The sequence below is a fragment of the Chrysemys picta genome, chromosome 12, assembly GCF_011386835.1.
Source record: "Chrysemys picta bellii isolate R12L10 chromosome 12, ASM1138683v2, whole genome shotgun sequence".
In the NCBI taxonomy this organism is placed as follows: domain Eukaryota; kingdom Metazoa; phylum Chordata; order Testudines; family Emydidae; genus Chrysemys; species Chrysemys picta.
In genome coordinates this window covers 2,650,695-2,791,001 of record NC_088802.1, presented here as the reverse complement: position 1 = coordinate 2,791,001, position 140,307 = coordinate 2,650,695, and the positions used below count along the sequence as shown (strand labels likewise).

General features: G+C 51.8%; 5 protein-coding genes and 1 long non-coding RNA gene across 6 annotated transcripts; 1 reads left to right on the top strand and 5 right to left on the bottom strand.

Annotated features, from left to right (window-relative positions):
* Positions 1-1,592: 1,592 nt before the first annotated feature.
* Positions 1,593-1,946, bottom strand: LOC135974902 (histone H4-like). The gene has a single exon (XM_065564101.1). The coding sequence runs from the start codon at positions 1,944-1,946 to the stop codon at positions 1,608-1,610; it is 339 nt and encodes a 112-aa protein (XP_065420173.1). The 3' UTR covers positions 1,593-1,607.
* A 728-nt stretch (positions 1,947-2,674) lies between these two features.
* Positions 2,675-21,875, bottom strand: LOC101953889 (E3 ubiquitin-protein ligase TRIM7-like). Its single transcript, XM_065564094.1, has 9 exons — positions 21,174-21,875; positions 19,225-19,440; positions 15,449-15,873; positions 13,525-13,620; positions 11,396-11,626; positions 10,622-10,644; positions 7,272-7,387; positions 5,567-5,599; positions 2,675-3,201 (listed from the first exon to the last, which is right to left on the bottom strand). Exons 3-9 carry the CDS (start codon positions 15,863-15,865, stop codon positions 2,678-2,680), a joined length of 1,440 nt encoding a protein of 479 aa, XP_065420166.1. The 5' UTR covers positions 15,866-15,873; positions 19,225-19,440; positions 21,174-21,875; the 3' UTR covers positions 2,675-2,677.
* Positions 21,876-30,001: 8,126 nt separating this feature from the next.
* Positions 30,002-43,966, bottom strand: LOC135972174 (tripartite motif-containing protein 10-like). Its single transcript, XM_065564095.1, has 7 exons — positions 43,559-43,966; positions 42,553-42,648; positions 39,866-40,096; positions 36,409-36,431; positions 34,852-34,967; positions 33,125-33,157; positions 30,002-30,715 (listed from the first exon to the last, which is right to left on the bottom strand). Exons 1-7 carry the CDS (start codon positions 43,964-43,966, stop codon positions 30,189-30,191), a joined length of 1,434 nt encoding a protein of 477 aa, XP_065420167.1. The 3' UTR covers positions 30,002-30,188.
* LOC135974903 (uncharacterized) lies at positions 43,888-131,828 on the top strand. The gene is made up of 3 exons (XR_010591969.1): positions 43,888-43,988; positions 122,297-122,873; positions 131,024-131,828. It is a non-coding gene; the product is annotated as an uncharacterized LOC135974903 (long non-coding RNA).
* Positions 52,870-74,857, bottom strand: LOC101942607 (zinc finger protein RFP-like). Its single transcript, XM_005289332.4, has 13 exons — positions 74,434-74,857; positions 73,223-73,318; positions 70,460-70,678; positions 70,113-70,135; positions 69,311-69,432; positions 68,335-68,474; positions 67,414-67,436; positions 63,020-63,102; positions 62,656-62,760; positions 60,863-60,970; positions 56,841-57,019; positions 55,132-55,235; positions 52,870-53,820 (listed from the first exon to the last, which is right to left on the bottom strand). Exons 1-13 carry the CDS (start codon positions 74,815-74,817, stop codon positions 53,688-53,690), a joined length of 1,719 nt encoding a protein of 572 aa, XP_005289389.2. The 5' UTR covers positions 74,818-74,857; the 3' UTR covers positions 52,870-53,687.
* Positions 95,126-117,656, bottom strand: LOC101936606 (tripartite motif-containing protein 10-like). Its single transcript, XM_065564087.1, has 7 exons — positions 117,223-117,656; positions 112,306-112,401; positions 109,597-109,827; positions 106,137-106,159; positions 104,585-104,700; positions 102,861-102,893; positions 95,126-95,951 (listed from the first exon to the last, which is right to left on the bottom strand). Exons 1-7 carry the CDS (start codon positions 117,631-117,633, stop codon positions 95,389-95,391), a joined length of 1,473 nt encoding a protein of 490 aa, XP_065420159.1. The 5' UTR covers positions 117,634-117,656; the 3' UTR covers positions 95,126-95,388.
* Positions 131,829-140,307: the final 8,479 nt, after the last annotated feature.

Below are 140,307 nucleotides of genomic sequence, written 5' to 3'. Positions count from 1 at the left end.
GAAAGCGGCTCTGAAAAAATGAAGCAACTGACAAAACACTAGCATGCTACGGGCTCTTGCAGTTCACAAAACTATCCCTCTCGCATGTGTATTATCTGCGCACACAGCTCAGCTTTAAGATGCTAAACAGAGCTATGAGTCCACTAGAAATAGTCACGCTCTCCTCGCAAATATCCTGACTATTGTCTGATACTGGAAAGGAGAGTAAAAGGTATTCACACAGCCTTACACAATTTTTCTGGGTCGTCAGCTCTTAATCTGATGAATACTGCACACGGAGAACAGTAAAAATAAGGAATCAAGGAACACAGACAGCAAACCAGCCCACAAACAAACACGTGACAACACTGAAAATACAAAGGGAAGGAAAACATCAAGTGGTTGGTGATGGGTATTTTAAATGAGGGTCTGGGACCCATACTGTGGAAGGGCAACAGAGCCCTGTACAGGCTAGTTTCAGATTTTGTGTGTGTGTGTGTGTGTGTGTTTTTCACCAACTCAAAAACTCAGAGTAGAAGCCCTGGAGCACATTGACACATGGCTTCGGAGTTTGCAGATAGATCCCTGCTCCACAGAGCTTGCAAATAAGGTCTTCATCCTCCAAGTATCAGGGGGCAGCTGGGTTAGTCTGTATCCACAAAAACAACAAAACACGTAAGCACCACAACTAGTGCTTGCTACTTACGAGTCAATGGGAGCCCTCGGAAGAGCCGGAACTATACCAGATAGCAAAGATCTGGCCTTAATGGTTTCCAATACCGCTCCCCAAACTAATTCTAAAACTTCATGGCCATCACTTGTCTGGAATCCAGCTCTATTTGAAAGGCTGAACAAATAAACAGCATGCGTGGTAAAGTTCTTCCCATGTTAACAATTTACCATATATTAATTAGTAACATGGGATATTTTTAAAAAATCATTAGGATCACAGTTTTCAGCTGTGTATAACACTCCAAAAGAATTCTGTTGTTCAAAGAATCTGACCCGCTCCACCTTGGAGCCCCAGGTAAGCGCCGCAACCCCCATCCCCCTCCCAGAGCCTGCACCCCCTCCCCACATACCTCCTCCCACCCCGAAACCCCCTCCTAGAGCCTGCACTCTGCCCCATACACCCCCAGACCCCAAACTCCTTCCCAAAGCCTGCACCCCCACCCCTTCCCCAAGCCCCTCCCAGAGCCCGAACCCCCTCCTCACATACCCCCTCCCACTCCTTCCTAGAGGCTGCACCCCCACCCCTTCCCCACATACCCTCTCCCATAGCCTGCACCCCATCCCCACAGCCCCCAGTCCCCAAACTCCATCCTAGAGCCTGCACCCCCACCCCCTGGCCCACAGGTCAGTGTCCGATTCTCCCTTGCATCTGTGTCAGGAACCACAGATCTCAAAGAGTTTCGGAGGGGTTGCCGTGTTAGCGTGTATCAGAAAAAACAACGAGGAGTTCTTGAGGCACCTTAGAGACTAACACATTTATTTGGGCATAAGCTTTCGTGGGCTAGAACTCACTTCATCGGATGCATGGAGTGGAACATACAGTAGGGAGGTATAAACACACAGCACATGAACAGATGGGAGTTGCGTTACCGAGTGGGGGGGTCAGTGCTAACGAGCTAATTCAATGAAGGTGGAAGTGGGCGACTCTCAAGAGTCAACAAGAGAGTACGACCCTGGCGCTTCAACGCATAAACAACGTCCATGGCAGTCACAGTCTTCCGCTTCGCATGCTCGGTGTAAGTAACGGCATCTCTGATCACATTCTCCAAAAAGACCTTCAACACCCCCCGAGTCTCCTCGTAAATGAGACCCGAAATGCGCTTCACGCCCCCACGACGAGCTAAACGACGAATAGCGGGTTTTGTAATGCCCTGGATGTTGTCCCTCAACACCTTCCTATGGCGCTTAGCGCCCCCTTTTCCGAGACCCTTGCCGCCCTTACCACGACCTGACATACTGGCTAGAGTTATAGACAGAGCTGTGTCAACAAGTCTCAAACGCTGGCCCACAGGGCACTTAGGAGCTCGTCAGTCTGAACCACCACCCAGTGTCCTGCTCACGCTGCTAGAATAGCCGCTGAAGGGGAGCAGAGGACTCCAGTCCTGGGCTCTGATTGGTGGAACCCTGGGGGGCCCGACGGGTCCCCAGCCTCTGTGTCCCCCAAGCCCAGGGGCAGGACGTTGTCTGTGCAGCTGGGTTCTCCCTACTCAGCTCTGCTTCCCCTGCGATACCTGCCCCTGATCTCCTGGGAACCTCTCCCCGCCTGACGCCTGGTTTGCCCTCTGGTCTGTCTCCCCTCCCCGCCCCCCAGCCCCTTCAGCCAGGCCTCCCCCTGCTCTCCCCTCCCCCCAGCCCCTTCAGCCAGTCCTCTCCCCTGCTCTCCCCCAGTTGAGGGGTCTCTCCCTGGCCATTGGCTGCGTCCCTCTCCCATAAGGGGGCTCCCTCCTTCCTTGGTGGGACCCCCCACACTCCACACAGAGTTGTCTTCCTAGGAGCATAGAGACCCAGTCTACAGCACCTCCCAGAGACCTCCACAGCCAGATATACGGGCAGAGCTTCACCCCACCTCAGTACTGTCTGTGCCGTGGCGGGGGGGGGGGGGGAAGACTGGCTGAGTCCTCCAGGTCAAAGAGATCAGGGGGGTGGGGGCTAGAGGAGCCTGATTCATGGGAACAGACAGGGAACCTCAGGGACACAGGGTGAGCCGCATACTAACACCAACAACACAGAAAAACGGGCGGATTCTCTCCCCAGCAAAAGAGGCCAGCGGGAAAGTGAATATCGGGTCCCCGGTACCAGCATCGAAAAAGGCCACCTTCCCCCGTTCATAGTCCAGATGAACCTGGATCCTGGGGGGTGCCCGGCTCGGGGACAAGGGGATGCGCTGCTCAGGGGACGTGAGAGCCCAGTACTGATCCTCACTGCACGACACAGCCCAGATCCCCTGCTCAGGATTAAAGCTGATCTCTCCCTTCCTGCTCACAGACTCTCGGGCCACCCCCACAAAACAGAATCCCCACCCCTCCACCTCCACCTCCCAGGTATGTCTGCCTGAAGTGAATCCCTCACAGCCCATCACACAGAAATCAGCGTCAAATCTCTCAGGGTTCTCGGGCAGATCCTTCTCTGTCTCCCCCCATCTCACACTTCTCCGATCCGCAGACACGGTGAGTCGGTGATTGGCCGTGTCTGGATCCAGGGTCACGTTCGCTGCAGAGAGAGAATCAGAGCGTGAAGGGCAGAGCTCAGCCCTGGGGCAGGGTCTGAACATGTCAGTGACAGAACCTGCCCCAGCTGGGGAGTGAATCAGGCAACCTCCTGCCTCCAGGATTTACCCAGCTCTGCCTGGGGAGCAGCGCTGAGATCTCAGCCATGTGCCGGGGAGATTCACACCCTTGATAGAGCCAGTTCAGTGACAGAGTGAAAGGATCAGCTCCGCTGAGCCAGGCCCCCAGACCCAGCGTCTGAGTCTCAGTGATTCCATCCTTGTGCTTGGGGGAAAAGACAAGGGGGGTTAGAGGGAGGTGGGTTTAAGGCACCTTTGTCCTTCCTTTAGTCTCCCTGGACCCTAGTTCCAGGGGCCTCAGGGCTGCAAAGCAGAGAGCAGCCAAGTGTGATGCATCCTGTCTATGTCCCCAGCGGAGCTGTCCCTTGGGGAGGGCGATTTGGGGCAACTGCTCCAGGCCCTGCACTTTGGGGGGGCCCCATGGGCTAGTGCGATTGACTGGCGCGGTCAGTCCCAGAAGTGACGAATCCTTCACTTCCGCCCTAGACCCCGCACCCCCCTAGTTGCTGAGGAGTCCCTGTGTCAACTTCACATGGATGGGGGGGGGGCTCCCTTGCCCAGGAGCTATTTTCTGGGGTCTGTTTCCAGGCACATTAAGGCCCCTTTACTCTGACAGAGCAGCACAAAAGGGATGACAATCAGGCCCTGGAATCTTTCCCCACCTGCACCCACCTCTCCCCACAGATGTGATTAGAGACCCTGGCATCATAGGAGGCTCCCAGCAGATTACAGGGAATCCAACGTCCCCCTGTGCAATGATGCGACTCTGCACAGCCCGTCTCCTTGCAGAGCCCCCCCCCCCCCCCCCCCAACGATCAGCCAGCTGAGCACTAGAAAACCTGCTTTTATAGAGACTCCACTGGCCCCCCATGACTGTGTGTAGCTGCGGGGGGGTGAGGACACCGCACACTTACTGAACGGCTGCTCGGCTTGTGCTGGGCTATCGGGGACTTTCCAAACTCCACACTGCTGGCCCCAAGGCTATGCAATGGCTAATACAGTATTGCCGACTTCAAGGGATCAAATCTCATGAGATTGGCCCAACAATCACGACATGTTTAAAGGATTCTATTGTGGTTTCTAGGTCAGTCTCTGGATGTTTGAACTCCCCTGGCCCCTCCCCAGGGTGTGCGCATGTGACAATCGGTGTCGCCCACTCGCCCACATGTCCTGGAGAAGGTGATTTTGGCTCCTGCTGCAGGAGCTCTCACCTCCCATCTCCTGCCCAGCAATTAATCCTGTTCCCCAGCCCCCCCATCAGTTCTGTCCCCATCCAACACCTCCCCACAATTCAGTCCCCAGCCCCTGTCATCACCGCCCCATCAGTTCAGCATCCCTACCCCACCGCCCTCAGTTCACCCTGCCAGCACTCACCCTATCTGCTCAGAACCCACCAGCAATACAGCCCCCCCAGCCCATCAGCCCCCCGCTCACTTCAGGCCCCCTGCAGCCCCCAGGCCATAATAAAGCCCTCCCAGCCTCACCTCTGCTCCTCCTCGGGTTCTTCACCCTCCCTAGGCCTGGGGGCTACAGTGGGGGCCCCTCTCCCACTTCCCAGGCTGGCCGGGGAGCAGCTGCACTGGGGTGGTGACAGAGGGAGCCCCAGCCGCGCCCAGGGCAGCTGACAGGATTTCTAAGTAAAATGAAGCCTCATTTTTAGAACTCTCAAATGTCGGGATTTTTTTTTCAGCCAAAGCTCTATTGCGAGATCATGAGTGATCATAATTTTACTCAGAAATTGCATCTCTCACGATTAATTCACGAGAGTTGGCATGTCTGCTAATAGGTGATGTCTACCTAACCCCTTTGGACATTTTTAACATTTTTTCTTTTGACTTATAAAGTAGGGATAAAACAGAAATGTCCATTTTTCTACGTTGAATTTTCTCATTCTTCACTGTACCACTTGTGCATTTGCTAATAATAATAAAAATAATATTGCCAGGGATGTGATGTATGTGCATAAAGAGTTCAGAGAATGAGGTGACATGTTCCTCTCTGATTTGCCAAAAGGCTCATTTTTAAACTCTTAGATCTCTACAGAGATCCACTGCTCACCTGCTCTCCCCCACCCCAGCCCATCTGGTTACCCCAACCACGAGTTACAAATTCTAAATTCTAAGAGAGAAAAGAATAGACTTTTCTGTTTTTAAGAAAGATCTGGGCAGCCACCAGTAATACGGTGGTCAGCTCCTCTCAAATGCAAAATTGAAACAAAACCTGAACTGCCAATGAGCCACCATAATGCATAGGAAAGTTTTCGCTCCTCCTTTGATACGAGAAATTTACCTTTGTTCAAGCGCTGTCTAGACGACAGAGAGTCTAGAGGGAGAAATGGGTGAAAAAGATGAAATGTCAGGTTGTCATGTTTAGGGATATATTCACACTGTTAATGTTCTAACACAAAAGCAAAATGAAAAGAAAACAAACTTTATGAAGTTCTAGTTAAGGAGGTTAAGTGCAATTCAGACCAGCACAAACCATTACACACATCACTACAAAATAACCACAAACATTAAAAACGTAGGACATGACCTAAGGTTACACGACAGACCCAGATACGTTTTACATAGCAATTAAACACCTGTGGCTGGCCCAAGACAGCTGACTTGGGCTCGCAGGGCTCGGGCACTGGGGCTGTTTCATTGCGGTGTAGATGCTGGGGCTCGGGCAGAGGCCTGGGCTCTAGGACCCTGCAATGGGAGGGGGTTACAGAGCCCAGGCTCCAGCCCAAGCCCAAACCTTGTGAGCCGGAGTCAGGGGACACGGGCCAGCCACAGGTGTTTAATTGCTGTGTAGAGAAACCCTCTGAAACCAACACATCACTCACAGACAGACCCACACACAGACACTGTCTCACTGCTTAGCATTCAATCAACTTTACATCTGCCCCTGAACCACTAGTACTGGCTCATCTTTCCTGACAGCCGTGGGGGTCTCATTCTCTCCAGCTCAGGAGGATAAAAGGTGGAGATTCTCTAAACCAGGGGTGGGGAACCTATGGCCCGTGAGCCAGATCTGGCCTGTTGCTCAATTTCATGTGTCCCGCAGCACCACTCCCCTCCCCGCCACGGGGATGGAGCCACAAGCGCCAATTCACCCTGCCACGGGGGGGAAGCCCCTGGTCTGTGCACAGAGCCCTGGGAACTAGGAGAGTGGCGGTTGCTGCAACACCCCTCAGGTTCTGCATGGGGCCCAGCTGCCGGCCCTGTGCCCAGGGTCCCAGGATGGCTACTGGATCCCCGCCTGGGGCTCTTCCCCCGGTGGGTTCCCATCTGCTGGCCCCACACCCAGGGCTCTGCTCCAGCCCCCAGCTGTGGTCTCAGATTCAGCCCCCTTACCCCTGTCCGCATCCTGCCCCACCCTCCTGGATCCAAGGCCCAGTGTTGGCCTTAGCTCTGGGGAGAGGGGGCACAGACAGGGGTAAGGGAGGTGCCAGGTAAAAAGTTTGGGGAGCACTGGCTTTCAGGACCCCCACTGGAAAAATTGTTCCAGCACCACTGCCTCTAAACCCCCCATGGGGCTGCAGCCGAGAACGCCGGCTCGGCCTGCTGTGGGGGAAAGCCCCAAGTCCTCACGTCCCCTCTCTCTCCCCCTCGCAGGTGAGTGGCCCATGATTGATTTTTTTCTGTGGGTCAATGGCCCATGATGAAAAGACGGTTCCCCAGCCCTGCTGTAAAGCGAGAGAGGGACTATGGTGACACCGGAGGCCTTGCAGACAGAAAATCCAAACAAACGTATTGCAAGAACAGTGAAGCTCAAGCTCAGGTTAACGTTCACAGCTGCTAGGAAAGGAAAACCCCCAGGGAGTCCGTATGTAGGCCCCTAACCCAGTGTGTATGTGCTGTACTGAGAGCTGAGGAGGGAATTCGTAGGTTCCAAATGATTAGTTCACTATCTCCATCCACAATCATTGTCCCTAGGAGATTTCCCCAGCTCTGTCAATTATCAGTGTAATATAGGTGAGAAAATTCCCCAGGTGACTCTTTATTACCTTTGAATTTCTTCATTATGGTCTCCAGAGATGCATTTCTTTGAGAAGATTCCCAGATTCTCGATTTCAATTCAGAAGAAAAGGCCACTGGGTTCTGAAACTTCTCCCTCTCGCATCTGAAGAACAACCCAGTGTTACTCATTGCGGAGTTTGTTCATATTTGTGTTTTACTAAAATGTATTTTATTCTAGGAATGGTTGTAGCTCAGCAGATCCTGGAGGATTAAAGTCTCTATTGCCCCAGGAATAGGTCCAATCCCAGCTGTGACACTACAAGCTTCCCTTTCGTTTTGGTGAGACCGATATTGGAAAACTGCATCTAGTTCTGGTGTCCTCATATTAAAATGGACATTGAGAAAGTGGAGCCGGTGCAGAGAAGACCCACAAAACTGATGTGAGGGCCGGTAAAAATGCCTCGCACTGAGAGAACCATGGCACTTGAGTGTGGGGTATAAATACCATCATGGGGAGAACAGACTAGGTACTAAAGGGCTCCTGAATTTAGCAACTAAGGCACAACAACGACCGATTGCTAGAAGCTGAAGCCAGTGAAATTCAAATGGGAAATCAGACAGACCTTTTTAAGAGTTTGTGTGGATTAACCACTAGAAGAAACTGCCAAGGGAAGTGGTGGATTGTCCATCTCTTGACAAGGGTGCCAGAACAGGGGGGCCATGGCCCCCATCACTTTTAAAAGTGGGAGAGCTCTGCTCTCTCCCTTTGTACCTGCCTTAAAGGCAAGTGATGGGGGGAGGGAGCGGAGATGAGCGAGCAGGGGGTGGAGAGGTGGAGCAGGGGTGGGCCCATGGTTTGGACACTGCTGGCCCCCCCACTTCTAGGGATCTTCAAGCATTACTGTCTGTTGATGTCTTCAAATCTAGACTGACTAGGTTTCTGGAATGTGCGTTAGTCAATGCAAACTAGGATTTAGTCAAATACAAGTTATTGGGCTGAATACAGGAATAACTGGGTGAAATTTAAGGATCTGTGATATATAGGCACCGACTCTGTGTGTGCTCTGGGGCTGGAGCACCCACAGAAAAAGAAATGGTCAGTCCACTAGCACAGGGGTTCTCAGCTTACAAAGGCCAGCATGTGTCCACTCCACACTGAGGGACGGCAAACGACTTAATGAACTTGCACTGCCCAAGGGAGCCTTGAGCAGTGTGAGTCGGTGCAGTTCTGGGGGGCAGGGCTGGAGCTGGGGGGAACTGGTTGGCGCTTTCTATTGCTGGTTCATCAATGGCTGGGAGAGGATTCATGTAACACAGGTGGGCGGGTCCCTGCCCGTAGGTGTCTGTGTCAGCGCAGGGCCTGTCAGGCTTGTAGCTTGACATCAGCATCACAGTGCGAGAGGCAGCCCAGGTTGGGGATTTGGAGGGCTCCCCAGTCCCACAGTCCAGGCTGCGCCCCGGGAACCCGTCACACTGATGTAAATCTCCCTTGTGGCAAATTAAACCAATTACTTCTTGTTCTGCCCTCAGGGGACTTGAAGACCAACTGATCACTGCTCTCTGTAGAACAGCCTCAGACAGATTTGAAGACGGTTATCAGGCCCTCCCTCAGTCTTCTCTTCTCTACACTAAACACACCCATTTATTTTTACCGATCCTCCTAGCTCATCCATTCTAAACCTCTGATCATTTCTGTTGCTCTCTTTCTGAAAGTGCGGTGCCCGAAACTAGACACAGGATTCCAGTTGAGTCCTCACCCTGGCAAGAAGGGTGGAACAACGTCCTCCTGTGTCTTACATATGACGCTGCTGTTAATACATCTGTGCTGGGGTGTTCACCCCACATCAGCCCCCAAAAAGAGTGAAGGAAGCTGAGAAAGAGGAGATTAGGGAGACAGGCCACACATGAGTGGTTTAGGCCAGAGAAGCAACCCCTGATTGGACGATGAAGCTCAGTTTGGGAGGTGTGGACTGGGCTGGGCTAGTATAAAGCCAGGAAGCTGGCAACACAAATTGGCTGCAGTGAGGAAGTCCGCAGCCCCCTGTGTTCATTCGAAAGGGAAAGAGGGAACCCAGGGGAAGAATAGCCTGCTAGGAGCCTGGCCCTGAGGGAAGGGAGTACTTAGAATCACAGGGCTAGAAGGGACTGCCAGGGTCATCTAGTCTAACCCCTATAAGAGAGAAGGGTGGAGAAGAAAGCCCATGGGAGGTGAGTAGGAAGCAGCCCAGGGAGAGAGCAGACCTTGCCTGCGTGTGGTACGGTCCCTGGGCTGGACCCTGGAGCAGTGGGCGGGGTCGATTTCCCCACCAGCCACTGATGGAGCGGCATTGCCTGGGCAGTGGGACCAGTGAGACTCTGTACCCCAGAAGGGGAAACCATTTAGTGACCTGGCTGGAGGCTGAGTCATGAAGAAGAAGCTACAGCTCCTGGAGTGAGAGATGAGGCTGCAGAGTGAGAGAGACAACGGGGGAGAGACGGCAAGGGGAGGGGTTGGCCCTGGAAGAGAGCTAATCCCCCGAACAGCCAGGAGGCGGCACCACCTGCGGTGAATACAGCAACCTGGGACAACATCTCACAATGACATTTGCCTTTTTCACAAGAGCATCACACTGCCGACTCGTTCCATTTGTGATCCATTTTACATTCTCCCCCCCACAATGTTTTTCCGCAGTACGGCTGCCTAGTCCGTTATTCCCCATTTCGTGGTTGTACATTTGATTTTTCCTTCCAAAGTGCAGCACTTCGTCTTTATTGAATGGCTCCTTAAAGTGATTTTAATTCTTCCTCCCTTCGCCCTTTGTCTTGTGTCTATTTAGACTGTAAACGCCCTGGGGCAGGGACTGTCTCTGTCTGTGTGTCTGTGCAGTGCCCAGCAGGTTGGGCCCTGGTTTTGCCTTGAGCCTCTAGGCACTGCCATAGTACTACTGATAATAGCCCATTATAAACTCCTTAGAGCCGGGAATGTCTCTTCCATCATATCTCTTGCCACGCCCAGCACACGGATAGAGCTCACTGCATAATAAGAAACAATTAATAAACAGCTCATTGAATAGTCATCAGATGGCCCTGACTTTCCATCCCTACCAACCTAGGTGAGTTTGGAGTCTATGACCTAGAAATGAGAGACCCATTCTCCATCCCCAATCTCCTGAGGTCTCCATTCCAGCAGCTACACTACAAATCAATACCTTGTCTGTAGGTAAATCTCTCTTTTCTCAGGCTGCTCTATACTGGAGTCTAGTCAGAATGACAACAGCCCCAATATTAGATTTAACGGAGGGTGATTGGGAACTGGCCCCACACTCTGCACTGCTGGACCATGGGGAGCCAGGTCTCATGTCCAAAATCCCTTCCCTGCATTGGGGAGTGAAAAGGAGAGTGAGAAGGAGCCACATACCTGCTCAAGGTGCCTTTGATGTCCTAGAGGAGAAAGATAAAAGGAAATTCAGTCCCAAATCTCATACTAAGGATCCCTCCTGCTCTGGAGGGAACTCGCTTTGTCTTCACAGTTTGAGGTTCAAAGAGAAATGATTTGTTATTTATTAATGCAAACAAAACATTAAATGTGTTGCCTTTGCAGCTTTGGAGAAGTGCTCTGACTGCAGGATCTGGGCCCAGGAAGTTTGTACTGGGGGCTCACAGGCTCTTTGTGTAATGACATTTGGATAACCAGCGGGCACATGGAATCAGAGGGCTCAGCCTTGTGATGTGGTGGACAAGGATCAGCAGATACCGGTCGCAACAGAGAATGTGCTGCCCACCTGCTGTAAACTCTCTCCCCACTCGCCCACAAACATTCTGAAGGCCCGTCCTGTGGGGTTCTTGACATCCACAGGAAATTGGGGCTGGGAGAGAACAATAGGTGTGGGGTACAGAGTAACACAGGGCCAATCACTATCCTACACCCCAGGTTCAGTACAGGAAACCTGAGGAGTGAAGAATGCTGCCCACAGCAGATACTGGTCACAACTGAGAATTTGACCCTAGATAGCCACTAGAGACGTCCAGGCTGGTACATTTTATTTCTAGCCTTTTTTTCTTTTTTTTGCTAGTTAGAGGCATTTTTTGAAAAATAAAATCATTAGAAGGGTTTTGGAATTCTAACGACTACTTACACTTTCAGGCTACCATAAGTAATGAACAGCTCCTACGGTATCTAACACCATCTCACCTGCAAGAATTTACTCGCTGGCTCCTGGCACTTCTGCTCCATCTCCCTGATCAGGGAACTGAAAGAAGATATTTCCTCAGATAATTTGGCAACATACTCAGCCCCCCTCTTTTCAATTTCCTTATTCAACTCTTCCAACTGAGCCAGCAGGAGTCGCTCTTGTTTCTCCAGAAACGGACGCAGTTGCTGAAATTCAGACACAATCTTCTGCTTCTCAGTTTCTAGCTGTTTCTGAAATGACAAGATACGAACAAGAAATCACAGGTCAAGGACAAAACTACGGAGTGAGTCATGGGACATTTTATAAAGCAATGGGATATTTTATGCACGTGGCAGCATGTCATTGCAACCCCACAGAATTTAACTTCTGACATTTTATGGAGAACATACTCTGTGCTCATTAGACAGAAGATTGTCCAATAGGTTTTCAAGAGTCCTAACTGGTGTTTAGAATATAAATTTGTCTTATAGGATTTAGATAATCTGTGATCAGTGGCTTCCAGAAAACCAGATCCTTCCAATAACAGGAAGCACAGCGGTTGTGGGATTCAGAACGGCACTGACAAGGATTATTTTAGTAGAAGAAACAGCAGAACCCAAACTAAGAAGCACTAGACTTGAACTGGGGAACACAATCTGTCCACAAATTCATAGAGACATAAATGGCCTTTAAAAAAAAGTACTAAAATTTGAACTCCATCATTTCCTCTCATGAGTTTTGAGAACAGTTTTGGATACATAAAATTTGGCACACCATAAATCTGGATTTTAAGCCACACAGGGATCTTGAGCACAAATTGGGCTGCTGGGAAGACCCCTTTTTGTACATGCAAATCTGAGTTTGCAGGTTGCTTAGGAATGAGTGCATGTGAACTGGACAGAAGTCCACCAATTTATGCTGTTTCTGGAGCACTCTCTGGCCCCTGATACCCTAGGAGCAAGGAAATCAGACCAGATTTGGAACCCAGATCTTCTCCATGGCAATGTCTAGCAGCGATACCATTAATGGCCTGTTCCAAAGCTCACGGAACTGACCCAGAGTCTTTCCAATGACGTCCTTGTGCTTTGTCTTAGGCACTAAGTGACCAGCCTCCTCCTCTGGGGCAGCAGATTCCTAGAGCAGCTGCACGGATTGGCCAGCTGTGGTTATCTCTGTTGAAAATACAGCCAAGGCCGGCTCCAGGCACCAGCAAAGGAAGCAAGTGAAGGGGTGGCATTCCCGCCATTCCTGGGGTGGCACATTTCAAGGGCTTTTTTTTTGGCACCACTTGGGGTGGCAAAAAAGCTAGAGCCGGCTCTGAGTACAGCTGGCCAAAAAACTAGGGGGTGGGGAAATTTGCAAAAATAATTGAAATTTCAAAGTTGTTTCCATTTCTCTGTTTTCCAAATGGAAGTTCTTTTGATTTGTTAGAAAAATGTGACATTTTTCAAAAGTTACCTCAACATATTTTTCATTCTCCCTTTTCCTAAAATGGAACAAAATAATGTTCATTTCCCCCTATTTTTCTTTTTAGTACTTCCTCTCTGTACCTCTTCAAAAGAGCTCCCATTTCTGAAAAAATGGCAAAAAGAAAAAGAAAAAAACCCTGGAAATTATTCATTTTAGTGCATTCAGTAGAAAAGAGGACTAAAAAGAGAAAGAAGGAGATAAAGAACAAACACGAACATTTTAAAAATTTTCGGCTTTTTAAAAGCAAAATGAAAATTTCAGTTTAAAATGACAAAAATGTTTGTTTCATTTTGAAATTTCCTGTCAAAAACTTGAAAATTTTGTTGCAAGTGACTTTTCCCCCATGAAAAAAATTTGTTTTCTACTAAACCTTTTTATCTGCAGGAAGCTTTTCTTGGTTGAAGATGTTCAACCAGCTTTAGTTGAAAGACTAAAGGAGAAACTACTGTTAAGTAAACAAATTACACTCTAATTATCAGTGAAAATATTTGAATTATTAAAACTTTCTTCAATGCTGCATTTTCTAGCTTACTCTCACTTAAAGCAGAACAATTTTTGTTTACAATGAGAAGAAGTGATCATCTTTCATGGATGAGTACATGTTACTCGCTATTTGTCTTATGATATGTGTTGATAATGGCCCTGTGCACATTTGCTTCTGAGTAATAACGGCACCTACCAGCAGTTCCTGGCTTTTATTTTCCCCACTCAATTTAAATGACAAAATCGCGTCTCTCTCTTTCTTCAAAATCTTCAAACGGCTCCGAATTTGGTCCTAACAAAAGAAAAATTGGAATTTGCCAATGCAATATCACTGTCTTCCTTTTAAACAAATAAAACTAAAAAAAAAAAAAGCATTTCTTGCTCCATTTTATCCTACTTTTTCTACAGCAAGTTACAGTGGATCAGTAGATTTGATTTGGGAGAAATGAAGTAACAGCTGCCCAAACTGAGCTTGAGCACTCCTGAATGTTGAGGTGTTCAAATCTGGAAGGCAGGTGCTAGATTCCCTTTCTGAATATTAGCTAAATCTGGAAAGGAAAAGTCCATTTCTGCTTCCATGGCTCAGAAGTGGAAATCCTCCAACATGCCTGGTACTGTATCTAAAGCTGCCCAGGTCCTCTAGGAGAGCCTCCCCTCCCTTACTTTTCATTTTAAATTCTAGTGGGGTCCACGTACCTCCCTTGCTAGCCTTCAGATCCAGAGGTGCACTGTCCATTTAGTCCACCCAGTTCCTTCTTTGGGGGCTGCAAGGTGAGGTCACACCAGTATCCCTAATCCAGTCTGGGGATGTCTTCTGAAGGGGATATCTGGGCCAAAGCCTTCTACTCCTTGGGCACACTTGTCCCCCATTCACAGGGCATCCTTCTAGCAGCCAGCTCTCCATTCACAGCAAGCTGCAGCATGTCTCAGCTACTTCACTCCCTCCCTTTCCTGTTGATAGCGGCCAAGGAAATGCTGGGAAATGTAGTTCTTTCCTTGCTCCAGAGCTGGCTCTATAGGCAGGGAGCTAGCCAAGGAACTACAGCTCCCAGGGCCCCCTGTTGGTTCTCAGCTCCCAGGCTGGATCCCTGCCGCCCCTGCAAATGTGCCGCCCCAAGCACCTGCTTGCTTTGCTGGTGCCTAGAGCTGGCCCTGATCTTTTCCCAACGGGGGATCCTCTGGTAAGGAAGAGATATTTCCAAAGACTGATCGATACAGATGAGGTTTTGTGCCACTGATACGGATATGAAGTTCTTGGTGGAAATGTGTACAAAGTGATTGTTCATTATTTGGGACAAGATGAAACACCTGACCCATGTGTGCCCTATAGGAATAGGAGAAAATATCCCTTGAGAAAATATCCGTACATTGTCATATGAACTGTCAAAAGTTGTGGAGCAGAAACATTTAGGCCTATCTAAAAATTACCAGTGAAAAATAACAGACTCTAATGTCTCAGCTGCACATATGGGATCGACTCTTCCCAAAAATACACAACAAATAAAAAATACTGTATGAAAAACAGAAAAGCAGAATTAGTCCCAATGCTTAGTGATGTGTATGACCTTCACTGTCCCCTGGAAGGGTTTGTGTGTCAGTACTGCCGGGTCTCTGAAATCTCTGCAAGTTGGGATCTTCCAGACGTTACGGGTATTTTTTAAGAGGTGACAATATTGAAGCCCACTACACTTGTTCGTGTGCTACATTTCAGCCAGGAGACTTTTCCTCTCCCCCTTCTTGTGCCTTTTTTCAGGAAAATCTGGGAATTCCTGTGTCTGCACTGATTCATGACAAGTGCACAACACATGCACACAAGATGTTTTTTCATTTCTAGCAGAATCTGTCCCAGGTCAGCAGCAGTTCCACTGTAATAGTACTGGGCTATAGGTTATACATTTCAGCCCCTGGGCAATTCAGAACTGACTTTTCTGGGTCCTTATGGTATTAAAAATGGTTTGGGGCCAGAACAGGTTAATAACAGTGTGTTATAAGTCTGTTCTCATTGCTAAAGTATTGTTTATAAGGGGGTCTAACTGTATCCACCGTTTTTTGCCATAATTTTTTTATTAAAATGCCATTCCTGGACGTTCCAGCTTTTACACCGTCCCATGATTTCTTACCTTGTAATACTCAGCAGCCTCCTCTATGGGAACCGCAGGGTGTTCTCTGTGATTTCGGGACAGGTGGCAAACCAAACAAATGGGTGTTTGATCCTCTTGGCAGAAGACTATTAAATCCTCATTGTGTTTTTCACACACTGTCCCAATTTCTGGTTCTTTTGTTGGCTCCAGTGTAAGTTTTCTGGAAGCTTCTACAATATTCCTGAGCTGACTGTTTGGTTTGAAGTTTCTCTGGGAGAAGGTTTCTCTACACTCAGGACAGGGGAAGTTTGTACTCAGTTCCTCCCAGCACTGAGTGATGCAGGCCTGGCAGAAATGGTGCCCACAATCTAGAGACACTGGATCTTTAAAATAATCTAGACACACCGAACAAGTCACTTCACCTAGGAGCAGTTGTGCTGGATTTGTGACAGCCATGGCTGGTTCTGCAGAGAAGAGAGGAATTTAGTTTCATTTTCCTGTTCTCAGAAATGGGCTGATTCTGAACTCTGCACACCGACCAGACATTTCCTGTGTCTTCATTGTCTCATGTTACTCTTGGGAGGCTGGAACAGGGCCGGATGAACTTTTTGTGGGCCCAGCGCGAAACATATTTGTGGACCCCCATTGGGAAATAAGGCATGTGCTGGGGGTGGTCCGCAGCACGAGGGGCCAGTTGGGGGCAATGAGGCGCAGCGGGAGCAGCCCCCCTCAGCCCAGCACAAGGGCACTGTTTACAAACCCACAACTGCTATATGCACACTGGCCCACCCAGCCCTGCGCTCCCAGCGTGTCCCTTCCACACTGCCCCCCTGCCCAGTGCCCTGATCTCATGCCCAGCACCCCCTCACCCAGAGACCTCCGCCCCACAGAGCCCTACGCCCGGCGCCCCCTCACCCAGAGACCTCCCCCGCAGATCCCTACGCCCTGCGTCCCCTCACCCAGAGACCTCCCCCGCAGATCCCTATGCCCGGCCCCCCCTCGCCCAGAGACCTCTCCCGCAGATCCCTACGTGTCGTGCCCCTCGCCCAGAGACCTCCCCCGCAGATCCCTACGCGTCGTGCCCCTCGCCCAGAGACCTCCCCCGCAGATCCCTACGTGTCGTGCCCCTCGCCCAGAGACCTCCCCCGCAGATCCCTATGCCCGGCCCCCCCTCGCCCAGAGACCTCTCCCGCAGATCCCTACGCGTCGTGCCCCTCGCCCAGAGACCTCCCCCACAGATCCCTACGCGTCGTGCCCCTCGCCCAGAGACCTCCCCCGCAGATCCCTATGCCCGGCACCCCCCTCGCCCAGAGACCTCCCACGCAGATCTTTGTGCCCAGCCAGCACTCCCTGCCCAGAGACCTCCCCCCACAGATCCCTATGCCCAGCGCCCCCTCGCCCAGACACCTCCCCTGCAGATCCCTACGCCCGGCGCCCCCTCGCCCAGACACCTCCCCTGCAGATCCCTACGCCCTGCGTCCCCTCGCCCAGAGACCTCCCCCGCAGATCCTGTGCCCAGCACCCCTTGCCCAGAGACCCCTCCCGGTGACCTCCCATCACAACTGCACTGCACCCTGCACACCACACCCCCTGCCCAGCTCCCCACCCACAGATCCCCGACTGCCCAGCACCCCCTTCACAGTCCCACCATCACAGCTGTACAGCGCCTCACATTCCTGAGGGAATTTGGCAGCAAATTCTGGGCATATTTTAAAATTCTGCTCCACCATGGCAGGAGGGAGCACAGGCCACTGAGGGGGGAGATCCCTGCAGCCTCCCCCGCCCCCTGGGACAGGGACTTGGCCGTGAGGCTGAACCTCACCCAGCACAAGGGCCAGGCCCAGAAACACCCTGGGCCCTGCCCCTTTTGTGCCAGGCACCCCAGATGTGGGCAGGGAGGCTCAGCCTGGCAGCAGGATCCACTAGCAGAGGGACTTAGTGTGGGGGGGATCCAGATGGGGATCAGAGGGTTCTGTGGGGGGGAAGTCTGGGTGCAGGTAGCTCCGTGGGGGATCTAGATGCACAGGAAGGTGCCAGCTGCAGGGGCAATGGGAGTCTGCAGGGGGGAGCTCAGCAGGGCGGGGGGGTATCTGGGCTGAGGGGGGGTGGGGTTCATTTGGGTGGGGGTCCAGGTGTAGGTGGTTGTGACTCAGTGTGGAGGGTGTCTGCGGGGGGCTCATTGGGGTGGTACAGATGCAGGGGAGGTGGGGCTTGTCAGAGTGAGGGTTTGATGGGCCTGCTTAACAGGGGAGCCCCAGCTGCTGCCAAGGGGATCTGCATGCTGGGCTCCTGCTCCTCCCCCGCTTCCCCTGCTCCCCTCTCTTTCCCTTCCCCACCGCTCCATCTCCTCCCCATCCCACCCCCTTCCTTCCCCACAGCCTCTTCCCCCTGCCCCCGCATCCCCCATCCCCTTCTCTTCCCCACCGCTCCATCTCCTCCCCATCCCACCCCCTTCCTTCCCCACTGCCTCTTCCCCCTGCCCCCGCATCCCCCATCCCCTTCTCTTCCTCACCGCTCCATCTCCTCCGCATCCCACCCCCTTCCTTCCCCACAGCCTCTTCCCCCTGCCCCCGCATACCCCATCCCCTTCTCTTCCTCACCGCTCCATCTCCTCCCCATCCCACCCCCTTCCTTCCCCACAGCCTCTTCCCCCTGCCCCCGCATCCCCATCCCCTTCTCTTCCCCACCGCTCCATCTCCTCCCCATCTCACCCCCTTCCTTCCCCACAGCCTCTTCCCCCTGCCCCCGCATCCCCCATCCCCTTCTCTTCCTCACCACTCCATCTCCTCCCCATCTCACCCCCTTCCTTCCCCACAGCCTCTTCCCCCTGCCCCCACATTCCCCATCCCCTTCTCTTCCCCACCACTCCATCTCCTCCCCATCTCACCCCCTTCCTTCCCCACAGCCTCTTCCCCCTGCCCCCACATCCCCCATCCCCTTCTCTTCCTCACCGCTCCATCTCCTCCCCATCCCACCCCCTTCCTTCCCCACAGCCTCTTCCCCCTGTGCCTGCACCCCCCCCACGTCCGCTTCCCCCAATCCCCTACTCTTCCCCACCCCACCGCGGGCCCTCATTGTTGTACAAAATGAAGATGGCCCCCAGCTCACAGAAGGGAGCTCGACCAGCGCAAGCACCCAGACGATAGTGTCCAGCTGCAGAGTCCAGGGAGCTGAGCAGAACCTTCTCTTTTCAGCCGGGCTGCGCAGCTCTGGGGTCACAGAAATGGGGGGAGGAAGGGGGCACCCCCATGTGGCCCCATGGAGCAGAAAAGGTGGTTCCTGCCTGGGAGGAACACCCTGCTTTGGCGGTGACAGCGCCAGCCGCAGGAAATGGAGGAGGAGGGGGGCTCCATCTCTGCTCCCAGAAATAAAACAGGGTGTTTACAGCTCCAGCCGGTCTAAAGCAGGGGTTCTCAAACTGGGGGACAGGACTCCTCAAGGGGGTCACGAGGTTATTACATGGGGGGTCACGAGCTGTCAGCCTCCACCCCAAACCCTGCTTTGCCTCCAGCATTTATAATGGTGTTAAATAGATAAAAAAGTGTTAATTTATTAGGAGGGTCACAGTCAGGGGCTTGTTATGTGAAAGGGGTCACCAGGACAAAAGTTTGAGAACCGCTGGTCTAAAGGATCATCTTAAAGTGCGGGCTGCAGGCCGGGATCCCGGGGGAGAGTTTCTAGCCCTGTGCTGCGCAGGCGAGATCATCGGAAGGGCCCTTTGTGGGTTTAACACCCGCGCCAGCCCTGGGGCTTTGCAGGGAATCGGAGCAAAAACCAGGAGAGAGAAAAAAGTGAGAAACATCAGTGCTACTTACTGGGGGGCAACCGGCAGTGAAACTCCCCTGCTTCTTCCGGCTCCTCCAGCGGGCAGTGGGCTGAAGGATTCACACACACCCCAGCTGGGCCAATTTCCCCTTTCTGTTGTGTTCACAGCAAATGAGCCAAGAAGCCAGAGAAAAGCAGAAACACTCTGGCTGGAATCCTGCCACGTCACACGACGTTATCACCGAGAATTCAGACACAGGCTGGTCCTGAACGCGGGGGAGCAATAGATATGTTCGCCAAGGACACGGGGGATGGGTTTTAACCAAGCTGCAACTTTTTTAGTTCCCCTCTCCCAGCCTGGCTTTCCTCCGGGCAGCAAGGAGCAGGAGCGCCGGAGGCTCCCTAGAAGTGGGGGAACCACTGGCCCTGTCCCCACCCTGCCCCTTCTCCTACACCCGCGCCCCACTTGCTCCTCTGTCTCCTCCCCACATCGCTCACTTTTAAGGCAGGAAAAAAACCTCATGGGACTACGGTCCTCTGGTCCCTCTGTTCAGGGGTCCCTTGCAATACCCCGGTAATAGGGAAGGGAGGGGAGGATGAAGCAGGAAATTTCCACAGATGTTGGGAGGGGCTAATGTTTGACAGCTGGGTCAGCTGGGTCGGGGTAAACTGAGGCTGGGCCATCTCACCAGGGACTGGGCTACTGTCCCCCCATGGCCCTGCCATAGGGGGTGTAGTACAGGTGTGGGTAAACTTTTTGGCCTGAAGGCCACATCGAGGTTGCAAAACTGTATGGCAGGCCTGGTATGCAAGGCTGTGCCTCCCCAAACAGCCTGGCCCCTGCCCCCTATCCACCCCCTTCCACTTCCCGCCCCCCTCAGAACCCCCAACCCGTCCAAACCCCCCTGCTCCTTCTCCTCTGACCCCCCTCCACTCCTTGTCCCCTGACTGCCCCCTCCCGGGACACTGCCCCTATCCAACCCCCCTGTCCTGACTGCCCCCACCCCTATCCACACCCCTGCCCCATGACAGACCCCTGGGACTCCACCCTCTATCCAACCCCCCAGTTCCCCATCCCCTGACTACCCCCCTCAGAGTCCCCGACCCATCCAACCCCCTGTCCCCCACTCCTTGTCCCCTGACCGCCCTGTCCAGAGACCTCCCGCCCCTAAACACTCTCCTGGGACCCCACCCTCTATCCAACCCCTCCTGCTTCCTGTCCCCTGACTACCCCCCTCAGAAGCCATGACCCTTCCAAACCCCCCCTGCTCCCTGTCCCCTGATCGCCTCCTCCCGAAACCCCCCCCCAACCCTAATCACCCCCCGGGCCCCACCCCCTATCCAACCCCTCTGCTCCCTGTCTCCTGACTGCCCCAACCCTTATCCACACCCCTGACCCCTGACAGGCCCCCCGGGACTCCCACCCCCTATCCAACCGCCCCTGCTCCCCGTTCCCTGACTGTCCCCCCCCCCAGACCCTCTGCCCCTTATCCAAACCCCCTGGCCCCCTTACCGTGCTGCTCAGAGCAGCGTGTCTGGCTGGAGCGCTGAGGCTCCAGGGGAGGGGGCACAGCAGGGGAGGGGCCGGGGGAAGCTTCCCCAGTGGGGCGCTCAGGGACCGGACAGGACGGTCCCGCGGGCCCACCTCTGGTGTAGTGAGAGGAGGCCCTGAAATATAAACCCTTGTATCAGAGGCCCGGTATAAGGCCTAAAGCCTGAGCTAAAGTAATGGTCAAGACTTTGCTAACAGGCCCTGCTCACAGACACTGGCAAGGAAAGGGCTGATGCTGCAGAAAGACACAGACCAAAAAGGTCCTGGGCACTAGAGATATAAACATGTCCCAGGATAGTACCAGAAAACTCCGCTACGGGCACATTCCAGGCAGGTAACAAGGAACAGGCTGACCCAGCCTAAAGACGGGCAAAAGGACAATATGATGGACAAGGTACGTCCACCTGCACCTCTGTACGTCAGGAGTGACGTGTAACGTGTTTGTACCTGTGTATAAGAATTCACCCTTGGGGCGGTGTCTTTGTCCGGCCTAAGAGGCAGTGGAGAGTCCCGCCACTGACTGAGCCGGTCCATTGTCAGGGGCACATATTCGTAGTATGTCCAGTAAAGTCTGTGGGGAACTATTCCTGTGCGTCATTTGACAATCAACCTGTCCAGGTGCCTTCGGACCTTATCAGAGGTCATTAGGGGTTCTCTTGGGGTCTGCTGTGTCGGGGTCTGCAGAGCCAGGGCAGCACACAGCCGAACAAGAACAGAGCACCACACTGGTGATGTCTGACAATACCCCAAATGAGTGTGTGTGTGTGTGGGGGGGAGCTGGGTACAGGCTGTGGGGTGGGTGGGAGGAGGAGTTATGGGGTGCTGGGCTGATTAGGTTGGGTACAGGAGGGTTGGGTACAGACATGGGGGACTGGGTAATCAGATTCAAAGAGCCCAGAGGAACCCCTCTAGCTTTAGTTTCAAAGTTACAGCAACACAGGGATCAACCTCCCTCTAGCAAAGGAACATTTACAAGTTGAGAAAACGAAGATAAAACTAACACGCCTTGTCTGGCTGTTACTTACAAGTTTGAAATAGGAGAGACTTGTTCAGAAAGATTTGGAGAGCCTGGATTGATGTCTGGTCCCTCTTAGTCCCAAGAGCGAACTACCCCCAAAACAAAGAGCACAAACAAAAGCCTTCCCCCACCAAGATTTGAAAGGTTTCAGAGTAGCAGCCGTGTTAGTCTGAAGATTTGAAAGTATCTTGTCCCCTTATTGGTCCTTTGGGTCAGGTGTCAGCCAGGTACCTGAGCTTCTTAACCCTTTAAAACAGGTAAAAGGATTTTGGTGTCTCTGGCCAGGAGGGATTTTATAGTATTGTACACAGGAGGGTTGTTACCCTTCCCTTTATAGTTATGACAGTCACCACCACCCCCAGAGGTGCTGGAACAGGAGGGATTAGGGGTTCCCCATACCCAGGGGGTAGATGAGAAATGATCAGACGCCCTGAGCTCGGGCACCCAAACAACACCTCCGAGCAGTAATGGGTTCAGACAGCCGAGGGGCTCAGGACCCTGGAATGACTGGGGTGACCCCATTGTCCTCCCAGAGCCAGGATAGAACCCAGGCAACCTAGCTCCCAGCCCCCCCCACGCTAACCACTAGCCCCCACTCCCCTCCCAGAGCCGGGTAGAACCCAGCTGTCCTAGGGATCGCAATCAGAGACAGACTCTGATCTCAGGGTCCCCAGTGTGAACCCAGAACCCAGCTGACTTCAGCGTAAGGAAAGGAAAAAGCACCCCCAACGTTTCATTTCCCACCAGGTCCATTCCTGCAGTGAGGCCGAGTCCTGCACAAACTCATCTCCGCTGTGGCGCAAAGGGGGAGCTGAGAGCCCATGACCGATTTCCCCCAGCACCCTGTACTCAGTCCCCCAGAGTCCCCACCTCCATCCCAGCGCCCTGAACCTGGCACCCCCACACCCAGCCCCCCCCAAACCCTCTGGCCCCCTGCAGTGCCCTGTACTCATACCTCCCCTCCGCCTATAGCCCCTACCCCCCCCAGAGCCCTGCCCCTTTGGACCCAACTCCCCACCCAGTGTGGACATCTTGTAATGGGACAGACAGACACCCCTGACCCGGGCCCCTTGCCTCCCAGTCTCTGGCCAGGCTGATGCTGTTTCTGTACCCTCAGGGCGTCACCAGGACCGCCCTGCCCCCAGCCTCTCCCAATGGCCCTTGACAGGGAAATTGGAAGTTAAGGCTCATCCAGACTCCTCCCGGTTTCTGCCTCCCGCCTGGGCCGGGGAGTTGGTGTTGCCAGATTTCTACTGCAGTAATAGCCTCAAATCACTGACTAACTCCAAAAGGAGCCCGATCCGCATCTCTCCCATCGACACAGACTGGCTAAGGTTCTTGGGTGCTGCCGTTCTCCCTGAAACGGGCTTCCTTTCACACGTCCTTCGAGAAATCTCTCGAACAAGGGGAGCCGAACCCGCTCATTGTAGCAATGCAATGACTCTCCGGCGTGGCGCCTCCTGCTGGTCATCCAGGTATTAGCTCTTTCCAAAGCACAGAGCACCCTCTGCTGGCCAGTGTCTCGCCTGCCGCTGGCCCTGTGTCCCTCCCAGACCCCGGTGCCTCTTTCCTTTGGGGTGCTGCCCCCAGCAGTGCCCCTTTGTCTCTGGGTTCTGCCCACTGCAGTAACCCACAGATCTGGGTCTCCCCTCCCAGGGGAACCCCCAACCCTCTATCCCCAACTTGTCTAAGTGGCTACTGCCAGTCACCATCTAGCCCCCGCTCCCTGGGGCAGACTGCCATCTGTAATGGCCACTCATCATTGGCAAGGGGTTAGGAGCAGCTGCCCCTGCCTAGCCCTGGGCTGCAACTCCGCAACCCCAGTACCTGTTTACACCCTCGCCAAGGCCTGCAGACTACCAGGCTGGAGCTCCCCAGCTCCCTTTGCCCTTCCCCAGCTCTACTCCAGGCCCCTTGCTCTCGGCAGCCAGGCCCTCCTCCTTCCAAAGCTGGAGAGAGTCTCCTCCAGCTCCTGGCCCCAGCCCTCTTATAGGGCCAGCTGTGGCCTGATTGGGGCGTGGCCCCAGCTGTGGCTGTTTTCCTCACGCAGCCTGTCCCAGCCTTACCCCTCTTCAAAACCGCTTTTAACCCCTGTTTACCCAGGAAATGGGGCAGCCGCCCCACTACACTGCCTCAAAACCACGATGTTTTCTCCCCGATGGCCCTTCGTTAACGTCCGGTAATCCAGCGCTACAAAGAGGCTCTGGAGACACGAGGGGCCGGTGTGCACGGTGCCGGAGGCGGCTCTGGTCAGTGGAGGCAGCTGCGGCATTCGGTCCCTGGGCAGCTCCCCTGCTCCCAGCTGGCTGGGGCCGGGGAGCCTGGGACTCCGCAGGTGGCCGGTGAAGGGCTGCAGGAGGGAGGGACAGACACACATCGTTGCATCTCCCGTCTGGGGCCCCCCTTGCCTCACCCCCAGCAGCCCAGAGCAGGCAGCAGGGAGCAGAGGGGCCGCTCCTGCCCGACTCAGCGCGTGGGCATGTGAGCCCAGCCGGGGCTGGCACCGAGCCCGCAGGATGCCCCAGTCCCAGCCGCTCTGAAGCGCCCAGGAGATGTCGCGGGAGGAGGCCGTTGGGGCACCGGGCGGCGCTGGATCAATTGGCGGCAGCAACATGGTGACCTGGCGAGGAAGTCGCAGGGGCCGGACCTGACCCGGCTCTATGGCTTCTGCTGCCCGGTGCTGGGCTCCTGCCGGACTGCGCTCGCCTGCCCTGGGCTGTGCGGATCTGGTGCACGGAGCCCATGCCGGGCAGTGTGTCCTTCCCCGCCCTGGAGAGGAGCACGGAGCGCGAACATCACCCACGTGGGGACATCTGGCCTGTGTTTCTTACATACGATGTTGGCAACGGCACGTGACACTCGTGGCTCCAGCATCTCTCCGTATCAGGGCTCTCGGTTTCTTCTATTGACTCAGGGCGCCCGGATCTCCCCACCCACAAGGCCCGGCCAGGAAGGTCTCCAAGTCCGGGCTCCCAGCCCGGCTGGCTCAGCAACCCTTGTGCTCAGGCTGCTCCCTGCCCTCTTTGGTGGTTTCTTGAGCAAATGCGGCTGCCTCTGGGGCGCAGATCCCCCCCATTGTAACACGAGCGCTGGGACAGGGTTCTGCTGAGGTTCAGCTGCCGTCCTGGGTTAATTTCCTGTGTTCAAGTGGTTTGTTTGTGAACCACATTTGGTTGGAGCTCAGAGGTGCTGGGGAGAGGGGGGGCACCTGGCTCCACATGGGGACAAACAGCACCAGCAGCCCCCAGGCCACGATCATCCCCTCCAGACACAGATCCCAGGGGAGGAGCCTTTCCCCGGCCCCCGGGGTGGGATGGGGCAGCCCTAGATCTGTGGTTAGAGCTGGGCAGGTTGCAGGCCGGGTGCCAGGTATTCTTGTTAGGAGGAAACAGGACGGACGCAGGTACCGGGTTCACTCCCTGCTCCGGGGGAATCATCTCACAGAGACCCCGTTCCCCCCACTCAGACCCCGCTGGATGCACGAGCAGCCGTAAGTCCAGGAGGCTCCCTCCCCAGCTTCTAACCCCCGACCCCCTCCAGCCTAAGGCTCCCACCAGCTCTGCCAGTGCCCCTCACTCCTGACCTACAGCCCCTGCTAGCCCAGCTCTGCCAGTGCCCCCCACTTTTGACCCGCAGCCCCTGCTAGCCCAGCCCTGCCCCCCCAGCTCTGCCGGTGCCCCTCACTCCTGATCCGCAGCCCCTGCTAGCCCAGCCCTGGGCTCCCCCTGCCCCCAGCTCTGCCGGTGCCCCCCACTCCTGATCCGCAGCCCCTGCTAGCCCAGCCCTGGGCTCCCCCTGCCCCCAGCTCTGCCGGTGCCCCTCACTCCCAACCAGCACATCATCAGAGATCTACAATCTATCCTGAAAGATGATCCTTTACTCTCACAGATCTTGGGAGACAGACCTGTCCTCGCTTACAGACAATCCCCGAACCTAAAGCAAATACTCACCAGCAACCACACATCACTGAACAAAACCACTAACCCAGGAACCTATCCTTGTAACAAACCCCGATGCCAACTCTGTCCACATATCTATTCCAGTGACATCATCATAGGACCTAATCACATCAGCCATACCATCAGGGGCTCGTTCACCTGCACATCTACCAATGTGATATATGCCATCATGTGCCAGCAATGCCCCTCTGCCATGTACATTGGCCAAACCGGACAGTCTCTACACAAAAGAATTAATGGACACAAAACTGACATCAGGAATCAAAATACTCAAAAACCAGTGGGAGAACACTTTAACCTGTCTGGTCATTCAGTGACAGACCTGCGGGTGGCTATCTTACAACAGAAAAGCTTCAAAAACAGACTCCAACGAGAAACTGCTGAGCTGGAATTGATATGCAAACTAGACACAATCAACTCCGGTTTAAATAAGGACTGGGAATGGCTGAGCCATTACAAACATTGACTCTATCTCCCCTTGTAAGTACTCTCACACTTCTTATCAAACTGTCTGTACTGGGCTATCTTGATTATCACTTCAAAAGTTTTTTTTTCTCTTAATTAATTGGCCTCTCAGAGTTGGTAAGACAACTCCCACCTGTTTATGCTCTCTGTATGTGTGTATATATATCTCCTTAATATATGTTCCATTCTATATGCATCCGAAGAAGTGGGCTGTAGTCCACGAAAGCTTATGCTCTAATAAATGTGTTAGTCTCTAAGGTGCCACAAGTACTCCTGTTCTTCTTTTTGCGGATACAGACTAACACGGCTGCTACTCTAACTAAGATAATTTTCCACTTTAAAAAATCTTAAAAGAAGATGAATTTTTTTAATATAAAAATATATTTAGAAATTAATTTTATGTTCATTTGGATGCCGCTAGTGTCAATGAAAAAATTGTTGAAGGAAATTTAAAGAAGTCAAAAATATTAGAATTGTCAGGATGGTTTCATTGTGGATAATAAACAAATGCTTTACATTTCCCAGGGAAAATTTTTGATTAAAAATATAATTTTCCAATTCTGAAATTCAAAATATAAACAAATTTTTAAATCAGAATTTCACGTTTTTTCAATTTCAACACTGAAAATGTTCAAATTTTCAATTAAAAAAAAATACAAGACTGACTGCTCCTACCAGAGACCACTACAGCTTTAGGGAAAGCGGCTCTGAAAAAATGAAGCAACTGACAAAACACTAGCATGCTACGGGCTTTTGCAATTCACAAAACTATCCCTCTCGCATGTGTATTATCTGCGCACAGCTCAGCTTTAAGATGCTAAACAGATCTATGAGTCCACTAGAAATAGTCACGCTCTCCTCGCAAATATCCTGAATATTGTCTGATACTGGACAGGAGAGTAAAAGGGATTCACGCAGCCTTACACAATTTCTCTGGGTCGTCAGCTCTTAATCTGATGAATACTGCACACGGAGAGCAGTAAAAATAAGGAATCAAGCGACACAGACAGCAAACCAACCCACAAACAAACAAGTGACAACACTGAAAATACGAAGGGAAGGAAAACATCAAGTGGTTGGTGATGGGTATTTTAAATGAGTGTCTAGGACCCAGGCTGTGCAAATACAACAGAGCCCTGTAGAAACAGAGGTGTGTGTGTGTGTGTGTGTGTGTGTGACCAACTCAAACACTCAGAGGAGAAGCCCTGGAGCACATTGACAAATGGCTTCAGAGTTTGCAGACAGATCCCTGCTTCAAAGAGCTTGCAAATAAGGTCTTGATCTTCCAAGTATCGGGGGCAGCCGGGTTAGTCTGCATCCAACAACAACAAAACACTGAGCACCACAACTAGTGCTTGGTACTTACGAGTCAATGGGAGCCCTCGGAAGAGCTGGAACTATACCAGATCGCAAAGATGTGTCCTTAATGGTTTCCAATACCACACCCCAAACAAATTCAAAACTTAATGGAAATCACTTGTCTGGAATCCAGCTCTAATTGAAAGGCCGAACAAATAAACAGCCCCCTTGGTAAAGTTCCTCCAGTTTTAACAATTTCCCATGTATTAATTAGTAAAATTGGGATTTTTTTTTTTTAAAATCATGAGGCTCACAGTTTTCAGCTGTCTACAACATTCCCCAAGAATTCTGTTGTTCAAAGAATCCTTTTCTCTCTTCCCTTAAGCCATGAACACCTGCTGTGGAAACTTGGTTTGAAATGTCCCTGTGGCAATGTCAGAAGCCAGGCCTGGCCCCATCCCGCAACGGCCTGTGCACGGGAGCCCCCCACAGGCAGAGCTGTTGGCGGGATCAGGATCTAGGACAGAGTCAATAGCATGAAAGCAGCTTCTTAAAGTGACACCAAGCAAAATCCAATCACAGATTTCTGTTCACCGCGGCTTGCTGAGCTTTATCCATCAGATCACCCGACGTAGCCACATCCCCCCATGCCCCCAAATGCCAGCAACCTGCCAGAAGTCTTGGCACCCCCTGCATAGCCTGTTCCCCCCAACCCCCCGCAGCCTGCTCCCTTCCACCTCCCACAGCCTGCTCTCGTCCGGCCTAGCCTAGGGCTGGGACACCCCGAACGCCCCAACCCCCCTCACCTACTCCCTATTTCTCCCATCACGTCTTCTTCCACCTCTGCTCCAGGGCCCAGGTCAGGAGGCACCTAGTGAGTGGAGCCAGCCTGCATTCCCTCTTCCCTCCCCCAGGATCATGTTCTACTGCAGGGTCTCAAATTCCACCTGTGGCCTGGAGCCTCCCCAGTGTGGCCGCGGGGCTCCAGGGGTTTTGGGGCCGGGTCTTTCACTTCACCCCAACTGCTGCCCCCAGGCACTCTGCCCCCGCCTCCGGGCCCCGGCAGCACAGCAAGGCTGAGCAGCGTCTACCTGCTCGCTCCACCTGTCTGCCGGCCCCTTGGAGCCCCATGTAAGAGCCGCACCCCTCGACCCCCTCCCAGAGCCTGCACCCCCACCCCTTCCCCACATACCCTCTCCCACCCCTAGCCCCCTCCCAGAGCCTGCACTCCCACCCCACGTACCCCCTCCCACCCTGAAACTCCCTCCTAGAGCCTGCATCCCCTCCCCCCATACCCTCTCACCACACACACACACACCCCTCCCCCTGGCCCACAGATCAGTGTCTGATCCTCCCTTGCATCTGTGTCAGGAACCACAGATCTCAAAGGGTTTCAGAGGCGTCGCCGTGTTAGTGTGTATCAGCAAAAAACAGCGAGAAGTCCTTGTGGCACCTTAGAGACTAACACATTTATTTGGTCAGAAGCTTTCGTGGGCGAGAACCCACTTCATCGGATGCATGGAGTGGAACATACAGTAGGGAGGTATAAACACGCAGCACATGACCAGATGGGAGTTGCGTTACCGAGGGGGGGGTCAGTGCTAACGAGCCAATTCAATGAAGGTGGAAGTGGGCGACTCTCAAGAGTCAACAAGACTCAAGCGCTGGCCCACAGGGCGCTTAGGAGCTCGTCAGTCCGAATCCACCACCCAGTGTCCTGCTCACGCTGCTAGAATAGCCGCTGAAGGGGAGCAGAGGACTCCAGTCCTGGGCTCTGATTGGTGGAACCCTGGGGGGCCCGACGGGTCCCCAGCCTCTGTGTCCCCCAAGCCAAGGGGCAGGACGTTGTCTGTGCAGCTGGGTCCTCCCTGCTCAGCTCTGCTTCCCCTGCGATACCTGCCCCTGATCTCCTGGGAACCTCTCCCCACCTGACGCCTGGTTTGCCCTCTGGTCTGTCCCCCCACCTCTGTCTCTTCAGCCAGGCCTCCCCCCTGCTCCCCCCTCCCCCCAGCCCTTTCAGTCAGGCCCCTCCCCTGCTCTCCCCTCCCCCCAGCCCCTCCAGCCAGGCCTCCCCCCAGCCCTTTCAGCCAGGCCTCCCCCTGCTCTCCCCTCCCCCCAGCCCCTTCAGCCAGGCCTCCCCCCTGCTCTCCCCTCCCCCCAGCCCCTTCAGCCAGGCCTCCCTCCTGCTCTCCCCTCCCCCCAGCCCCTTCAGCCAGGCCTCCCTCCTGCTCTCCCCTCCCCCCAGCCCCTTCAGCCAGGCCCCTCCCCTGCTCTCCCCCCCCAGCCCCTTCAGCCAGGCCTCCCCCCCTGCTCTCCCCTCCCCCCAGCCCCTTCAGCCAGGCCTCCCCCCTGCTCTCCCCTCCCCAGCCCCTTCAGCCAGGCCTCCCCGCTGCTCTCCCCCTCCCCCCAGCCCCTTCAGCCAGGCCCCTCCCCTGCTCTCCCCCCACAGTTGAGGGGTCTCTCCCTGGTCCTCGGCTGCATCCCTCCCACAGGGGGGCTCCCCACTTCCTTGGTGGGACCCACCCCACCGCCACACAGAGTTGGCTCCCAGGATCATAGAGACCAGCCTAGAGCCTCACACAGACCTCCACAGCCAGAGCTACGGGTAGAGCATCACCCCCCTGCAGCCCTGTCTGGCTGGGCTGGCTGAGTCCTCCAGGTCCTAGAGATCAGGGGGGTGGGGGCTAGAGGAGCCTGATTCATGGGAACAGACAGGGCACCTCAGGGACACAGGGTGAGCCGCATACTAACACCAACAGCACAGAAGAACGGGCGGATTCTCTCCCCGGCGAAAGAGGCCGGCGGGAAAGTGCCGATCAGGTCCCTGGTACCAGCATCGAAAAACGCCACCTGCCCCTGTTCATAGTCCAGATACACCCGGATCCTGCGGGGTGTACCGCTCGGGGGGAAGGGGATGAGATCATCAGAGGATGTGAGAGCCCAGTACCGATCCTCACTGCACTGCACAGCCCAGATCCCCTGCTCAGGGTTAAGGCTGATCCGTCCTTTCCTCCTCACAGACTCTCTGGCCACCCCCACAGCACAGAATCCCCTCCCCTCTGCCTCCACCTCCACCTCCCAGTAGTGTCTGCCCGAGGTGAATCCCTCACAGCCCAGCACACAGGTCCAATTGTCAAATCTCTCAGGTTTTTTGGGCAGATTCTGCCGTGTGCCCCATCTCACACTTCTCTGATCCGCAGACACGATGAGTTCGGGATGGGCCGTGTGTCGATCCAGAATCACGTTCGCTGCAGAGAGAGAATCAGAGCGTGAGGGGCAGAGCTCAGCCCTGGGGCAGGGTCTGATCCTGTCAGTGACAGAACCTGCCCCAGCTGGGGAGTGAATCGGGCAACCTCCTGCCTCCAGGATTTACCCAGCTCTGCCAGGGGAGCAGCGCTGAGATCTCAGCCATGGGCAGGGGGGATTCACACCCCGACAGAGCCAGTTCAGGGACAGAGTGAAAGGATCAGCTCCGCTGAGCCAGGCCCCAGACCCAGCGTCTGAGTCTCAGTGATTCCATCCTTGTGCTTGGGGGAAAGACAAGGGGGGTTAAAGGGAGGTGGGTTTAAGGCACCTGTGTCCTTCCTTTAGTCTCCCAGGGGCCTCAGGGCTGCAAAGCAGGGAGCAGCCAGAGTGTGATGCCTCCTGTCTATGGCCCCAGCAGAGCCGTCTCTTGGGGAGAGCAAATCGGGGCGACCGCTCTGGGCCCTGCGCTTTGGGGGGCTCCACGGGGCGGTACGATTGGCTGTCGCTGTTGCTCCCAGAAGAGACAAATCCGTCACTTCCACCGCGAACCCTGCACCCCCCTAGGGATGGCCCTGGCCCCCAGCATGGCCCCAACCCACTCCTACAATAACAGCTGGGAGCAGAGTTGCTGTGGAGCCTCTGTTCCAACTTCACACGGATGGGGGTGTCTCCCTTGCACCGGAGCTATTTTCTGGGGACTGTTTCCAGGCACATTAAGGCCCCTTTGCTCTGACAGAGCAGCACAAAAGGGTCTGACAATCAGGCCCTGGAATCTTTCCCCACCTGCACCCACCTCTCCCCACAGATGTGATTAGAGATCCCGGCATCATAGGAGGCTCCCAGCAGATTACAGGGAATCCAACGTCCCCCTGTCCAATGATGCGACTCTGCACAGCCCGTCTCCTTGCAGAGCCCTCCCCCCAACGATCAGCCAGCTGAGCACTAGAAAACCTGCTTTTACAGAGACCCCCCCTGCCCCCCCAGGACTGTGTGTAGCTGCGGGGGGGTGAGGACACCGCACACTTACTGAACGGCTGCTCGGCTTGTGCTGGGCTATCGGGGACTTTCCAAACTCCTCACTGCTGGCCCCAGGGCTATGCAATGGCTAATACAGTATTGCAGACATCAAGGGATCAAATCTCATGAGATTGGCCCAACAATCATGACATGTTTAAAAGGATTCTATTGTGGTTTCTAGGTCAGTCTCTGGATGTTTGAACTCCCCTGGCCCCTCCCCAGGGTGTGCGCATGTGACAATCAGTGTTGCCCACTCTCCCACATGTCCTGGAGAAGGGGATTTTGGCTCCTGCTGCAGGAGCTCTCACCCCCCATCTGCCCCTCTCCTGCCCAACAATTAATCCTGTGCCCCAGACCCCCATCAGTTCTGTCCCCATCCAACCCCCCTATTCAGTCCCCCAGCCCCCATCATCACCACCCCATCAGTTCAGCACCCCTACCCCACTGCCCTCAGTTCACCCTGCCAGCACTCACCCTATCTGCTCAGAACCCACCAGCAATACAGCCCCCACAGCCCATCAGCCCCCCACTCACTTCAGGCCCCCTGCAGCCCCCAGGCCATAATAAAGCCCTCCCAGCCCCACCTCTGCTCCTCCTGGGGTTCTTCACCCTCCCTAGGCCTGGGGGCTACAGTGGGGTCCCCTCTCCCACTTCCCAGGCTGACAGGGGAGCAGCCGCCCTGGGGTGGTGACAGTGGGAGCCCCAGCCGTGCCCAGGGCAGCTGACAGGATTTCTAAGTAACATTAAGCCTCATTTTTAGAACTCTCAAATGTCAGGATCTTTTTTCAGCCACGGCTCTATGGTGAGATCATGAGTGAAGCTTAATTTTACTCAGAAATCGCATCTCTCATGATTAATTCGTGAGAGTTGGCATGTCTGCTAATAGGTGATGTCTACCTAACCCCTTTTGACATTTTGAACATTTTTACTTTTGACTTATAAAGTAGAGAGATAAAACAGAAATGTCCATTTTTGTATGTTGAATTTTCCAATTCTTCATTGTACCCCTTGTGCATTTGCTAATAATAATAATATGGCCAGGGGATGTGATGTATGGGCATAAAGAGTTCTGAGAATGAGGAGAGCTGTTCCTCTCTGATTTTCCAAAAGGCTCATTTTTAAACTCTTAGAAATCTACGGAGATACACTGCTTGCCCCCTCTCCCGCACCCCAGCCCATCTGCTTAACCCAACCACTAGTTACAAATTCTGAATTCTAAGAGAGAAAAGAATCAACTTTTCTCTTTTTAGGAAAGATCTGGGCAGCCACCAGGAATATGTTGCTCAGCTCCTGTCAAATGCAAAATTGAAACAAAACCTCAACTATGGTGCTGCCAATGAGCAACCATAATTCATATGAAACTTTTCACTCCCCCTTTGATCCCAGAAATTTACCTTTGTCCCACTGAGGTTTAGATGACAGTGAGTCTAGAGGAAGAAAAGGGTGAAAAAGACAAAATGTCAGGTTGTCATGTTTAGGGATATATTCACATTGTTAATGTTCTAACACAAAAGCAAAATGAAAACAAAACAAACTTTATGAAGTTCTAGTTAAGGAGGTTAAGTGCAATTCACACCAGTACAAACCATTACACACCTCACTACAAAATAACCCCAAACATTAAAAACTAAGGACATGACCTAAGGTTACATGACAGACCCACAAATGTTTTACCAGCAATTCAACACCTATGGCTGGCCCATGACAACTGACTTGGACTCGCAGGGCTGGGGCAATGGGGATGTTTAATTGCGGTGTAGATGCTGGGGCTTGGGCAGAGGCCTGGGCTCTGGGACCCTGTGACGGGAGAGGGTCGCAGAGCCCAGGTTCCAGCCCGAGTCCGAACCTCATGAGCCGGAGTCAGGGGACACGGGCCAGCCACAGGTGTTTAATTGCGGTGTAAACAAACCCTCTGAAACCAACACATCACTCACAGACAGACCCACACACAGACACTTTCTCACTGATTAGCATTCAATCAACTTTACATCTGCCCCTGAACCATTAGTACTTATAGTAAACTGGCTCATCCTTCCTGACAGCCCTGGTGGTCTCATTCTCTCCAGCTCAGGAGGATAAAAGGTGGAGAATCTCTAAAGCAGGGGTGGGGAACCTACGGCTCACGGGCTAGATCCGGCCTGTTGCTAAATTTCATCCGGCCCGCAGCCCCCCCCGGTCCCCTCCCCCGCCACGGGGCTGGAGCCGCAAGTGCCGACTCTCCCCGCCGTAGGGGGGAAGCCCCGAGTCTCTGCGCAGAGCCGCGGGAACTAGGAGTGCGGAGGGTGCTGAAGCACCCCACAGGTTTTGCGTGGGGTCCCAGCCGCTTGCCCCACGCCCAGCGTCCCAGCTGGCTGTTGGACCCCTGCCCGGGGCTCTGCCCCTGGTACCGCACGCGGGGTCCCGTCTGCTGGCCCTGCACCCGGGGCTCTGCTCCCACCCCCAGATGTGGTCCCAGCCTCAGCCCCCTTACCCCTGTCCACATCCTGCCCCACCTTCCCAGAGCCATGGCCCAGTCTTGGCCCCAGCTCTGGGGAGAGGGGGCACAGACAGGGGTAAGGGGGGTGCCAGGTAAAAAGTTTGGGGACCACTGGCTTTCAGGACCCCCACAGGAAAAATTGTTCCAGCGCCACTGCCTAGACCCCCTGTGGGGCTGGAGCCGAGAGCGCCGGCTCGGCCTGCTGCGGGGGGAAGCCCCTGTGCCCCTCTCTGTCCCCCTGCGGGTGAGTGGCAGGGATTGATTTTTTTCCGTGAGTCAATGGCCCGTGATAGAAAAAAGGTTCCCCACCCCTGCTCTAAAGCAAGAGAGGGACTGTGGTGACACCGGAGGCCTTGCAGACAAAAAATCCAAACAAACATACTTCAAAAACAGTGAATTCAGCAGGAAGTTCAAGCTCAGGTTAACGTTCATAGCTGCTAAGAAAGGAAACCCCCAGGGAGTGCGAATGTAGGCCCCGAACCCAGTGTGTATGTGCTGTATTGAGAGCTGAGGAGGGAATTCATAGCTTCCAAATGATTAGTTGACTATCTCCATCCACAATTATTGTCCCTAAGAGATTTCCCCAGCTCTGTCAATTATCAGTGTAACATAGGTGAGAAAATCCCCCAGGTGACTGTTTATTACCTGTGAACTTCTTCATTATGGTCTCCAGAGATGCATTTCTTTGAGAAGATTCCCAGATTCTCCATTTCAGGTCAGAAGAAAAGGCCACTGGGTTCTGAAACTTCTCCCTCTCGCATCTGAAGAACAACCCAGTGTTACTCGTTGTGGAGTTCAGTCATATTTGTGTTTTACTAACATGTGTTTTACTCTAGTGAATGGTTGTAGCCCAGCAGACCATGGAGGATTAAAGTCTCTATTGCCCCAGGAATTGGTCCAATCCCAGCTTGGACACTACAAGCTTCCCCTTCATTCTGGTGAGACCGATATTGGAAAACTGTCTCCAGTTCTGGTGTCCCCATTTTAAAATGGAGGTTGAGAAAGTGGAGACGGTGCACAGAAGAACCAAAAAACTGATTTGAGGGCTGGTAAAAATGCCTTGCACTGAGAAAACTCTGGCACTTGAGTGTGGGGTATAAATACCGTCATGGGGAGAACAGAGTTGGTACTAAAGGGCTCCTCAGTTTAGCAAACAAAGGCACAACAAGGACCAATTGCTGGAAGCTGAAGCCAGAGAAATTCCAATGGGAAATCAGACAGACATTGTTAACAGTGCGGGTGGATTAACCATTGGAAGAAACTGCAAAGGGAAGTGGTGGGTTCTCCATCTCTGGACAGGGGCGCCAGAACACAGGGGCCGTGGCCCCATCACTTTTAAAAGTGGGAGAGCTCTGCTCTCTGCCTTTGTACCTGCCTTAAAGGCAAGTGATGGGGGGAGGGGTGGAGAGGAGCAAGCAGAGGGCGGGGCCTCGGGGAAGAGGCGGCGCAGGGGTGGGGCCATGGTATGGGCACTGGTGCCCCCCCACACTTCTAGAGAGCTTCAAGCGTTACTGTCTGTTGATGTCTTTAAATCTAGACTGACTGGCTTTCTGGAAAGTGCTTTAGTCAACACACGTTAGGATTTAGTCAAGTACAAGTTATTGGGGTGAATACATGAATAACGGGGTAAAACTGAAGGACCTGTGATACATAGACACCAACTCTGTGGGTGATCCACTTGAACCCCCAGATCTTTTTCTGCAGTCCTGCTGCCTAGCCAGTTATTCCCAATTTCATAGTTGTACATTTGATTTTTCCTTCCAAAGTGCAGCACTTTGTCTTTATTTGAATGTCCCCTTCAATCGATTTTAATCCTTCCTCCCTCTGCCCTTTGTCTCTTGTGTCTATTTGGACTGTAAACGCCCTGGGACAGGGACTGTCTCTCTCTGTGTGTCTGTGCAGCACCCAGCATGTTGGGCCCTGGTTTTGCCTTGAGCCTCTAGGCACTGCCATAGTGCTACTGATAATAGCACATTATAAACTCCTTAGAGCAGGGAATGTCTCTTCCATCAGATCTCTTGCCACGCCCAGCACACGGATAGAGCTCACTGCATAATTAGAAACAATTAATAAACAGCTCAGAGGGAGATTGGGAACCAGCCCCACACTCTGCACTGCTGGACCATGGGGAGCCAGGTCTCGTGTCCAAAATCCCTTCCCTGCATTGGGGAGTGAAAGGGAGAGTGAGAAGGAGCCACGTACCTGCTCAAGGTGCCTTTGATGTCCTAGAGGAGAAAGATAAAAGGAAATTCAGTCCCATCTCTCACACTAAGGATCCCTCCTGCTCTGGAGGGGACTCATTTGTCTTCACAGTTTGAGGTTCAAAGAGAAATGATTTGTTATTTATTAATGCAAACAAAACATTACATGTGCTGCCTTTGCTCCTTTGGAGAAGTGCTCGGACTGCAGGATCTGGGCCCAGGAAGTTTGTACTGGGGGCACACAGGCGCTTTGTGTAACAACATTTTGATAACCAGCTGGCACATGGAATCAGAGAGCTCAGTCTTGTGATGTGTTGAACAAGGATCTCCCTAACACTCACAGGTGTGGGGAAGATCCCCTCCTGCAGACTCCAGTGGGTCCAGAGGGAGGGATGCCCCCAGGCTGTGCTGCCCACATGCTGTAAACTCTCTCCCCACTCGCCCACAAACACTCTGAAGACCCGTCCTGTGGGCTTCTTGACAGCCACAGGAAGGTGGGGCTGGGTGAGAACAATGGTTGTTGGGCACAGAGTAACAGAGGGCCATTCACCGTCCTAAGCCCTAGGATCAATGCAGGAAATCTGAGGAGTGAAGAATGCTGCCCACAGTAGATACTGGCTCCAACAGAGAATTTGACCCTAGATATCAGCTAGAGAAGTCCAGGATGCTACATTTTATGTCTCCCTTTTTTTAAAATTTCCTAGTTAGAGGCATTTTTTGAAAAATAAAATCATTAGAAGGTTTTTGGAGTTCTAACGACTGCTTACACTTTCAGGCTACCATGAGTAACGAACAGCTTCCCTATCTAAGGTCAGTTCTGGCAGAGAAAATCACCACAGCCTCAGACCTCATGTATCAGTTTTAAGGCCACTATTTTCCCTTTTTGTGGTGTGTAGGAAGAGTGGCAAAATGAGGCTTTAAAGTGAAACTCAACTTCAATCTTAGCTATTTCCATAATTAAAGACTGGTTCCATCTTTAATCTTTTGGAGTTAGCGTTTGGAACACAGGAAATGCCAGACTGGCTCAGACTTGAGTCCATCTGGTCAGTATTCTGTCTCCAAAGGTGGACAGTGCCAGATGCTTCAGAGGAAGGTGTGAGATAATCTGACTCCTACATTCCTCATCCTGCTCTCTAACAGTTAGTGACTGACTGAAGCAATGAAGCATGAGGTTTAATATCACTCTGCATATTCCTGCCATTCATATAAATATCCGATCACTTTTGAGATTTGCTAAATGCTTGGTCTCAGCAACATCCGGTGGCAATGAGTTCCACAGTCTAATTACGTGATGTGTGAAAAAGTGTTCATTGGATCAGTTTTGAATTTGTCACCTAATTTGCTTGAATGTCCCTTTGTTCTTGCATTATGAGACAGGGAGCACAGAATTCAGAGTTTGCCATTTTTGGAGGAGTCTTCTCCCACTAGAATTCAAATAAAGAATTTTTTTCATTTAGGACTTGATCCTATGCCCATTGTACTCAAGAAGTATATTTCCATTGACTTTAATGGGCATTTTATCAAGCCCTTAAGGAAAAATAATGTATATATTAGCAATACTATATGTTCTGACCTTTCACTCTGTGATGCTCTGTACCTCGGGGGAACACCCTGCACCCCCATGTTCATCCTTATAATATGATTGTGTCGTATCCAATGCAATGTTTGTCATGTCCAGTGTCTTCGGAAGGCTCATGATGCACTGAGCATTGTTGTTATAGTAATGTTATAGGTTGTAATTTCATGTACATAGTTATGGGGCTGAAAATGTGTCCTCATGGCTTAAAACATGCCCAGGCAAAACTCTCCAGGAGCAGAGGGGCAGTTCACACCTCATCAGGTCATGTATGGGACAAACCCAACCCAGCCTCACAGGAACAAAGGACACTGGCCTAGAAACAAAGGATCTGTTGGACTTTCAAGTGAGTCACCCCCCTTTCCTAGGTCAGTTTGGGACTACGATGAGGTAATGCTCACCTGACCCTGGGGGGGGGGAGCAAATCCAAGAGGGAAGAAAGAATATGATAAAAGGGAGAGACATTTGCCATGCTCTTCCTCTCTCTTCCACTTCCATCTATAGACACCACCACCAAGCGACTGAAGAAAAATCAAAGGGGAGAGCCTGGCTGAAGGGCAACCAGCCCGCCTATGGTGAGAAGCATCTAAGTTTGTAAGGGCACTGAAAGTGTTAAGATCAGCTTAAAATGCACTTTGCTTTTATTTCATTTGACCAAATCTGACTTCTTTTGTTTTGACTTATAATCACTTAAAATCTAGCTTTGTAGTTAATAAATTTGTTTATTCTACCTGAAGCAGTGCATTTGGTTTGAAGCGTGTCAGAGACTCCCCTTGGGATAACAAGCCTGGTACATACTGTGACAGGGTCAGGCCAGATGGATACAGGAGAGAAGGCAGATATATTAGTCCCAGATTAAGTAGATCCCTTTTCCCTGGGTAAGGTAACTGGGGCAGTTCCAGAACAAGCAGGAACTTGCTGGAACCAATTAAGACAGGCAGGCTAATTAGGACACCGGGAGCCAATTAAGAAGAAACTGCTAGAATCAATTAGGTCAGGCTGGCTAATCAGGGCGCCTGAGTTTAAAAAGGACCTCACTTCAGTTTGTAGCATGCATGTGAGGAGCTGGGAGCAGGAGGCACTAGGAGCTGAGAGAGAGAAGGCATATTGCTGGAGGATTGAGGAGTACAAGCATCATCAGACACCAGGAGGAAGGTCCTGTTGTGAGGATAAAGAAGGTGTTGGGAGGAGGCCATGGGGAAGTAGCCCAGGGAGTTGTAGCTGTCACGCAGCTGTACCAGGAGGCACTCTAGACAGCTGCAGTCCACAGCGCCCTGGGCTGGAACCCGGAGTAGAGGGCGGGACCAGGTTCCCCCCAAACCTCCCAACTTCTGATCAGACACAGGAGGAATTGACCTGGACTGTGGGTTCTACCAGAGGGAAGGTCTCTGGGCTGTTCCCTGACCCACATGGTGAATCTCTGAGGCGAGGAAAATCTGCCAATAAGCGCAGGACCCACGAAGATAGAGGAGGAACTTTGTCACAATACCAATTTCTTTGTTAAATTGATGAACTCATATAAGCTTGCAGTGCCCAGGGAGCATAACTGGACACTGCAAGATGGACGTTCCTAGGGTTGTGTCTGGGACCGGAGATATTGGCTAGTGTCATTCGGTTACACAATCCAAGCAGCGGCTGGCCAAAAGTGCTCACTCACGTAGCTGGGAGCAGCTTACATGCTAGAGGCGGTGCGGGAACAGCCCAGGAGTGGGGGTCTCACAGCAGAGCAGGGCAAGGCTGGCTCTCAGAGTCGAGGATTGGAGTGACCTAGCAGATCACTGGTCCAGATAACACCAGGGGAACGTCACACACTCCTACACTCCAAAAGTGAAGGGTTTCTTGCCCTGTGAAAGGTTCTGGGGTGTTTCTAACACTCTCTCACCTGCAGGAAGTCACATGCTGGCTGCTGGCACTTCTGCTCCATCTCACTGATCAGGGAACTGAAAGAGGATAGTTCCTCAGATACTTTGGCAACATACTCATCCCTCCTCTTTTCAATTTCCTTATTCAGCTCTTCCAACTGGGCCAGCAGGAGTCGCTCTTGTTCCTCCAGAAACTGACGCAGTCGCTGAAATTCAGCCACAATCTTCTGCCTCTCAGTTTCCAGCTGTTTCTGAAATGAAGAGACACAAACAGAGAAAGCACAAGTCAAGAACAGGAACATGGAGTGAGTTATGGGACATTTTGTAAAGCCTTATGTATGCACACGGGAGCATGTCATTGCAACCCCGTAGAATTTAACTCCTGATATTTTATGGAGAACAAACCCTATGCTCAGTAGACAGATGATTTTCCAGTGAATTCTGAAGAATCCTAACGGGTGTTTAGAATATGAATGTATCTTGCATTATTAGGATATTCTGTTATCAGTGGCATCTAGAAAACAAGAACCTTCAAACAACAGAAAGTACAGCAGGTGCAGGATCCAGAACTGGACAGGCCAGAGTTACGTCTGGGGAGCAAACAGTAGAACCCAAACTCAGAAGCCCTTGACTTGAACTGGGGAACAGAGGCTCTCCACAAAACACATCTAGATGAATAGGGTCATGTTTCTAAAACAGGCTTTAAAATTAGAGCACCAACAATTGCTCTGACGAGTTTTGAATGCACAGGTTAGGATAGAAACATTTTGTCACATCATAAATCTCCAATTTTATCCACAGAGGGATTCTGAGCACAAACTGGGTGGCTGGCAAGACACCTTTTTGCAGGTTCAAATCTGAGTTTGCAGGGCACTTAGAAACGTGCGCATGTGAACTGGACACAAGCCCACCAATTCATGCTCTTTCTGGAGCACTCTAGCTCCTGATACCCCAGGAGCAAGAAACTTACCTCATATTTAGAACCCAGATCTTCTTCATGGCAACGTCTAGCAGCGATATCACTAGGGCCTGTTCCAAAGCTCACCAACATCACTAGGAGTCTTTCCAATGACTTCAGTAGGGTTTGGTGAGGTGTTAAGTGACCAGCCTTCCCTGGGGCAGCAGATTTCTCTAGTGCTTCCCGCACTCTTCTGTTGTGGTTATTGTTCGAGGGCTTTCCCTTAGCCCCGCCCCTGGTTCTTGTCACGCAGACAGAAAGCAGAAGACCAAAAGTCTAAAGCGCAGGCAATGCGATGTTTGCTGGTGTTAGTTCCAAGCAAGCATGTCCATAGCTCTACACGCCAGCAGAGACTTTACCCCACGTCTCCCTTCCCAGTTCTGAGCCTTGCCTGTGTCCCCGTTCCCCATTTCTTCCTTCTTAGCAGGTCCAAATATACCTGCAGTGCGCGCCCCTAGTCACACCCCTTACAACTTATGGGCCTGTTCTGTTCTGGAGGGTCGGGAGTCTGGGGTCTTCATCCCACCTCTTCTGTACCCCATGGGAGGGGTGAGGAGTAAGGTTGTGGCCTGGCCAAGGCCAGGATTTTCTTTGCTTTTTAGTATTTCTTATGCCTCCCCAATCCCCATTTGCCCCTCCTAATTGGTTGCTTGACCTTGGCTTGAGAGAGGAGCCAGGCAGCCTTCCAGTGTGTGCTCGTATATTACACTCCCACCACACCCTGTAACACTTTCTCTGTTCTTATCTGTTCCCATTATGCTAACAAACCCATCTGGCCAGGCAGAAGCGACACACAGTGTCTTTGTCCTTTGTTCTTCACACACATTAGTAAGGATGTCAGAGTATCAAAAGTCAAACCCAAAATTCTATCTCAGGTTCACAAACAGGCTTATATGTGAACAGTTCTGTCTGTTGAAAGTAAAGCCAAAAAATGGGGGAGGAATTTGCAAAAAAAGATGAAATTTCAAAGTTGTTTCCATTTTCAGTGTTCAAAATGGGACTTTTAGTTTGTTTGAAAAATATCATGAAATAACTTGAAAAAAATTCACATTTTTGTTTCCCCTTTTTCCTAAAATGTAATAAAATAATGTCCATTTCCACCACCACCCCATTTGTTCCTTTTATTCCATTCTCTCCGGAACGCTTCAAAAGTTCTCCGATTTTAGAAAAATTGGCAAAAAGGAAAATCTAGGAGAAAAAACCTGGAAATTATTCATGTTATTGTATCAGTGGCTAAAGGGAGGAAATGGGGAAACAAAGGGCTAAAAACATTTGAAATTTTGAAAAAAAGTCCGCTTTTTAAAACCAAAATGAAAACTTCAATTTGAAATGAAAATAAACATTTTTGTTCATTCTGAAATTTCCTGTCAAAAAACTGATTTTTATTTATTTATTTGCAAAAGACAGTTTCCCATGGAAAAAAATTGTTTTCTACTAAATCCCGTTTTCCTACAGGACATTTTTGTGGTTGAATTTCGACCAGCTCTAGTTGAAAGACTAAAGGAGAAACTACTGTTAGCTAAACAAATTACACTCACATTATCAATGGAAATATTTGGATTATTAAAACTCTTTCCTTAATGCTCCATTTTCCTGTTTATACTCAATTAAATCAGAATAATGAGAATAAATAAGTAACAATCTTTCATGGAAGGGAAGATGTTGCTCAATGTTCTTCTTGTGTTAGACTAAGCAGAGTATCAATAATGTCCCTGCACACGTTTGTCTCTGAGTAAGAACAGCACCTACCAGCAGTTCCTGGCTTGTATTTTCCCCACTCGATTTATACGACAGAATCTCGTCTCTCTCTTTCTTCAAACTCTCCAAACGGCTCCGAATTTGTTCCTAACAAAAGAAAAACTGGTTTAGTTTCAGTTGCTTTTGGAGGATTTTCCCCCATTTTATTTTTATTTTCAGGAATATTAAATGCATAATAAAATGGGTGAGTGCTCTAACCACATGACTATACAGTCCTTCTCATGCTTGCTGTCTACTCTCTCTCCTGCAAATGACTCTCTAAGTATTTATCCCCAGTGGAACAGCTTCAGCAGGAGGGAGGGAGGGAGCCCCACCTCAGAATATCCCATAGAGAGGTGGCAGATCCCTGTTCAAATCCTGTCTCCTCATCAGGTGGAAGAAGGACTTGAACCTGTGGTCTCCCATGTCCCAGGTGAGTGCTCTGAACACTGGGCTAAAGACGATGAAGGAGAGCGTTCTGTGAGTGAACTCACCTGAGGGGCCTCAGGCCGCCTACCAGCTTAGGCCCCACACAGGAGTTAGGCGGCCTAAGGCTGATCTTCCCTGGGGCTTAGGTGGGAGACTGGCATCGAGACGCCTTGAGCGAGGCAGCAGTGCGCATGGCCAGGGGCAGAAACACAGGTGCTGAGGGAACCAGTTACTGAAAACACAGAGGCCGAGGGAGTTTAGGCACCGACAGGGCTCAGCAGGAGTTTTGTGAATTGCAGTGGAGGCTCCAACTGGGGTTTAGGCACCTAAGTAAATACTGTGAATTGAGGCCTCACTGACAGAGAAACTGAGTTAAGGACGGGGCTGGACTGAGGCTTCACTGCCTCCATGCACATGTGTTCTCCTCAACGTTCTTCCTGTATAAAATCCCTTCTGCTTTTCTACCTTGTCACTGTAGGAAGCTAGTTATATTACGTTGCTGGTTTTCTAGTTCTCAGATGGCTGCTCTGATTGTTCGAGCATGTCTGGGCTGGGATGCCTCCCAAATGCAAAAATTAGTAATTCTTACCTGGTAATCCTGGGCAGCCTCATCGAGAGGAAGCACGGCGTGGTCTTTGTGACTGCGGGACTCTCTGCACACCAGACAGATGAGAGTTTGATCCACTTCACAGAAGAGTTGTAAAAGTGCCTTATGCTTTTCACAAGTTTTCTCCCCCCCTGGCTCTGGGATTTTTTTGGCTATTTCAACTACATTCCTCAGCAGCCGGTTGGGCTGGAATTCCCCTTCCCGGAACGGTTCTCTGCACTCAGGGCAGGAATACCGGGGGGAGACTTTGGAGTCCTTGCAGTACTGAGTGATGCAGGATCGGCAGAAATTGTGCCCACACTTGAGAATCACTGGATCGTTAAAAGAAGCCAGGCAAATGGAACAGATAACAGCCTCTTGGAGATCTTTTATCCCCCCTCTTGCGGCCATGGCACCTACGAGAAAGAAGAAAGTAAATTTCACTTTCACTTTGCTCAGCAATGTGTTTATCCGGGATTGGAGCTGGCCTCCGCCCTTCCTGCAGCTGCCTGCCTCCTGCCTCCTTGCTGATCTGTTGTGAATGTGTTCGCTGGGGCCTGGGATCCTTCAGTTCTGGAAAGGAGAAAATATAAGGAGATAGGAGAGACGTAGATAAAAATAAAATAACAAATATATCACACTCCTACATTTGTACAGTTTAGACTTTAAACAAATATTTCCCCGTGCTGTCATAAACAGAATTAAGTCAGTCAAGTCACTGAAGAGATACAAGCATTTTCTAAATAAAAGAGCCGGTCATAAAATCCCTCATTCCATGCCCACAAAAACTTTATAGAGGCCAACAGTAGTGGCAGAATTATGCCCCAAATATGCCATTATACTTTCCTTCAACCATCATAGTTAGAAATTATTTTTAAACGTTTCAAAACAGGATCTGATGTGAATTAGAAATAGATCAGATTTGCCATCTTGGTTTGATTGGGGCTGGAACTTTGCCAAAGTTCTGGTGTTCTCGATCTAATCAGCTCCATTCTAATACAAATAACAGGTGTAATTGTATTATTACTGTATGTCGCAACATTTAAAAACTTCCTACGAGTTATCTAAACAATTAAATTAAAAACCCAGAACTACAGAGTGCCATGTTAAATCCGCTTTTTAATGTATTTGAAACATTCAACTACATTCAGTATTGCCAACACCATGTATTCAAAAATCATGAATAAGCCCTAAAAAAAAAAAAGAGAGATTAAAAAAAATGCATTTAATTTTTTTTATTTGCCTTCTGGTTACTGAGCCGTTAGATAACACGTGTGTCGTGATTTCAGAAGAGGTGGTTGAAACAGAATTTCTGTTCCATGGGAAGTTCTGACATTTCTAAATTTATTTTGATTCTGAATCAGAATTAAAAAAATTGAAATTTCCCATTAAATGAAAATGTAGGAAAAAATCATTTTGGGTCAATCAACACATTTCATTTTGATTAAATCAAAATGTTTCATTCTGCTTTTGACTTAAAAAATAAGATAAAAATTCAGAATGAAAAGATGTTTTGAATGAAAAATGTGAACCAATCCATTCTGAAATGTCAAAAGGAACATTTCAACCTTTTTGACCTGAAACTTAAAAAAGAGTCCTACAAAAAGTGGAAAGTAGGTCAAATTATGGAGGATGAATATAAAAAACCAACACAAGTATGTAGGGATAAAATTAGGAAGGCTAAGGCACAAAACCAGATTTAACAAGCTAGGGACATGAAGGAGAACAAGAAGATATTTTACAAATGCATTAAAAGCAAGAGGAAGACCAAGGATAGAGGAGGCAGATTACTCAAGGAGGCAGGAAGGACAATAACAGACAATGCAGCAATGACTGAAGTGTTAAATGCTTTTTTTGTTTCACAAAAGAGGTTAGCTGTTATTGGACAACTAACATGGTGAAGATCAGTGTAACTGGAGTAAGATCGGCAGCTAAAATAAGAAAAGAAGAAGTTAACAATAACTTAGGCCTGGTCTACACTAGAATTTACTGTTGTATATCTATGTCACTCCGGGGTGTGAAAAATCCATATCCCTGAGAGATGTAGCTATACTGACCTAACCCCCAGGCCCCGTCTACACTGGCAAGTTTCTGTGCCCTAAAGCAGCTTTCAGCACTCTAACTCCCAAGGGGTACATACTGCCAAGCCACTGAGTGCGCAGAAACTGCGCGGTTGCAGCTCTATAAAAAACCCACCCAACTGTAGTAGTAGGATTTTATGTTTGTATTCTGTGTAAATTAATTCTAATTTAGAATGAAGGATAAAGAATAATAAGATGATAATGTAGCATGTATTAAATGTATTTATGTATGATTTGACCATAGCCTGCCTACCCTTTTTGAATAGCAGAAAGGAATGGCCTAGTGGGCCATTGGTAGAGATGCATCAGCCAGAATCTCTTTGGGCTGGTCTACACTGGGGGGGGGGGGGGAGGGTCGATCTAAGATACGCAACTTCAGCTATGCTATTTGTGTAGCTGAAGTCAGCTCCCCTGTCGACGCTGCTTACTCCTCCTGCCAAGGTGGAGTACGGGCGTCGATTCGGGGATCAATTTATCGCGTCTAGACGAGATGCAATAAATCGATCCCTGATAGATCAATTACTACCCGCTGATCCGGGCGGGTAGTGTAGACATGGCCTTTGTATCTGGACTGATTTCAAGGCAGTAACAGACCTTCGAGGGTCATCACTTTGTTTTAGGCTTAGCATTTTAAAATAAGTAAAAGAATGCCGTGATTGTTTTTTCCTCTGCATTGCCACTTGATGTTCCTGTTCAAAGTGCTCTGTGGAAATCAGTTCTGTGTTGGGTGTGAACGAGCAATGTGTGGGTTAAGAGATCCGTGTGAAGGCCATCGCTGAACCAGATGTACGAGGGACAAACCGGAGACAGACGCAAGGGCGCCAGGAGGCTGCAACATGCCCCTATTGACATGTCAGAGGAGGGCAGATTGACGACTCTAAAGATGAGGCTGGCACCTGTCAATGGGGACAAGAGAGCTGTGATCACACCCAGCCTGGGGTAACTCCCCGAGAGACTCCATGAAGGAACAAGATAAAGGATGAGAAGGACAATTTAAGAAAACAAGCCCTCATCAAACAACAATTGATTACATCATGTCGGTGCAAAACTCATTGGTCCCAATGAAGGAAAGTCACTATATAAATAGGGGGTTTGCCATGAAACGTTGGGTTCATCCTGCCAAGATTTCCCCAGAGCATCGTGTCGCAACAGACAGAACCCGGCTCCTCCCTACCGGTGATCAACCGACATGGCCCCTAGATTGATCCAGACTCTGGACGAGTAACTATAACATCGACTGGTGGGACAATGTGTGTGTGTGTGTGCGATTGAATGCATATGCTAATTGTTGTATCTTCAATAAACGCTGTGTATTGCCTTTTCCTCTGAAAAAGATCCTGTGTGCACCTTAAAAGCATAACATGACGAGAGGCGTGGAGCTTTCTGCACCGGGGGTACAGCGCTGCGGTGCCCGTGTAGACAACATGGCGATTACAGCGTTGCAATTGGCCTCCTGGAGTTGTCCCACAATGCCTGTTCTCGCCTCTCTGGCCATGGGTTTGAACTCTACTGCCCTGCCCTCGGGTGACCAACCGTTGGCCCCACCCCATACATTCCTTTGCAAATTTGAAAGTCCCCTTCCTGTTTGCTCAGTGATGTGTGCAGTGGTCTCAGCGCATCTTTCCTGCTCCACACACCAGGCGATCCCCCGCTTGGAGCAATGCCGAGCTGCTGGCCCTCATCGGCATTTGGGGAGAGGAGGCTGCCCAGTGCCAGCTGCGCTCCAGACGTAGGCATTATGATACCTACAGACAGATTTCACGATGCTGACAGAAAGGGGCCATGACTGGGACACACTGCAGTGCAGGGTCAAAGTGAAGGAGCTGCAGAACGCCTACCACAAGGCACAGGAGGCAAACCACTGCTCTGGTGCTGCGCCCACGAGCTGCCGGTTCTACAAAGAGCTGGACGCGATTCTTGGTGGTGACCCCACCTCCACTGCGAAGGCCCCTGTGCATACTTTGTTGGCTCACATGCCAGTTGAGAGGCAATCTTGGATGAAGAGCGGGAGGGGGACCCAGAGGCAGAGGATGGCTCGGAGGCCAGAGATGCAGGCAGCATCTTTTCTACCCTGGAGGAGCCTAGCCAGTCACAGCAGGCGGATATTGGCGAAGTGCAAACAGGAGACGAGGCCCCTGCTAAGTGGATCTGATTTTGGGAATCGTTGAAGCGAGTTGTTGGGGGTAGGAGGGTTGCAGAAAGCAGCCTTGTCTCCCCCATCATGCCTATTCGGAGCAGCGTAACAGGCTGTTGATTGACTCCCTCACTTAGGGTTACCATATTTCAACTCTCAAAAAAGAGGACGGGAGGAGCCGTGCCCTAGCCCTGCCCCCCATCCTGCCCTAGCCCCGCCCCTGTCCCTTCCACTCCCTCCCACTTCCTGCCCCCTCAGAACCCCCAACCCTCCCCCTGCACCTTGTCCCCTGACTGCCCCCCAGGACTCCACCCCCTCCCTAAGCCTCCCTGCCTCTTGTCCCCTGACTGCCCCCTCCTGAGACCTTCCCCACATCCTAACTGGCCCCCTAGAACCCTACCCCCTACCTGTCCCCTGACTGTCCCAACCCTTATCCACACCCCCACCCCCTGACAGCCCCCCCCAGAACTCCTGACCCATCTAAACCCCTCTGCTCCCTGTCCCCTGACTGCCCCCTCCTGGGACCCCTGCTCCTAACTGCCCTCCAGAACCCCACCCCCTACCTAAGCCTCCCTGTTCCTTATCCCCTAACTGCCCCCTCCTAAGACCCCTCCCCCAACTGCCCCCCAGGACCCTACCCCCTACCTGTCCCCTGACTGTCCCAACCCTTATCCACACCCCCACCCCCTGACAGCCCCCCCAGAACTCCTGACCCATCTAAACCCCTCTGCTCCCTGTCCCCTGACTGCCCCCTCCTGAGACCCCCCCACCTGTACCCTGACTGCCCAAAACCTTACACCCCCAACCCCCAGACAGCCCCCCCCGAACTCCTGACCCATCCAACCCTCCCCCCTGCTCCCTGTCTCTTGACTACCCCCCCACCCAGAACCTCCCTGCCGCTTCTCTGGCCCCCGGCCCCCTTACTGTGCTGCAGAGCGGTGCGCTCGACAGGGGGAGGGGAGCAGGGTCGGAGCTCCAGACGAACAGCCGGCGATCTGTGAATGCAGGGCGGGGGGAGGGAGGGAGAGGAGGGGGGGGTGTCAAGTTTCAGGAGAGAGGCGGGGGGAAGTGCAGGAAGGGCTCTGGCTCTGGCTGTGGGAGCCCCGGCTGCTCTGTAAGCCGCGCGCACGCTCTGCATGGGGGGGGGAGGGGAAGTCCGGACATTGACAAATTCCCCCCGGACGCTATTTTTAACCCGAAAAAGCCGGACATGTCCGGGGGAATCCGGACGAATGGTAACCCTACCTCACTTCACGGGAATCTCCCTCAGATCTCCAGGAAACTCTCATGGAGATACTGGGCAATCCGCTCCCGCGGGTTCCTTGGCAGAGCTGCTTTGTTTCTTGCCTCATTAACGGTAACTTTCCCACACCACTTTGCCGTGACGGGGGGCGGGGCCCATAGCTGCACACAGGTGAGCCGCATAAGGGCCAGGGCAGAAGCCACAGGCTTGGAGAAAACCCTCCCTTGATTCCCTGCTCACCCTCAGCAGTGAGATATCTTCCATAATGAACACGGCCTGTGGAAAGTGGGGGGACAGGAATGATTATCAACCCCCCCCCCTACAGTGCTGGCTCTCCCCAAGAGCCACGTGCCCAGTGTACAGCAGGGTCTGGGAACAGTGATTTCCCCTGCCCCTGCGGCTACTCACCATTTTGGGGGTCTTGTGGCTCATGTGTGCTTGCCTGGGGTGAGCCAGTTAGTGACAGGTGTGTGAGTGCTGGCTGTGCTTTAAAGCACTGAATCGGTGTTGTCTGTGTTGCACACAATACTGCTTCTGTAAACTGTTGCATTTAACCTTCACAGGGATGACCTTGGGAGGCCAGTCTCCCCTTATCGACAGCAGAATGGCTGTGCAGAATTAGAAAGCATCTAAGAACTACTAAGGAGGACTTTCTCCGTGGGGTTATGATGCACTCAGCCACTGAGAAACAGGAATTGAAGGAGTGGCGGGACAGCGAGAGGAGGGAATGAAAGGAGAATGCGGCACACCAGAAAGAAGCCACGGAGCGGCTCTTAACACTTATGGAGTGCCAAGTGGACACGCTCCAGGTGATACTAGCTCTTCAAACCGAGCAGCTCCGTGCCCGCCCTCAGAGAGCACCGAAGGGAAACCGCCATTGTGTGTTCACACTGACAGCTGCCTGCGCAATAGCGTGTTCACACTTGCGATGCTATTCAGAGCGGTGCACTCTGGGCAGCTATCCCACAGAGCACCTCTTTCTTTTTTGCCTCTAAGTCTTGTGGGAAGACGGTGGGGGTCATGGGGCATTCTGGGTCCTATCCCAATGCCCCGTGATGTATTGCTTTGTATCCCAGCAATCCGTGTGCTTCCATCCGCATTTGGCATCATCTTTCAATGGTTTCAAGTATCCGAGGGGTAGCCGTGTTAGTCTGAATCTGTAAAAAGCAACAGAGGGTCCTGTGGCACCTTTAAGACTACCAGAAGTACTGGGAGCATAAGCTTTCGTGGGTAAGAACCTCACTTCTTCAGATGCAAGAAGTGAGGTTCTTACCCACGAAAGCTTATGCTCCCAATATTTCTGTTAGTCTTAAAGGTGCCACAGGACCCTCTGTTTTTTTCAATGGTTTGTGTACTGCACGCCCTGTCCTGCCTCTGTCTGGCTGCAGGAATGGATCCCGAGCTGTTGACCAATATGCTGCTCTCACTGATCAACACGTCACAAGTGGCAGTGGAGTTATTCCTTAAACTACAAAGGAAAGAGGAGTGCGACATTGATCTTGCCTTGTGTAGTAGCTATGACACAAGATTGCTTGTGGCATTCACAGAGGTGCTGACCACAGTGGAACGCCACTTTCGGGCTCGGGAAACAAGCACTGAGTGGTGGGGTCTCATCGTCATGCACGTCTGGGATGACAAGCAGTGGCTGCAGAACTTTCGGATGAGGAAAGCCACATTCATGGGACTGTGTGATGAGCTCGCCCCCACCCTGCGGCGCAAGGACCCGAGAATGAGAGCTACCCTGACGCTGGACAAGCATGTGGCAATTGCACTGTGGAAACTGGCTACTCTTCAACAAAAACATTTCAAAAACAGACTCCAAACGAGAAACTGCAGAACTGGAATTAATTTGCAAACTGGACACCATCAAGTTAGGCCTGAATAAAGACTGAGAATGAATGGGTCATTACAAAAGCTAATTTCCCCCTATGGTTACTCACACCTTCTTGTCAACTGTTTGAAATGTGCCACCCTCATTAGCACTACAATAGTGATTTTTCCTTGCTTGGTATTCGACTGTTGAGAACAGCCCACTTCCACTTTAATTGAATTGGCTCGTTAGCACTGACCCCGCCCTCGGTAACGCAACTCCCATCTGGTCATGTGCTGTGTGTTTATACCTCCCTACTGTATGTTCCACTCCATGCATCCGATGAAGTGGGTTCTAGCCCATGAAAGTTTATGCCCAAATAAATGTGTTAGTTTCCAAGGTGCCACAAGGACTCCTCGTTGTTTTTGCTGATAGAGACTAACATGGCTACCACTCTGAAACCTGTTTAATGAAACTGAGATTGTCATGTATCCTCTTGACTCCAGGAGCTGGGGCTTTAAGAAACACATCAGTTGTTACAAAACTCATGATAGAATCAAGAATTGGCAACACTGAATGTTAGTGATACATAATGGCATTGAAAAAATGCTACACATAATTCTATTAACAAAATAAAACATGTTCCTCCTGGAGAGAATTCCGAGTTGGAATGGAAACAAGAGAGTCATTTTCAGTTAGTTCTGATTTATACCAGTGTACAGGAGATCAGAGAGGCTGATGTCTGTGCAGAGACTTGGACTGGCTTGCAGGAAGTATCAGCACCTCAGGCAATTCTCTGCTAACCCTGATTTAGAAACTGATTATTAAAGGGACAGTCACCTTAACTAGTTAGTTACAAACTCCAGGGTTCAGTGTGTGTTCACACAGCAACTTTTCTGCCATGCTGCCTGACCCTGTGTGTAATAGGCTAGGAAGGATGAGATTTTGTTGTTGGTAAATGTTTGTAAACATCAATGTCATCATACAGACAAAATATAGTTTTATAAATAATAGTTGAAATGTACAGGTAGGCAAGGTAAGAAAAATGCTGCTTGAGTTTGATTTAAGGATATTTATTTTTTATGCTTTGACATGTGATGTTGACAATTTGTGTTTTAATGATAATAAAACTAACTTTTTGAATCTCAACATCTGTCATTAAATAATTGTCTGCCCCTCCTCGATAATTTCCCATAACTGTGAAAATTTAAATTGATAAAAATAAAAAAGCTTAAAAATAAACATTGATATTATCTATTAAAATTTAGATAGATAGATAGATAGATAGATAGAGGGGGGTGGATGGGGAGAGAGGGGGGGTGGATGGGGAGAGAGAGAGAGGGGGGGGTGGATGGGGAGAGGGAGAGAGAGGGGGGGTGGATGGGGATAGATAGATAGAGGGGGTTAGGGTGACCAGACGTCCCGATTTTATGGGGACTGTCCCGATATTCGCTTGTTTGTCCTGTGTCCCGACCGATGTGTGGTCGGGACACTGGACAAACAAGCAATTTTGCCCTCCTGGAAGGGCTCTTGCCCCCCCCACCCCGACTCCGCCCCCTTCTTCCCCCATTGGCTCCCTCCCCAAATCCCCACCCTGGCCCCGCCTCTTCCCCAAGCATGTGGCATTCCTCCTCCTTCCCAGGCTTGCTGCTGTAATGGCGGGGCAAGCTTGGAGGGAGGGGTGGTGGCCGGCTTCCAGTTCCTGGAGCTGGTGAGTACGAGCTCCGGGCTGGCAAGGGGGCCTGGCAAGGGGGCTGCTCCCCCAGGAGGTAGACAGGGGGGCTCTGGACCCCGGCAGCGGCGGAGGAGAGCGGCTCGGGGCCGCACGAGTGGCCATGTAAAGTTTATCGGCTTGGAGGGGACCCCGGCCAGCTCCTTGCCCCTGTAGGGGAGTAGCATCCCCGCCCCACGCCAGTATGTTGCGCCGGCTGCCGCAGGCCAGGTAAGGAGCCGAGTCGCCCCCTCCCCCCTCGTCCTGGCTCCTCAGCTGAGCCCCCCCCCCCCCGTCGCCCTCCTGGGGGAGCAGCCCCCTTGCCAGCCCCCCTTGCCCGCCCGGTGCCCGTACTCACCAGCTCCAGCAGCTGTTCGGGGGACGGACCCTGACTCCTGCTCGGAGCAAGGACCTTCCGCCGAATTGCCGCCGCAGATCGTGATCGTGGCTTTTTTTTGTTTGGCTGCTTGGGGCGGCCCAAACCCTGGAGCCGGCCCTGACGAATGGGACACACATCTGTGCCGTTCAAAGATAAAGGAGTTGAGGCAGGCAAGGGAGGCGAACTCTCTGGTGCTGTGCCAAAGACCTGCCACTTCTACAAGGAGCTGGACACCATCCTCAGAAGTGACCTCACCTCCACCTCTGAGAGCCCATAAGTACTTTGGGCAGGGGGTGGCTGGAGACAGCAGCCAGCGGACTCAACCCCAAGGACAAAGTGGTGGACAAGGAAGTGGAATTGGAGGATGAGGTGGGTCATACGACAGGGTCGTCTGGTAATTTGGTGAGCCAGGATCTCTTCTCGTCTCCTGAGGGATCAAGCCAGTCCCAGCACTCTGCCTCTGGCATGCATGATGCAGGAGAGGGGAACTCCAGTAAGTGCCCATTTTGATTTGATACTGCTCGGTTACATGGGGTAGCGCTGTCCTTTGCTTCATTGTATGCTAGAAGTGGGTTAAGGGATAGAAATGTACAAGACAAGCAGGACTGATTCTTTTCTCATTTGCATCAGTTTTACACTGGGGAGACAAGATTTAAGAGCATATTTCCGAATATTGTGAGGAACATAAACCAAACAGGAAAAACAAAAACAAAAAGTCTTCCTTCTTCGTACCCCAAGAAGCAGTGAAATAAAAATGGCGCATGTTCCTAGTTCTTAAGTAATCTCTCTCTTTGCAAATTCATCAGGTTTGCTACAAATCCAGTTCCTCTGTGTGTAGCACTTTGAACTGCTGATGGTGTTTTTGTACATATAGGCGCATTCTCCTCCTCCTCCTCCTGTTTGAACCCTGCAAAAAAGTAAGAGCAACGAAGCTACAATCAGTCAGGGATCAGACCGTTCTTTCCCATCTCAGAAGGCCTCTGAGAGGATGAAATTGACCTCTCTGTAGGAGGCCATTACAAGTAGATTGTGAATAATGGATTTTTCAGTTCACTGGCGATTCCAAAAAACTGACCAAAAAAAAAAAAAAAAACGACATTTTTCTACCTGAAAACGACATTTTTCAAAGATTTTGGAGAATCAGAAAGTCAAAGAAGTTAGTTTTGTGTCAAAATGTTTTGTTTGGCAAAACTGAAACACTTCATTTTGATTCTGACCATTTTAAATGTTTTTAATTGTTTTGGTATTAAAGGCAATTCCAAAATAAAAAAGTTGTTTCAAATGATAAATCAAAATATTTTGATTTTTTTCATGATTCTCTCTCTTTTTTTTAACTGAAACAATTTTGTGAAATCGACATGAATTCACAAACCATTTCAGTGTAGCTGAATCTGCTATTTGGTAACAAGTTTTGTCTGAAAAATTTCACTTAGTGGTAATTACAAGGCCGATGAACTACTTAAGTCTTTTCTGCAACCTCGCTGACGATGGAATTTCTCCCCGGTATTAACATCTCCCCTGTTAGTTCTACCCTGTGGAGTCAGCACAGAATTTGAGTCCAAGTCCTAGTGAAAATATTGAATTATTGCACAAGCAGACTAAGAACCAGTGATTATTTCCAGTAGATCAGTCTGAATTCAGCCTTTTAGTTGTGTGGAACTTCCACTCCACATCTTGGCAGTGTGAATGGACCAGCCCTCTGCTCCCAGTCTTAGGTCTGTATCTAACCCCCACCCCCATAGTAACAGAGCACCTCACACTCTTTAATGTATTGATCCTTACAACTCCCCCGCTTTTATCCCAGTTTTGCAGATGGGACACAGAGAGGCTAAGAGACTTGATCAAGGCCATACGGGAGTCTGTGGCAGAGCAAAGAATTAAGCCCAAGTCTCCTAGTGTCAGGTCAGTGCTGTAACCATTGGGCCATCCTTCCTGCTAAGGGAGCAGCTCTGGTCTCTGTGAGCCCACACGGCCTTTGAGAATCAGCCAGAGCCCAAAGGGAAGGAAATGCTCTGACTGATGCTGGAGGGGCACTTGGACTGTGCATTTGCCAATGAAGGTGCTGGAGTGATTTACGGGGGAACTCCCAAGGACTGTAGGAGGAGTCTCCATCCGTCCCACAGCAAAGGCTGGGAGTTTAGAACCGACCCACAGACAGGGGAGCCCCCACCTCAGCTGCCTGTGACCCAAGAGAGTGAAAAGAAAGAAAATGACTCACGGGTCATTGAATACTGAGCCATTGGGCCACTTCCAGGGCTGGCCCGGTTCCCTCCTGAGGCTGATCCAGGGATCAAGGTAGCCTTTGTGTCGCATCAAGAAATCCTGTTAAAGAATGCAAAGGGGAAATAGACTTTACAAACCAATCCTCTTGGACTCATCCTTCCCTCCCTCTGAAATCTCTCCCTACTCAGAGTCATAGGCCCTGCTTCTCCCTGATGCTAAGGCAGGGCAGTGTAAAAGGGCCTCAGCATCACAGAGAACTCAGACCCTAGATCCTAAGGCTGAAAGGGATCATCAGATGTTCTAGCCTGACCTCCTGCATCACAAGGACCAGGGGATTCTACCCAGTGACTCCTGCATCCAGCCCCTAACTTCTGGCTGAGCTAGAGTGTGTCATTCAGAAAGTCACCCACACTTGATTTAAAGACTGCAAGTGACAAAGAATCCACGACCTCCCTCCGGAAGCTGCTCCCAGGGGTAATTAACCACTGACAAAAAGACATGCCTTTCTTCCAGGTTGACTGTATCTAGTTTCAACACCTCTGGGTCTTCCTCTTCCTTTGCCTGCTAGACTGTTCTAGTATCTGATGTTCTCTCCCTGTATAGCTAAGGCCAACGCTGAGCCCTTTTGAAAATCCTGCCCATATTCCCCTTGTGCCTCAGTTCCCCATCTGTAAAATGGGGATAATAATCTCTTTGCCTGTTGTGCATATTTAGAGTGAAAGATCATCAGCACAGGGACTGTCTCTCCGTGTGTGTCTGTGCAGCGCCCAGCACAACGGGGCCCTGATCTCAGCTGGGGCAGGGACTGTCTCTCCCTGTGTGTCTGTGCAGCGCCCGGCACAACGGGGCCCTGATCTCAGCTGGGGCAGGGACTGTCTCTCCCTGTGTGTCTGTGCAGCGCCCGGCACAACGGGGCCCTGATCTCAGCTGGGGCAGGGACTGTCTCTCCCTGTGTGTCTGTGCAGCACCCGGCACAACGGGGCCCTGATCTCAGCTGGGGCAGGGACTGTCTCTCCCTGTGTGTCTGTGCAGCACCCGGCACAACGGGGCCCCGACCTCAGCTGGGGCAGGGACTGTCTCTCGCTGTGTGTCTGTGCAGCGCCCAGCACAACGGGGCCCCAATCTCAGCTGGGGCAGGGACTGTCTCTCCCTGTGTGTCTGTGCAGCGCCCAGCACAACGGGGCCCTGATCTCAGCTGGGGCAGGGACTGTCTCTCCCTGTGTGTCTGTGCGGCTCCCGACACAATGGGGCCCTGATCTCAGCTGGGGCAGGGACTGTCTCTCCCTGTGTGTCTGTGCAGCGCCCAGCACAACGGGGCCCTGATCTCAGCTGGGGCAGGGACTGTCTCTCCCTGTGTGTCTGTGCGGCTCCCGGCACAATGGGGCCCTGATCTCAGCTGGGGCAGGGACTGTCTCTCCCGGTGTGTCTGTGCAGTGCCTGGCACAACGGGGCCCTGATCTCAGCTGGGGCAGGGACTGTCTCTCCCGGTGTGTCTGTGCAGCGCCCGGCATAACGGGGCCCTGATCCGAGTTGAGTCTCACTGCTACAGAGCAAGTAAGTATAATTTTTATTTTGCATTCAGAAATGGCTTCACCATGTTTTGGGAGTTAGCAGCTGCCTCATTCAAAGGAGTTTTATTCTTTTTCTCCTGGGCTGAGACAACTTTAATCTGTACCTAAAATCATTTCTATTTTTTTTCATCACCTTTTCCTGCAGGGTGTCAAGCCAAGCCAAGGAGGCACTGTGGGAAGAGCAGGAATGTTGGCTTGAGGTCCAGTCTGCTTCATCCTCAGAGAAAAGGTAACATTTTCCATGGTACCCAATCCAGTTTTCAGGGCAGCAGGTGGCAGGGCTGTCCGGAGGAGTCACATTGGCCTTTGGTACTGAAAAGTAAAAAGGGGTAAGAGCATCTTTCTCCCACCCCACCTGAATCAGAGGGAAAAACCCTTCAGACACAGGCTCCAGAATGTCTGGTGGCTGCTGCAAGGGACTAAAAGTATCAGCAATAAAACAGGGTGAGATTTATAGAGAGAAATGATCCCAAAAGCAAAGTCAAGCTCCCACTTTGAAATCAGATTGTGTGATAGCATCCCCTGGACTGTACAGCGAAAATGCCCATCTATCAAATTTATTCACAGACACAAACTCTGGGTGTTACCTTCAGGGCAGGGGTGTTGAACAGTTTTCCTATTTAGGGCAGGACTCTCAAAACTGCTCAGTGCTGGGCTAACGCTGCTCCCATGGAAGTCAACGGTAATTCCCACACGCACACATACACCCCCCAAAGTATTGCTGTGACCTGCATGGCACAGTCAGATTCTGTAACAATCATTAAATAATAATAAAAATACCTAGTCCTTATATAGCTCTTTTAAACCATCGATCTCAAAGTACATTACAGAAGAGGTCAGTATCATTATCCCCATTTTACAGATGGGGAAACTGAGGCCCAGATATGCCAGATGACTTGGCCAAGATCATCCAGTTGCAGAGCTAGGATAGAACCCAGGGCTCTTGAGAGCCAATCACTCTAACCACTAGACAACATGGCCTCTCTGTAGCCACTCAGCTTTCACCTTTTTAAAAACATCACATTCTAGCCTTCATGGTAGCAAAGAGCCTTCCAAATGTGTCCCAAGCCAATCCACGCTGCAACAGCTGCCTGAGTTTACAGAGAGCTTGAGACAGTGGATCTGAGAGGGGAGAAGCTGCCCTGAATGTAACAGCCACAGCAACATTGCCTGAGTCTGCAGAGAGCCTGAGCCAATTGCTCTGAGGTGTTTGAGTTGCCCTCACAGTCAATTAATCACTTGTCGTTGTGAGAGTTTAGGGTGAACACTGCAATGTTAAATACCAGCATTAACTATTTAATTGTTTGTCATTTCAGCAGATAGAATAAGAATGGTTTGGGAGTGAAAAAGAAGGTTCCTCACCTTGCAGGAACGGAGGTTCTTCGAGTGCTGTCCCTGTGGGTGCTCCACTCCGGGTGACGGTGGGCCCCGGCGCCGTTGATCTGAGATCTTCAGTAGCAGTGCCTGGTCGGGACGCATGCACTCAGCTGCTGTCTCGCAGTCTCGTTAGAGTCTGCCTGAGCAGGCACGTCCTGCACCCCTCTCAGTTCCCTCTCTACCAAGGAGAAGTCAGAATAGTACTCCAAAGTAGAGGGGAGGAGGACCGGGAGTGGAACACCCACAGGGACACATCTCGAAGAACTGCAGTTACTGCAAAGGTGAGTAACTTCCCTTCTTCAAGTGCTGTCCCTGTGGGTGCTCCACTCCAGGTGAATGTGAAGCAGTACCCACTATGGCTGGTGGGACTTTGGAGTTGTAGCAGTGACAACTGTAGACAGTACTGTGTGGCCTACTATGGTGTCTGCCGTGGTATCCTGCGTGATAGCATAACGTTTGGTAAATGTCTGTTTGGATGTCCACATGGCCACCTTACAGATATCAGGAATAGGTATGTTACGGAGGAAGACAACAGATACTGACATAGCTCGAGTAGAATGAGTTCTGAGGCCTTCGGGCGGTTGGGCATTCTGAATGCAGTAACAGGATCTGATGCAGTCAGAGATCCACTTGGAAAGGCGTTGCTTAGAGATGGCCGCACCCTTCGATCTCTCGGTAGTGGAGACAAGTAGCCGCGGGGATTTACAAAATGGTTTAGTCCTGTCTAGATAAAAGGCGATTGCTCGTCTGACGTCGAGGGTATGTAGAGCAGCTTTGTGTGGAGTCTCATGAGGTTTGGGATAGAATGCAGGTAAGTATATTGGTTGGTTAAGGTGGAAGGTGGACACCACCGTAGGGAGAAATTTAGGGTGTGGGTCGCAGGGTGACTATCTTTAGAGAAAGTTGTGTAGGGAGGATGGGCCATCAGAGCGCTTATTTCACCTAATCTCCTTGCTGATGTTATAGCAACCAAGAAAGCTACCTTCATAGGCATGTGGAGAAGAGATGAGGTAGCTAAGGGCTCGAAGGGAGGTTTCATAAGACCGCGAAGAACTAGGTTGAGATTCCAGGAAGCTGCCGATGGATAAATCTCAGGGTAGAGATTTTGCAGGCCCGTGAGAAAGCGTTTTATTGTGGGGTGGGCAAAGAGTGAATATCCGTCCAGCAATTAATGGAAGGTGGTGAGGGCCGCGAGGTGTACTCTGATGGAGCTGAGCGAGAGCCTGTCCTGTTTTAGTTTCAAAAGGTAGTCTAGGATGTTGGGGAGGGTCACGGTATGGGGTGTCAAGTGTTTATGGGAGCACCACACGGAGAAGCGTTTCCACTTTTGCAGGTAAGTCTTATGAGTGGAGTCTTTTCTACTATGCAGGAGAACATACCGGACTTGCTCAGAACAGGCTAGTTCGTAGGTCTGGAACCATGAAGGAACCACACCATCGGGTGGAGTTTCTGGAGCTGCAGGTGAAGAAGCTGGTCATTGTCCTGAGAAAGCAGATCTGGTCTGTTGGGGAGGGTCCGTGGAGGACGGATGGACATGCGGAGCAGGTAAGGATACCATGTCAGTCTTGGCCAAGCTGGGGCAATAAGTATGACCCGGGCCTTGTAGTCTGTGATCTTGCACAGGACCCTGGGTATCAGAGGGATCGGTGGAAAGGAATGTGACCCGATGTAACATGTATTTGTATATAACGCGGTAAAGCAGTGCTCCGGGGGGGGGGGGGGGGGTAGGGCTGCACTCTCCGGCGGATCAAAGCAAGTTCGATATAACGCGGTTTCACCTATAACGCGGTAAGATTTTTTGGCTCCCGAGGACAGCGTTATATTGGGGTAGAGGTGTATTTCTGTGTCTTTGTACTTGTTTCCTTCAGTTACCGGGGAAGAGGTTCAGCACTGCCCTGAGTCCCGTCTTCAGCTGAGGACGGTTGAGAAGGAACTGAGGGGGGTGCGGGACGTGCGCGCTCAGGCAGACTCTAACGAGACCTCAAGACAGCAGCTGAGCGCGTGTGTCCTGACGAGGCACTGCTACCGAAGATCTCCGATCAATGGGACACACCGTCACCTGGAGTGGAGCACCCACAGGGACAGCACTCGAAGAAGAACCCCTGGGTTCTTTTGAGTAGAGAACTGCTGCAGGGGAGGAAATGCAGAGGGAAGAAAGGAGCAGAGAAATAACCACAGGAAAGGGGAAGCGAAACAGAGAAACGAGGATGGGAGAGGAAAAGCAACAAAGACCAGGAATAGCAGCAAGGTCCCCCACTCAGTGCTGCTGAATGTGACAGTAAGTGACTGACTTAGCAATACATCATGACAATAATCAAGACTTTGTTAGTACAAAAAGGCCAGATTCCACCTCGATCTCTGTTCAGACCTACCACTGGCATCATTGGGAGACCAGCTGTAGACCATAATTAAACATGAAATTTGGCTCTCTTCTGCCAATGCGTTTGACATCCCTGCTTTAAGATACATGCAGTTTAGATAATCAATCACTGGGTGTCACTGTTGCCTTGCTGTAAACATAAGATGCAAGAGGAGGACTTCATAGGGGCGGGGCACAGACTGAATCAGACCAGGGGTCTATATATTGCACTTCTGTGCATGTTTAACCCTCCGAGGCTCTGTTCTGGCTGGACTGGCAATAGAAGGAGCAGGAGGCCCCACAGCAAGGCGGTGGCGTTGTAACTGCAGCTGATGTGCGTGAAACCAGAGAGGACAGGGCACGTCATTAGGACAGTTCTAGGTCGGAATGGAACACACAGAGATGGGTTACACACTCACCTGACCAAGCAATCACTGCGATAAGGAGAACCGCAAGTACTGTAGCTACGACAGCAGCTACGATCTTCCACGCACCACGTCTCCTGACCTTGGAGTCAAACCAGTGACCTATAAAAGAAGCCATCAATACTCACTGGGCTGCTCTACAGGTAAAGGTGGGTCACTGGGCATAGGAACATAGGACTTGTCAGACTGGATCAGACCATCGGGTCCATCTCGTCTGCTGTCCTGTCTCTGACCACGGCCGACACCAGCTGCTTCAGAGGAAAGGGCAAGAACCCTGCGGTAGGAGATATGAGACAATGTGCCCCAGGGACAATTCCCTCCTGACCCCATTAGCTAGAGGCTGCCTTTCACCCCGAAGCAGAAGAGATGGACAAACCATCACCATGAAGCCTGACCCATTTCTAGGAATCACCCTGCTTTGAAATCGGGATAGTCTCCCGTCTCCCCTCGCAGAGGCAGAGTTCTGAACATTCCCCACCCACTTCTACCTTCTGTAGGACGTCACTGTGGGCTCAGGAGTCTTTAACCCACTCAGGATTTTCATGAGTGCCACGGGCAGGCCTGACCTCCTCCCAGATCTTCAGGGGTGGATCTGGGACGGGAAGGTTGCAGAGCCTATAGGAGGACTGCACTGTGCCTGTCTTGCATCTGAAATGTAGGTACATCTGGGCTGCCTGTCCCCGCTCCACCTTCTTACAGCTAAGAGGTGAAGACGCAGAGCTGGCAGACTAGGAGCAGCGCTGGGGTCTGTGCCGCTTTTACACACACACACACACACACACACACACACACGGAGCGCAGCTGCTGCTGAAGCCTGGCCTGGAGTGTCAGCTGCTGGATTGGGAGCCCGAACTTGTGCTTTGTTCAGAGTTACGAACAACCTCCATTCCCGTAACCCTGAGGTTCTACAGTACCAGCATTTCGAAAAGTGGCAACCCCAGGCATGACCTGGGGCAGCGGGGGAGGGGGCCCAAGAGGGCGCTAAGCCCCTGCCTGGGGGCTGCTGCGGAGCCTGCGAGTTCGGGGTGAAATCACTTCCCTGCCCCTCCACTGCAGTGCTGATCTGGGGGGCAGAGAGGCTCCCCCGTGCTGCGTGGGGCGCCAGGCAGCTTTGGCACACACAGAGCTGGGCTCCTGGGCAGCGCCCCATGCGGGAGGGTCTCGGGCTTTCCCATGGCGCCGGCCCAGCCAGAGGCAGCGGGGGAGGAAGGAGCCCCCCGGCCAGGCTGCAGGTGTGCTAAGTGCTCCCCCCAGCGGCTGGGTCTCTGCACAGCACTGGGAGTGGGTCGTGCCGCCCTGGGGGAATATGGACAAGCAGCGGGGCTGGGGAGGGACAAAGGGCAAAGCAGCGAGAGGGAGAGCTGGGGGAGGGGGCAGCGAGGAGGGAAGCATGTAAAGGGCAAAAGAGGCAACATGTGGGGTGGTCATGTGACCCCCAACTTTTAAATTGTGTCCCCAACACACACTATCAACAGTTACGTGTCGCCTCTGGTCTCAACATCTACATTCAATAAGTGTCTGACTGCCCCATAATTTCCCGCAACCACGAAAATTTTAAAATGGATTAAAAATAAACATCGATATCACCCGTCACAATCATAAAAAAATAAAAATCGAATTCTGCCAAGCCTAATGTTAAGCATGTGCCTGAGAGCTTTGCCGGACAGGGGCCTTAGTGCTGAAGATCCCAAGTTCAAAACCCGCTGCTGACCAGTGTGTGTGGGGGAGTAATTATAAAACAAAATAAAACTTTAAAACTGTGAAATATACAGAAGAAAAGGGCTTACCTGGCCTACGATGTACCACCTGTTTCTTGTCAAGCGGATTTAAGGTACCACTGCCATTCAGGAATGAAATGTCTGGGACAGGCTCAGACATTGAATATTCAGCAGCTGAAACAAATATTTGTAAAGCAAATATTTAGCTATTTGTGCACAGATCAGTGCATTTGTGCAATTATCTGCATCTCTCTTTGCTACAGGAAGGGACTGATTCCTCCTTTTGTTGAGCCTGAAGGACCGTGCTTGGCAAATCCACTGTCTTTAAGGAGGTCTGCGATTGTCTTTGGATCAAAGAGTCACTTGATGGGAACCACTAGCAGCTTTCAGCATAACAATTTAGTAACAAAATACCCCAAAGATCACCCTTTACCTCTGTCTCCTTCTGGCTCAACATTTCTGAAGTCAGTTAAATTATTCTGTCTGTCAGGAGGGACAACTTCTTGCTTCTGACAGCTGTAGAGAAAAAAATATATATAGATACATTCTGTTGTTTGTTATTGTGTGACAGCTGGTTGAGAATTCAAATTTTGACAATAAAGTGTGTGTGCCTGTGTGTGTGTGTGTGTGTATGTATGTATGTATGGGGGTGGGTGTGTGGTCGGGGGAGAATTTTTGTTGTTTTCCCCTAATTTTTGATTAAATTTAGAGCTGGTCAAAATATTTTAAAGTCTTTATGAAAACTTTGCTTGGAAAGTTGACCAAAAAAAAAAAATCCCAGAGAAATCTCCTGCCACACACAATTTTTACGCCATTTTTCAACCAGATCTACGTTGTTTCATGTAGTCAACACAAAGTATGTGGGATGCTGAAAAACTTCACTTCAAAAGGTTAAGGCCAGTTGTGTGTCCAGCAAGACTCAGCAGTGCAGGGAAGGGACATAAGTAGAATTGGTCAAAAGTTTTCCAACTGAACAATCGGAAAATGCTGGGTCAACAAAATCAAAATGTTTCACAGAACTGTGTTGATTTTGTCAAAATTTTCTATGGGAATGATTGAAAATTTGCATTTTGTTCAGAATATATTGCAGAATCACAGAAATGTAGGGCTGGAAGGAATCTCAAGGGTCATGTACTCCATCCCCCTGTGCGGAGGCAGGAACAAATAAACCTAGACCATCCCTGTCCAACCTGTTCTTAAAAACCTCCAATGATGGGCATCCCACAGCATCTCTTGGAACCTTATTCCAGAGCATAGCTGTCCTTACAGTTAGAAAAGAATTCGCATTGTATTATGTTATATACATGATAAAGTCTAAAGAAAATGTTCTGTCCTTCCTGAAATGTTTCTTTTCAAGAAGGTTGTTTTGATATTTCCAAAATGAAATATCTCAGACATTTTCTTTCACAGTCAATTTTTAAATTTCAACTTCCCGTTCCAATTTGGAACAAAGACCAATTTTGAAATCTCAGTATTCCCCACAGTTTGGAAATTCCATATTTCAACCAGCTCTAGACATAGGTTATTGATGCTTCTCTACTCTGAAAAGTGATGCTGTAAAATTCTCACTCAAAAAAAGTCTGTTCCTGGGATGTACCAGAGTCAGAGCCGTTCACTTCAATGGCTAGAAAAAAATTGTATTGCATCTTACTTCTGTTAGCCCCATAGAATACAGTTCCAATAATGGGCATGGATAATCAATAATGAATATTATTATTCAGATGTCTCTTTTGTGTTGTATATGGGTAAACAAGGAAGACAAAGCTGGAACTCAAGCAGAATGGAAACCTGTTTGAGTCTATAGTTGTGGCTCTTTAATACATTTTTCCTATTTAAGAAAGACTGATTCTATACATCATGGTGATTCTGTACCTCTACAGACCACCAAACCAAGAAGAAGAGGTGGATGAGGGTTTTTTTAAAAAAACTAACAAAATCATCCAAATCATAAGACTTGGTGGTGATGGGGGACTTCAACTACCCAGACATCTGTTGGGAAAATACCACAGCGGGGCACAGATTATCCAACAAATTCTTGGAATGTATTGGAGACAATTTTTTATTTCAGAAGGTGGAGAAAGCTACTAGGGGAGAGGCTGTTCTAGATTTGATTTTGACAGATAGGGAGGAACTGGTTGAGAATTTCAAAGTGGAAGGCAGGTTGGGTGAAAGTGATCATGAAATGGTCAAGTTCATGATTCTAAGGAATGGTAGGAGAGAGAACAGCACAATAAAGACAATGGATTTCAAGAAGGCAGACTTCAACAAACTCAGGGAGCTGGTAGGTAAAATCCCCTGGGAAGCAAGTCAAAGGGAAAAAACAATTGAAGACAGTTGGCAGTTTTTCAAAGAGACATTACTAAGGGCACAAGAGCAAACTACCCCACTGCGTAGGAAAGATGGGAAGTCTGGCAAGAGACCAGCCTGGCTTAACCAGGAGATCTTCAATGATCTAAAACTCAAGAGTCCTACAAAAAGTCGAAACTCGGTCAAATTACAAAGGATGAATATAAACAGATAACACAAGTATGTAGGGACAAAATTAGAAAGGCCAAGGCACAAAATGAGATCAAACCAGCTAGGTACATAAAAGGAAATAAGAAAACATTCTACAAATACATTAGAAGCAAGAGGAAGACAAAGGACAGAGTAGGCCCGTTACTCAATGGGGGCAGGGAAGACAATAACTGAAAATGTGGAAATGGCAGAGGTGCTTAATGACTTCTTTGTTTCAGTTTTCACCAAGAAGGTTGGTGGCGATTGGACATCTAACAGAGACTGCCAGTGAAAATGAGATAGGATCAGAGTCTAAAATAGTGAAAGAACAAGTCAAAAATTACTTAAAGACAAGTTAGATGCCTTCAAATCACCAGGGCCAGATGAAATGCATCCTAGAATACTCAAGGAGCTGACTGAGGAGATAACTGAGCCATTAGCAATTATCTTTGAAAAGTCCTGGAAGACGGGAGACATTCCAGAAGACTGGAAAAGGGCAAATGTAATGCCCATCTATAAAAAGGGAAATAAGGACAATCTGGGGAATTACAGACAGTCAGCTTAACTTCTGTACCCAGAAAGATAATGGAGCAAATAATTAAGCAATGAATTTGCAAACACCTAGAAGATAATGAGGTGATAAGTAACAGTCAGCATGGGTTTGTCAAGAATAAATCGTGTCAAACCAACCTGATAGCTTTCTTTGACAGCGTAACAAGCCTTGTAGATGGGGGGAAGCGGTAGATGTGGTATATCTTGACTTTAGTAAGGCTTTTGATACTATCTTGCATAAACTTCTCATTAACAAACTAGGGAAATACAACCTAGATGGAGCTACTATAAGGTGCGTGCAAAACTGGTTGGAAAATCATTCCCAGAGAGTAGTTATCAGTGGTTCACAGTCATGCTGAAAGGGCCTAACGAGTAGGGTCCCACAGGGATCGGTTCTGGGTCTGGTTCTGTCCAATATCTTCATCAGTGATTTAGATAATGGCATAGAGAGTACACTTATTAAGTTTGTGGATGATACCAAGCTGAGAGGGCTTGCAAGTGTTATGGAGGATAGGGTTAAAATTCAAAATGATCTGGACAAACTGGAGAAATGGTCTGAGGAAAATAGGATGAAATTCAATAAGGACAAGTGCAAAGTTCTCCACTTAGGAAGAAACAATGAATTGCACACATACAAAATGGGAAATGACTGCCTAGGAAGGAGTACTGCGGAAAGGGATCTGGGGGTCATAGCAGATCACAAGCTAAATAGGAGTCAACAGTGTAACGCTGTTGCAAAAAAAGCGAACATGATTCTGGGATGCATTAACAGGTGTGTTGTAAGCAAGACACGAGAAGTAATTCTTCCGCTCTACTCCGTGCTGATTAGGCCTCAATTGGAGTATTGTGTCCAGTTCTGGGCGCCACATTTCAGGAAAGATGTGGACAAATTGGAGAAAGTCCAGAGAAGAGCAACAAAAATGATTAAAGGTCTAGAAAACATGACCTATGAGGGAAGATTGAAGGAACTGGGTTTGTTTAGTCTGAAGAAGAGAAGACTGAGAGGGGACATGATAAAAGTTTTCAAGTATATAAAAGGTTGTTACAAGGAGGAAGAAAATGGTTTTTCTTAACCTCTGAGGATAGGACAAGAAGCAATGGGCTTAAATTGCACCAACAGAGGTTTAGGTTGGACATTAGGAAAAAATTCCTAACTGTCAGGGTGGTTAGGTACTGGAATAAATTGCCTAGGCAGGTTATGGAAACTCCATCATTGGGGATTTTTAAAAGCAGGTTGGACAAATATCTGTCAGGGATGGTCTAGATAATACTTAGTCTTGTCTTGAGTGCAAGAGACTGGACTAGATGACCTCTCAAGGTCCCTTCCAGTTCTATGATTCTATGGCATAAAAGTATTGTTTAAGAGTAGGAGGGAGTATACAAGTAACAGGAAAGCGTGTGTGGTGAGATGGGAATTCCTGGCACATTGGTGAGGACTCATCTCTCCAGGAGAAGGGATTGGAGCCCCATTACAGAAGTCCAATGGACAATGTGCTTGAGAACAGACTGTAGGGAATGAACCTGAATTGTTCAGGATTGGTACAGGAAGGATGGACGAGCTATGATTTATATAGGAATTAGAGGTTGGAAGACCCTATGGATTGATCCTCTTAGTCCCTCTTAGCAGTCCCATCTTTAATCAATTCCTAACCCCTCTTTCCAACATAGGGCTCACCCACAGCTCACTGGTGTCAATGGAAGGACTCATGTTGATTTCAAGGAGTATTGGATCCGCCCTGTAGTGAAGTATGAGTGTGACGGAGAGGAGAAGACACTTACCTATCTGAGTTGAGTTTGCCATCCTAGAAAGGAAAGAAAACAAGTCACTCTATGGAGATCCCTTGTGATCTGCATCATTATTCACAGGTCGATTGTTACAGGAAATTATACATGGTTTGGTACCTTTGGCTGGGAATTTTCTATCTAGATTATATTTCAATTTTGGTGAAAAGTTTTGATTTTCTATTGGGAAATATTTTGTTTTGGGTTGGTTTGACACAACTTGAAACACTTCACTTTGATGAATTGAATCAAACCATTTTGTTTCGAGTCAGTTTAACATTAAACTGCATCTGCTAACATGCTTTGATTCTTTATGGGAGTTGTAGTTCAGGTGCCTCATGCCCATGTTCTCCCCTATGGGCCAGGCACCTTGGTTGGACTACATCTCCCATGAGGCACTGCATTCCCCCCTCTGACTGAGCCACATGGTGCATCATGAGATGTAGTCCCAAAAGGAGACCAGGCCCATAAGGGAGAATGGGGGCATGAAACACCCAAACTACAGTTCCCATGAGGCACTGCAGTCATCAAAGGCAGATGCAGTTTAATGTCAAAACTGACTCAAAATGAAATGTTTGGCGATTTCCAAATCAAAATTTTTCAGAAATTTCCATTTGGTGAAAATTTTTTGATATTTTGACTTTTTGTCTCGATTCAAGAGGAAAACAAATATGGAACTATCAAACAGAAATACGGACTTTCACTCGGCCCTACTTCAAACATTTCTAAGGGCCACATGTAGTATCTTATCACCTCCCACATAAAATCAATTTACACTGGTGACGTCCCTAGTGGACTCAAAGGGCAGATCCTCAGCTGGTGTAGACCATTGTAGCGCCACTGACTTCAATCCACTCTGACGACCACTAACGCCCATTCCTGGCACCTGTCTCCCCGAACGGCCACAGAATACAATACCTCATAGTCCAGCAGGCAAACAGAAGTGTCCTCTTGTTCAGGGCTGTCCGGCACATCCTCCGTTGGGTCTTCACCACTCACTTGGCTCTGAACCTCAGACGAGATGTTTTCAAGAGGACCCAATTCTGGAGCCAATTTCACTGGGAATAAGAGAGACTGAGACTCAGAACCATCGTTTGTGCCCCATTTAACAGTGAGCTGTTTGGAGCAGGGCCTGTCATTGCCACAAAGGGTCCCTGACCTGCTTGGCCTCCAGGCGCTACCAGAATCTAAATGTTAAACAATCAATAAGGAAGAGTTCCAGCCCAGTTCATTGCTGTGGTAGAATATTGTTACTATCGGCTCCCGAGGGCCAGTTACGCTGTTCCTGTGTTTTGGGGGCGAACAGGGGGCTGAGCATTAAGCTGTCTTTGCACTCCCTGTATTACGCAGGGGCTGCCCACTGTAGGATTAGATCAGGATATAAAGGGTTACAATAGCTTGGCTAAGGCAAATACATGCTCTGCAGTTTGTGTGAAGGGCAGGTCCTGTTAGCAGCGGTGAGGAGGCCTTGAAAAAATGTGACTTAGTTGGAAAAATTGGACCTGGAAGGTAATCGATAAGGTAGGAGGAAAAGTCTTTGGACTGCTCTAGGCTATGGTCTGCTCCCCATGGCCTCTGGGAAGCAGAGAATAGCCAGAGTACATTTTGGCCACATCCCTGATCTGCCCCCTGCTCTGGAGGCTGGGAGCAGGGCTGGCTAAAGCCTCATGCCAGCTCCACATTGGCTGGGGATTCTCAGAGGGCTATTTCTACTCCATTGAAGGCCGCTTTAAGCTTTATACCAAGGCTTGAGCGTGACTGGGAATCAAACTCTCAGTGATCACTACTGGGAACCACCCTCGCAAATATTTTAAAATTCAAAGAGTCACCGGGAATACTTACCTTTCATTAATTATTAGTAGTAGAAGCAGTAACATTACCGTCACAACTTTACCTCTGAAATTCTTCAGCAGACCATGCAGAACTTTCTGGCTTTCCGAGAGAGCCAACACACTACTCTCCAGTTCAGTCAGAGAATCAACAGGTGCCTCCTCTTCCCCTTTCACCTGCTCACACCTAACGCAGAAAGAACGAGGTTCCTGTTGGAATGCTCGATCGTAATTGCTGAATTCACTCAGCGGGAAGACAGGACACGGGGGCGAGCACAAGCTCTGAGCATGCTGGCCCGGTATGTTATTTAGAACACGTAACAATGTAAAGTTGGGAATTAAAAGGAACATGGAACACGAGGATTCCTCACCTGGGGCCCTCTTGCTCAACCCCTGTCTGGGCCTCCTGTCCTCAGTTCAGGGCCACTAGATGCTCAAGATGGTGATCGTTATTGAGCAGACTGTTCACCCTGTTGTCCCATATCATAAGACTAGTATTCAACCCCACAATAAGCAGCATCTTCATTCCTAGGATTCCTACTTTGGAGGAAAAACCAATTTCTAGGAATGGGGGTTAGGGAGGGAACTCCCTCTAGGGCAGGTTATCCCATAACTGGCCACTAGGGGGAGACTTGCATCTCTCTGTGAAGTAGCTGGCAGTGGCCACTATCAGAGACAGGATACCGGGCTAGATGGGCCTGTGGTCTGATCTGCTCTGGCAATTTCCACGTTCCTGTGATGCTTTCTCTGTTCCATCCTCTTAGCCATGAGGAGGATGAGGTGGGAGGGGCATTATACATTCCCAGCTGGGCTTTGCACCCTTTCCCCAGTATGATGAAGCATGAGGCTGACTAAGGAGACACGTACCTGCTTAAGGTGCTGTCAATGTCCTAGAAAGGGAAAAGGAAATAAAAAGAAACTCAGCTCATCAGCCACAAACCTGAAATCTCTGTTAGGCAGAAGACTCACTCTGCCTTTATTTTTGATTCCGATAGGAAGTTGGGCATGTTTGGAAACTTCATACGTAGCTCTGTTCTCTTCCCAGCTCTGCCAGTGCCCTGCTGGGTGACCTTGGGCAAGTCACTTCCCCTCCCCGTGCCTCAGTTTCCCCATATGTAAAATCAGGATAGTGCATTTTCTCATTTTCAAAAGTGATTTAAGTACTTAGGAGCCTAAATCCCATGGACAGTTGGAAATTTTTTGACTGGTCTTACCTTGAGGAGTTCAATCCCCGGCTGCTGGCACTTCTGATTTATCTCAGCTATGCACCGATCGAGAAGTAATAGCCCCTTAGTATTTTTATTCCTCGTCTTCCCAAGGTCCTGTATCGCGCCTTCCAGGCGGTCACATAGGAGATGCTCTCCCTGCTTCAAAACCTGGCGCACTTGCTTGAATTCAGACAAACTCTCCTGCTTCTGGTGTTCCAGCTGTTTCTGTCATGAACAGATATAAATGGGGCCGTGACATAAAGTGTAACAGGATTCCCAGGTCCCCCTTCCCAGTAGCAACTGCATTTCAGCTGTGAGCGACTGACCCCTGTTAAGACAGGGCAGATCCTACATCTGCATAGCCCTATGGCCCTTACACATCAAACTGGAACCAGTCTCACTTGGAGGTGTCTAAATACAGTTTTCAGCATAAGGTGCCTACCTGTGCGATTCTTCTAGGGAGCCTAGATCCAAAGGAGAGGGAATTCGAAACGCACTTATGAATTAGACCCCCAACTTCCACTGAAGGTACTTTTGAAAACTTTTACCTGTACTCTGGCCCCAAATCCCCAGTCCCAAGATTTTCAAAGTAAGAACCTAAAATTGGGCTCCTAAGTCAATATTTCATAGAGCGAGCTGGGAACTGTAATTTCCATTCCATGGGAAATTCTGACATTTTAAAAAAATCCATTTTGAATGGGAACGAAAACCCGAAATTTCAAAATTTCCTATGAAACAAACATTCTGAAAAACTGTGTTTTGACAGTGTCGGTTTGAAGCATTTACTTTTGATTTGAATATTATTTAAATATTATGTACCTGTATTGTACAGGGGCCAGGCAGGGAGCTGAGGGGGCAGGATGAAGCCGTTCCTCATGCCGGGTGAGGGCAGCTGAGCTAGCCAGAAATGTGCCAAGCCAGAAACATGCAGAGGCTGGGGGGGGGGCTCCGGCTCACGCGGCCCCTGTCCCCAGCAGCCAGGCCTGTGTGGGGAGTGGGCCACCGCTGCCTCCCCAGTCAGGTTCTTTTGCAGACAGACACTGCATTGCACAGAGGCAGCGACCCGGAGTGACCACCCTCACACGGTGGGAGAAGTAGCTCCATCCTTCTCCCTCTGCTCCCCGCCTGGGCCTGACTGCCGGGGACCGAGCCGGAAATGTACCAAGGGAAGGTGCAGCGGGAGAAGGACAAATCCTCTTCCTCTGAAACCCCCTGCAGGTAACTCTGGAAGGGAGAGTGCAGCGCCCTTAGGATGGGTGCAGGGTGGGGGGTCACTGGGGAAGGCGCTGGGAGCAGGGTCCCTCTGCTCAGCCAGAGGTAGGGGCGTTGCCTGCACCTCTCGCCCTGCTGAGGTGTCTGCAAGGGCACAGGAGCTCAGGGGAGACACTGGTGCTGTGAGTCAGCCAGGGCCAGCCCAGAAGCACATGGCCCCGCGCCTTTGCCCCAGCCCCCCAGGAGCAGGTGAGATTGGCTGCCCTGGTCCAGGGAGGTGGGGTTGGAAAGTTCCTCCCAGAGGCGACATGTGGGCAGTCACGTGCTCCCCCTTTACATTGTGCCCCTCCACTATCAGCACACATGAGCGATCTCTGGGTGCAATGCACTTAATCCACTGCCTACTCCAGGGGCTGGGAACGTGACTGGTGTGGCTTGCTGCACGGGGAGTACTCTGAGTCAGGGGGACTTTCTGCGCCTTTTAAGGCTCTGTCACATGGCCACGATGGCATGAGAACCAAGCCCAAGCACCTCACTGCAGTCTGAGTGCAGAACAAATGCAGATAAACTGTCCATGAGTAAACTGAGGCTGGAAATTAGGTTTCTAGCCACCAGAGGAGGTAGGTTCTGGAACAGCTTTTTAATAGGAGCAAGTGGGGACAATACCCTACCTAGTTTTAAGATGGAGCTTGATAAGTTTATGAATGTGATGGTGGCAGGAACCGGATTCAGTCACCCAGGAGGTCCCTATGTCCCTATGAACGTGTGCTCCATGCTTTTGTCCGGAGGTTCCCTGATGTAAACTCACTTGTGATCAAATATGCAGCTGAAACCAACATGAGAGGGGCAGTGAAAGCACAGGAGAGAGCCAAGCTGGGAAGCCACTGGGACGGGAGAGCTCACAGTAGGGGGGCTGTGGTGGAACAGGTTCCCACCCCATTCAGGAAGGATTTAAAGAGCTCCTCTGGGCACAGTCAGCCCCAACCCCACGCACCTCTGAGGCCTGTCAAACCCCCAAGGGGCTGCTCCTTAAAAGGGAGGATCGCAGTCTGAGGTGGCACCCAGAGGGAAGCAGAGCTAGAACTCCTTAGCCCCAGAGAGCAGGGGCTGCTTGCCCAGAAAGCTACTGAAGAGCATCTGGACCCTCTGGAGAGGTAGAGGAACCATCTTTACTTTGTTCTTTTAATTAGGCCGTGCGCACTCAGCCTGGGCCCCTCAGACACACCCAGGGGGTTAGGAGCCCAGCCCCACATCAGAGACCACTTATCTTTCGCCCTGTGAGGAACAGCGGGGGGAGCCTGGACAGGTTTGTGGGCTGCAGGATTATTTTGTTTGTATTTTTAACTTTGGACAAAAACAGAAGGTGGGGAGCTGCCGTCCTAAGACATACAGCCAAAGTACGCACCCCACACTGACTCTACGGCCAGGAAAGGACATCTGGGAGGAGAGAGATGCGCCCCCTCACCCCAAGGGGGCACCCTAGAGGTGCAGCCTATGACAGGGAATATTATTAACACTGGCGACTATTAATGATCAGGATGAAGAGTGGACGCTTACCAGTAGAGTTTGATATTTCCCTTCTTCAGCAGCTATCCGTCTCCCTCGCTCGTCTCTCACACTCTGAAAATGATTCCGATGACTCAGAAGTTGCTCCTGCAACAATCCCAAAGAAATTACTTCAGCTTTAAAAGTGACCTTAAAAACACCCATCGGCCTGAAATGTGGCTTGTCAAGGATCTGTGTTTTAATTGGGCGTGTGCCCCACACTGCTTCTTTATGATGGATAAAGAAAGCCTGGACGTGGAGGGAGATTTTTTTGGGGGGTGGATTTTTTTTTGGGGGGGGGGAGAATAGAAATATTAGGTGGGGGCTTCCTGTGATGGGGTGTTCAACCCACACTTGCCCTGAAGAGTGCCAATTAGCCAGACAGGCTCAGCTTACTGAATAAGGAGGGATCCCCACTGAGCAGGAAAGGGCTGGGCTGCGTTTATAGCAGACAGGGGGCTGCAGGGAAGGAGTCTGCAGTTACTCCCGGGGAGAAGGGAGGGGTGTTTGGGGGCTACAGGGCCAAAGCAGCCTCCAGTTACTCGCTGGCAGAAGAAAGTTTTGGGGGAGCCAGAAGGTTCGGAAAGGCAGGAAGGTCCAGAATGGAATGGACCTTGGTTGCTGATTAAAGGGGCCCTGAGCTGGAACCCGGAGTAGAGGGTGGGCCCGGGTTCCCCTCCCGGCTACTGGGGAAGTAGCACCGGCCGGGCAGCGAATGGGAAGGCAATAAAATAAATATATATATATATATATATATATATATATATATATATATATATATATATATATAATTAAAGCATACAGAGAACAGGCCTGTAGAAAGAATTAAAAGGGACCTAGAGGGGTAAAGACTGTCTATCCCTAGGCCTTCTACAAGTCCCCAACACCGGAAATCTTTATCAAACAAAACACTGGTCCTCCCCACCTCTCCACCTTCAACAGAAGCAGCTGCGACACGAGTTTTGGAATTTCTGATCACCCTACCCAGAGAAGGGAGAACCCTGTAGGAAGAGGCAGATAAAATAAGCCTGATTTCCTCCCCTGCACCCCTACTTTGCATAGTCACATACGCCTGTGAAAAATGGAGATCAAACGCTACTATTCTGATCCAGTAACATTTTACACCCACTTTTCTTCAGTGTAAATGACTAATGTGCAAAGCAGGGGGGAGTTGTGCCCAAATCAATCTAACCCCATCTCTGATTTCTACCCAAATACCCTACCTTAAACTCCTCTGCAGCCACCTCAATGGGAAGGACTGTGTGAGCTCTGTGTTCTCGAGACTCTCTGCAAACCCTGCAGATGAGGGTCCGGTCCTCTTTGCAGTAGAGCTTCAAATCGTCTTGATGTTTCTTGCATTCTCCTTCTAGGCGTCTCGCTATGCCCACCACCGCCTCCACCTGCTTGTTAGGTCTCAGCTCCGCCTCGGGGAGAGATTTCCTGCATTGGGGACACACTCCTGTGCCCGACGCCCCACAGCAGTCGGTGATACAGGCTTGGCAGTAATTGTGCCCACAGTCTAGAATCACTGGGTCTTTAAAGGGCTCCAGGCAGATGGGACAAACCAGCTCATCCCAGAGCTCTTCCCCCCAGTTCGTATCTGACATGGCTGCTGCGAAAAAGACGAACAAACTTTACTTTCACTTTTCTAATGTTTGTCGAGACTTGGAGCTGGCCTCCGCCCTTCCTGTAGCCTTTAGTGCAGTTAGTTAGTTCCTGATCTGTTGCAAGGGGGGGGAATAGCAGAGAGTTGCAGGCCCAGTAACATCTGCTGAAGCTGCTGCCCTCACTTGGATTAAAATCTGCTGCCTGCTGTTCACAGGGGCTAAAAGGGGGCTAAAAGGGTTGGGCAGAGTCTGAGCCGGGGGTGGAAACTGACTGTGTGTGTGGGTCAAACAGCTGGAGGCAGGGGCAGGAGAGGGGCAAAATTGAGAGAGGGGGAAGAGCCAGGTTAAGCCCAGGGGTGAGGGGCTCCCAGACGGTGGCAAAGGGCAAAACCCCAGCACAGGGGAGGGCAGAGGGGGAACAGTTACCCCGATGGGATGAAACACCTGCTATGTTTGCAAACAGTGGGTGGGGCAGAGGAACTTTTTTATTCCCCTCTCAAAGGACAAAACGTCACAGGACCCGCTTCCCAGGGCCGTGTCCTTAAGGGCACAGGGCGTCCCAATGCCAAGACATGGCAACTCCTCTCTATCTAAGGGCTTGTCTTCACTACCCGCCCGGATCGGCGGGTAGAAATTGATCTCTCGGGGATCGATTTATCGCATCTCGTCGGGACACGATAATCGATCCCCGAATCAACGCACATACTCCACCAGCCCAGGTAGGAGAAAGCGCCGTCGACAGGGGAGCCGTGGCGGTCGATTTGCCGCCATCCTCACAGCGGGGTAAGTCGGATCAGATACGTCGAATTCAGCTACGCTATTCCCGTAGCTGAATTTGTGTATCTGAAATCGATCCCCCCCGTAGTGTAGACGCAGCCTTATATAACGTACTGAGACGCTACAGGAGACTTGATTCAGAAATAGTTTTTACCCCTGCCCCCCCCGAAAAAAAACCCTGTGTCGCACAGTTTAAGTAGTTAAAAGAATCCCTTACCGTTTATATGTCTGTGTAAAGTCTCATAACAGTTCACAGATTTGTCTTATCTGCTGCTTCTAATTGTTTACTTTTTAAAATGTTATTTTTATTACTCTGAGCACGTCACCATATACCTTTGTCAGCATTGTGAACATGATGGAACCTTAGCATCACTCCTATACTTCATATCAGTCCTACATTCTTCATCATGTTACGCCTTTACATCTTACACTGGGCAGAAGACCAAGAAAGAACTGAACGGGCTTTTAGGTCTCTGTTCATTTTAAATTTCTTTTGGCAAAATCCATGCGGAAACCGACCTTTGTTTCTATTTCAAAATACACCTCGCACAGCAAACCAGAGCTTTCCAGAAAGTTGTAACAGACAAATTCTTCTTCCAGTGGGCAATTTTAATAGAGTGAACAGGAGAACACAAGCAGTTTGTCTACACAGGGAAAATGAATTATGTTAGAAAATATATTAACATATTTAAACGAACGCGGATACATATGACTTGTGGTTTTGCAAATCTCACTCACAAGTTTCATTGAAAATCAATGAGATTTAAGTCACTTGGGTTCTTTAGAAATTCCAGCCTTAGTATGTCGTATACACAGTAACGGCAGTATTTAAAATATATTAGTGGTTGTGGCTAGTGAATGGCCAGCTAACATGATTTTAAACACACGGTTCATCTAGAGCAGGGGTGGGCAAACTACGGCCTGGGGGCCGCATCCGGCCCTCCAGGCATTTTAATTCAGCCCTTGAGCTCCTGCTGGGGAGCGGGGTTGGGGGGGGGATTGCCCCACTCCATGTGGCCCCCAGAAGCAGCGGCATGTCACCCCCCCGGCTCCTACACATAGGAGCAGCCAGGGAGCTTCGCACACTGCCCCACCCCAAGCGTCGCCCCGACAGATCCCATTGGCCGGAAACCACAGCCAATGGTAGCTGTAGGGGTGGCACCTGCGGACGGGGCAGCACGCAGAGCCGCCTGACCACGCCTCTGTGTAGGACTCGGAGGGGGGACATGCCACTGCTTCTGGGAGCTGCTTGAGGTAAGCGCCACCCGGAGCCTGCACCCCGACCCCCTCCCATGCCCTAACTCCCTGCCCCAGCCCTGATCCCCTTCCTGCCCTCCGAACTCCTCGGTCCCAGCCCAGAGCACCCTCCTGCACCCCCAACCCCTCATCCCCAGCCCCACCCCAGAGCCCGCACCCCCAGAGAGAGCCCTCACCCCCCTGCACCCCAACTCCCAATTTTGTGAGCATTCATGGCCCGCCATACAATTTCCATACCCAGATATGACCCTCAGGCCAAAAAGTTTGCCCACCCCTGATCTAGAGAAACTGGAGCTGCAGTGCTTTAGAGGGAAAAATTAGATGTAGAGCTGTGTGAGTAACTGATTTTCTGGTTCACTAGTGCTTCTGAAAGCTTAGGATAAAAGTCCTTTCAGATTGACCCAAAACAAACATATTTTTTGAAATTTTTTGCTCACTGAAAAGTAAAAAAAAAAAAAAATCGTTTTGGGTAGAACAAAACATTTCATTTTTTGATTTCAGGCTTTCATCAAGATCATTCATGTTTTTTAGAATTGGGAAAAGTTTCTCAACAAAATTTCATTTTGAATCAAAAAATCAGAATGTTGTTTGGACATTTTCCAAACAAAACATTGTTTCTTTGGGGAGGTTTTAAGTTGAAACAATTTGGAGAATTTGACCCAAATTCGTGAAATGTTTCAGTCGACCCGAATCTGCATTTTCCTCATTAAAAGTTTGTTGCAGAAACCTGCCCAGCTCTAGCGAGAGGGTCCTGCTGCTTGTGAAAAGGCTCTTTGCCCTCTGGGAGCTCAGAAGCTCTGATAGCAAAGCACCTTAGGTGGGGGAAAATTTGGACACTTTCCTCTCTGGTGACAGGGGAACTGATGTGGGGGCCCAGAAATTGGAGCCATCTGTGGCATAGGTGCTGACTTCTGCTGGTGCTGGGGAGTGCTCAATCCCCCTCTGCCCCTAGCCCCACCCTGACTCCACCCCTGCCCCACCCCTCCTGCCCCTGTCCCCGCCCCCATTCCACCCCCTTCCCCAACTCCGCCCCCTTCCTGCCCCTATTCCAACTCCTTCCCCAAATCCCTTCCCCAGCCCTGCCCCCTCCCCGAGTGCGCTGCATTCCCGCTCCTCCCCCTCCCTCCTGGAGTTTGTTACACCACAAAACAGCTGTTTTGCAGCAGCGAGTGCTGGGAGATAGGCGGAGAAGCGGGGACGCAGTGCACTCAGAGGAGGAGGCGGACGTGGGGCGGGGCGGGGAGCTTGGCTGCCGGTGGGTGCAGAGCACCCACTAATTTTTCCCTGTGGATGCTTCAGCCCTGGAGCACCCATGGAGTCGGCGCCTATGATCTGTGGCCTCCCATACAAATATCCCCTATCCCTGAACCATTCCTCCCCAGGGCTGTGGGAGGGGACTCAGGGGTTCCTGTTCCCTCCCCTACTCCTCTGTTGGGGAAGGAACCCAGAACCCCGTTTCCTCCCCAGACTGCCTCCATCAGTGTGGAAAGCACTCCCGTCTCTCCCGTCTTCCCCTCTATGCTGCTGCTCCTAGGCAAAAAGGGAGGTCAGAGCAGTGTGGGAGAGTAAATGAGGGGGTTGGAGCTGTGCAGTGGGAGGACTTCTCTCCATACCGTTCTGCTGCAGCCTTCACCGCGAGCCACTCTGCCAGCCGCAGGGGCGGCTCCAGGCATCAGCGTAGCAAGCGCGTGCCCTGGGGCGGCAAGCTGTGTGGGGGCGGCCTGCCGGTCGCTGTGAGGGGGGGCAGTCAGGCTGCCTATTGCGGCATGCCTGCGGGAGGTCCGCCGGTTCTGTGGCTTTGGGGGCAATTCGGCAGTGGGGACGCCAACGGTGCGACACCGGCGGACTTCCTGCGGGCAAGCTGCTGAATCCGCATGATGTGCTGCTGAAAGCCACCTGACTGCCGTGCTTGGGGTGGCAAAAAGCACAGAGCCGCCCCTGTATGTATGTATCATTCCTGTATGAGAAGTTAGGAATATGAAGGATAAATCTGAGGGCCCTTAATGGTGCTTTAGGAACTTGATGGGTCCCTTTTACCAGAACAATTGGCTGTGAATGGTTTTGTTTACCTGCACGCCTTCCTGTGTACGTGTGGATCAGCCCATAAAGAATGGAGACTGGGGTCTTACAGAGACATGTGACCATGTCACCTGATATAGGAATCCATCTTGAAGCTGGTGGGGGTGGGGAATCAAAGGGAAATTCTATTTAAGGCAGGGGAAGCAAACAATGAGGGTCTTCAGCTGGTTTTAGAGATGGCCTCCCCACCCCAAAGAGATACCTGAAAGCACCTGGAAACAAAAGGACTGTCACAACAGTGGTGGGAGAGAACAGGCTGGACCCAGATCAGAAAAGGCAACTGACCTGAGAGACTTTACCTGACATAATTCCGCACCCTAGATGTTATCGTTTGTAACCAGTTTTAGTGTATTAAGCTTAGCCTTGCGTGTTTGTTTTATTTTGCTGAGTAACTTACTTTGTTCTGTCTGTTATCTCTTATCAGGGCTGGATTAACTTTTTGTGGGCCCGGTGCCAAACATATTTGTGGACTCCGCCCTGGGGAATGATTGTAAAAGGGGCCGGGGGTAAAAGCACAGTGGGGCAGGAGCTAGGGTTGGTCTCTAGAGCAAGGGAGGGGTTGGGGTAAACTGCAAGTGCAGCGGGGCTAGGGAGGGGGTTAACAGGACCCCCCCCACCCAGATAGAGCGGGTACCTACGTGGTTCTAGCCCATTCTCCTGGTCTCTCTCTGCACTGAGCTGCCCCTTCTTCTACAGCAGCAGGACAGGTTCTCTTCCAGCCCTCGGGGGTGGGTGTTGGGAGTGGGAGGAACAGAGGCTAATGTGGTTACTCCTATAACCGGACGTTTAGTTTCCAGTCAGCACTGCTAACTGTAACCAGACAGTCAGGTCCCGTTTTCTACTGGAGTTTCCAGTCTAAAACTGGATACCTGGCAACAGGGCTGCCGGAAAAGCCTGAGTGGGGGAGAGGGGCAAGCAATCATTTTTAAAAGTAAGAGGGCTAAGCCTTAAGGGGGGGGGCAAGTGGTGGGTGGGCGAGGGAGTGGAGAGGAGCTGGGCAGGGCCATGTCTGCTGTACTGCCCAGGTAGGTTGGAAACTGTGGGGATCAGCTGACACAGTATCCAGGGCCGGTGAAAGGATATTTTGCACCCTAGGCGAAACTTCCACCTTGCCAGGGGTGGCAGCCACCAGCTCCGCTCAGCCCGCTGCCCGCAGGGGTCCCAGCCGCCAGCTCCGCTAGGCCTGCCATTAAAGAAAAAATTGGCTTGCGTGCCACCTTTGGCACGCGTGCGGTAGGTTGAGGACCCCTGTTCTAGTGTATACCGTGTGTACTGTACTTTATGGTAATTTTCACTTTATACAATTTGCCACTTACGCGGTGACTTTAGAACCTAACCCCTGTGTAAGATGTGACTCCACTGTAGTGGAAATTTTTTTGGGGGGGCACCGCTTTTTGGCACCCCCAAATCTTGGTACCTAGGTGGTCCCCAAGTTCGCCTAGAGGTTACACCAGCCCTGACGGTGTCCCCAGCCCAGGTGACCTGACAGCCAGTGGTGGATTTAGAGTTAGTGGGGCCCCCGGCCCTGTGCTCAGCTTCATTTTTGGGGCTCCTCCTTGGGACCCAGCCAAGAAAAAGAACATTCTCTCTTATCTCCCCCTGCCCCCGTTTTTCAGCCTTTTTTTCTTCATCCTCCTCCTATAAGTAATAGCAAGTAAATGAAAATAAAGTGAGGTACCTTGATTGTTCTTGTCGTCTAACTTATTTTTCCACAGACCACTTGAAAATCACAGAGGGTCTCGCCGGACCACTTAATGATCTTTCCAAATATTGTAAAAAAATGTTCGGGTGCGGGGTCTGGCCAGGAGCTAGGGTGAGGGGGGGGGGCTCAGGGTTGGGTCAGGAGGTTGGGGTGTGAAGTACTTACCTGGGGCAGCTCCTGTTTGGTTCTCAGGATGGGGGTGGGGATGTGGGGGGGGGTGTAGGGGTCAGGACAGGGGGCTGGATGTGTGTGAGGGGGTCAGGGTGGGCAGAGGGCTGTGGGTGTGAGCTGGGGGGCATGATGGGGGGGATGTAGGGGTCAGGACAAGGGGCTGGATGTGTGTGAGGGGGTACAGGAGTCAGGGCAGGGGGCTCGGGGTATGTGGGGGGTGCAGCAGTCAGGGTGGGCAAAGGGCTGAGGGTGTGGGCTGGGGTTGTGGGGGTTCTCACTCAGGGAGCTGGAGAGGGTATGCCCCAATTCCAGCCCCTTCCCCAAGGCCTCACCCCCTCCTCCTCCCCGGAGCGGCGTGCTGCGGCTCACTCCTCCTCTCCCCTCCTGCCGGCAAGGACCTGATCCAGCTGATCAGCAGGGGGGGGGGGGAACGTAGCACGCTGGGGAATGAGGCGGGGGAGGAGCCAGGCTGCCGGCAGAGGCTGCCACAGAGTCCCAGCAGCTTCAAGCTTTTGACCCCACAGGAGAGAAGGAGAGAGCCGGGGGCGGAGAAGAGTGGGTCGGGGCCCCTTTCGACCGTGGGCCCGGCCCCAATAGAGCCATTGTAAATCCGGTACTGTTTCCCCGTCAAGGGTAACAGAGACTCCTCCTGGTTTCTGTCTCCCGTCTGGGCAGGGGAGGAGAAAAGGGCCTGCTGAAATGTGGAGTGAGTCTGCAGTGAGAGCGTGCCTAGACGGAGTCAGGAAGAGCAACCGTGCTTTATGTTTGCACCCGGCCTTAATCCAAATTGGGCTTCAGGTGTAGCCAAATCCTAACAGAACCCAGGAGTCCTGACTCCCAGCTCCCTCCTGCTCTAACTACCAGCCCCCACTCACCTCCCAGAGCTGGGGAGAAAACCCAGGAGTCCTGGCTCCCAGCCCCCCTGCTCTAACCATGCTCTAACCCACCAGACACAATTCCCCTCCCAGAGCCAGGGAGAGAACCCAGGTGCCCTAGGGCTGGAGATCAGGGCCAGATTCTGATCTCAGTGACTCTCGTGTAAATCCAGAAGCCAGTGGAATTGCTCCAGTGTAACTCCGGGTGAAGTCAGACCCAACTTTCCATTTTCCGCTGCCTCCATTCTCCCAATGAAGCTGAGTCATCCACACACATCTCCCCTGTGCCTCAAAGGGAGATCTCAGACCCCAAGACCTGTTTCCTCTCCCCCTTTCAAAGCCAGTGAATTTGTTACCAAGCCTCCATCCACACCAAGTATCCATCTGCACCTGGGACCGGCACGAGGGACCGATGATGGATCCCTGTGCCTTGATTTCCATCCCCCGGGAGGTGCTGAATGTGGAGAACATCACCAAGGTGCAGAATTGGTTGGCGTCCCTGCGTGGACTTTCTCGCCCCATGGAGGAGTGCCTGGACCATGCGCTGCTGAAGTTCAGCCAGGAGGCCGGCTGCCTGCAGGAGAACGCCCAGCTGGTGATCTGCTGTGAGAGGCAGCAGCTGGAGTTCATCTCAGGCCAGGCTGAGAGCACCATCAAGGTCTCCTATATCCAGAGGGCACCTCACTATAGGGTGCAGCTCCCCGACTTTCACAGTGCAGTGGAGAGTCCGGCGACTGACTGAGCCAGTCCATTGTCAGGGGTGCATATTCGTAGTATGTCCAGTAGAGTCTGTGGGGAACTATTCCTGTGCGTCATTTGACAATAAACCTGGCCGGGTGCCTTCGAACCTTATCAGAGGTCATTGGGGGTTCTCTTGGGGTCTGCTGTGTTGGGGTCTGCAGAGCCAGGGCAGCACCCAGAGGGGACACGCATGCAGCCGACTGTTATCACCATCCAACAAGAGCAGAGCACCACGCTGGTGACGTCTGACAACACCCCATACGAGTGCGTGGAGGGGGAGAGGGGCTGGGTACAGGCTGTGGGGTGGGTGGGAGGAGGAGTTATGGGGTGCTGGGCTGATTAGGTTGGGTACAGGAGCGTTGGGTACAGACATGGGGGGCTGGGTAATCAGATTCAAAGAGCCCAGAGGAACCCCCTCTAGCCTTAGTTTCAAAGTTACAGCAACACAGGGATCAACCTCCCTCTAGCAAAGGAACATTCACAAGTTGAGTAAAGGAAGATAAAACGAACACGCCTTGTCTGGCTGTTACTTACAAGTTTGAAATAGGAGAGACTTGTTCAGAAAGATTTGGAGAGCCTGGATTGATGTCTGGTCCCTCTTAGTCCTAAGAGCGAACACACACACAAAACAAAGGGCAGGAACAAAAGCCTCCCCCAACCCCCAGATTTGAAAGTATCTTGCCCCCTTATTGGTCCTTTGGGTCAGGTGTCAGCCAGGTTACCTGAGCTTCTTAACCCTTTACAGGTAAAAGGATTTTGGTGTCTTTGGCCAGGAGGAATTTTATGGGATTGTACACAGGAGGGTTGTTACCCTTCCCTTTATAGTTATGACACACACACACCCCAGAGTTGCTGGAACAGGAGGGATCAGGGGCTTCCTCTTGCCCAGGGGGTAGATGAGAGATGATCAGACGCCCTGAGCTCTGGCACCCAAACAACACCTCCAAGCAGTAATGGGTTCAGACAGATGGGGGGCTCAGGACCCTGGGGTGACCCCACTGTCCTCCCAGAGCCAGGATAGAACCCAGGTGTCCTAGCTCACAGCCCCCCCTGCTCTCACCACCAGCCCCCACTACCCCCCCCCCAAGCTGGGGAGAAAACCCAAGAATCCTGGCTCCCAGCTCCCCCTACGCTAACCACTAGCCCCCACTCCCCTCCCAGAGCCAGGGAGAGAACCCGGATGCCCTAGGGATGGCGATCAGAGACAGACTCGGATCTCAGGGTCTCCGGTGTAAACCCAGAACCCAGCTTACTTCAGTGTAAGGAAAGGAAAAAGCAGCCCCAATAGTTCATTTTCCACACCCAGCCCCCCCAAACCCTCTGGCCCCCTGCAGTGCCCTGTACTCACACCTCCCCTCCGCGTATAGCCCCTACCTCCCCAGAGCCCTGCCCCCTTGGACCCAACTCCCCGCCCAGTGTTGGCGTCTTGTAACAGGACAGACACACTGACCCGGGCCCCTACCACCCCCCATGTCTCTGGCCAGGAGGATGTGGTTTCTGTACCCTCAGGGGGTCACCAGGACGCCCCCCACAGCCTCTCCCGCTGGCCCTTAACTTTCAATTTCCCTGTCAGGGGTCATCCAGACCCCTCCGGGTTTCTGCCTCCCCCCTGGGCCAGGGAGTTGATGTTGCCAGATTTCTACCTCATTAATAGCCCCAAGTCACTGACAAACTCCAAAAGGAGCCCGATCCGCATCTCTCCCATCCACACGGGCTGGCTAGGGTTCTTGGGCACTGCCATTCTCCCTAAACGGGCTTCCTTTCACACGTCCTTCGAGAAATCTCTCGAACAAGCCGAGCCGAACCCGTCTGTAGCAATGCAATGATTCACTACTGCGGCACCTGCTGCTGGTCGTCCAGGAATTAGCTTTTTCCAAAGCACAGAGCACCCTCTGCTGGCCAGTGTCTCGCCTGCCACTGGCCCTGTGTCCCTCCCAGACCACGGTGCCTCTTTCCCTAGGGGTGCTGCCCCCAGCAGTGCCCCTTTGTCTCTGGGTTCTGCCCACTGCAGTAACCCACAGATCTGGGTCTCCCCTCCCAGGGGAACCCCCAACCCTCCATCCCCACCTTGCCTCAGTGGCTACTGCCAGTCACCATCTAGCCCCCGCTCACTGGGGCAGACTGCCATCTGTAATGGCCACTCATCAGTGGCAAGGGGTTAGGAGCAGCTGCCCCTGCCTAGCCCTGGGCTGCAACTCCGCAACCCCAGTACCTGTTTACGCCCTCGCCAAGGCCTGCAGCCTGGGGGCTACCAGGCTGGAGCTCCCCAGCTCCCTTTGTCCTTCCCCAACTCTACACCAGGCCCCTTGCTCTCAACAGCCAGGCCCTCCTCCCTCCAAACCTAGAAAGAATCTCCTCTAGCTCCTGGCCCACAGCCCTCTTATAGGGCCAGCTGTGGCCTGATTGGGGTGTGGCCCCAGCTGTGGCTGCTTCCCCACTCGGCCTGTCCCAGCCTTACCCCTCTTCAAAGCTGCTTTTAACCCCTGTTTACCCAGGAAATGGGGCAGCCGCCCCACTACACTGCCTCAAAACCAGGATGTTTTCTCCTCGATGGGCCTTCGTTAATGTCCGGTAATCCAGCGCTACAAAGAGGCTCTGGAGACACGAGGGGCCGGTGTGCACGGTGCCGGAGGCGGCTCTGGTCAGTGGAGGCAGCTGCAGCGTTCGGTCCCTGGGCAGCTCCCCTGCTCCCGCCTGGCTGGGGCCCGGGGAGCCTGGGACTCCGCAGGTGGCCGGTGAATGGCTCCAGGAGGCAGGGGCAGAGACACATTGTCACTTTGCCCATCCGGGGCTGCCCTTGCCTCACCCCCAGTGGCCCAGGGCAGGCAGCAGGGAGCAGAGGGGCCGCTCCTGCCCGACCCAGCACGTGGGCATGTGAGCCCAGCCGGGGCTGGCACCGAGCCCGCATGATGCCCCAGTCCCAGCCGCTCTGAAGCGCCCAGCGCAGGAGGAGGCCGTTGGGGCAGCGGGCGGCGCTGGATCCATTGGCGGCAGCAACATGGTGACCTGGCGAGGAAGTCGCAGGGGCCGGACCTGACCCAGCTCTACGGCTTCTGCTGCCCGGTGTTGGGCTCCTGCAGGACTGCGCTCGCCTGCCCTGGGCTGTGCGGATCTGGTGCAGCGAGCCCATGCCGGGCAGCGTGTCCTTCCCCGCCCTGGAGAGGAGCACGGAGTGTGAACATCACCAACATGGGGACATCTGGCCTGTGTTTCTTACATACGATGTTGGCAACGGCACATGACATTCGTGGCTCCAGCATCTCTCCGTATCAGGGCTCTCGGTTTCTTCTATTGACTCAGGGCGCCCGGATCTCCCAGCCACAAGGCCCGGCCAGGAAGGTCTCCATGTCCGGGCTCCCAGCCCAGCTGGCTCAGCAACCCTTGTGCTCAGGCTGCTCCCTGCCCTCTTTGGTGGTTTCATGAGCAAATGCGGCTGCCTCTGGGGCGCAGATCCCCCCATTGTAACACGAGCGCCGGGGCAGGGTTCTGCTGAGGTTCAGCTGCCGTCCTGGGTTAATTTCCTCTGTTCAAGTGGTTTGTTTGTGAACGACATTTGGTTGGAGCTCAGAGGTGCTGGGGAGAGGGGGGGCACCTGGCTCCACATGGGGACAAACAGCACCAGCAGCCCCCAGGCCACGATCGTCCCCTCCAGACACAGATCCCAGGGGAGGAGCCTTTCCCCGGCCCCCGGGGTGGGATGGGGCAGCCCTAGATCTGTGGTTAGAGCTGGGCAGGTTCCAGGGCCGGGTGCCAGGTATTCTTGTTAGGAGGAAACAGAACAGACGCAGGGTGCCGGGTTCACTCCCTGCTCCGGGAGAATCGTCTCACAGAGACCCCGATCCCCCCACTCAGACCCCGCTGGATGCAGGAGCAGCCGTAAGTCCGGGAGACTCCTTCCCCAGCTTCTAACCCCCGACCCCCTCCCCCCAGCTCTGCCAGTGCCCCTCACTCCTGACCCACAGCCCCTGCTAGCCCAGCTCTGCCAGTGCCCCCCACTTTTGACCCGCAGCCCCTGCTAGCCCAGCCCTGCCCCCCCAGCTCTGCCGGTGCCCCCCACTCCTGATCCGCAGCCCCTGCTAGCCCAGCCCTGCCCCCTCCAGCTCTGCCGGTGCCCCCCACTCCTGATCCGCAGCCCCTGCCAGCCCTGCCCCCCAGCTCTGCCGGTGCCCCTCACTCCCAACACGCAGCTGCCTGCTAGCTTAGCCTAGCTCTGCATGGGGCTGCAGGTCGGGAGTGAGGTGCACCGGCAGAGCCGGGGGGGCAGGGCTGGGCTAGCAGGGGCTGCAGGTCGGGACTGAGGGGCACCGGCAGAGCTGGGGGGGGGGCAGGGCTGGGCTAGCAGGGGCTGTGGGTCGGGAGTGAGGGGTACCGGCAGAGCTGGGGGGGGGCAGGGCTGGGCTAGCAGGGGCTGTGGGGCGGGAGTGAGGGGCACCGGCAGAGCCGGGGGGGCAGGGCTGGGCTGGCAGGGGCTGCGGGTCGGGAGTGAGGGGTACCGGCAGAGCTGGGGGGGGGGCAGGGCTGGGCTAGCAGGGGCTGTGGGTCGGGAGTGAGGGGCACCGGCAGAGCGGGGGGGCAGGGCTGGGAAAGCAGGGGCTGTGGGTCGGGAGTGAGGGGACCCCAACCCTGTGCCCAGCTCCTCTGTCACCCTGAGATGCCACCTTTACCCGCCCTCCCAGTGCCTAATGTACCAGGACAGAGAGACAGATAAATGGACGAGGGCCCCCTGCCTCCCTGTGTCTCTGGCCAAGAGGTTGCTGTTTCTAAATCCCGCAGGGTGTAGCCAAGAAAAGGGCTTGTAGAACCGTGGAGCAATTCTGCAATGAGAGAGTGCCTAGATGGAGTCAGGAAGAGCAACTGCGCTTTACGTTTGCACCCGGCCTTAATCCAAATTGGGCTTCAGGTGTAGACAAATCCTAACAGAACCCAGGAGTCCTGGCTCCCAGCTCCCCCTGCGCTAACCCACCAGCCCCCATTCCCCTCCCAGAGCCATGGATATAACCCAGGAGTCCTGGCTTCCAGCCCCCCCATCCTCTCCAGCTGTAACCCACCAGACCCCCTGGTCTTCCAGAGCCAGGTTAGAACCCAGGTGCCCTAGGGCTGGAGATCAGGGCCAGATTCGGATCTCAGTGACTCTGGTGTAAATCGAGAAGCCAGTGGAATTGCTCCAGTGTAACTGAAATCAGACCCAACGTTTCATTTTCCACCAGCTCCATTCCCCCAACAAGGCTGAGTCCTCCACACATTCATCTCAGCTGTGCCTCAAAGGGAGATCTCAGACCCCATGACCTGTTTCCTCTCCCACTTTCAGAGCTAGTGAGTTTGTTACCAAGCCTCCATCCACCCCCTTTGTCCACCAGCACGTGGGACCGCCACGAGGGACCGATGATGGATCCCTGTGCCTTGATTTCCACCCGCCCGGAGGTGCCGAGTGTGGAGAACATCGCCAAGGTGCGGAATCGGTTGGCGTGCCTGGGTGGCCTTTCTCGCCCCATGGAGGAGTGCCTGGACCATGCGCTGCTGACGTTCAGCCGGGAGGCCGGCTGCCTCCAGGAGAACGCCCGGCTGGTGATCCGCTGCGAGGGGCAGCAGCTGGAGTTCATCTCAGGCCAGGGCGAGAGCACCATCGATGTCTCCTACGTCCAGAGGGTGCCCTGCTATATGGTGCAGCTCCCCGACTGACAGTCCAGTGGAGAAGTTGCCCAGCGGGATGTTGGTGCGGAGCCTGGAGAACCTGGACAAAGTCATGGCCATGATGATCTGCTGGAGGGAGATGACTAAAGGGCCGAAGTCCTGCTTGGAGCAGGCAAAGAATGGGTTCTCCAGAGAGCCCCAGCGCATCCAGGAGAATGCCATGATGGTGGTGAAGAGTGATGGGTGTGTGCTGGGGATCATCTGGGGAAGGGGCAAATACCATCAATGTCTTCCAGCTCTAAGAGGGAAGCACCCAGTACACCGTCGACGTGCCGGGGTTCTGAGATAAGATTGTGAGGCGTTTCACAGTGACCAATTGATAACTGATGGTGGTCGCAGCCTGGATGGGTCTTGGTTGGGCAGGGAGGGTGCTGGGTTAAAAATCTGGAGTCCACTGGAGTCAAAGAACTGATCTGTCTGGAATCCTGGCACAGCAACAAGGCTGCCATGAGCGTGCTCTGGAAACGAGATGTCTGTATGTGTGTAAATCCTTCATAGTCTCTGCCAGTGCCTTCTCCGTCTGCCTGGGCCTTGTAGGACCAATAAAACATCCTCTTGTGTGCTGCAAATGTCTTGTGCTGTGCGGGTCTTTGCAGGGACTTTATAATAAAGGTTTCCCATCCTAGATTGTACAGAATGTTCGACATGTCGTGGGAGAGAGAAGGTAGCCCACGGCGAGGCCCATAGCGTAGAGGACCCTGTGCTCTAAGCTCATCTTTTCCACTCTCTGCTGTTGACAGGGACACAGGACTGGAAGGGAACTGATGGGTCACAAAACCAGTCCCCTGCAGGCGACCACCACAGAGTCAAGGTCGTGGGACCTGTTTGTGAGGCATTTCGCTGCAGTTATTTTGTGAAATATCTACCGGGGAGAAAGAAATTAATGCGGTTGGGTTGGGGAGGGACTCTGCTGAGATGCAAAGGGAGTGTCATCTAAACATGCAAACACTAGCTGGTACAAGAGACCACCTAGTGGACAGTTATGGAATAACTTCCCAGTTGGGGAATTTTCTTCCAAATCTCCAGAAATCGTTTTAACCCTGACAATTTTAGATCCAGACTCATTTGTATTTCGAACCTTCACTATTCTAACTTTGGATGTTCATCGTCTCCCAATAAATGTCCAATCCTGTTTCATATCCTCCTAAACTATTGGTTCCAATGAAATCTTGTGGCCATGAGTTCCTCAGGCCAACTGTGTTTTGGCGGTGTAGCAGGATGCTGGTGCAGAGGCACCTAATTAGCCCCTGCTCAGCCAGCCCCAATCAGGGGAAATAGATTGGGGCTGGGGAGAAGTCTGGTGCCTGGCCTTTAGAACTGGCGAAAGTCAGTCAGTTGGTCGCCGGGCTGAGGGCAGGCTCTGGGTGGAAGTGGAGATTGTAAGGCCTGCAAACTGTAGATAGTATATCACTGGTGGTGGGAGAAGTCTGTAAATAAAGCCACGGGTGCTGAAGAAGGAAAAGAAGGAAAAGCCTCTCTGTGCTTTATTGGGGCATCCAGTGGGCCCCAGGAAGAAGGCCGGGCAGAGGACTTGTTACAGGGGGGAAAGGTATTTTGTTTGATCCATTTTAAATTTTACAGCCTGACAGTTTCATTAAACACAGACCTGACTTTTTTTTCCTTGAAAAATAATCTTTTTGTGCTGCAATATTTTTCGACACATAAAAATTTGAGGTTTCTTTGTTATCATGTGTTGGGAAAATGCTTGCAGTCATTTTGGCGTAAGAGAGGGAAATAAGACAATTTTCTTATTTATAACAAAGATTCTCTAAATAAGACAATTAATTTATGAAACAAATTAAATTAAACAATTTATCCACTTAAAAATTCTAGCAATCCGATAATGTATCCATTTATGTCTATAAACTTGTCAATTTTTCTATTTTAAAAGGTCACTAGATGAGCGAATTTATGCAGTTATTTAAATAAAATATCAAAATTTATTTCTAGATATTTTTATAAATGGAAAATAGGACAATTTTCCCATTGATTAAAAAAAAAAACGATATGAGACAATTTCCCCATTTTAATAACATTTTAGAAATACAATTTCCTCATTTATTAAAAAAATCTCTAAATAAGCCAGTTTCCTTATATGTGATAAAATCTCCAAAAATAACAATGATCACATTTTTTAAAGGAAAGATGTCTAAATAATACAATGTATCAAATTTTGAAAAGTCTAGAAACAGCATAATTTATCCATTTATTTAAAAAGAACTCTAACGAAGATAATTTTCCACTTTAAAAAATCTTAAAAGAAGATGAATTTTCTTACTATAAAAATATATTTAGAAATTAATTTTATGTTCATTTGGATGCCGCTAGTGTCAATGAAAAAATTGTTGAAGGAAATTTAAAGGAGTCAAAAATATTAGAATTGTCAGGATGGTTTCATTGTGGATAATAAACAAATGCTTTACATTTCCCAGGGAAAATTTTTGATTAAAAATATAACTTTCCAATTCTGAAATTCAAAATATAAACAAATTTTTAAATCAGAATTTCACATTTTTTTAATTTCAACACTGAAAATGTTCAAATTTTCAATTAAAAAAAACACAAGACTGACTACTCCTACCAGAGACCACTACAGCTTTAAGGAAAGTGGCTCTGAAAAAATGAAGCAACTGACAAAACACTGGCATGCTACGGGCTTTTGCAGTTCACAAAACTATCCCTCTCGCATGTGTGTTATCTACGCACACAGCTCAGCTTTAAGATGCTAAACAGAGCTATGAGTCCACTAGAAATAGTCACGCTCTCCTCGCAAATATCCTGAATATTGTCTGATACTGGACAGGAGAGTAAAAGGGATTCACGCAGCCTTACACAATTTCTCTGGGTCGTCAGCTCTTAATCTGATGAATACTGCACACGGAGAACAGTAAAAATAAGGAATCAAGCGACACAGACAGCAAACCAACCCACAAACACACACGTGACAACACTGAAAATACGAAGGGAAGGAAAACATCAAGTGGTTGGTGATGGGTATTTTAAATGAGTGTCTAGGACCCAGGCTGTGCAAATACAACAGAGCCCTGTACAAACAGAGGGGTGTGTGTGTGTGTGTGTGTGTGTGTGTGACCAACCCAAAAACTCAGAGGAGAAGCCCTGGAGCACATTGACAAATGGCTTCAGAGTTTGCAGACAGATCCCTGCTTCAAAGAGCTTGCAAATAAGGTCTTGATCCTCCAAGTATCAGGGGCAGCCGGGTTAGTCTGCATCCAACAACAAAACACCGAGCACCACAACGAATGCTTGCTACTTACGAGTCAATGGGAGCCCTTGGAAGAGCTGGAACTATACCAGATCGCAAAGATGTGGCCTTAATGGTTTCCAATCCCGCTCCCCAAACTAATTCAAAACTTAATGGAAATCACTTGTCTGGAATCCAGCTCTAATTGAAAGGCCGAACAAATAAACAGCACCTGTGGTAAAGTTCCTCCAGTTTTAACAATTTCCCATGTATTAATTAGTAAAATGGGATATTTTTAAAAAAAATCATGAGGCTCACAGTTTTCAGCTGTCTACAACACTCCCCAAGAATTCTGTTGTTCAAAGAATCCTTTTCTCTCTTCCCTTAAGCCATGAACACCTGCTGTGGAAACCTGGTTTGAAATGTCCCCGTGCCAATGTCTGGAGCCAGGCCCGGCCCCATCCCGCACCGGCCTGTGCACGGGAGCCCCCCACAGGCAGAGCTGTTGGTGGGATCAGGATCTAGGACAGAGTCAATAGCATGAACGCAGCTTCTTAAAGTGACACCAAGCAAAATCCAATCACAGATTTCTGTTCACCGCGGCTTGCAGAGCTTTATCCATCAGATCACCCCACGTAGCCACATCCCCCCATGCCCCAAAACGCCAGCAACTCGCCAGAAGTCTTGGCACCCCCTGCAAAGCCTGTTCCCCCCCACCCCCCACAGCCTGCTCCCCCCACCCCCCGCAGCCTGCTCTCCCAAACCTCCCACAGCCTGCTCCCCCCCACCCCCCGCAGCTTGTTCCCCCCACCCCCCGCAGCCTGCTCTCGTCCGGCCTAGCCTGGGGCTGGGACACCCCGAACGCCCCAACCCCCCTCACCTACTCCCTATTTCTCCCATCACTTCTTCTTCCACCTCTGCTCCAGGGCCCAGGTCAGGAGGCACCTAGTGAGTGGAGCCAGCCTGCATTCCCTCTTCCCTCCCCCAGGATCACCTTCTACTGCAGGGTCTCAAATTCCACCTGTGGCCCGCGAGCCTCCCCAGTGTGGCCCACGGGGCTCCAGGGGTTTTGGGGCCGAGGCTCTCGCTTGGCCCCACCTGCTGCCCCCAGGCATTGTCCCCCGCCCGCCCCCGGGCCCCGGCAGTACAGCAAGGCTGAGCAGCGTCTGCCTGCTCGCTCCACCTGTGTGCCGGCCCCTTGGAGCCCCAGGTAAGAGCCGCACCCCCTGACCCCCTCCCAGAGCCTGGACCCCGACCCCTTCCCCACATACCCCTCCAACCCCCCGACCCCCTCCCAGAGCCTGCACCCCCTCCCCACATACCCCCTCCCACCCCCCAACTCCCTCCTAGAGCCTGCATCCCCTCCCCGCATACCCTCTCACCACACACACACACCCCATCCCCTGGCCCACAGATCAGTGTCCGATCCTCCCTTGCATCTGTGTCAGGAACCCCAGATCTCAAAGGGTTTCAGAGCCGTCACCGTGTTAGTGTGTATCAGCAAAAACAACGAGGAGTCCTTGTGGCACCTTAGAGACTAACACATTTATTTGGGCATAAGCTTTCGTGGGCTAGAACCCACTTCATCGGATGCATGGAGTGGAACACACAGTAGGGAGGTATAAACACACAGCACATGACCAGATGGGAGTTGCGTTACCGAGGGGGGGGTCAGTGCTAAGGAGCTAATTCAATGAAGGTGGAAGTGGGCGACTCTCAACAGTCAACAAGACTCAAGCGCTGGCCCACAGGGCGCTTAGGAGCTCGTCAGTCCAAATCCGCCACCCAGTGTCCTGCTCACGCTGCTAGAATAGCCGCTGAAGGGGAGCAGAGGACTCCAGTCCTGGGCTCTGATTGGTGGACCCCTGGGGGGCCCGACGGGTCCCCAGCCTCTGTGTCCCCCAAGCCAAGGGGCAGGACGTTGTCTGTGCAGCTGGGTCCTCCCTGCTCAGCTCTGCTTCCCCTGCGATACCTGCCCCTGATCTCCTGGGAACCTCTCCCCGCCTGACGCCTGGTTTGCCCTCTGGTCAGTCCCCCCCACCTCTGCCTCTTCAGCCAGGCCACCCCCCTGCTCTCCCCTCCCCCCACCCCTTCAGCCAGGCCTCCCCCCTGGTCCCTCCTCCCCCAGCCCTTCAGCCAGGCCTCCCCCTGCTCTCCCCTCCCCCCAGCCCCTTCAGCCAGCCCCCCACTACTCTCCCCTCCCCCCAGCCCCTTCAGCCAGGCCCCTCCCCTGCTCTCCCCCCCCAGCCCCTTCAGCCAGGCCTCCCCCCTGCTCTCCCCCCCCAGCCCCTTCAGCCAAGCCTCCCCCTGCTCTCCCCTCCCCCCAGCCCCTTCAGCCAGGCCTCCCCCCTGCTCTCCCCCCCCAGCCCCTTCAGCCAGGCCTCCCCCCTGCTCTCCCCTCCCCCAACCCCTTCAGCCAGGCCTCCCCCCTGCTCCCCCCTCCCCCAGCCCCTTCAGCCGGGCCTCCTGCTGCTCCCCCCTCCCACCAGCCCCTTCAGCCAGGCCACCCCCCTGCTCTCCCCTCCCCCCAGCCCCTCCAGCCAGGCCTCCCCCCTGCTCTCCCCTCCCCCCAGCCCCTTCAGCCAGGCCTCCCCCTGCTCCCCCTCCCCCCAGCCCCTTCAGCCAGGCCTCCCCCCTGCTCTCCCCTCCCCCCCAGCCCCTTCAGCCAGGCCTCCCCCCTGCTCTCCCCTCCCCCCAGCCCCTTCAGTCAGGCCCCTCCCCTGCTCTCCCCTCCCCCAGCCCCTTCAGCCAGGCCTCCCCCCTGCTCTCCCCTCCCCCCAGCCCCTTCAGCCAGGCCTCCCCCTGCTCTCCCCTCCCCCCAGCCCCTTCAGCCAGGCCTCCCCCCTGCTCTCCCCTCCCCCAGCCCCTTCAGTCAGGCCTCCCCGCTGCTCTCCCCTCCCCCCAGCCCCTTCAGTCAGGCCCCTCCCCTGCTCTCCCCCCACCCAGCCCCTTCAGCCAGGCCTCCCCCTGCTCCCCCCTCCCCCAGCCCCTTAGGCCAGGCCCCTCCCCTGCTCTCCCCTCCCCCCAGCCCCTTCGGCCAGGCCCCCCCCCGCTCTCCCCTCCCCCCAGCCCCTTCGGCCAGGCCTCCCCGCTGCTCTCCCCTCCCCCCAGCCCCTTCGGCCAGGCCCCTCCCCTGCTCTCCCCTCCCCCCAGCCCCTTCGGCCAGGCCTCCCCCCTGCTCTCCCCTCCCCCCAGCCCCTTCGGCCAGGCCTCCCCCCTGCTCTCCCCTCCCGCCAGCCCCTTCGGCCAGGCCTCCCCCCTGCTCTCCCCTCCCGCCAGCCCCTTCGGCCAGGCCTCCCCCCTGCTCTCCCCTCCCCCCAGCCCCTTCGGCCAGGCCTCCCCCCTGCTCTCCCCTCCCCCAGCCCCTTCGGCCAGGCCTCCCCGCTGCTCTCCCCTCCCCCCAGCCCCTTCGGCCAGGCCCCTCCCCTGCTCTCCCCTCCCCCCAGCCCCTTCGGCCAGGCCTCCCCCCTGCTCTCCCCTCCCCCCAGCCCCTTCGGCCAGGCCCCTCCCCTGCTCTCCCCTCCCCCCTGCCCCTTCGGCCAGGCCTCCCCCCTGCTCTCCCCTCCCGCCAGCCCCTTCGGCCAGGCCTCCCCCTGTGCTCCCCTCCCCCCAGCCCCTTCAGCCAGGCCTCCCCCCTGCTCTCCCCTCCCCCCAGCCCCTTCGGCCAGGCCTCCCCCTGCTCTCCCCCCCCCAGCCCCTTCGGCCAGGCCCCTCCCCTGCTCCCCCCTCCCCCCAGCCCCTTCAGCCAGGCCTCCCCCTGCTCTCCCCTCCCCCCAGCCCCTTCAGCCAGGCCTCCGCCCTGCTCCCCCCCCAGTTGAGGGGTCTCTCCCTGGCCATTGGGTGGGGAGTGGGTCCCTTCCAGAGGGGGCGCCCTCCTCCCCACTGCACACAGAGTTGGCTCCCAGGAGCACAGAGACCAGCCTAGAGCCTCACACAGACCTCCACAGCCACAGAGCTACGGGTAGAGCATCACCCCCCTCAGCCCCGTCTGGCTGGGCTGGCTGAGTCCTCCAGGTCCTAGAGATCAGGGGGGTCGGGGCTAGAGGAGCCTGTTTCATAGGGACAGACAGGGAACCTCAGGGACACAGGGTGAGCCGCACACCAGCCCCGAAGATCCCCAAGAAGAATCTGTGACCCACCCGGAAGAACGGGCGGATTCTCTCCCCGGCGAAAGAGGCCGGCGGGAAAGTGCCGATCGGGTCCCCGGTACCAGCATCGAAAAACGCCACCTGCCCCCGTTCATAGTCCAGATACACCCGGATCCTGCGGGGTGCCCGGCCCGGGGGGAAGGAGATGAGATCATCAGAGGATGTGAGAGCCCAGTACTGATCCTCACTGCACTGCACAGCCCAGATCCCCTGCTCAGGGTTAAGGCTGATCTCTCCCTTCCTGCTCGCAGACGCTCTGGCCACCCCCACATCACAGAATCCCTTCCCCTCCACCTCCACCTCCACCTCCACCTCCACCTCCCAGTAATGTCGGCCCGAGTTGAACCCCTCACAGCCCAGCACACAGCGCATAGTGTCAAATCTCTCAGGGTTGTTGGGCAGATCCTGCCGTGTGCCCCATCTCACACTTCTCCGATCCGCAGACAGGATCAGGTAGGGATTGGCTGTGTCTGGATCCAGAGTCACGTTGGCTGCAGAGAGAGAATCAGAGCGTGAGGGGCAGAGCTCAGCCCTGGGGCAGGGTCTGATCGTGTCAGTGACAGAACCTGCCCCAGCTGGGGAGTGAACCAGGCAACCTCCTGCCTCCAGGATTTACCCAGCTCTGCCTGGGGAGCAGCGCTGAGATCTCAGCCATGGGCAGGGGGGATTCACACCCCGACAGAGCCAGTTCAGGGACAGAGTGAAAGGATCAGCTCCGCTGAGCCAGGCCCCCAGACCCAGCGTCTGAGTCTCAGTGATTCCATCCTTGTGCTTGGGGGAAAAACAAGGGCAGTTAGAGGGAGGTGGGTTTAAGGCACCTGTGTCCTTCCTTTAATCTCCCTGGCCCCTTGTTACAGGGGCCTCAGGGCTGCAAAGCAGAGAGCAGCCAGAGTGTGATGCCTCCTGTCTATGCCCCCAGCAGAGGGGTCCCTTGGGGAGGGCTAATCGGGGCGACCGCTCTGGGCCCTGCACTTTGGGGGGCTCCACGGGCCGGTACGATTGGCTGTCGCTGTCGCTCCCAGAAGAGACAAATCCGTCACTTCCACCCTGGACCCCACACCCCCCTAGGGATGGCCCTGACCCCCAGCATGGCCCCCAACCCACTCCTACAATAACAGCTGGGGGCAGAGTTGCTGTGGAGCCCCTGTGCCAACTTCACACGGAGTGGGGGGGGGGGGGCGGGGGGGCTCCCTGGCACTGGACCTATTTTCTGGGGTCTGTTTCCAGGCACATTAAGGCCCCTTTGCTCTGACGGAGCAGCACAAAAGGGCCTGACAATCAGCCCTGGAATCTTTCCCCACCTGCACCCACCTCTCCCCACAGATGTGATTAGAGACCCTGGTATCATAGGAGGCTCCCAGCAGATTACAGGGAATCCAAAGTCCCCCTGTCCCATGATGCGACTCTGCACAGCCCGTCTCCTTGCAGAGCCCCCCCTCCTAATGATCAGCCAGCTGAGCACTAGAAAACCTGCTTTTACAGAGACCCCACTGGCCCCCCAGGACTGTGTGGAGCTGCGGGGGGGTGAGGACACCGCACACTTACTGAACGGCTGCTCGGCTTGTGCTGGGCTATCGGGGACTTTCCACACTCCACACTGCTGGCCCCAAGGCTATGCAATGGCTAATACAGTATTGCCGACTTCAAGGGATCAAATCTCATGAGATTGGCCCAACAATCATGACATGTTTAAAGGATTCTATTATGGTTTCTAGGTCAGTCTCTGGATGTTTGAACTCCCCTGGCCCCTCCCCAGGGTGTGCGCATGTGACAATCAGTGCTGCCCACTCTCCCACATGTCCTGGAGAAGGGGATTTTGGCTCCTGCTGCAGGAGCTCTCACCCCCCATCTGCCCGTCTCCTGCCCAGCAATTAATCCTGTTCCCCAGCCCCCATCAGTTCTGTCCCCATCCAACCCCCCGCAATTCAAGTCCCCCAGACCCCATCATCACCGCCCCATCAGTTCAGCATCCCTACCCCACTGCCCTCAGTTCACCCTGCCAGCACTCACCCTATCTGCTCAGAACCCACCAGCAATACAGCCCCCCAGCCCATCAGCCCCCGCTCACTTCAGGCCCCCTGCAGCCCCCAGGCCATAATAAAGCCCTCCCAGCCCCACCTCTGCTCCTCCTGGGGTTCTTCACCCTCCCTAGGCCTGGGGGCTACAGTGGGGTCCCCTCTCCCACTTCCCAGGCTGGCAGGGGAGCAGCCGCACTGGGGTGGTGACAGTGGGAGCCCCAGCCGTGCCCAGGGCAGCTGACAGGATTTCTAAGTAACATTAAGCCACATTTTTAGAACTCTCAAATGTCGGGATTTTTTTTCAGCCACGGCTCTATGGTGAGATCATGAGTGAGGCTTAATTTTACTCAGAAATCGCATCTCTCATGATTAATTCGTGAGAGTTGGCATGTCTGCTAATAGGTGATGTCTACCTAACCCCTTTTGACATTTTGAACATTTTTACTTTTGATTTATAAAGTAGAGAGAGGAAACAGAAATGTCCATTTTTGTATGTTGAATTTTCCAATTCTTCATTGTACCACTTGTGCATTTGCTAATAATAATAATAATAATATTGCCAGGGTGTGACGAACTGGGCCTGTTCTCACTGTGGTCTGTGAGTGCTGACAGGGGAGTGTGCTGGGATAGTCTGCATTGGGGGATGGGATCTGCCCGGGGGCGCATTCCTGAGTGTGTAACATGAGAACCCAGGAAGGGGTTGAAGGCCAGGTGTCTCCTGAGCCCGGGAAACTGGACAAAGGCTGTGGGAGGCGTCGCTGAAGGAGAGGGTGGAAGCAGGCTGGAGAGATGGCTGGGAGACAGAGATGGCTCTGACCCCCCGAAGGGGGGTGGGCTGGAATGCCCTGGGACCCCAAGCTGGACTTAACTGAGGGGGTCCTGTTGTCTGCGCCTGCAAGACCTGTCTTGGACTGTATTCCTGTCATCCAAATAAACCTTCTGCTTTACTGGCTGGCTGAGAGTCATGGTGAATCGCAGGAAGCCGGGGGTGCAGGGCCCTGAGTTCCCCAATACTCCGTGACAACTGGTGGCAGCGGTGGGATCTACTGCACCCCGTGGACGGCGCTTCCTGCAGTAAGTGACTGGGGAGCAGTAAAACGAAGGGGGATTGACGGGGACCAGGCGTGCTGAAGAGTGGGAGAGAGACGGTTATTACCCCTGGGAGTGTGTGACCAGCGAGAAGGACTTTTGCAGTAACAGGGTCCCCCGGGGGGATCGCAGCGAGTGGTCCCAGGGGCGGAGGAGTCTGCAGCTCGACCCTGGCAGAGAGCTGGTGACCTCGAGAAGGGCTGGCACACTAGGGGTCCCCCTGGGAACTGTGGGGAGCTGTGAGCACACAGGCCAGTGAGTGGCCAGCAGGAAGATGTATGCCAAGCGGCTTAAGAGCGACCTGGTGGAGCTGTGCAAGCAGAGGCAGCTGCGCATTGGGAGGCTCACCAAAGAACAGCTCATTGCCCGGCTGGAGGCGGAAGATCGCGCGAATGAACTGATCCCTGTGTCTCAGGGAAGCAGCCTGGCAAACGCAGCGCAGGCACCAGTGTCTGTCCCAGCTGGGAGTGGTCAGCCGGCTGCTGAGGGCTTCCCGAGACCCCTCCTTCCTATGCCTAGGGGAAGGGTGGGGAGGAGCCCAGCAAATACCGAAGGCGCCGTGACCCCCCCGGCCAGCAGGGGGTCCCCCCGGCGAAGCCCGCCGGCCAGCAGAGGATCCTCCCGGCGACGTTCGGCATCCGGGGAGCGGAATTGGCTGGAATGGGAGAAAGAGCTAAAACTGAGAGAGCTGGAGGATCGTGAGAGACAGAGACAGCATGAACGGGAGGAGAATGAGAGACAGCATCAGCGTGAACGGGAGGAGAAAGAGAGACAGCATCAGCGTGAAGAGAGACAGAGACAGCATGAACGGGAGGAGAATGAGAGACAGCATCAGCGTGAACGGGAGGAGAAAGAGAGACAGCGTCAGCATGACCTGGAACTGGCGAGATTGAAGGGCAGCGAACCCCCGGCTGCGGTGAGTGAGGGGGGACCCAGGACTGCACGGGGCTTTGATAAGTGCATCATGGCCCCATACAAGGAGGGGGAGGACATGGATGACTTCCTAGAGGCCTTTGAGACGGCCTGCGAGCTGCACCGGGTGGATCCCGCGGACAGACTCCGGGTCCTTACCCCCTTACTGGACCCCAAAGCTGTGGCATTGTACCGCCAACTGGGAGAGGCAGAGAAAGGGGACTACGAACTATTCAAAAAGGCCCTGCTACGAGAGTTTGGGCTGACTCCTGAGATGTACCGGGAAAGGTTCCGGAGTCAAGATAAAACCCCTGAGATCTCCTATTTGCAACTAGCCGTCCGCATGGAAAGATACGCCAGCAAGTGGGCTGGTGGGGCCCAGACGAAGGAGGACCTGATTAAACTGCTGGTACTGGAGCAACTGTATGGGCGGTGCCCATCCGACCTGAGGCTGTGGTTGGTGGACAGAAAGCCAGAGAACCCGCGACACGCCGGGCAGCTGGCTGATGAGTTTGTAAAGAGCCGGTCAGGGGGTGGCAGGGAGGAGCCCCAAAGGAACAGGCCCGCCGCGATGCAGAGAGAAAGTCACCCTGGAACCTCCCAAAGGGGGAATATGGGGAATCCCCTCCCACGGGGAAGGCCCAGCATCAGGGACAACCGACCGGCTCGAGGGGACCCACGGGACCTGAGCTGCTATTACTGCGGCCGAAGAGGCCACGTTCGGGCCCAGTGCCCCAAGCTCAAGGACAGACTGAGCAGACCGAACCCGCACCGGGTTAACTTGGTAGAGGCCCAGATGGACGAGGGGCAGGCTTCCCACGCAAGAGGGGCTGGCAGCTTATCAACTGCTCAAGAGAGAGAAGGGCCCCCGGCCAGCTTCTCTGGAGGGCCAGATGCTCCGGATTCAAAGTTCTCCGTTTACAGGGTTGGCGCGGGGCTGTCCCTGCGGAGCGAGTGCCTTGTTCCCCTGGAGGTGGATGGGAAGAAAGTTTATGGATACTGGGACACGGGCGCAGAGGTGACACTGGCCCGGCCCGAGGTGGTGGCCCCAGATCGGGTGGTGCCCAACACCTTCCTGACCCTGACCGGGGTGGGCGGGACCCCATTTAAGGTTCCCGTAGCGAGGGTACACCTGAAATGGGGGGCCAAGGAGGGCCCCAAGGACGTGGGAGTGCACCACCATTTGCCCACTGAGGTGTTGATGGGGGGGGACCTAGAGGACTGGCCAAGCAGCCCCCAGACCGCCTTAGTTGTGACCCGCGGTCAGAGCCGGCGAGGGGCACTGCGCCCTGGCCTTGGGGGGGGTGCCTTGCCTGAGGCGCAGGACCCTAACCTGGTGGGGAGGGAACGCCCAGGGATGCGGCTCAGGGAGGCTGCAGCTTCGGACCCAGCGGGCGAGAAAGAGCAGGTGGCCATCCCCGTCCCAGCTGCTGAGTTCCAGGCCGAGTTACAGAGAGATCCCTCCTTGCGGAAGATAAGGGACCTGGCCGACCTCAATGCGGTCAGGGCCGGCTTTAGGCCAATTCCACCAATTCCCCTGAATCGGGCCCCGCGCCTAAGAGGGCCCCGCACCCAGTGGCAGGGCCGCCCAGAGTGGGGGGCAAGTGGCAGAGAATCCCTTCCCTGGCTAGAGGCGCCTTTTTAATTTTTACTCACCCAGCGGTGCTCCAGGACTTTGGCGGCACTTTGGTGGCATGTCCTTCAGTGCCGCCAAAGACCCGGAGCGAGTGAAGGAACCGCCACCAAAGTCTAGGAGCGCCGCCCGGTGAATACAAGCCCCACGTGGGTTTTTTTTTTTTAGTCATCCCTGTGGGGGCCCTGTCAAAACTGTTCGAATCGGGCCCCACACTTCCTAAAGCCGGCCCTTAATGCGGTACAGACCATGGGACGAGGTGGCCGGAAAAGGTTCCTGTGGGAGAAGGGGTTCCTGTACCGAGAATGGGCTCCCCCAGGGAAAATGGAGTCAGGGGGGATCAGGAGGCAGCTGGTGGTACCCCAGAAGTATCGCCGCCAGCTGCTGTGCCGGGCCCATGACAGTCCCCTCGCAGGGCACCAGGGAACCTGGCGTACCCAGCAGAGGCTGCTACGGAGCTTTTACTGGCCTGGGGTCTTTGTTACTGTCCGACAGTACTGCAGATCCTGTGACCCCTGTCAGAGGGGGAGGAGGGCCTGGGACAAGGGGAAAACAGCTTTAGGACCCTTGCCCAGCATAGAGGAGCCTTTCCGGAGGGTGGCCAAGGTAAAAAGGGCGGCTCTAAACCAAGAGAGCCCAAAGCACAGACCTCCAGACTGGAGCGCTGGGAGAAGACCACAGCCCAGTTGGAGCCCCAGAGGTATGGGGGTGGGAAAAGGGCACAGGCCGCATAAACCTTCCCACATGCGAACTGCGAGTGCCATCAAGCACCCCCAACCTAAGGGGGGGCGTGAAACTGGAGGGGCCTGGTGTAATTCTCACCAAGGAATGGGAGGGATGCGGGGGCATCCATGGGAACGGGGGTAGGTTCGAACTTCCCCGGGTCACTGGCTAAAGTGACCCTGCTCAGTTCGGTCTCGAAGGGGGGAGAGATGTGACGAACTGGGCCTGTTCTCACTGTGGTGTGTGAATGCTGACAGGGGAGTGTGCTGGGATAGTCTGCATTGGGGGATGGGATCTGCCCGAGGGCGCATACCTGAGTGTGTAACATGAGAACCCAGGAAGGGGTTGAAGGCCAGGTGTCTCCTGAGCCCGGGAAACTGAACAAAGGCTGTGGGAGGGGTCGCTGAAGGAGAGGGTGGAAGCAGGCTGGAGAGATGGCTGGGAGACAGAGATGGCTCTGACCCCCCGAAGGGGGGTGGGCTGGAATGCCCTGGGACCCCAAGCTGGACTTAACTGAGGGGGGTCCTGTTGTCTGCGCCTGCAAGACCTGTCTTGGACTGTATTCCTGTCATCCAAATAAACCTTCTGCTTTACTGGCTGGCTGAGAGTCATGGTGAATCGCAGGAAGCCGGGGGTGCAGGGCCCTGAGTTCCCCAATACTCCGTGACACAGGGGTTGTGATGTATGGGCATAAAGAGTTCTGAAAATGAGGTGAGATGTTCCTCTCTGATTTTCCTAAAGGCTCATTTTTAAACTCTTAGAAATCTACGGAGATACACTGCTTGCCCCCTCTCCCGCACCCCAGCCCATCTGCTTAACCCAACCACTAGTTACAAATTCTAAATTCTAAGAGAGAAAAGAATCGACTTTTCTCTTTTTAGGAAAGATCTGGGCAGCCACCAGTAATATGTGGCTCAGCTCCTGTCAAATGCAAAATTGAAACAAAACCTCAACTATGGTGCTGCCAATGAGCAACCATAATTCATATGAAACTTTTCACTCCCACTTTGATCCCAGAAATTTACCTTTGTCCCACTGAGGTTTAGATGACAGTGAGTCTAGAGGAAGAAAAGGGTGAAAAAGATGAAATGTCAGGTTGTCATGGTTAGGGATATATTCACATTGTTAATGTTCTAACACAAAAGCAAAATGAAAACAAAACAAACTTTATGAAGTTCTAGTGAAGGAGATTACGTGCAATTCACACCAGTACAAACCATTACACACCTCACTAAAAAATAACCCCAAACATTAAAAACTAAGGACATGACCTAAGGTTACATGACAGACCCAGAGATGTTTTACCAGCAATTCAACACCTGTGGCTGGCCCATGACAGCCGACTTGGGCTCGCAGGGCTCGGGCAATGGGGCTGTTTAATTGCAGGGTAGATGCTCGGGTTTGGGCAGAGGTCTGGGCTCTAGGACCCTGCGATGGGAGGGGGTCACAGAGCCCAGGTTCCAGCCCGAGCCCGAACCTCGTGAGCCGGAGTCAGCGGACACGGGCCAGCCACAGGTGTTTAATTGCTGTGTAGAGAAACCCTCTGAAACCAACACATAATTCACAGACAGACCCACACACAGACACTTTCTCACTGATTAGCATTCAATCAGCTTTAAATCTGCCCCTGTACCATTAGTACTCAGTAAAACTGGCTTATCCTTCCTGACAGCCCTGGTGGTCTCATTATCTCCAGCTCAGGAGGATAAAATGTGGAGAATCACTAAAGCAGGGGTGGGGAACCTATGGCTCACGGGCTAGATCTGGCCTGTTGCTAAATTTCATCTGGCCCGCAGCCCCACCGGTCCCCTCCCCCGCCACGGGGCTGGAGCCGCAAGTGCGGACTCTCCCCGCCGCAGGGGGGAAGCCCCGAGTCTCTGCGCAGAGCCACGGGAACTAGGAGTGCGGAGAGTGCTGAAGCACCCCCCAGGTTTTGCGTGGGGTCCCAGCCGCTTGCCCCACGCCCAGCGTCCCAGCTGGCTGTTGGACCCCTGCCCGGGGTTCTGCCCCTGGTACCGCACACGGGGTCCCATCAGCTGGCCCTGCACCCAGGGCTCTGCTCCCACCCCCAGATGTGGTCCCAGCCTCAGCCCCCTTACCCCTGTCCACATCTCGCCACTCCCCCCAGAGCCACGGCCCAGTCTTCGCCCCAGCTTTGGGAAGAGGGGGCACAGACGGGGTAAGGGGGGTGCCAGGTAAAAAGTTTGGGGACCACTGGCTTTCAGCACCCCCAGAGGAAAAATTGTTTCAGCGCCACTGCCTAGACCCCCTGTGGGGCTGGAGCCGCGAGCGCCGGCTCGGCCTGCTGCGGGGGGAAGCCCCTGTGCCCCCCTCTGTCCCCCTGCGGGTGAGTGGCCCGGGATTGATTTTTTTCTGTGAGTCAATGGCCCGTGATAGAAAAAAGGTTCCCCAGCCCTGCTCCAAAGCAAGAGAGGGACTATGGTGACACAGGAGGCCTTGCAGACAAAAAATCCAAACAAACATACTTCAAAAACAGTGAATTCAGCAGGAAGCCCAAGCTCAGGTTAACGTTCATAGCTGCCAAGAAAGGAAACCCCCAGGGAGTGCGAATGTAGGCCCCTAACCCAGTGTGTATGTGCTGTATTGAGAGCTGAGGAGGGAATTCATAGCTTCCAAATGATTAGTTGACTATCTCCCTCCACAATCATTGTCCCTAAGAGATTTCCCCAGCTCTGTCAATTATCAGTGTAATATAGGTGAGAAAATTCCCCAGGTGACTGTTTATTACATTTGAATTTCTTCATTATGGTCTCCAGAGATGCATTTCTTTGAGAAGATTCCCAGATTCTCAATTTCAGTTCAGAAGAAAAGGCCACTGGGTTCTGAAACTTCTCCCTCTCGCATCTGAAGAACAACCCAGTGTTACTTGCTGTGGAGTCATATTTGTGTTTTACTAACATGTGTTTTACTCTAGTGACTGGTTGTAGCTCAGCAGACCTTGGAGGATTAAAGTCTCTATTGCCCCAGGAATAGGTCCAATCCCAGCTTGGACACTACAAGCTTCCCCTTCATTCTGGTGAGACCGATATTGGAAAACTGCATCCAGTTCTGGTGTCCCCATTTTAAAATGGAGGTTGAGAAAGTGGAGATTGTGCAGAGAAGACCCACAAAACTGATTTGAGGGCTGGTAAAAACGCCTTGCACTGAGAGAACCCTGGCACTTGAGTGTGGGGTATAAATACCTTCATGGGGAGAACAGACTTGGTACTAAAGTGCTCCTCAGTTTAGCAAACAAAGGCACAACAAGGACCAATTGCTGGAAGCTGAAGCCAGAGAAATTCCAATGGGAAATCAGACAGACATTGTTAACAGTGCGGGTGGATTAACCATTGGAAGAAACTGCAAAGGGAAGTGGTGGATTCTCCATCTCTGGACAGGGGCGCAGGAACAGAGGGGCCGTGGCCCCATCACTTTTAAAAGTGGGAGAGCTCTGCTCTCTCCCTTTGTACCTGCCTTAAAGGCAAGTGATGGGGGGAGAGGTGGAGAGGAGCAAGCAGAGGGCGGGGCCTCGGGGAAGAGGCGGCGCAGGGGTGGGGCCATGGTATGGGCACTGGTGCCCCCCCCACACTTCTAGAGAGCTTCAAGCGTTACTGTCTGTTGATGTCTTTAAATCTAGACTGACTGGCTTTCTGGAAAGTGCTTTACTCAACGCACATTAGGATTTAGTCAAGTACAATTTATTGGGGTGAATACATGAATAACGGGGTAAAACTGAAGGACCTGTGATACATAGACACCAACTCTGTGGGTGATCCACTTGAACCCCCAGATCTTTTTCCACAGTCCTGCTGCCTAGCCAGTTATTCCCCATTTCCTAGTTGTACATTTGATTTTTCCTTCCAAAGTGCAGCACTTTGTCTTTATTGAATGTCCCCTTCAATCGATTTTAATCCTTCCTCCCTCTGCCCTTTGTCTCTTGTGTCTATTTAGACTGTAAACGCCCTGGGACAGGGACTGTCTCTGTCTGTGTGTCTGTGCAGCGCCCAGCATGTTGGGCCCTGGTTTTGCCTTGAGCCTCTAGGCACTGCCATAGTGCTACTGATAATACCACATTATAAACTCCTTAGAGCAGGGAATGTCTCTTCCATCAGATCTCTTGCCACGCCCAGCACACGGATAGAGCTCACTGCATAATTAGAAACAATTAATAAACAGCTCAGAGGGAGACTGGGAACCAGCCCCACACTCTGCACTGCTGGACCATGGGGAGCCAGGTCTCATGTCCAAAATACCTTCCCTGCATTGGGGAGTGAAAGGGAGAGTGAGAAGGAGTCACCTACCTGCTCAAGGTGCCTTTGATGTCCTAGAGGAGAAAGATAAAATGAAATTCAGTCCCATCTCTCATACTAAGGATCCCTCCTGCTCTGGAGGGGACTCGCTTTGTCTTCACAGTTTGAGGTTCAAAGAGAAATGATTTGTTATTTATTAATACAAACAAAAACATTAAATGTGTTGCCTTTGCGCCTTTGGAGAAGTGCTCTGACTGCAGGATCTGGGCCCAGGAAATTTGTACTGGGGGCTCACAGGCTCTTTGTGTAATGACATGTGGATAACCACCCGGCACATGGAATCAGAGAGCTCAGGCTTGTGATGTGCTGAACAAGGATCTTCCTAACACTCACAGGTGTGGGGAAGATCCCCTCCTGCAGACTCCAGTGGGTCCAGAGGGTGGGATGCCCCCATGCTGTGCTGCCCACATGCTGTAAACTCTCTCTCCACTCGCCCACAAATACTCTGAAGACCCGTCCTGTGGGGTTCTTGACATCCACAGGAAGCTGGGGCTGGGTGAGAACAATGGGTGTGGGGTACAGAGTGACACAGGGCCATTCACCGTCCTAAGCCCTAGGATCAATGCAGGAAATCTGAGGAGTGAAGAATGCTGCCCACAGGAGATACTGGCTCCAACAGAGAATTTCACCCTAGATATCAGCTAGAGAAGTCCAGGATGCTACATTTTATGTCTCGCCTTTTTTTTAAATTTCCTAGTTAGAGGCATTTTTTGAAAAATAAAATCATTAGAAGGTTTTTGCAATTCTAACGACTACTTACACTTTCAGGCCATAAGTAACGAACAGCTTCACTATCTAACGTCAGTTCTGGCAGAGAAAATCACCACAGCCTCAGACCTCATGTATCAGTTCTAAGGCCACTATTTTCCCTTTTTGTGGTGTGTAGGAAGAGTGGCAAAATGAGGCTTTAAAGTGAAACTCAACTTCAATCTTAGCTATTTCCATAATTAAAGACTGGTTCCATCTTTAATCTTTTGGAGTTGGCGTCTGGAACACAGGAAATGCCAGACTGGCTCAGACTTGAGTCCATCTGATCAGTATTCTGTCTCCAAAGTTGGACAGGGCCAGATGCTTCAGAGGAAGGTGTGAGATAATCTGCCCCCCACATTCTCATCCTCCTCTCTAACAGTTAGTGACTGGCTGAAGCAATGAAGCATGAGGTTTAATATCACTCTGCATATTCCTGCCATTCATATAAATATCCGATCACTTTTGAGATTTGCTAAATGCTTGGTCTCAGCAACATCGGGTGGCAATGAGTTCCACAGTCTAATTACGTGATGTGTGAAAAAGTGTTCATTGGATCAGTTTTGAATTTGTCACCTAATTTGCTTGAATGTCCCTTTGTTCTTGCATTAGGAGACAGGGAGAACAGAATTCAGACTTTGCCATTTTTGGAGGAGTCTTCTCCCACTAGAATTCAAATAAAGAATTTTTTTCATTTAGGACTTGATCCTATGCCCATTGTACTCAAGAAGTATATTTCCATTGACTTTAATGGGCATTTTATCAAGCCCTTAAGGAAAAATAATGTATATTTTAGCAATACTGTATGTTCTGACCTTTCACTCTGTGATGCTCTGTACCTCGGGGGAAGACCCTGCACCCCCATGTTCATCCTTATAATATGATTGTGTCGTATCCAATGCAATGTTTGTCATGTCCAGTGTCTTCGGAAGGCTCATGATGCACTGAGCATTGTTGTTATAGTGATGTTATAGGTTGTAATTTCATGTACATAGTTATGGGGCTGAAAATGTGTCCTCATGGCTTAAAACATGCCCAGGCAAAACTCTCCAGGAGCAGAGGGGCAGTTCACACCTCATCAGGTCATGTATGGGACAAACCCAGCCCAGCCTCACAGGAACAAAGGACACTGGCCTAGGCAGAAACAAAGGATCTGTTGGACTTTCAAGTGAGTCACCCCCCTTTCCTTGGTCAGTTTGGGACTACGATGAGGTAATGCTCACCTGACCCTGGGGCGGGGGCAAATCCAAGAGGGAAGAAAGAATATGATAAAAGGGAGAGACGTTTGCCATGCCCTTCCTCTCTCTTCCACTTCCATCTACAGACACCACCACCAAGCGACTGAAGCGCTGATCAAAGTGGAGAGCCTGGCTGAAGGGCAAGCAGCCAGGCTGTGGTGAGAAGCATCTAAGTTTGTAAGGGCACTGAAAGTGTTAAGATCAGCTTAAAATGCACTTTGCTTTTATTTCATTTGACCAAATCTGACTTCTTTTGCTTTGACTTATAATCACTTAAAATCTATCCTTTGCAGTTAATAAATTTGTTTATTCTACCTGAAGCAGTGCGTTTGGTTTGAAGCGTGTCAGAGACTCCCCTTGGGATAACATGCCTGGTACATACTGTGACAGGGTCAGGCCAGATGGATACAGGAGAGAAGGCAGATATATTAGTTCCAGATTAAGTAGATCCCTTTTCCCTGGGTAAGGTAACTGGGGCAGTTCCAGAACAAGCAGGAACTTGCTGGAACCAATTAAGGCAGGCAGGCTAATTAGGACACCGGGAGCCAATTAAGAAGAAACTGCTAGAATCAATTAGGACAGGCTGGCTAATCAGGACACCTGAGTTTAAAAAGGACCTCACTTCAGTTTGTAGCGTGCATGTGAGGAGCTGGGAGCAGGAGGCACTAGGCGCTGAGAGAGAGAAGACATATTCCTGGAGGATTGAGGAGTACAAGCATTATCAGACACCAGGAGGAAGGTCCTGTTGTGAGGATAAAGAAGGTGTTGGGAGGAGGCCATGGGGAAGTAGCCCAGTGAGTTGTAGCCATCGCGCAGCTGTACCAGGAGGCACTCTAGACAGCTGCAGTCCACAGGGCCCTGGGCTGGAACCCGGAGTAGAGGGCGGGACCAGGTTCCCCCCAAACCTCCCAACTCCTGATCAGACACAGGAGGAATTGACCTGGACTGTGGGTTCTACCAGAGGGAAGGTCTCTGGGCTGTTCCCTGACCCACATGGTGAATCTCTGAGGCGAGGAAAATCTGCCAATAAGCGCAGGACCCACGAAGATAGAGGAGGAACTTTGTCACAATACCAATTTCTTTGTTAAATTGATGAACTCATATAAGCTTGCAGTGCCCAGGGAGCATAACTGGACACTGCAAGATGGACGTTCCTAGGGTTGTGTCTGGGACCGGAGATATTGGCTAGTGTCATTCGGTTACACAATCCAAGCAGCGGCTGGCCAAAAGTGCTCACTCACGTAGCTGGGAGCAGCTTACATGGTAGAGGCTGTGCGGGAACAGCCCAGGAGTGGGGTTCTCACAGCACAGCAGGGCAAGGCTGGCTCTCAGAGTCGAGGATTGGAGTGACCTAGCAGATCACTGGTCCAGATAACACCAGGGGAACGTCACACACTCCTACACTCCAAAAGTGAAGGGTTTCTTGCCCTGTGAAAGGTTCTGGGGTGTTTCTAACACTGTCTCACCTGCAGGAAGTCACATGCTGGCTGCTGGCACTTCTGCTCCATCTCATTGATCAGGGAACTGAAAGAGGATAGTTCCTCAGATACTTTGGCAACATACTCATCCCTCCTCTTTTCAATTTCCTTATTCAGCTCTTCCAACTGGGCCAGCAGGAGTCGCTCTTGTTCCTCCAGAAACTGGCGCAGTTGCTGAAATTCAGCAACAATCTTCTGCCTCTCAGTTGCCAGCTGTTTCTGAAATTAAGAGATACAAACAGGGAAAGCACAAGTCAAGGTCAGGAACACCGAGTGAGTTATGGGACATTTTGTAAAGCCTTATGTATGCACATGGGAGCATGTCATTGTAACCCCAGAGAATTTAACTCCTGATATTTTATGGAGAACAAATGCTATGCTCAATAGACAAATGTTTTCCCAATGAATTCTGAAGAATCCTAATGGGTGTTTAGAATATGAATGTATCTTGCATTATTAGGATATTCTGTTATCAGTGGCGTCTACAAAACAAGAACCTTTAAACAACAGAAAGTGCAGCAGGTGCGGGATCCAGAACTGGACAGGCCAGAGTTACGTCTGGGGAGCAAACAGAAGAACCCAAACTCAGAAGCCCTTGACTTGAATTGGGGAACAGAGGCTCTCCACAAAACACACCTAGATGAACAGGGCCATGTTTCTAAAACAGGCTTTAAATTTAGAGCACCAACAATTGCTCTGACAAGTTTTGAATGCACAGGTTAGGATACAAACATTTTGTCACGTCATAAATCTCCAATTTTAATCCACAGAGGTATTCTGAGCACAAATTGGGTGGCTGGCAAGACACCTTTTTGCAGGTTCAAATCTGAGTTTGCAGGGCACTTAGAAACGTGTGCATATGAACGGGACACAAACCCACCAATTCATGCTCTTTCTGGAGCACTCTAGCTCCTGATACCCCAGGAGCAAGAAACTTACATCATATTTAGAACCCAAATCTTCTTCATGGCAACGTCTAGCAGCGATATCACTAGGGCCTGTTCCAAAGCTCACCAACATCAATAGGAGTCTTTCCAATGACTTCAGTAGGGTTTGGTGAGGAGTTAAGTGACCAGCCTTCCCTGGGGCAGCAGATTTCTCTAGTGGCTGCCCGCGCTATTCTGTTGTGGTTATTGTTCGAGGGCTTTCCCTTAGCCCCGCCCCTGGTTCTTGTCACGCAGACAGAAAGCAGAAGACCAAAAGTCTAAAGAGCAGGCAAGGTGATGTTTGCTGGGGTTAGTTCCAAGCAAGCATGTCCATAGCTCTACAGGCCAGCAGAGACTTTACCCCACGTCTCCCTTCCCAGTTCTGAGCCTTGCCTGTGTCCCCGTTCCGCATTTCCTCCTTCTTAGCAGGTCCAAATATACCTGCAGTGCGCGCCCCTAGTCACACCCCTTCCAACTTGTGGGCATGTTCCGTTCTGGAGGGTTGGGAGTCTGGGGTCTTCATCCCACCTCTTCTGTACCCCAGGGGAGGGTGAGGAGTAAGGTTGTGGCCTGGCCAAGGCCAGGATTTTCTTTGCTTTTTAGTATTTCTTATGCCTCCCCAATCCCCATTTGCCCCTCCTAATTGGTTGCTTGACCTTGGCTTGAGAGAGGAGCCAGGCAGCCTTCCAGTGTGTGCTCGTATATTACACTCCCACCATACCCTGTAACACTTTCTCTGTTCTTATCTGTTCCCATTATACTAACAAGCCCATCTGGCCAGGCAGAAGCAACACACAGTGTCTTTGTCCTTTTATCTTCACACATATTAGTAAAGATGTATGAATATCAAAAGTCAAACCCAAAATTCTATCTCAGGTTAACAAACAGGCTTATATGCGAACAGTTCTGTCTGTTGAAAGTAAAGCCAAAAATGGGGGAGGAATTCGCAAAAAAAAAAAATGAAATTTCAAAGTTGTTTCCATTTTCAGTGTTCAAAATGGGACTTTTAGTTTGTTTGAAAAATATCATGAAATAACTTGAAAAAAATTCACATTTCTGTTTCCGCTTCTTCCTAAAATGTAATAAAATAATGTCCATTTCCACCACCACCACATTTGTTCCTTTTATTCCATTCTCTCCGGAATGCTTCAAAAGTTCTCCATTTTAGAAACATTGGCAAAAAGAAAAATTAAAATCTAGGACAAAAAACCTGGAAATTATTCATGTTATTGTATTCAGTGGCAAAATGGAGGAAATGGGGAAACAAAGGAATAAAAAACATTTGAAATTTTGAAAAAAATGTCAGCTTTTTAAAACCAAAATGAAAACTTCAATTTGAAATGAAAATAAACATTTTTGTTCATTCTGAAATTTCCTGTCAAAAAACTGATTTTTATTTATTTATTTGCAAAAGACAGTTTCCCATGGAAAAAATTGTTTTCTACTAAATCCCATTTTCCTACAGGACATTTTTGTGGTTGAATTTTGACCAGCTCTAGCTGAAAGATAAAGGAGAAACTACTGTTAGCTAAACAAATTACACTCACATTATCAATGGAAATATCTGGATTATTAAAACTCTTTCCTTAATGCTCCATTTTCCTGTTTATACTCAATTAAAGCAGAACAGTTTTTCTTTCCAATGAGAATAAATAAGTAACAATCTTTCATGGAAGGGAAGATGTTGCTAAATGTTCTTCTTCTGTTAGACTAAGCAGAGTATCAATAATGTCCCTGCGCACATTTGTCTCTGAGTAAGAACAGCACCTACCAGCAGTTCCTGGCTTGTATTTTCCCCACTCGATTTATACGACAGAATCTCGTCTCTCTCTTTTTTTAAAATCTCCAAACGGCTCCGAATTTGTTCCTAACAAAAGAAAAATTGGTTTAGTTTCAGTTGATTTTGGAGGCTTTCCCCCGTTTTATTTTTATTTTCAGGAATATTAAATGCATAATAAAATGGGTGAGTGCTCCAGCCACATGACTATAGAGTCCTTCTCATGCTTGCAGTCTCTCTCTCTCTCTCTCTCCTGCAAATGACTCTCTAAGTATTCATCCCCAGTAGGGCAGCTTCAGCAAGAGAGATGGAAGGAGCCCCACCTCAGAATATTCCATAGAGAGGTGGCAGATCCCTGTTCAAATCCCTTCTCCTCATCACACGGAAGAGGGACTTGAACCTGTGGTCTCCCATGTCCCAGGTGAGTGCTCTGAACACTGGGCTAAAGACGATGAGGGAGAGCGTTCTGTGAGTGAACTCACCTGAGGGGCCTCAGGCCACCTACCAGCTTAGGCCCCACACAGGAGTTAGGTGGCCTAAGGCTGATCTTCCCTGGGGCTTAGGTGGGAGACTGGCATCGAGACGCCTTGAGCGAGGCAGCAGTGCGCATGGCCAGGGGCAGAAACACAGGTGCTGAGGGAACCAGTTACTGAAAACACAGAGGCCGAGGGAGTTTAGGCACCGACAGGGCTCAGCAGGAGTTTTGTGAATGGCAGTGGAGGCTCCAACTGGGGTTTAGGCACCTAAGTAAATACTGTGAATCGAGGCCTCACTGACAGGGAAATTGAGATAAGGACGGGGCTGGCCTGAGGCTTCACTTCCTCACTTCACACGTGTTCACTCTGCTCATGTGCACTGCGAATTTTCTGAGCAGTCTCCGAACCACACTGTCACCCAGGGCATGTTTTGATACATCACCGGCCTTGGCATTTCTAAGTGGGCCTGAGAAATAATCTTCCCCCTCCCCCTACGCACAACCAATTCCTGACGCCCCCACTAAGCACTGGGATTGCCTGAGAATGTAGGGGAGAGTCAGTGAGATGAGTCACTGGGACACCGTCCAAACAGAACTAACCCAGTGACACACAGAAACTGGGGGCATGTGGCAGCTTTAATTCTTCTTTACTCCCCGCCCCTACACAAAAAGTGCAGCCGAGCTGCTTGATCCTTATAATCACAGTGATAGATGAACATCCGTTACATTTTCAAGACTCCCTGCTATAAAAGGTATTTAACGTGTCTTGGTTTTTATTATGAAGAGGGACGAGAAGGAGAAAGGGGGGTGTTGCTTGGCTGAGGAGGAAAAGATGGTAAGATATGGACATAATTCTTTCCCAGTTGCCAAAGCCGGCGTGTTCTCCTCCCTGATCCTCCACCTCCTTCCCCCCAGATAACAGGACCCTGGATCTTCATTTTGAAAATATGATCACCCTACCCCTGCCTCCGCAGATTTCAACAAATCTGCTGGAATTGGCCAGGCCCACAACTGTTGTCCATTCTGTATGAGAAGCAAACCCTGTTCCCACTCTACAATGATTAAAAGGAAGCTGTGTGAGCTGGAACTTGTGGAGTTTCCTGCCTCCGTGTGGATTTTTCCCTGCACAGGGGATGCCCTTGCTCTAGAGCACACAAATCATACCCTGCTTTACATCTCCTGGTACTATTAAAGCCATACAGCCCTGCTAGCGTGGGTGTAGTTACACCTGTATAACCGGGTGTAGCTTATTCCTGTATGGAAAGGGAAACAAGCGTTCCTGGCATCAGGCACCTTTATACCAGTACAACTTGTATTCACACCGGGGGGTGGGGGGGGGGGTTGCTGATATAACTCTTTTGTTTAAAAAAAAAAATCCCAGCCCTCCCCAACACAGATTGGTGCAAAAACTATATGCAGAGCAGGCCTTAAAAACATGTCTCCTCAACGTTCTTCCTGTATGAAATCCCTTCTGCTTTTCTACCTTGTCACTGTAGGAAGCCAGTTTCATTACGTTGCTGGTTGTATAGTTCTCAGATGGCTGCTCTGATTGTTCGAGCGTGTCTGGGCTGGGATCAGGGCCGGCTCTAGCTTTTTTGTCACCCCAAGCAAAAAAAAAAAAACAAAAAATGGCGGGGCGGTTGGAGCCGCAAAGTAAAAAAGAAAAAAACAAAAAACCACAACTGTGTGGGACGGCCGGAGCATGGGTGCAGGGGGACTCCCGGCGCTGCCTACGTGCCCCGGGCAGCGGGGTGCGCACCTGGGCTGGGGGGAGGAGGAGGGAGCAGGGGGAGAAAGAGAAGGGGGGCATCCAAGGCTTCCTTAAGCGGGGTACTCGCCCCGCAGCCCCGACCACCGCACCGCCTGCCGGGAGGGCTCCACGCCATACGCGGCGAATTATATGGGCCCGTGGTGCCTGAGCACCAGGAATATTCAGGGCTGGGGGCTGTGCTACACCTATATCTGGAGCTGGGTCCCGGCCCCCGCCAACCCGGAGCATCCTCCCCCCGCCCCGGAGCTTCCCTGCCTGAAAGAAAACAGCTGGTGCCTCCCCCTTGCTTGCGCTGCCCCCTGCCTGCCGCTGTTTGCCTAGGGCTATCGCAGCACAGGAGGAGGGGAGGGGGCCAGCCTGGGGACGGGGGAGGAGGGAGGATGCACACTCACACATGTTTTGCAGCCCTCCCCTCCCCTCGGACAACTGGAGTGGACCTCACTCACCTGATCCTGTGATCCACACCCCTGGCAGTCTCCTTCACCCCCCCCCAGCACCCACCACAGGGGAGATGGGGGAGGGGGGCTTCCTAGACCTGAGCACTGGGGCTTTGGTGAATTTTGTGACACCCTCCCCCCCCAACAGCCACCACCCTGCAGTCCCCACTCCCGCCCCATGCTGGGCAAGGGGCAGCCCCATCCCCCATCCCCAGTGAGGCTATGGTGAGGGGCAGCAGCAGGGGAGGCCACACGTGATGGCAACCCCCCCCCCGGTACCCGCCATAGGGGGGCGAGTGGGCTTTCTGGACCCGAGAGAGGCCCTAGGAGCATGTGCAGTAACCGTGGTGCAGAGTGAGTGTGCTGCGGGGGGTGGAAGAGGAGGGGTCCCTCCCCCAGAGTTTGCTGCTGCCAGTGGGGGGTGAGTCCTCTCTGGCCCTAACCCTGGGGCAGCTTGTCTGCACCCCAAGGTCCTCATCGCCAGCCCTGCCCCACCCCAGAGCCTGTGCCCCCAGCACCCCAACCCTGAGCCCCAGCCCTGAGCACCCTCCTGCACTGTGAACCCCTCATCCCCAGCCCCACCCCAGAGCCCTCACCTGAGGGGAAAAACACACAACTTAAAGTTGGTGGTCAGTTTGGAGTATCATTGTGTTTAGCAAAATACTTGATTATTTTACACCCTTTAAAGTATAAAACTAGTCGTACACAGGTGTTATGAAGTGAGAATGTTCTTAATGTTTTCTCTGAATACTGTGTGGGTGCCTCAGTTTCCCCTATGCATTTCTTAATGATCTAGACGGTGGGATAAGGGGATGTGATTGTTGTAGAGCCCTAGAGGGCAGGTGTGATGGTGTCTGCACAGAGAATGGCCGAAACCCTGTCTCCGGACAACTAATGGCCTGGGCCGCTCTCCTGCAAGGTGCCAACTGAAGGTGTTGGAGAACAAAGAGATCAGGTGGCCTCCTAATACCTAGAAAAGAGACAAAGGCCAGAGGAGGGAGTGTCAGTGCTTGTGTGGACTCCTGGGAAGCGCATGGTGTGGAAGGGGACGCTGGGATGCTCTGGAACTACTCCATACAAAGCCAGTCAGGACTCTGGGGGAGTCTCCTCTCTCTGAGCACAGTGTCTCCAGGGCAAGAAGCTCACACCTTCCTGGGTCTGACCTCGGAGCATTCAGCATCCCCTTTCACACTGTGCGCTTCCCTCAGCGAGTCCACCCAGGCAGGGTCCTGGGGCAGCCAGAGGTCCCCGCACCCCAACTCTGCAGTCAGACGTGACTCTCAGCCAGCCGGGAAAACAGAAGGTTTATTAGACGACAGGAACACAATCTAAAACAGAGCTTGTAGGTACAGAAAACAGGACCCCTCAGTCAGGTCCATCTTGGGGTGGGGGTGGAGAGCCCAGAACCAAGTTCTGGGCCTCTCCCCATTTCCTGAGCCAGCTCCAAACTGACACTCCCTCCTCTGGCCTTTGTGTTTCTTCCGGACAAGGAGGCCACCTGATCTCTTTGTCCCCAACACCTTCAGTTGGCACCTTGCAGGGGAAACTGAGGCACCCACACAGTATTCAGAGAAAACATTAAGAACATTCCCACTTCGTCACAACAGCTGCAACAAAATATAATACTGTATATTGAAGCAGGCAAGTGCTGCTTCTGACTTTCCACTTTTAATTGACCCTTGTAATCTTGTGGCGCCGACGTGTTGTAGCTTCATTTTATCCCAGCAACTAATTCTTGATTTGTAGGACCACTAATAATCAACAATGGATTTTCCTGATAGTGATATTGTGCAATAAAGAGAAACTTAAATGCTTATGGCTTCCAGTCTATGTTTACACTATTTAATAAAATATATATATCGGCTTACAGGGCGGGAGCGGGGGGGGCACCAACATTTTGGGCACCACCAAAAATTATACAAACCTGCCGCCTATGCTCCACGCTGCTCCGGTCGGCAGGCAGGGAAGGACATGGGCTGCCCTGCCGGGCTTGCTGCAGGGCGCTCCCCTCCTCCATGCCGCCGCCCCCTACAGGACAGCCGGAGCAGCAACCAAAAAGAAAAAAGAAAAAAGAAAAATCCTGTGGGGCGGCCGAAGTGGCAAAGCGCAAAAAAAAAAAAGGATTGGAGGGAATGCCGCCCCTTCGAATCTGCCGCCCCAAGCAGGAGCTTGCTCGGCTGGTGCCTGGAGTGGGCCCTGGCTGGGATGCCTCCAAATGCAAACATTACCTGGTAATCCACAGCAGCCTCATCGAGAGGAAGCACGGCGTGATCTTTGTGACTGCGGGACTCTCTGCACACCACACAGATGGGGGTTTGATCCACTTCACAGAAGAGTTGCAAAAGCTCCTCATGTTTTTCACACGCTTTCTTCCCCCTTGGCTCTGGGATTTTTTTGGCTATTTCAACTACATTCCTCAGGTCCCGGTTAGGCTGAAATTCTCCTTCCTGGAACGGTTCTCTGCACTGAGGGCAGGGATAAGGGGGGGAGACTTTGGAGTCCTTGCAGTGCCGAGTGATGCAGGATCGGCAGAAATTGTGCCCACACTTGATGAGAATCACTGGATCGTTAAAAGAAGCCAGACAAATGGAACAGATAACAGCCTCTTGGAGATCTTTTACCTGACTTCTTGCGGCCATGGCACCTATGAGAAAGAAGAAAGTAAGTTTCATTTTCACTTTGCTCAGCAATGTGTCTATTCCCGATAGGAGCTGGCCTCCGCCCTTCCTGCAGCCTACTGCACCTGCCTGCTTCCTGCTTCTTTGCTGATCTGTTGTGAATGTGTTTGCTGGGCCCTGGGATCCTTCAGTTCTGGAAAGGAGAAAATATAAGAAGATAGGACTCAGGAGAGAGGTCTATAAAATAATGACTATATTGAACTCCTACATTTGTACAGATTAAACTTTAAACAAATATTTCCCCATGCAGTCATAAAACAGAATTAAGTAAATCAAGTCACTGAAGAGATACAAGTATCAGGGGGTAGCCATGTTAGTCTGTATCCACAAAAACAACGAAGAGTCTGGTGGCAACTTGAAGACTAACAATTTATTTGGGCATAAGCTTTCTGAAGAAATGGGTTTTTTACCCATGAAAGCTTATGCGCAAATAAATCTGTTAGTGTTTAAGGTGCCACTGGACTCCTTGTTGAAGAGATACAAGCATTTTCTAAATAAAAGAGACGGTCATAATATCCCTCATTCCTGCCCACAAAAACTTTATAGAGGCCAACAGTATTGGCAGAATTATGCCCAAAATATGCCATTATACTTTCCTTCAGCCATCATAGTTAGAAATAAGTTTTTAAAATTTCAAAACAGGATCTGATGTGAATTAGAAATAGATCAGAGTTGCAATGTTTGTTTGACTGGGACTGGAACTTTGCCAAAGTTCTGGTGTTCTCGATCTAATCAGCTCCATTCTAATACAAATAACAGATGTAATTTTATTATTACTGTATGTTGCAACTTGTAAAAACTTCCTACGAGTTATCTAAACAATTAAATTAAAAATCCAGAACTACAGAGTGCCACGTTAAATCCGCTTTCTAATTTATTTGAAACATTCAATTACATTCAGCTGGGACTGGACAGCTTCCTCCCTCCAAACACTGATGAGGTCCAGCACCTCGCCATTGCTCCATACTGGGGATCGCCTGGCCCGTGGAGGCACGGTCACCTGGAAAGATTTGCTGAGAGCACTCCACACCTGGCTGAGCAAACAGGAAGGGGATTTTCAAAATTCCCAGAGAATTTAAAGGATGGGTCTGATGATTGGTCACCTGAGGGCAGGGCAGTAGAGTTCAAAGTGATGACCAGAGTGGCTAGAACAGGTATTGTGGGACACTTCTGGAGGCCGATCAGAGCGCATTAACAGACCAGGGTGTACACACTGGCTCCGTAGTGCTCCAGCGGGGGCACATCAAATGTTATTCCACTCGCCGAGGTGGAGTACCGGGAGCACTCTATCCACGGAGTCAGAGCGCTCCACGTGCCTTGCCAGTGTGGACGTGTCGTGAGTTAGAAAGCACGGATCGGCTGATAAGCATCATGGAGCACCAAGCGGACTCGATCGAGGCGCTCATGCAGACGGAGCACTACCGTGCCCCCTGCAGCCCTTGTCCCACAACTCTTTCCCTTGTGCCCCCATGTCACCTCCACCCACTTTCCCCAACATCCTGGTTCTTATCGCCACCAGCTGCCTCCAACACCTGTAGCTTCACCACCCAGCTCTGAAAACTACGACCCTCACCCACGGCACTCAACCCCCATCACCATGCATTACAGCCAGCCTGAAGTGCAGCACTCATTACACATCACTCCAGACAGGGAGGCTGAGTGTGATAACAGGACATACGCAACTCTGTGATTGAGCCGTTACCCACCCCACCCCCTTACCCTTTGTGTTTCCCAAGCAGTTGTGTTTCTTTTCAATAAATGAATTTTCTTTTCAATACATTGATTTTTTGGCTTTGAAAACATTCTTTATTATTGCATAAAGTAAAAGATACCTTAGCCCAGGAAAGCAACAGGCACTGCAAGTCAGTGTAGCAAACACAGATTCCTACTAACATTGGAACCACTGCACTTCACTCCCGTGCAGGGCACCAAACATCACTTGTGGCTTTCAGCCTCAAATTGCTCCCTCAAGGCATCCCTAATCCTTGCGGCCCTGCACTGGGCCCTTCTAATAGCCCTGCTGTCTGGCTGTTCAAATTCAGCCTGCAGGTGTTGAATCTCCGTGGTCCATGCCTGAGTGAATCTTTCCCCCTTCCCTTCACGAATGTTATGGAGGGTACAGCATGCAGATATAACCGCGGGGATGTTGTCATTGGCCAGGTCCAACTCTCCCATACAGAGAGGGCCAGCGGCCCTTTAAACGGCCAAAAGCACAATCCACAGTCATTCTGCACCGGCTCAGCCTGTAGTTGAACCGCTCCTTGCTGCTGTCAAGGCTCCCTGTGTAGGGTTTCATGAGCCACGGCATTAAAGGGTAAGCGGGGTCTCCAAGGATCACAATGGGCATTTCGACTTCCCCGACGGTGATCTTCCGGTCTGGGAAAAGAGTCCCAGCCTGCATCTTCCTGAACAGGCCAGTGTTCCAAAAGATACGTTTGTCGTGCACCTTTCTGGGCCAGCCTGCGTTAATGTCAATGAAATGTCCACAGTGATCCACAAGCACCTGGAGACCCATAGAGAAATACCCCTTCTGATTAACTACTCGGAGACTAGGTGGGGTGGTGCCAGAATAGGAATGTGCGTCCCATCTATCGCCCCTCTGCAGTTAGGGAAACCCATTTGTGCAAAGCCAGCCACAAAGTCATGCATGTTACACAGAGTCATGGTTCTCCTGAGCAGGATGCAATTAATAGCCCTGCAAACTTGCATCAACACGATTCCAACAATTGGATTTTCCCACTCCAAACTAGTTAGCGACCGACCGGTAGCTGTCTGGAGTTGCCAGCTTCCAGATTGCAATAGCCACCCGCTTCTCCACCGTCAGGGCAGCTCTCAATCTCACGTCCTTGTGCTGTAGGGTGGGGGTGAGCTCATCACACAGTCCCATGAAAGTGGCTTTTCTCATCCAAAAGTTCTGCAGCCACTGCTCGTCATCCCAGACTTCCATGATGATGTGATCCCACCACTCGGTGCTTGTTTCCCGAGCCCAAAAGCGGCGTTCCATGGTGGTGAGCATGTCCGTGAATGCCACAAGCAATCTCGTGTCATATGCGTTACGCAACTCGCTATCATCGTCGGACTCCTCACTGTCAGTTTGGATCTTAAGGAGTAACTCGACTGCCAAACGTGACGTGCTGGCGAGACTCGTCAGCATATTCCTCAGCAGTTCAGGATCCGTTCCCACAGATCAAAAGGGAAGACAGAGCGCGCAGTATAAAAAACGTTGAAAGATGGCACCAAATGTGGATGGAAGCACTGAAATTATTGGGATGCGAACCGATGCATCACGGGGCATTGGGACAGGACCCAGAATGCCCTGCACCCCCTTCCCACAAGCCACAGCACCAGAATGGGAAGAGGTGCTCTGTGGGATAGCTGTCCATAATGCTCCATTCCCAATGCTGCTGCAATTGCCGGAAAGGTGGCCATGACAGTGTGCTTGCAGCTGTCAGTGTGGACAGACCGCAGCGCTTTCCCTACTGCGCTCTCCGAAGGCTGGTTTAACTCAAGGCGCTCTACATCTGCAAGTGTAGACATGCCCTTAGCCTTCCTAATTTTATCCTTACATGCTTGTGTTGTTTTTTTATATTCATCCTTCACAATTTGACCTACTTTCCACTTTTTGTAGGACTCTTTTTTAAGTTTCAGGTCAAAAATGTTGAAATGTTCCTTTTGACATTTCAGAATGGCTTGGTTCACATTTTTGTTTCAAAACATCTTTTTGTTTTGAAATTGTATCTTACTTTTTAAATCAAAAGCAGAATGAAACATTTTGGTTTCATCAAAATGAAATGTGTTGATTGACCCAAAATGATTTTTCCCTACATTTTCATTTAATGGGAAATTTCAATTTTTTTAATTCTGATTCAGAATCAAAATAAATTTTGAAATGTCAGAACTTCCCCTGGAACAGAAATTCTGTTTCAGCCACCTCTGCTGAAAACATGACACAAGTGTTATCTAACGGCTCGGTAACCACAAAGTAAATAAAAAAATGTATTCTTTTTTAATCTCTCCTTTTTTTTAGGGCTTATTCATGATTTTTGAATGCATGGCATTAGCAATACTGAATGTAGTTGAATGTTTCAAATAAATTAAAAAGCGGATTTAACATGGCACTCTGTAGTTCTGGATTGTTAATTTAATTGTTTAGATAACTCGTAGGAAGTTTTTACAAGTTGCAACATACAGTAATAATAAAAATACATCTGTTATTTGTATTAGAATGGAGCTGATTAGATCGAGAACACCAGAACTTTGGCAAAGTTCCAGTCCCAATCAAACTAACATTGCAACTCTGATCTATTTCTAATTCACATCAGATCCTGTTTTGAAATTTCTAACTATGATGGCTGAAGGAAAGTATAATGGCATATTTTTGCCATCATTCTGCCAATACTGTTGGCCTCTATAAAGTTTTTGTGGGCATGGAATGTGGGATTTTATGATCAGCTCTTTTATTTAGAAATGCTTTTATCTCTTCAGTGACTTGACTGACTTAATTCTGTTTATGACAGCACAGGGAAATATTTGTTTAAAGTTTAATCTGTACAGATGGAGGAGTTCAATATAGTCATTATTTTATATCTCTCTCTCCTATCTCCTTATATTTTCTCCTTTCCAGAACTGAAGGATCCCAGGCTCCAGCGAACACATTCACAACAGATCAGCAATGAGGCACAAGGCAGGCAGCTGCAGTAGGCTGCAGGAAGGGCGGAGGCCAGCTTCTATCGGGGATAAACACATTTCTGAGCAAAGTGAAAGTTCAACTAATTTTCCTCTTTCTAGTAGGTGCCATGGCCTCGAAAAGACAGGAAAAAGATCTCCAAGATGCTGTTATTTGTTCAATTTGCCGGGATGATTGTAATGATCTGGTGATTCTCAAGTGTGGGCACAATTTCTGCCGATCCTGCATCACTCAGTACTGCAAGGAGTCCAAAACCTCCCCCCGGTATTCCTGCCCTCAGTGCAGAGAACCGTTCCGGGAAGGGGAATTCCAGCCTAACCGGGACCTGAGGAATGTAGTTGAAATAACCAAAAATTCCCAGACCTAAGAGGGAAGAAAACGTGAAAAACACGAGGAGCTTTTGAAACTCTTCTGTGAAGTGGATCAAACCCCCATCTGTGTGGTGTGCAGAGAGTCCCGCAGTCACAAAGACCACTCCGTGCTTCCTCTCGATGAGGCTGCTGTGGATTACCAGGTAATTTTTGCATTTGGGAGGCATCCCGGCCCAGACATGCTCGAACAATCAGAGCAGCCATCTGAGAAATATAACACCAGCATCGTAATGAAACTAGCTTCCTACAATGACAAGGTAGAAAAGCAGAAGGTACAATAAACATGGTACAGTCCCACAAGTGTATCAACAGGAGTGTTGTATGTCACACACGGGAGGTAGTTGTTCTGTTCCACTCTGCACGGGTGAGGCCTCAGCTGGAGTACTGTGTCCCATTCTGGGCGCTACACTTTCAAAAATGTGAACAAAAAGGAGAAAGTTTAGAGGAAAGCCACAAAAAGAAGAGATTTAGAAAACATAAGGTTGAAAGAACCGGGCATGTAAAGTCTAGAGAAGAGAAAGCTGAGGGGGGACCCGATAACAGTCTTCAAATATGTCAAAGGTTGTTACAATGAAGAGCATGGTCAGCAATTGTTTTCCATCGCCACCGGACTGAGTTTGCAGCAAGGGAGATTCAGGTTCGATATTAGCAAAATTTTTCTACCCATAAGGCTAGTTAAGCATTGGAACAAATTGCCAAGGGATGTTGTGGAATCTCAGCCACTGGCGGTGTTTAAGAACAGGTTTACTGGTCCTGCCTCCGTGGCTCGACGAGGACCTCTTGAGGACACCTCCAGCCCTACATATCTATGATTCTATTATATGTAAAGGAAAAAAAGGCCTGAGGTGGTTAGCTTTTTTCCATCTTTATCATGGATAAAGAAGGATTTTTATTTTTTTTAAAATCTTTTTATTTTTCAGCTTGGGGTGGGAGAGGTTGGTTGTTTTTGTTTGTTTTTAACTTTAAAAATATCAGGAATATGAAGTTTGATCATCTTTGGTTTTGCTGAGGGACTTGTCGGCCACTTTGAAAATGTGTATCCTGCGTTTTCTCAATCCTTAATTAAAGGTGCAAGTGTATTGAACCTTTACAATACAAAACTTTTCTCCAAAATTGTTCATAGGCATTTGAGTTAAATGGGTTTTAGTAGATGCAAACAAAACCAGGCTTACCAAAGACCAAACAAATTGCTGATCTCTACAGCAATGTGGTACAACCCCCTATCTTGGAAGCAGTTGTACTGGTATAAAGGTGCTTGTACCACTATAGACACCTTTATACCGGTATAACTCACTCTCCATTAGGGGTTTCTACTTTAACTGTATTGGCTCCTAAAATGATACAATTGAGGCTGTACAAAAACCTCGTGCAGTCCTCCCGGGGAGTTCTAAACAGAATTCCCCTCTCAATTAATCAGCTCTCATTTCTTATTATCAAGCTGTTATAATCATGCCAATTCTTCAGTGGTTCAGAATCCTTTAGGGCAGACAAGATTTGAATCTTGAATGTGAAAAGGACATGGAGAATCCAAAACAAAACATTCAGGCTCTCTTTGTTCATCATTGGCACAAACCCATTTCTTTTCGAGTTTAGCTACATTTCTGCAGAAGTTGATAATGCTAAGAAAGTGCTAATGCTTAGTACGGCTAGCTCCTGGCTTATGTCTTTGCCCTTTGTGGACTCCCCCTCTCCTCCCCCTCTGTTTGCAGTGAGTTGTTGGAGAAGGCTTGCATTGCACCCGAATATCAACCACCAAAAAGAGGGACTTGGGAGTTATTTCAGAGTGAACAAACAACTGACTTCCTTCTTGCTGCCTCAAACATGAGAATTACAAAACCTAATTTCCCCATACTAATTTCCCCCTACTGTTACTCACACCTTCTTGTCAACTCTTTGAAATGGGCCACTCTCATTACCACTACAAAAGTGACTGGTAAGGCAACTCCCATCTTTTCATGTACTATGTATAAATATACCTGCTACTGTATTTTCCACTCCATGCATCCAGTGAAGTGGGCTGTAGCCCACGAAAGCTTATGCCCAAATAAATTTGTTAGTCTCTAAGGTGTCACAAGGACTCCTTGCTGTTTATAAAGATTTTTTTAGCCGGACTCAGCCAGCCAGGAAGTTGCTGTCGTACTTGAAAATGGCAAGATACTTATTTCTCTCTCTATTTGACAGGATGTGGGGGGAAGGTTGACAATATGTTCTTCTAGAAGGTGGATAGGATTTGTTGTTTTTTTTTAAAAGCTCTGATTTATAGGCTGGCTGGGTGAGTGACTTTGTCACCATTTATGATTGGTGAAGGGCTGAGTTTCTGTATTATCCATTATTTTGTTAATGCTGTTGGGGCATTGTTATGTTGTAGTTGTTGTTCTAAGACTGATTAGTTGTCAGGGGGCCAAATTTTTTTTTTTTACTATTGTTTAAATCTCACTAAATATACAGATGAAGTGGGGGTCATGGGGTCTCCCAGAGCTGATATATATTTGGGGGCTAGAGGTGGCAAACTAGGGAAACTGAGGAAGGGGGGAGATTGAAGATTTATTTCTAGCAGTGAGAACAAATGTTGTTTGAGCTACACCAGAGGGTTATTGGCAGAATAGAGACAAAATGGGGAAGTAAAACATGCAAGGACAATGGGACCCGTTATTTTGACTGTATTGGGGAAGGTGTCATTTGTACTTTAAAAATACGCCCCCCCCCCTTCCAGGGCTCTCCAAACCAGCCCAGGGAGCTTCACCCCAGCTTCACAAACTGGGGAAACAGATCTGAAAAATTCCTGGGCAGCCAACACCCACTGCAGCCATTTTCAAAATCCTTAAGCTTCCCCTCCCCCAAAGTCCTTGACTTCTGCCCTGTCTAAAGTATAAGTCTAAAGATTTTTTTTTCTTCTGTTAAAGTTGAAACAATTAGTTTCTCGGGTGTTAAGCCACAGTAACTCCAGTGGCTTCAGTGGAGTTAATTCTGCTTTATGCCGGGGTGCCGGGGTGAGCGCGAGAAGATTCAGGCCAAAACTTTGGGGTTGGGGGAGTGCAGAGGTTTTTTTTGGGGGGGGGCAGTGTTTTGTTGTCGACATTGCAAATGGGTTTAAGTAAAGATCTTCCCCACTGCGAAAGCAAGATACCTCTCCCATCCACCTAAATGTCCTATGGCTGAACTGTACCCTAATCAACTCCTTACCTGAACTCCTAAATATCCCATTGCTGATCTGTATTGTTTTCTGTCTCACTGCTGAGCCATACCAGTGTCACCTCAATAGTCCCCTATCCCTTCTTACTAAATGTCCCCCCTGCTGACTTATACCCTAGTCCCCTCCCCACACACCCCTCTCCCATTCCCTCAAATGTCCCACTACTGATCCATACCCAGTTCTCTAAACACCCCCCCAACCCTCTAAATGTCCACTGACTCCACCCATTAATCCAATCCCCTAAATGTCCACTGACTCCACTCATTAATCCACCCCTAGCTCCCCTCTCCACAGCAGGGAGTGGGGACCCTGGGTGGCAGCCCAATTTGGAGCTAAAGATCTGGCCGCCGCCTGGCTTGGGAGCCGGACTTTCTTGTCAATTTGAAATTGATAAGACAGCTGATGTAAGGAACGCAGCGTCCTACCCTAACTACACCCACATAAGCCCTAGTAAGGCGCTGTAGCAGGGTGGTCACCCACTCCTGCCTGGAAGGGCTGAAAACAGCCCTGGGAGGGGGCTGGGAGGGGGAAAAGCTGGGCTGATTGGGAAGTAGCCGCAGCTGGCCCTATCAAGGCCAGGGAAGCCAAGTGCTGAAGGAGCTCTCTCTCTTGCCTGTTAAGAGGGAGGGACCTGGCTGCTGGGGAGCGTACCAAGGTACCTGAGGTGGAGAAGGGCTGGGAGAGGACCAGAGGAGCTGGGGAGCTCTGGCCTGGAAACCCCCCAGGCTGCAGGCCTAGTGGAAGGCCACATAGGTACTGGGGGTGGCAGAGGGCAGCCAAGGGGTAGGCAGAGGCTGCAGGTCCCAACCCCCCTTGCCTATGATGAGTGGCACTTACATTGCAGTCTGCCCCAGGGCATGTGGTTATTAGGAGCTGCTGAGTAATCCATCCTGGGGGCAGGGATACAGTCTAGGCCTGGTCTACACTGCTGCTTAAGTCACTTACTCCCTCCGATCGACTTATCCACCAGATTGGCTAAACCGCTGTTGCTAGTGTAGACAAGTCCTACCCAGTGTCTTAAAGAGAAGGAGCCAGGAGCTGGTGTCTTTCCTTTGGGGATCATCCCTTGGAGTTGGACAGACGTTACAAGGCAAAGGGCTCCCGCGATAATCAGGGGTAACACGCTTTGGAACCAGGCTGGGTTGATGCTGCCTGTGCTGCTGGGGCAGGGACCTCAGAGCAAGCTAACGCTGGGCACTGGGAGAATAGCCCTGCCCCACTTTGCTCGAGTGCAGCAGGGCCAGAGCGGGGCCTGGAGGGATCGGCGGGGGCTGGAGCGTGGGGCCTAGAGTGCGGCCTGCACTGGAAGTTAGAGCTGGGGGCTGGAGTGCAGCTGGGCTGGAACAGGCAGTGACTCAAAGTGGAGTCAGAAGGGTGGAGGGCAGCGGAGCAGGACTTGATTCATAGCGACTGCCATCCTCTCCCACAGCGATAAGCAGTTTCAGACATCGTTGTGGTGCAGTATTTAAAAGAATCTCCTGCCTGCATCCATTTCAAAGAAGCACATTTCTTTTCCCTCTCGGGAGCAGGGACCGTCACTTACTGGATGTTTGTTCGGGATCCAGCACATTGAACTCTGGCCTGCTTTGCCTCTAGTAATACGGACACTGGACAGTGATGATGGGAAAGGGCATTACCAGTTAGATCCAACAAGGAACAAGTGTCAGAATCCAGCGGTTGCACTTTACTCTTCCCAACAGCATTTCATTTCTGATCAGAATTAGAGTAAATAGTGGTAGAGATGTAATTTTATAACTCTCTATACTTTTGGACAAATCCTGCTTGTCTTCACCATAACTCTGTGAACTCTGCATTTTCAAAGGTGACCTACAAAGCAGAAAAAGTGGCTATGTACCTCTGTTTGCTTCTCTGATGAAGAAAGAAAGCCAAAAAGTTTTTTACTTACTTTCACTCCCTTAGAAAATCAAGCCTTGTGTATATATATTTTCCTGACAATACTCAATGAATAGGGTGACCAGGTGTCTGGTTTTTGACTGGAACACCCGGTCAAAAAGGGATACTGGCGGCTCCGGTCAGCACCGCCAACCAGGCCGTTGACCGTCCAATTGGCGGGACTGGCAGGCTCCCTGCTAGCCACCACGCCACGCGGATCCTGGGAAGCAGCTGGCATGTCCCCCTCCCTCCGGCTCCTACACCTAGGGATAATCAGGAGGCTCCGCATGCTACCCCTGCCCCAAGCACCACCCCCACCACTCCCATTGGCCAGGAACTGCAGCCAATGGAAGTGGCAGAGGTAGAGCCTGCAGTCGGGGCAGCATGCAGAGCCCCTGGCAGCACCAGGGCCGAATTAATCTTTTGTGGGCCCTGTGCCAAACATATCTGTGGGCCCCCATGTGGTTGTGACAGGCCCCTTCCAAGTGTGCGCCCGGTGTGACAGAGCCATTGATGCCATAGTAAATGTGGTATTGCCGGGATGGGGATGAAAACGTTTATTCAGAAACAAAATAAGATATTTGAAACCACACTTGAGACCTTCACTCAGCCCACAGAGAACAAACTGGGCTAACACTGACAGTTGAGTGGAGTGAGGCACTACCAGCAACGGGGCTGCTATGTGCTCAGGACAGAATAGAGAATTTGAACACCCAGGCCGGCAGGAGGCTGAGCGGGGCTGGTGGACGAGACCCTGGCTGGAAAGGGGGCGGCAGCCGGAATCCCAGATCAGCAGTGGGCTGAGCTGCCGGTCTGGGGTTCCGTCCACTGGCTCCTGCCAGCCAGGGTCCCAGCCGCCAGCTCCGCTCAGCCCGCTGCCAGCCGGGGTCCCAGCCGCCAGCCCCGCTCAGCCCGCTGCCAGCCGGGGTCCCAGCCGCCAGCCCCGCTCAGCCCGCTGCCAGCCGGGGTCCCAGCCGCCGGATCCTCTCAGCCTCCTGGCAGCCTGGGTGAACGGAACCCCAGGCCAGCAGGAGGCTGAGTGGGGCCCGTGGCCGGGTCCCCGCCTGGCAAGGGGCTGGCAGCCAGAATCCCAGACCGTCAGCGAGCTGAGCAGGGCCTGCGGCTGGGACCTTAGCCCGCTGCCAGCCCGGGTCCCAGCCGCCAGCTCCGCTCAGCCTCCTGCTGGCCTGGGTGAACGGAACCCCAGGCCCGTGAACGGAACCCCAGACCATTCACTCAGGGCAGCAGGAGGCTGAGTGGAGCTGGCTGGGACCCCAGCAGGCTGAGCAGGGCTGGCGGCTGGGACCCCGGCTGGCAGGAGCCGGCCCACTGCTGGCCCCACTCAGCCCGCTGCCGGCTGAGTGAACAGAACCCCAGGTCGGCAGCAGGCTCAGCAGCAGCCGGGACTTGGCGTGCGTGCCACCTTTGGCATGCGTGTGATAGGTTGAGGACCCCTGTTCTAGTGTATACTGTACTTTATGGTAATTTTCACTATACGTGATTATCCTCTTACACGGTGACTTTAGAACCTCCCCCCCCCCCCCCCGTGTGAGATGGGACTCCACTGTAGTGTAAAAAAATATTTGGGCACCACTTTTTGGCATCCCCAAATCTTGGCACCCCAGGCGGTCCCCTAGTTCGCCTAGTGGTTACACCGGCCCTGCCAGTATCCCCAGCCCAGGTGACGTGACAGTCAGTGGTGGATTTAGAGTTAGTGGGGGCCCCCCCAGACCTGTGCTCAGCTTCATTTTTGGGGCTCCTCCTTGGGACCCAGTCAAGAAAAAGAACACTCTCTTATCTCCCCCTGCCCCCGTTTTTCAGTCTTTTTTTCTTCATCTCCCTCCCATAAGTAATAGCAAGTAAATGAAAATAAAGTGAGGGACCTTGATTGTTCTTGTCGTCTAACTTATTTTTACACAGACCACTTGAAAATCAGAGGGTCTCGCTGGACCACTTAATGATCTTTCCAAATATTGTAAAAAAATGTTTGGGTGCAGGGTCTGGCCAGGAGCTAGGGTGAGGGGGGGCTCAGGGATGGGGCAGGAGGTTGGGGTGTGAAGCGCTTACCTGGGGCAGCTCCTGTTTGGTTCTCAGGATGGGGGTGAGGATGTGGGGGGGTTGCAGGAGTCAGGGCAGGGGACTGGGTGTGTGTGAGGGGGTGCAGGTTTCAGGGCAGGGGCTTGAGGGGCATGGGGGGGATGCAGGAGTCAGGGCTGGGGAGCTGTGGGGGTGCAGGGGTCAGGACAGGGGCCTGGGTATGTGTGGGGGGTGAAGGGGGCTGGGTGTGTGTGAGGGGGTGCAGGGGTCAGAGGGGGCTGGGGGTGGGTAGGGGGTGCAGGGGTCAGGGTGGTCAGAGGGCTGGGTGGGGTATGTCCCAATTCCAGCCCCTTCCCCAAGGCCTCACCCCCTCCTCTTCTCCTCCTCCCCCTACACCGGCGTGCTGCGGCTCACTCCTCCTCTCCCCTCCTGCCGGCAAGGACCTGATCCAGCTGATCAGCGGGGGGAGGGGGGAGAACGTAGCACGCTGGGGAATGAGGCGGGGAAGGAGCCAGGCTGCCGGCAGAGGCTGCCACGGAGCCCCAGCAGCTTCAAGCTTTTGACCCCACAGGAGAGAAGGAGAGAGCCGGGGGCGGAGAAGAGCGGGTCGGGGCCCCTTTCGACCGTGGGCCCGGCACCAATAGAGACATTGTAAATCCGGTACTGTTTCACCGTCAAGGGTAACAGACTCCTCCTGGTTTCGGTTTCCCGTCTGGGCAGGGGAAGAGAAAAGGGCTTGTAGAACCGTGGAGCGAGTCTGCAATGAGAGCGTGCCTTAGACAATCAGGAAGAGCAACCATGCTTTACATTTGCATCTGTCCTTAATCCAAACTGGCTTCAGGTGTAGCCAAATCCTAACAGAACCCAGGAGTCCTGGCTCCCAGCCCCCCTGCTCTAACCCACCAGACCCCACTCCCCTCCCAGAGCCAGAGAGAGAACCCAGGTGCCCTAGGGCTGGAGATCAGGGCCAGATTCGGATCTTAGTGACTCTGGTGTAAATCCAAAGCCAGTGGAACTGCTCCAGTGTAATTCTGGGTGAAATCAGACCCAACGTTTCATTTTCCACCAGCTCCATTCCCCCAACGAGGCTGAGTCCTCCACACACTAATATCCCCTGTGCCTCAAAGGGAGATCTCAGACCCCATGACCTGTTTTCTCTCCCACTTTCAGAGCCAGTGAGTTTATTACCATGTCTCCATCCACCCCCATTGTCCACCGGTACCTGGAACCGCCGTGAGGGACCGATGATGGATCCCTGTGCCTTGATTTCCACCCGCCCGGAGGTGCTGAGCGTGGAGAACATCGCCAAGGTGCGGAATTGGTTGGCGTCCCTGGGTGGCCTTTCTCGCCCCATGGAGGAGTGTCTGGACCATGCACTGCTGAAGTTCAGCCGGGAGGCTGGCTGCCTGCAGGAGAACGCCCGGCTGGTGATCTGCTGTGAGAGGCAGCAGCTGGAGTTCATCTCAGGCCAGGGCGAGACACCATCCAGGTCTCCTACGTCCAGAGGGTGCCCTGCTATAGGGTGCAGCTCCCCGACTTTCACAGTCCAGTGGAGAGTCCGGCGACTGACTGAGCCAGTCCATTGTCAGGGGCGCATATTCGTAGTATGTCCAGTAGAGTCTGTGGGGAACTATTCCTGTGAGTCATTTGACAATAAACCTGGCCGGGTGCCTTCGGACCTTATCAGAGGTCATTGGGGGTTCTTTTGGGGTCTGTTGTGTTGGGGTCTGCAGAGCCAGGGCAGCACCCAGAGGGGACACGCACACAGCCGACTGTTATCACCATCCAACAAGAGCAGAGCACCACACTGGTGACGTCTGACAACACCCCATACGAGTGCGTGGAGGGGGAGAGGGGCTGGGTACAGGCTGTGGGGTGGGTGGGAGCAGGCATTATGGGGTGCTGGGCTGATTAGGTTGGGTACAGGAGCATTGGGTACAGACATGGGGGGCTGGGTAATCAGATTCAAAGAGGCCAGAGGAACCCCCCTAGCCTTAGTTTCAAAGTTACAGCAACACAGGGATCAACCTCCCTCTAGCAAAGGAACATTCACAAGTTGAGAAAAGGAAGATAAAACGAACACGCCTTGTCTGGCTGTTACTTACAAGTTTGAAATAGGAGAGACTTGTTCAGAAAAATTTGGAGAGTCTGGATTGATGTCTGGTCCCTCTTAGTCCTAAGAGCGAACACACACACAAAACAAAGGGCAGGAACAAAAGCCTCCCCCAACCCCCAGTTTTGAAAGTATCTTGTCCCCTTATTGGTCCTTTGGGTCAAGTGTCAGCCAGGTTACCTGAGCTTCTTAACCCTTTACAGGTAAAAGGATTTTGGTGTCTCTGACCAGGAGGGATTTTATGGTATTGTACACAGGAGGGCTGTTACCCTTCCCTTTATAGTTATGACACACACACACCCCAGAGTTGCTGGAACAGGAGGGATCAGGGGCTTCCTCTTGCCCAGGGGGTAGATGAGAGATGATCAGACGCCCTGAGCTCTGGCACCCAAACAACACCTCCAAGCAGTAGTGGGTTCAGACAGATGGGGGGCTCAGGACCCTGGGGTGACCCCACTGTCCTCCCAGAGCCAGGATAGAACCCAGGGGTCCTAGCTCACAGCCCCCCCTGCTCTCACCACCAGCCCCCACTTCCCCCCCCCCAAGCGGTGGAGAAAACCCAAGAATCCTGGCTCCCAGCTCCCCCTACGCTAACCACTAGCCCCCCACTCCCCTCCCAGAGCCAGGGAGAGAACCCGGATGTCCTAGGGATGGCGATTAGAGACAGACTCTGATCTCAGGGTCTCCGGTGTAAACCCAGAACCCAGCTTACTTCAGTGTAAGGAAAGGAAAAAGCAGCCCCAATAGTTCATTTTCCACACCCAGCCCCCCAAACCCTCTGGCCCCCTGCAGTGCCCTGTACTCACACCTCTCCTCCCCCTATAGCTCCTATCCCCCCAGAGCCCTGCCCCCTTGGACCCAACTCCCCGCCCAGTGTTGGCGTCTTGTAACAGGACAGACACACTGACCCGGGCCCCTACCACCCCCCGTGTCTCTGGCCAGGAGGATGTGGTTTCTGTACCCTCAGGGGGTCACCAGGACGCCCCCCAGCCTCTCCCGCTGGCCCTTAACTTTCAATTTCCCTGTCAGGGGTCATCCAGACCCATCCGGGTTTCTGCCTCCCCCCTGGGCCAGGGAGTTGGTGTTGCCAGATTTCTACCTCATTAATAGCCCCAAATCACTGACAAACTCCAAAAGGAGCCCGATCCGCATCTCTCCCATCGACACGGACTGGCTAAGGTTCTTGGGCGCTGCCGTTCTCCCTGAACGGGCTTCCTTTCACACGTCCTTCGAGAAATCTCTCGAAGGAGCTGAGCCCAACCCGCCTGTAGCAATGCAATGCCTCACCGGTGCGGCGCCTCTTTTGCCAGCCCAGAGCACCCTCTGCTGTCTGGTGTCTCACCAGCCGCTGGCCCTGTGTCCCTCCCGGACCCCGGTGCCCCTTTCCCTGGGGGTGCTGCCCCCTGGCAGGGCCCCTTTGTCTCTGGGTTCTGCCCACTGCAGTAACCCACAGATCTGGGTCTCCCCTCCCAGGGGAACCCCCAACCCTCCATCCCCACCTTGCCTCAGTGGCTACTGCCAGTCACCATCTAGCCCCCGCTCACTGGGGCAGACGGCAGTCCGTAATGGCCACTCATCAGTGGCAAGGGGTTAGGAGCAGCTGCCCCTGCCTAGCCCTGGGCTGCAACTCCGCAACCCCAGTACCTATTTACGCTCTCGCCAAGGCCTGCAGCCCGGGGGCTACCAGGCTGGAGCTCCCCTGCTGCCTTGGGCCAGGGGCCCTTGCTCTCAGCAGCCAGGCCCTCCTCCCTCCAAAGCTAGAGAGAGTCTCCTCCAGTTCCTGGCCCCAGCCCTCTTATAGGGCCAGCTGTGGCCTGATTGGGGCGTGGCCCCAGCTGTGGCTGCTTCCCCACTCGGCCTGTCCCAGCCTTACCCCTCTTCAAAGCCGCTTTTAACCCCTGTTTACCCAGGAAATGGGGCAGCCGCCCCACTACACTGCCTCAAAACCAGGATGTTTTCTCCTCGATGTCCCTTCGTTAATGTCCGGTAATCCAGCGCTACAAAGAGGCTCTGGAGACACGAGGGGCCGGTGTGCACAGTGCTGGAAGCGGCTCTGGTCAGTGGAGGCGGCTGCAGTGTTCGGTCCCCGGGCAGCTCCCCTGCTCCCGCCTGGCTGGGGCCTGGGGAGCCTGGGACTCCGCAGGTGGCCGGTGAAGGGCTTCAGGAGGGAGGGACAGACACACATTGTTGCTTCGCCCATCCGGGGCCGTCCTTGCCTCACCCCCAGCGGCCCAGGGCAGGCAGCAGGGAGTGGAGGGGCCGCTCCTGCCCGACCCAGAGCGTGGGCATGTGAGCCCAGCCGGGGCTGGCACCGAGCCCGCAGGATGCCCCAGTCCCAGCCGCTCTGAAGCGCCCAGCGCGGGAGGAGGCCGTTGGGGCAGCGGGCGGCGCTGGATCGATTGGCGGCAGCAACATGGTGACCTGGCGAGGAAGTCACAGGGGCCGGACCTGACCCGGCTCTACGGCTTCTGCTGCCCGGTGTTGGGCTCCTGCAGGACTGTGCTCGCCTGCCCTGGGCTGTGCGGATCTGGTGCAGCGAGCCCATGCCGGGCAGCGTGTCCTTCCCCGCCCTAGAGAGGAGCACGGAGCACGGACATCACCCACGTGGGGACATCTGGCCTGTGTTTCTTACATACGATGTTGGCAACGGCATATGACATTCATGGCTCCAGCATCTCTCCGTATCAGGGCTCTCGGTTTCTTCTCAGACTCAGGGCGCCCGGAGCTCCCCAGCCACAAGGCCTGGCCAGGAAGGTCTCCAGGTCCGGGCTCCCAGCCCAGCTGGCTCAGCAACCCTTGTGCTCAGGCTGCTCCCTGCCCTCTTTGGTGGTTTCATGAGCAAATGCAGCTGCCTCTGGGGCGCAGATCCCCCCATTGTAACACGAGCGCCGGGGCAGGGTTCTGCTGAGGTTCAGCTGCCGTCCTGGGTTAATTTCCTGCTGTTCAAGTGGTTTGTTTGTGAATAAAATCACCACGTTTGGCTGGAGCTCAGAGGTGCTGGGGGGGGGGGGGGGGGGGCTCAGCTGGCTCCACATGGGGACGAACAGCACCAGCAGCCCCCAGGCCGCGATCGTCCCCTCCAGACACAGATCCCAGGGGAGGAGCCTTTCCCCGGCCCCCGGGGTGGGACGGGGCAGCCCTAGATCTGTGGTTAGAGCTGGGCAGGTTCCAGGGCCGGGTGCCAGGTATTCTTGTTAGGAGGAAACAGGACGGACGCAGGGTGCCGGGTTCACTCCCTGCTCCAGGAGAATCGTCTCACAGGGACCCCGTTCCCCCCACTCAGACCCCGCTGGATGCAGGAGCAGCCGTAGGTCCGGGAGGCTCCCTCCCCAGCTTCTGACCCCCTCCCCCCTCCCCCCAGCTCTGCCAGTGCCCCTCACTCCTGACCCACAGCCCCTGCTAGCCCAGCTCTGCCAGTGTCCCCCACTTTTGACCCGCAGCCCCTGCTAGCCCAGCCCTACCCCCTCCAGCTCTGCCGGTGCCCCTCACTCCCGACCCGCAGCCCCTGCTAGCCCAGCCCTGCCCCCCCCCAGCTCTGCCGGTGCCCCTCACTCCCAACACGCAGCTGCCTGCTAGCCTAGCCTAGCTCTGCATGGGGCTGCGGGTCGGGAGTGAGGGGCACCGGCAGAGCGGGGGGGGGCAGGGCTGGGAAAGCAGGGGCTGTGGGTCGGGAGTGAGGGGCACCGGCAGAGCTGGGGGGGTGGGGGGGAGGGCTGGGCTAGCAGGGGCTGTGGGTCGGGAGTGAGGGGCACCGGCAGAGCGGGGGGGCAGGACTGGGAAAGCAGGGGCTGTGGGTCGGGAGTGAGGGGACCCCCACCCTGTGCCCAGCTCAACTGTCGCCCTGAGATGCCACCTTTACCCGCCCTCCCAGTGCCTAATGTACCAGGACAGACAGAGAGACAGATAAATGGACGAGGGCCCCCTGCCTCCCTGTGTCTCTGGCCAAGAGGTTGCTGTTTCTAAATCCCTCAGGGTGTAGCCAAGAAAAGGGCTTGTAGAACCGTGGAGCAATTCTGCAGTGAGAGCGTGCCTAAACTGCGCTTTACGTTTGCACCCGGCCTTAATCCAAATTGGGCTTCAGGTGTAGACAAATTCTAACAGAACCCAGGAGTCCTGGCTCCCAGCTCCCCCTGCGCTAACCCACTAACCCCCATTCCCCTCCCAGAGCCATGGATATAACCCAGGAGTCCTGGCTTCCAGCCCCCCCATCCTCTCCCGCTGTAACCCACCAGACCCCCTGGTCTTCCAGAGCCAGGTTGTCCACCAGCACCTGGGACCGGCACGAGGGACCGACGATGGATCCCTGTGCCTTGATTTCCACCCGCCCGGAGGTGCTGAGTGTGGAGAACATCACCAAGGTGCAGAATCGGTTGGCGTCCCTGGGTGGCCTTTCTTGCCCCATGGAGGAGTGTCTGGACCATGCGCTGCTGACGTTCAGCCGGGAGGCTAGCTGCCTGCAGGAGAACGCCCGGCTGGCGATCCGCTGCGAGGGGCAGCAGCTGGAGTTCATCTCAGGCCAGGGCGAGAGCACCATCGATGTCTCCTACGTCCAGAGGGTGCCCTGCTATAGGGTGCAGCTCCCCGACTGACAGTCCAGTGGAGAAGTTGCCCAGCGGGATGTTGGTGCTGAGCCTGGAGAACCTGGACAAAGTGATGGCCATGATGATCTGCTGGAGGGAGATGACCGAAGGGCTGAAGTCCTGCTTGGAGCAGGCAAAGAATGGGTTCTCCAGAGAGCCCCAGCGCATCCAGAACAATGCCAAGATGGTGGTGAAGAGCGATGGGCGGGTGCTGGGGTTCATCTCTGGGGAAGGGAGAAACACCATCCACGTCTTCCAGTTCCAAGACAGAAGCACCCAGTACACCGTCAACATGCCGAGGTTCTGGGATAAAATCGAGAGGCATTTCACAGTGGTCGATTGATAACTGATGGTGATCAAAGCCTGGATGGGTGTTGGTTGGGTCTGGTTAGGTCTTGGTTGGGCAGGGAGGGTGCTGGGTTAAAAATCTGGAGTCCACTGGAGTCAAAGAACTGACCTGCCTGGAATCCTGGCACAGCAACAAGGCTGCCATGAGCGTGCTCTGGAAACGAGATGTCTGTATGTGTGTAAATCCTTCATAGTCTTTGCCAGCGCCTTCTCCGTCTGCCTGGGCCTTGTTGGACCAATAAAACATCTTCTTGTGTGCTGCAAATGTCTTGTGCTGTGCGGGTCTTTGCAAGGACTTTATAACAAAGGTTTCCCATCCTAGATTGTACAGAGTGTTCGACATGTCGTGGGAGAGAGAAGGTAGCCCACGGGGAGGCCTATAGCGTAGAGGACCCTGTGCTCTAAGCTCATCTTTTCCACTCTCTGCTGTTGACAGGGACACAGGACTGGAAGGGAACTGATGATGGGTCACAAAACCAGTCCCCTGCAGGCGACCGCCACAGAGTCAAGGTCGTGGGACCTGTTTGTGAGGCATTTCGCTGCAGTTATTTTGTGAAATATCTACTGGGGAGGAAGAAATTAATGGGGTTGGGTTGGGGAGGGACTCTGCTGAGATGCAAAGGGAGTGTCATCTGAACATGCCAACACTAGCTGGTACAAGAGACCACCTAGTGGACTGTTATGGAATAACTTCCCCGTGGGGAAAAAGAAGAACAGGAGTCCTTGAGACACCTTAGAGACTAACAAATTTATTAGAGCATAAGCTTTCGTGGACTACAGCCCACTTGACTGTAGTCCACGAAAGCTTATGCTCTAATAAATTTGTTAGTCTCTAAGGTGCCACAAGGACTCCTGTTCTTCTTTTTGCGGATACAGACTAACACGGCTGCTACTCTGAAATCTGTTCCCCGTGGGGGAAATTTCTTCCAAATCTCCAGAAATCGTTTTAACCCTGACAATTTTAGATCCAGACTCATTTGTATTTCGAACCTTCACTATTCTAACTTTGGATGTTCATTGTCTCCCAATAAATGTCCAATCCTGTTTCATATCCTCCTAAACTATTGGTTCCAATGAAATCCTGTGGCCATGAGTTCCTCAGGCCAACTGTGTTTTGGCGGTGTAGCAGGATGCTGGTGCAGAGGCACCTAATTAGCCCCTGCTCAGCCAGCCCCAATCAGGGGAAATAGATTGGAGCTGGGGAGAAGTCTGGTGCCTGGCCTTTAGAACTGGCTGCACCTGTGGGCCTGAGGGTTCAAGGGCTATAAAGGCTGGCTGGCAGACAGAAGGGGGGGATGGCTAGGGGAAAGTCAGTCAGTCGGTCGCCAGGCTGAGGGCAGGCTCTGGGTGGAAGTGGAGATTGTAAGGCCTGCAAACTGTATATAGTATATCACTGGGGGTGGGAGAAGTCTGTAAATAAAGCCACGGGTGCTGAAGAAGGAAAAGCCTCTCTGTGCTTTATTGGGGCAGCCAGTGGGCCCCAGGAAGAAGGCCGGGCAGAGGACTTGTTATGGGGGGAAGATATTTTGTTTGATCCATTTTAAATTCTACAGCCTGACAGTTTCATTAAACACAGACCTGACTTTTTTTTCCTTCAAAAATAATCTTTTTGTGCTGAAATATTTTTCCACACACAAAAATTTGAGGTTTCTTTGTTATCATGTGAAAGGAAAATGCTCGCAGTCATTTTGGCGTAAGAGAGGGAAATAAGACAATTTTCTTATTTATAACAAAGATTCTCTAAATAAGACAATTAATTTATGAAACAAATTAAATTAAACAATTTATCCACTTAAAAATTCTAGCAATCAGATAATGTATCCATTTATGTCTATAAACTTGTCAATTTTTCTATTTTAAAAGGTCACTAGATGAGTGAATTTATGCAGTTATTTAAATAAAATATCAAAATTTATTTCTAGATATTTTTATAAATGGAAAATAGGACAATTTTCCCATTGATTAAAAAAAACCGATATGAGACAATTTCCCCATTTTAATAACATTTTAGAAATACAATTTCCTCATTTATTAAAAAAATCTCTAAATATGCCAGTTTCCTTATATGTGATAAAATCTCCAAAAATAACAATGATCACATTTTTTTAAAGAAAAGATGTCTAAATAATACAATGTATCAAATTTTGAAAAGTCTAGAAACAGCATAATTTATCCATTTATTTAAAAAGAACTCTAACTAAGATGCTAACAAATTTATTAGAGCATAAGCTTTCGTGGACTACAGCCCACTTCTTCGGATGCATATAGAATGGAACATATATTAAGGAGATATATATACACACATACAGAGAGCATGAACAGGTGGGAGTTGTCTTACCAACTCTGAGAGGCCAATTAATTAAGAGAAAAAAAAACTTTTGAAGTGATAATCAAGCTAGCCCAGTACAGACAGTTTGATAAGAAGTGTGAGAATACTTACAAGGGGAGATAGATTCAATGTTTGTAATGGCTCAGCCATTCCCAGTCCTTATTCAAACCGGAGTTGATTGTGTCTAGTTTGCATATCAATTCTAGCTCAGCAGTCTCTCGTTGGAGTCTGTTTCACTGAACAAAACCACTAACCCAGGAACCTATCCTTGTAACAAACCCCGATGCCAACTCTGTCCACATATCTATTCAAGTGACATCATCATAGGACCTAATCACATCAGCCATACCATCAGGGGCTCGTTCACCTGCACATCTACCAATGTGATATATGCCATCATGTGCCAGCAATGCCCCTCTGCCATGTACATTGGCCAAACCGGACAGTCTCTACGCAAAAGAATTAATGGACACAAAACTGACATCAGGAATCAAAATACTCAAAAACCAGTGAGAGAACACTTTAACCTGTCTGGTCATTCAGTGACAGACCTGCGGGTGGCTATATTACAACAGAAAAACTTCAAAAACAGACTCCAACGAGAGACTGCTGAGCTAGAATTGATATGCAAACTAGACACAATCAACTCCGGTTTGAATAAGGACTGGGAATGGCTGAGCCATTACAAACATTGACTCTATCTCCCCTTGTAAGTATTCTCACACTTCTTATCAAACTGTCTGTACTGGGCTAGCTTGATTATCACTTCAAAAGGTTTTTTTTTCTCTTAATTAATTGGCCTCTCAGAGTTGGTAAGACAACTCCCACCTGTTTATGCTCTCTGTATGTGTGTATATATATCTCCTCAATATATGTTCCATTCTATATGCATCCGAAGAAGTGGGCTGTAGTCCACGAAAGCTTATGGTCTAATAAATTTGTTAGTCTCTAAGGTGCCACAAGTATTCCTGTTCTTCTTTTTGCGGATACAGACTAACACGGCTGCTACTCTGAAATCTAACTAAGATAATTTTCCACTTTAAAAAATCTTAAAAGAAGATGAATTTTTTTACTATAAAAATAT

What these genes read in the sequence shown, in the direction of transcription:
- LOC135974902 (XM_065564101.1), bottom strand. Translation starts at nt 1,946, where the DNA reads ATGTCAGGTCGTGGTAAGGGCGGCAAGGGTCTCGGAAAAGGGGGCGCT.
- LOC101953889 (XM_065564094.1), bottom strand. Translation starts at nt 15,865, where the DNA reads ATGGCTGTCACAAATCCAGCACAACTGCTCCTAGGTGAAGTGACTTGT. An exon ending in ATAAAAGCCAGGAACTGCTG is followed by an intron (nt 11,627 to 13,524) that starts GTAGGTGCCGTT and finishes TTGTCATTTCAG; the next exon opens with AAACAGCTAGAAACTGAGAA. An exon ending in TAGACAGCGCTTGAACAAAG is followed by an intron (nt 3,202 to 5,566) that starts GTAAATTTCTCG and finishes CTCTCTCTGCAG; the next exon opens with CGAACGTGACCCTGGATCCA.
- LOC135972174 (XM_065564095.1), bottom strand. Translation starts at nt 43,966, where the DNA reads ATGGCCGCAAGAGGGGGGATAAAAGATCTCCAAGAGGCTGTTATCTGT. An exon ending in CAGCATGTGACTTCCTGCAG is followed by an intron (nt 36,432 to 39,865) that starts GTGAGAGAGTGT and finishes TTTCTCCTCTAG; the next exon opens with GACATCAAAGGCACCTTGAG. An exon ending in CATAATGAAGAAGTTCACAG is followed by an intron (nt 33,158 to 34,851) that starts GTAATAAACAGT and finishes TTCTTCCTCTAG; the next exon opens with ACTCACTGTCATCTAAACCT.
- LOC101942607 (XM_005289332.4), bottom strand. Translation starts at nt 74,817, where the DNA reads ATGTCAGATACGAACTGGGGGGAAGAGCTCTGGGATGAGCTGGTTTGT. An exon ending in ATTGACAGCACCTTAAGCAG is followed by an intron (nt 69,433 to 70,112) that starts GTACGTGTCTCC and finishes TTTCTGCGTTAG; the next exon opens with GTGTGAGCAGGTGAAAGGGG. An exon ending in CGCAGTGATTGCTTGGTCAG is followed by an intron (nt 57,020 to 60,862) that starts GTGAGTGTGTAA and finishes TTTACTTTTCAG; the next exon opens with TACCAAAGGCCAATGTGACT.
- LOC101936606 (XM_065564087.1), bottom strand. Translation starts at nt 117,633, where the DNA reads ATGGCCGCAAGAAGTCAGGTAAAAGATCTCCAAGAGGCTGTTATCTGT. An exon ending in CATAATGAAGAAATTCAAAT is followed by an intron (nt 102,894 to 104,584) that starts GTAATAAACAGT and finishes TTCTTCCTCTAG; the next exon opens with ACTCACTGTCATCTAAACCT. An exon ending in TAAACCTCAGTGGGACAAAG is followed by an intron (nt 95,952 to 102,860) that starts GTAAATTTCTGG and finishes CTCTCTCTGCAG; the next exon opens with CCAACGTGACTCTGGATCCA.